Source organism: Phoenix dactylifera, chromosome 8 (assembly GCF_051530095.1).
Source record: "Phoenix dactylifera cultivar Ajwa chromosome 8, Ajwa_hap1_PhDact_Kaust_v1.1, whole genome shotgun sequence".
Classification (NCBI taxonomy): Eukaryota; Viridiplantae; Streptophyta; class Magnoliopsida; order Arecales; family Arecaceae; genus Phoenix; species Phoenix dactylifera.
Window position 1 is genome coordinate 6,715,498 of NC_143197.1, and position 141,175 is coordinate 6,856,672.

The 141,175-nt window shown below is 38.7% G+C and overlaps 13 protein-coding genes, 1 long non-coding RNA gene and 1 pseudogene across 30 annotated transcripts in view; 6 read left to right on the forward strand and 9 right to left on the reverse strand.

Annotated features, from left to right (window-relative positions):
• The first annotated feature begins 3,462 nt into the window (after nt 1-3,462).
• Nucleotides 3,463-10,479, forward strand: LOC103701035 (RNA polymerase II subunit B1 CTD phosphatase RPAP2-like protein). Of its 2 annotated transcripts, XM_008782971.5 has the most exons (6): nt 3,463-4,194; nt 4,508-5,293; nt 5,423-5,616; nt 5,710-5,973; nt 7,258-7,416; nt 10,161-10,479. In XM_008782971.5, the coding sequence occupies exons 1-6, from the start codon at nt 3,633-3,635 to the stop codon at nt 10,263-10,265; spliced, it is 2,070 nt and encodes a 689-aa protein (XP_008781193.4). In that variant the 5' UTR covers nt 3,463-3,632; the 3' UTR covers nt 10,266-10,479. The 2 variants fall into 2 exon arrangements, with proteins under 2 accessions (XP_008781193.4, XP_088558725.2); XM_088702599.2 differs by lacking the exons at nt 7,258-7,416; nt 10,161-10,479 and adding an exon at nt 6,953-7,136 and having other exon boundaries at nt 3,549-4,194.
• A 420-nt stretch (nt 10,480-10,899) lies between these two features.
• On the reverse strand, nt 10,900-14,371 carry LOC103701034 (putative protein phosphatase 2C 2). The gene is made up of 4 exons (XM_008782969.6): nt 13,794-14,371; nt 12,320-12,511; nt 11,987-12,222; nt 10,900-11,776 (listed from the first exon to the last, which is right to left on the reverse strand). Exons 1-4 carry the CDS (start codon nt 13,989-13,991, stop codon nt 11,188-11,190), a joined length of 1,215 nt encoding a protein of 404 aa, XP_008781191.4. The 5' UTR covers nt 13,992-14,371; the 3' UTR covers nt 10,900-11,187.
• Nucleotides 14,372-17,152: 2,781 nt separating this feature from the next.
• LOC148702632 (uncharacterized) lies at nt 17,153-21,047 on the reverse strand. 2 transcript variants are annotated; one of them, XR_015967857.2, is made up of 3 exons: nt 20,828-21,047; nt 20,557-20,720; nt 17,153-20,456 (listed from the first exon to the last, which is right to left on the reverse strand). It is a non-coding gene; the product is annotated as an uncharacterized LOC148702632 (long non-coding RNA). The 2 variants fall into 2 exon arrangements; XR_015967856.2 differs by having other exon boundaries at nt 17,153-20,720.
• A 7,814-nt stretch (nt 21,048-28,861) lies between these two features.
• On the forward strand, nt 28,862-33,918 carry LOC103701033 (shaggy-related protein kinase alpha-like). 4 transcript variants are annotated; one of them, XM_088702601.1, is made up of 14 exons: nt 28,862-29,130; nt 29,970-30,093; nt 30,266-30,456; nt 30,575-30,667; nt 30,963-31,022; nt 31,259-31,531; nt 31,910-31,984; nt 32,285-32,341; nt 32,426-32,566; nt 32,670-32,720; nt 32,909-33,004; nt 33,105-33,188; nt 33,311-33,413; nt 33,532-33,918. In XM_088702601.1, the coding sequence occupies exons 3-14, from the start codon at nt 30,343-30,345 to the stop codon at nt 33,612-33,614; spliced, it is 1,230 nt and encodes a 409-aa protein (XP_088558727.1). In that variant the 5' UTR covers nt 28,862-29,130; nt 29,970-30,093; nt 30,266-30,342; the 3' UTR covers nt 33,615-33,918. The 4 variants fall into 4 exon arrangements, with proteins under 4 accessions (XP_088558727.1, XP_008781189.2, XP_088558729.1 ...); XM_088702603.1 differs by having other exon boundaries at nt 28,874-29,036; XM_008782967.5 differs by lacking the exon at nt 29,970-30,093.
• A 5,681-nt stretch (nt 33,919-39,599) lies between these two features.
• On the forward strand, nt 39,600-42,233 carry LOC103701031 (polygalacturonase At1g48100-like). The gene is made up of 6 exons (XM_008782966.5): nt 39,600-40,224; nt 40,312-40,479; nt 40,571-40,615; nt 40,709-40,916; nt 41,002-41,083; nt 41,448-42,233. The coding sequence occupies exons 1-6, from the start codon at nt 39,820-39,822 to the stop codon at nt 41,947-41,949; spliced, it is 1,410 nt and encodes a 469-aa protein (XP_008781188.4). The 5' UTR covers nt 39,600-39,819; the 3' UTR covers nt 41,950-42,233.
• An 8,071-nt stretch (nt 42,234-50,304) lies between these two features.
• On the forward strand, nt 50,305-53,035 carry LOC103701126 (polygalacturonase At1g48100-like). The gene is made up of 6 exons (XM_008783101.6): nt 50,305-51,317; nt 51,414-51,581; nt 51,703-51,747; nt 51,834-52,041; nt 52,136-52,217; nt 52,351-53,035. Exons 1-6 carry the CDS (start codon nt 50,754-50,756, stop codon nt 52,853-52,855), a joined length of 1,572 nt encoding a protein of 523 aa, XP_008781323.5. The 5' UTR covers nt 50,305-50,753; the 3' UTR covers nt 52,856-53,035.
• Nucleotides 53,036-59,534: 6,499 nt separating this feature from the next.
• LOC103700943 (uncharacterized) lies at nt 59,535-68,172 on the reverse strand. 4 transcript variants are annotated; one of them, XM_008782843.5, is made up of 5 exons: nt 68,106-68,172; nt 66,353-66,721; nt 64,361-64,465; nt 64,211-64,258; nt 59,535-60,165 (listed from the first exon to the last, which is right to left on the reverse strand). In XM_008782843.5, the coding sequence occupies exons 2-5, from the start codon at nt 66,617-66,619 to the stop codon at nt 59,926-59,928; spliced, it is 660 nt and encodes a 219-aa protein (XP_008781065.3). In that variant the 5' UTR covers nt 66,620-66,721; nt 68,106-68,172; the 3' UTR covers nt 59,535-59,925. The 4 variants fall into 4 exon arrangements, with proteins under 4 accessions (XP_008781065.3, XP_008781066.3, XP_008781067.3 ...); XM_008782844.5 differs by having other exon boundaries at nt 66,353-66,724; nt 68,106-68,164; XM_008782845.5 differs by having other exon boundaries at nt 67,857-68,107.
• A 2,887-nt stretch (nt 68,173-71,059) lies between these two features.
• On the forward strand, nt 71,060-82,536 carry G6PD4 (glucose-6-phosphate dehydrogenase 4). Its single transcript, XM_008782841.6, has 12 exons — nt 71,060-71,253; nt 71,994-72,246; nt 74,630-74,892; nt 76,982-77,076; nt 78,590-78,704; nt 78,878-79,083; nt 79,281-79,389; nt 79,494-79,534; nt 80,471-80,591; nt 80,668-80,867; nt 81,794-81,994; nt 82,081-82,536. Exons 1-12 carry the CDS (start codon nt 71,170-71,172, stop codon nt 82,316-82,318), a joined length of 1,926 nt encoding a protein of 641 aa, XP_008781063.4. The 5' UTR covers nt 71,060-71,169; the 3' UTR covers nt 82,319-82,536.
• A 1,861-nt stretch (nt 82,537-84,397) lies between these two features.
• On the reverse strand, nt 84,398-96,428 carry LOC103700941 (putative boron transporter 2). The gene is made up of 13 exons (XM_089924725.1): nt 96,051-96,428; nt 88,786-89,489; nt 88,504-88,586; nt 88,121-88,313; nt 87,886-88,024; nt 87,299-87,464; nt 86,697-86,863; nt 86,301-86,474; nt 86,115-86,210; nt 85,906-86,043; nt 85,506-85,825; nt 85,141-85,408; nt 84,398-85,058 (listed from the first exon to the last, which is right to left on the reverse strand). The coding sequence occupies exons 2-13, from the start codon at nt 88,887-88,889 to the stop codon at nt 84,756-84,758; spliced, it is 2,151 nt and encodes a 716-aa protein (XP_089780851.1). The 5' UTR covers nt 88,890-89,489; nt 96,051-96,428; the 3' UTR covers nt 84,398-84,755.
• On the forward strand, nt 89,638-92,532 carry LOC149752954 (protein FAR-RED IMPAIRED RESPONSE 1-like). Its single transcript, XM_089924724.1, has 2 exons — nt 89,638-89,793; nt 90,097-92,532. The coding sequence occupies exon 2, from the start codon at nt 90,401-90,403 to the stop codon at nt 91,442-91,444; it is 1,044 nt and encodes a 347-aa protein (XP_089780850.1). The 5' UTR covers nt 89,638-89,793; nt 90,097-90,400; the 3' UTR covers nt 91,445-92,532.
• Nucleotides 96,429-101,322: 4,894 nt separating the features above from the next.
• On the reverse strand, nt 101,323-122,693 carry LOC103700939 (putative inactive DNA (cytosine-5)-methyltransferase DRM3). The gene is made up of 11 exons (XM_008782838.5): nt 122,552-122,693; nt 121,773-121,820; nt 121,569-121,688; nt 117,823-117,919; nt 117,653-117,699; nt 114,847-114,960; nt 111,727-111,826; nt 108,975-109,090; nt 106,327-106,429; nt 105,018-105,094; nt 101,323-103,117 (listed from the first exon to the last, which is right to left on the reverse strand). The coding sequence occupies exons 2-11, from the start codon at nt 121,773-121,775 to the stop codon at nt 101,789-101,791; spliced, it is 2,106 nt and encodes a 701-aa protein (XP_008781060.1). The 5' UTR covers nt 121,776-121,820; nt 122,552-122,693; the 3' UTR covers nt 101,323-101,788.
• Nucleotides 122,694-124,757: 2,064 nt separating this feature from the next.
• Nucleotides 124,758-127,605, reverse strand: LOC149752955 (GDSL esterase/lipase At3g62280 pseudogene; annotated as a pseudogene).
• On the reverse strand, nt 126,346-132,939 carry LOC103700938 (pentatricopeptide repeat-containing protein At1g56690, mitochondrial). Of its 2 annotated transcripts, none has more exons than XM_089924727.1 (3): nt 130,579-132,939; nt 126,840-127,109; nt 126,346-126,724 (listed from the first exon to the last, which is right to left on the reverse strand). In XM_089924727.1, exon 1 carries the CDS (start codon nt 132,836-132,838, stop codon nt 130,625-130,627), a length of 2,214 nt encoding a protein of 737 aa, XP_089780853.1. In that variant the 5' UTR covers nt 132,839-132,939; the 3' UTR covers nt 126,346-126,724; nt 126,840-127,109; nt 130,579-130,624. The 2 variants fall into 2 exon arrangements, with proteins under 2 accessions (XP_089780853.1, XP_089780852.1); XM_089924726.1 differs by lacking the exons at nt 126,346-126,724; nt 126,840-127,109 and adding exons at nt 128,656-128,708; nt 128,832-128,917 and having other exon boundaries at nt 130,579-132,938.
• On the reverse strand, nt 127,338-128,853 carry LOC148702633 (GDSL esterase/lipase At1g09390-like). Its single transcript, XM_089924728.1, has 3 exons — nt 128,598-128,853; nt 128,030-128,167; nt 127,338-127,661 (listed from the first exon to the last, which is right to left on the reverse strand). Exons 1-3 carry the CDS (start codon nt 128,851-128,853, stop codon nt 127,627-127,629), a joined length of 429 nt encoding a protein of 142 aa, XP_089780854.1. The 3' UTR covers nt 127,338-127,626.
• Nucleotides 132,940-134,166: 1,227 nt separating the features above from the next.
• The window catches only part of LOC103700937 (YTH domain-containing protein ECT4-like), an 8,456-nt gene continuing 1,447 nt past the window's right edge, over nt 134,167-141,175 (reverse strand). Inside the window, exons 2-10 of one of the 8 annotated variants that reach the window (XR_603098.6) lie at nt 140,235-140,292; nt 139,589-139,736; nt 139,411-139,484; nt 138,786-139,295; nt 137,923-138,477; nt 137,608-137,820; nt 134,935-136,129; nt 134,735-134,803; nt 134,167-134,592 (exon numbers count right to left, since the gene is read on the reverse strand). Coding sequence is in view for 2 of the 8 variants with exons in the window: in XM_008782834.6 (XP_008781056.4) it covers nt 135,044-136,129; nt 137,608-137,820; nt 137,923-138,477; nt 138,786-139,295; nt 139,411-139,484; nt 139,589-139,736; nt 140,235-140,276 (2,628 nt within the window). In the remaining 6 variants the exon portion in view is untranslated. Of the gene's footprint in view, nt 134,593-134,652; nt 136,130-137,607; nt 137,821-137,922; nt 138,478-138,785; nt 139,296-139,410; nt 139,485-139,588; nt 139,737-140,234; nt 140,298-141,175 lie in introns of those variants that run through there. The other 7 variants (XR_003384513.4, XR_015967858.2, XR_003384512.4 and 4 more) reach the window with 7 other exon arrangements.

Here is a 141,175-nt window from a genome sequence, read left to right on the forward strand (position 1 = left end):
CCCGTACGGATGGGCAAATACTTCTTTGGGACGGCGTCTACGCGATTTGACCGCCTTCAATCAGGCTATTTCCTTTAATTTTTATTTTAAATTTAATATTAGTAGATATGTAGCATTTGCAATTTTATGATTTAAATATATTAAATGAATAGGTTTCTTTTGTGCTATAATGGATTTCTTTTATGTTAAAATAGAAATTATTTTGATGCCGAATAATATATACATATATTATTCCCTTTAAAATTTTCTATTAATTGTAATTTTTAGATTTATTTGTTTATTTAGATAATATATTGCTAACGGTGCTAGCTCTGGGGAATTACCATTCACCAGAATAATTGGGAGCTTTTATGCGACACTTAATTAAAAATTTTATGGATGGTTAATAAAATGAGGTTCTTAGGCAATTCCAAGGCGAACCGGACAAGTAGAAGACTTGATCACCACACACTGCTTAGCTCATCCCTAAAGAACAAGAAACATGTCTGCACAGTTCCAACTTACTGTTTGGCAGTCCCATATTAGATGTTATATCCCAATAACCACCCTAGCTACTAAAGTCTTTAGTTGGTATCATAGCTCCTTCTTGGCCTATTATATCAACTGTTGCATGGAATAGTTGTATTGAAGTATCATAAAGGTTGTCTATGGTGAATGTTAATGCATATCGATGTGATTTTCAATATGCACCTGATTGTTGCAGCATTTAGGCGACATGAAGGTCTCATTTGGAATGCAGGAAGAATTTTTTCTTATTAAAATATTTTTTTGAAAAGATAATCTTTGAAAATATAATGTCTAAAAAATTAGTTTTGGCATGTTTGATTGATCATAGAAAAGTGGCATATTTCAAAGTGGATTATATTTATTGAATATTTACTTTCTTACAATACTGTATGAAATGCCTATTATACCCTTAATAAAGGAAAAGACCTTATATATGGACTTTGATGGCTTAAGGATATTTTTGATTAAAAAAAGGTTCCAATTCTCAACAGGTGGGAAATTAGTTTTTCCATGTCTTCTATGAGTTTTTCTTTTCCATTAAACATGAAAATTTTATTTTTATAGGAATATTACTTTTTCATCTCTCTTCTTTGAAACTCCAACCAAACAAGATGCTTTTTTTTTGTTTTCATGTTGACCATACTTTTTTCTTTCTTTTCTTGCAAACCAAGCGAGTCCGCATAAATTTCCTACAACGGGAGTTCTAGGGATCTTGAACTCAAAGGAGGATATTTCCTATGATGGAAAAAATCAAGACTTTATTCATTTATGCATTTAACTTTTCAAAGGAAATTACAAAAATAGATCAGCCATTTACATTCCCGTCTAAACCTTCACCCAATCAAACCACATAATCAAAGGAAAGCTGCAAGTCAATCTAACTAAGAATCATCTTGGATCAAATTCATCAATCCAGGTTAAACATTGTAGGGCTAGCAAGAAACCCTCCATCAACTACCAAGTCATGCCCCGATGACGCTGACTCTTCCAATAACAAGAAGAGCACAACCTTGGTGATGTCAGCTGACCTTAATTACCATGCCCTTTAAATTGCTAATGGAAGAAGTCAGATAGTTGATTTCATTGGAGCCCAAGCCTTTGTGGGTGAGCCTAGGCGCAATTCTAACAATCCGAAACCTCATCTAAAAAGCTAGCAAACAGATGTTACTTCAGTTTTTTGATCCTGTATAAATATTCAAAATCTATCTAATACATAGCTGATGCCTAATTAAACATACGCTCGTAGAGGTCATCAGTCATCACATATGAACCTTACAAGTTTTATTTGACTTGAGGCTTACAACAGTTGGACCACACAATTAATGGATCGATGTAGCCTTCCTCCAGAAAACGCCCACTATTGGTAAAGGTTTTTTCATGGTAAGAGTGACATAAAGCCTCCATAGGCGAAGGTGAAATTTGATCCCATGTCTCTTGATGCATCACCCACCAAGAGACTCACCAGGAGGCTCATCGCCTGCTTCAGGTGCCTTCTATCAGCCAAGTGGAGAAGGAAATATTACAGTAATCCGTCACCTTGTTATATCCAGAGTTGATGCCAGGATTTGTCGAGTACCACCCCATCATGCATTAGGAGCAGCCATCCAAGAGAGACGAGGAGCGCTCAGGCGCCACCTTTGAGCAGCAGACTATTACTCCCAAATTTGCCTGCTCCATTGGAGTGCTCGATCCCATCATCAAGCAGGAATACGTTATCTCGATCCTCAAGGCCTGCATGCCGATGGTTAGCACCATGATAGATTAACGTGGAAAGGAACTGGCATTGCATCTCGAGCAATAACGTTATATATGAAGCATGATGTTATTCCTCAAAATATTATGCATAATGTTAATATTGTATTAGATTATGCATACTATTTTTCAGCAATAATATTATTAAAGTACATGATGAATAACATAATGTCATCTTCAGAGCCAACCTAAATTTTCTTGCAGGTTAAATATGCTCTGAAGTCTATGTCATGCATTAAAATTAAAAAAAAAAGAGAACCTTTAAAGTAAAAGAATCTAGAGATCTATTACCCTGCTTGTCTCCGCGGTTTGACAAACACCATTGTCAAGGGCCTATCGAACAACCCTTGTCCCATTAGTTGTTTTGACATCCTTGATCTGACCTCACTCAGCCCCTGATGGGAGAAGGCAGCGAGACCCCTTCTGAGTCGGAGAAGGTGGAGGGGTCTTTCTAATTGAGCCTCGCCAATATCCAGCACTCGATATTGGTCGTGGCTTCCCAGGTTATTTGCTGTATCCATGGCTGAGCCGCCTTCCCATCTGATCACAACACTTCGCTCGCCTTTTCTTGAATTCACCATGGCAGAAGAATTTGGCTTCTTCTATGGCTCAAGTGAATAAAAGGCTATTTCTGCTAGATTTGGATGGCGGTTGTGGCTTGGAAGGAGATACAATAAAAGGGAGCCTTTTGTAGGGCTTGGCAACCATGAATCCATTGTACCGAATCCGGTTGGAAATTCGGATTCCAAATCTGGAAGATCGCACGGGAGGATATAAAATGCAATTAATAAAAGCTCTTCCAACATAGTAGAATATATATATGGCAATTTCACAATGACATTAGGATCGCGAACCAAATCTTTCAAGATGTTGGTTAGATCGATAGTCTTACCATAATGAACACAAATATCAAATCCATCCTAATCATAGTATACTATACCATACTAAATAGAATAATAAAAGATATAAAGCGTACGACATCAGTATATGATATAGAAGATGTACCGATACTCAGTATGTCGAATCAGCTTTCATACCGGATAGATTTAGCTAAATCAGTAAAATAAAGTTACCTGAAAAATTGTCAGATGATATTTACATTTGCCAAGGTATTATTCGTAAATCAGCTTCCGTGATACCTATTAGACGGTTTAGATTCCCGCTGCTAGTTTAAATTTCTTCAGGCATTCCTGCAAATAACCCCCCTTCAAAGTCAATACACTAGTTAAATGCACGTGCTCTGCACGTGATCGTTAAGGCGGCGAAAAGAGATTACTCTCCAGTTATATGGATGATGCTCGCTTCGAAGCCGAACCCTAAATTCCGTCGAGCTTGCTCCCTGTCTCCGCCTCTCCTCCGCGCGATTGTCGGCCATGGCGGATCCACCGCCCTCCGTCACCATCTCCGACGCCGTCCACCAGATACAGATCGCCCTCTTCGACGGCGCTGCTTCCTCTGAAGGCCAGCTCTTCGCTGCCGGCGCCCTCCTCTCTCGGTCCGACTACGAGGACGTCGTCGTTGAGCGCTCCATCGCCGACCACTGCGGCTATCCCCTCTGCCCGAATCCACTTCCCCAAGATGTCCCCCGGAAGAGCCGGTATCGCATCTCTCTCCGCGAGCACAAGGTCTACGACCTCGAGGAGACCTACAAGTACTGCTCCCCCGCCTGCGTCATCGCGAGCCGGGCCTTCGCCGGGAGCCTCAGCAGCGAGAGGTGCTCCGATTTGAGCGCGTCCAAGGTCGAGAAGATTTTGGAATTGTTTCACCGGGGGGCGTCATCGGAGGAAGCTTTAGAGAAAGATGGGGATTTGGGACTCTCCAAGTTGACGATTCGGGAGAAGGCGGATGCCGGTGCGGGTGAGGTGTCGTTGGACGAGTGGATGGGTCCTTCCGGTGCCATCGAGGGCTATGTTCCCCAGCATGATCGTGACAAAGGTGAAAAACTCAGTCGTCCATGGTTATTTCTTCCTTTGATTCGGTTCTTGCATAAAATCAAAGGTTTAGGTATTGGTGGTTTCGAAAAGGAAGGATCTTTGCTAAAGATACTAATGATTGCATTAGAGATACAAGGGAAAAATCTCGTCTTGTTGAGAGGAAAAAAGAAAACAACTCATCTTGATGCGAGAATCTGGTCTTCAACTGAGTAAAATGAATTAAATTGATATTTATTTGCTACGATTCATATGAGCTTTTTTCATTGCGGGTTTGCTCTGTGAACACAGGAGTGAACTTGCATTCTGTATCGCAGGATTGAAGGTTGCAGCCAAACAGAAACTGTCAAAAAGCGCCGAGGATGCTGGACAGGGCGAGCTGGATTTTACAAGTACCATAATTGTTAGAGATAAGCTTGATGGGTTTTCTCCTTCTTCAGTTTGTACGCAAGATGTTTCAGAGGCAATAATAAAGAAGTTGGAAGACGTGGTTCTGTTAGAAAAGAAGACGAAAACAACTAAAACATCATCAAAATCTTTGAAGCCTAAACCCACAAGTAAGGTAGACGAAAGCAAGAATAATCAAGTGGATTTTAGGAGTGTCATAGTCATGGGAGATGATGCTCAGGCATCCTGTGTGTCAACTCAAAATCATTCAGAACAGTTCAATTTTACAAGTCCTATGATCATTGACCAGGCTCCAAAGATGTCCTCCGTTACAGCACAAAATCGTCCAGAACAGTTAGACAATAATTTGAATAATGAGGTTCACTTGGAAAATGAGATAGAATACCTGGAAACTGCACAAAAAGAGCTGAAATATAGAGTTAAGTTGGAAAAGGAGGAGGAGACTGCATTAAAATCTTCCTTGAAGGCTTCAGGGTCCAAGGTTGGAAGGCGAACTGTCAAGTGGGCTGATGAGGAAAAAGACAAGGCTCTAGAAGAAAGAAAGGATGGCCCTGAAAGCAATATAAGCACTGGAGCTTCACATGAAGATGATGACGACAGTTCCTTAAGGCTTGCATCAGCTGAGGCTTGTGCAGCTGCACTGACACAGGCAGCAGAGTCTGTTGCTTCAGGCTTGTCTGAAACTGGAGATGCAGGTAAATTATACACGAGGGTCTAAGCATGTAGTGTTTTCAATAGGTTAATTTTATGATTTTGTCTTGAAACATGAATAAAAAAAGGTTTGCTATTTAATAATTTGCTGTTTGTTTTATCTTTTGTCACAGTTTCTGAAACAGAAATTGTTATCTTGCCACAACCACAATATGCAAAAGAGGGGGATGCTGAGGAAGATGAGGACACGTTTGACTTTGATAGGGGATTTGTGCAGTGGCCTAAGAAGACTGTGCTTTTGGACACTGACATGTTTGAGGTTGAGGACTCATGGCATGATACACCACCAGAGAGTTTCAGTTTAACTGTATGTTTTTCATTTTGCTGTGGTAGTTATTTTGTTTCTTTTTAATTAATTTCTCATGTATGCAGTTGCATAACTTTGTGTTCCTTTCTTCAGTTATCATCTTTTGCAACAATGTGGATGGCACTTTTTGGATGGATAACATGCTCTTCTTTGGCTTACATATACGGGCAAAATGAAAGTTCACAGGATGATTTTTTGTTGGTCAATGGGAAAGAATACCCCCGCAAGACAGTCTTGGGAGATGGCAAGTCATTAGAAATTAGACAGACTATAGATGGATTTGTTTGCCGTGCCTTGCCAAGCTTTGTTATGGATCTCAAGTTGCCAACACCTGTTTCAACTTTGGAGAAATTTGTGGTATGAACTAAGATTTCTAAGAGACTAGTGCCAGAATATCTCTTTCCAAATAATAATTACTTGTAGCTTTTTGTAAGTCTTTTGACGTGCTCATATATCAGTTGTATTTGGTACTTGAGATACTCTTTGATTATTGTCTATTACTAGCACCAGATGTATGAAATGCATGTTTGAGAGAAAAACAAATAACTGTAAAATTTTAAATTACATTATCTATAAATTATAAAAAACTATAAAATTTGAATAACTGAAGTAAAAAAAAATATGATTATAATGAGAGAGACTTAATAGACAAATATTACCAGATGCGGATAGAAGATTATAAATTGAATACCTCAAGCAATTGAAAAAATAAAGTTTTTATATCTTAATTGATCTTGAACAGTTTGATTGGTTTGTGATTAGTGAGAAATAAGTGAATCAAGTAATTAAGGTGGGCAAAATGGGAGAATGTTATGGCATTTAACTATCTCTAAATTATGAGAAGGGAGTTTTGTATTTGAGAATATTTTTGGTGGAATTCCATCCAATAACCTTTCTATCCAAAATGCCCTTATAAATTTTTTAAAACTATCAGGCTTTCCCCAATCAAACCTTTGCAAAGATGAAATCCACGAATCAAAAAAGACATTCCTTTTTTTTGATAATAAATGAGGTAAATATTAATTCTGTTACAGTCTTGCCTCCATTTTACTTTTCTACTTTAACCATTTGATATATTCATTCTCTCCAATCACAAACCAATTAAACAATTCAAGATCAATTAATATTTAAATTTTAAACTTTGGTTAATAAACTTTTCAGTCGAATCTTCGGCCACATATGTTAATATTTCCCTCTTAAATCTTCCTCTCTCATAATAATCCATTTTTTAAAAATTATTAGGCCTTCAAATAATATCATTTCTTATAGTTTGTATTTGACAAAGTTTAGAATTTTATATTTATATTCTTGCTTGAATGCGCATTGCCTGTGGCAGGTTCCTGTTTCATCAAAGAAGGAAGGCATATGGTGATTGGCCAGATTTTTCTTTTTGTTAAGCTTCAACTTAAGACACTGACTATTTTTTTAAGAGCATTGTAATTGGAAAATTTACAGATAGGTTCTATGCGAATATATCCTCAGACTCAAAACTCTCTCTCTCTCTCTCTCAGTATAGATGGTCTATTATGATTCATTTGGAATATTTGGTCCCTGCCACTTGTGTGAATTTCTTTAGGGCCCAGCCTATCTCTTCTTTCTCTTGGTCAGTAAAATATTTTACATGGATACTTTTGTTTCCAGGGGCAGTTGCTGGATACAATGTCATTTGTAGATACACTGCCTTCCTTCAGAATAAGGCAATGGCGGGTGATTGTTCTTTTGTTTCTTGATGCCCTTTCTGTGCATAGACTTCCTTCTCTTGCCCCACATATGACAAACAAGAATATGCTACTACACAAGGTGAATCATCAACTCTCTTGTTCCTGTTCTTTTAGTTAGTTGGATTTTAGCATTTGAAAGTTTCCTTTTTTTCTAAAAGAATAACTTCTAAGCGTGCCACTCTGCTTTAGCTGGTTAATCATGTATCTGTTTTCTGGATGATGCAATTTTTTCTTGTTTTGTAAAACAGTACCAGAAAAGGCTGAAACCGAAAGTATAAGGTGGTCTTCTATACATATTTGTACATCATATTATATAACGATATTGTTCTCAAATATTAATGAAGATTACTTCTTTCATAGGAGTATGGAAAAAAAAAATTGTGGTAAGAAAGGTTGACAACGACTGATCTTATCTTCGGACCTGCAATACTTCATTAGGAGGCTGATTTTGCATGTGTTTGTGCTTAGTGCTTAACTGCTTACAATGTAAGAGAAAGAGGATGCCAAGAATAATAGTTGACAACGACTTGTTCTTATTTTGGACCTGTTATATATCATTAGGAAGAGGCTGATTTTGCATAAGTGTTTGTGCTTAGTGCTTAACTGCTTATAATGTGATAAGAATAGACGATGGCAAGAATAATATGCTTCCTTTTGAGTCAATATTTTTTTTAAAGTTTTTTCTCAACCTCTATATCTTAGCAATTGTGCAAATTGCTTATACAATTTTAATTTTCTTTGTCAATATTTCTTTAGATGGCTAATTGTCAACCTTTTTTTAGTACCAAACTAGAATTTGCTGGTGATATGGATGAGATTAACAAGTTTGAGAATTTTATTGTAAGAAAACAAGAAAATCCTTTAGACAATATGTGCAATCCTATGGAAAGGGAAGCAGTTTTACTTGTAGCAAAATGAAGGAGATATATTGACAAATGGCTATTGTGGAGATGGTAGAAACAGTTGTGTTGTAACTATTTGGTGGAATACTATAATCTACAACTGCCAGGAAAAATTGCTGGAAAAGAAAAGTGAGGGGAAAATGCGAAAAAAAGTTTCAAGTTCCATGGATGAAGTTCAACTTAGAGATAATTAAATTTTGTAAGGAAATTTCTCTATAATATAAAAATTTATAAGTGTTCTGGCAATGGATTCGGAGTGACTGTGTGTATATATATTGCCCTGAATATTGTTATAGATAATATCGCCGGTAGATGCATATGTATGTCTTTTGGAATTGCTGAAAAGGATTTGTTTCCAGAAAAAAAATTGCATTGTTCAGATTCAAAGGTAGAAAATATGACCATTTGCATTCTCTGAACGATGATGGTACCAACAGAAGTTTCACCAATAATAACGGTGATCCGACAAAACTCTCAGTTGTTGCATAAATCAGATTGTTCCCAGGCTGGCTTGGTTCATATCTGGTCTTCTTAGCATGTAGAGTATCTGCTTTGACTTCTGCTTGCTGGTTTGTGAGGGATCTGATATTCTGATGTGACAGGATACTTGTCTTAGATTTAACTAGTTTATTTGTGGTGGGTAAGCTGAGTTTGTTGGTTTAGACCCCTTAAGTGAAACTCCTGGGAGGGTTATTAATCATTTCTATTTGCAGTTGGAGAGAAATGAAGGTTTCAAATAGAAAAACAATAGTAAGATGGGAAATGGTCAATTGGAGCTCTAGAATTTGTTTCTTGTAACGATCGTATAGGCCTGTTATTAACTTTATCCGATGATCAATGGGGCAGTGGTCACAGTAGTTGGCTTCCTACTCCCATAAGTTACTGGCTGCGCAATTGAAATTCTTTTGAGTGTATGTAGTTCAAGGTGGGACTAACTCTGATGACCACTTTATGGTGACCTTATGTGAGTTGTATGTGGTTTGGCCTGCTAGTGGGATAGATTGCTCGATCTGTGGTCTGCTTGGATGTAAACAATAATACTGTCATGGGCCTAATTTTTCAATAATATGCATGCTTAGCAGTATAGTGAAATTAGTGCATCTTGCTACAGAAATGATATATTACTTGTCATGTAATTTTGCATACAATACTTGTTAACTGTTTGGAGGCATATTTGCTCTGATTGTTTGGGCACCTGTTTTCCTTGAAATTCCTTTAATTATGAAAAGAGTTGTTGTGGCAATGGACTCATGTAGCTCTTGCAAATAAGTTTCCGAAGCTTCATTAATTAAATGCCAATCATCTTGTCCTACATGTTATTTAAAGTGATGTTATTTGTTGAAGCATTTTACCTATTTTAACGATTTAAGCATTCCACCCACATATGTGAAAAATTATTCTTTTTCTTTTGAGGTTTGTATTTGTATCTGGCTGATGTCTTAACTTCCTATTTTGGGTCAGATCTGAAATTTGGTTGCCTTTCATATTTTAAACTTGTGGCCTTGTTGCAGAGGTAAAATGAATTCCGAGTGCAATATCAATTTGTAGTTCCCCCACTTGATCAAGATTCTGATACAACTGTATTTGTCTTTGCTGCATCAAAAGAACTGGCCGTTTTATCATGCTTGAAACTCTTTAGTCAATTTGCTTGTATAGGTAGATCAGTGATATCCTGATGACGGTTTTTCTCCCCCCTCATACAATTGTTTTGTCTTATTATGTGCTGTTAGCTGTCTGAAGCATCATTAATCCCTTAGTCAAATCTTAATGGCCAAACATTTTGCAGTCATGCTTATCTCTTCCATTTGTTTGTGATTTAGTTTTCAATTACAATTGTGTTTGTTTATGAGAGCTCCATTGGTAATTTTACATTCAAGATTTGTGTTTGATTAAGTTGCTAACGATCCTTTTTAAATTATAGGTGCTAAATCCTGCCCAGGTTAGTGCAGAGGAGTATGAATCCATGAGAGATCTAATAATCCCATTGAGCAGATTTCCTGAATTATCTATGCAAAGCGGTGGATAGCAGCACCATGCTGTGTTCACGCACCGGAGTAATTTTGCTGCAGCTTCATCAGCTGTTATAGAGGCTCGTTTTCAAATTTGGACTGCAGATTTTGTATCACTATTTTCAGAGGACCCTATGCGGTTATGTTTATATCTAATTTCTAGCCTTGATAAACAATTCATGTCGAGAACTTTGTTATCAGTACTCTCTGAATGAAGCTTTATGATAAAAAGGTATACGTCTACATTGCTCCTGACCGCAGGTTCACATTACAGTTGAAAACAAAGTCATGAAACCCCGATTTTTATGACCTGTTGCCTGCCTGTATTTGATGCGCCATTTTCCTCCTAAAAGAAGCAAGGTTCCAAAGCCTCCATCTTCTAATTGTCAGACCTGTCCAAGCTTCCATGAAGTCGATTGCCTGAAAATGTGGGAGTAGTCGAGATGCTAAAATGCTGTCCCATTATATATAAAAAACTTTGGTAAGGGTCTCGGCAATCTATCGAACCCATTCCTCGTTCAGATTTTCAAGTCAAATGTTCAAAATAAACTGTGATATCCCCATTCCTGCCAACCTCAAGGCATGACGAACCTAGCCCAACAAAAATTACCAGAGCCATTTCAGTAATTTCCCCAAGAAAAAAACTGCAGGTTAGAAATAATGCACGTAGGCCAACAAACACAAGCTTGTACCAATATACCATACAAATCAGCTCAAAACAATGAACCAAGAAGGTGCACCGATCCCAACTCATCCAGCCCAAAAATTATGTACACGGCCGATCGCCATCCCCACCCAAAAACAATACAACAAAAACCCTGCAAAACTGCTGGCTGCTCTGTGACCTCCCTGAAGCAGCCACAAATAAAAACATACGCTAATCTATCATTTTTCAACATCATCTCTACTTTACATACATGCAACTCCCTCCCCTCTCTCTCAACTGCCATTGTTTATGCTGCTTCTCAGTTTACAAAGGGCCTCCGCCGACAGGGTCTTGCAGCACTTCAACCTCGGTGCCTGCAGCTGGTGGTCCTCAGAGCCAGGTGATGGTGAAGAGCCCTGGTGCTCCGCAGAGAAGCAGACCACAATCACTGTGAGGTTGTCAAATGTGTCGAGCCTCACAGCTTCCGTGACAAGCTCCCTTGCACACCTCTCAGGGTCATCATGCCACCGCAGGCCACTCCGCACGATGTTCACTGCATGCTGGCTTGTCATCACATCCCATATTCCATCACAGCCGATGATTAGAAACTCATCATCTTCTGTCAACGTAGCTTGTCTAAACTCAGGTTCTGCAATAAGGGGCGAGGGAGAGCCTCTGGGCAATTTCATGTCCCAGTCCCCCAAGGCTCTAGAGACCGAGAGGACTCCATTGAGGTACCCGTCATCGATGTAGCCTCCCAATTCTTCAACCCTTTGGCGTTCGGCAGCAAAGATTGGTCTATGGTCTTGAGACAATTCCACTGCTTTGCCCTTCCGACATAGGACAGCTCGACAATCCCCAGCATTGGCTACCAGGAGCAGCCTGTATACAACAGAGCATAGAGATCAGGAAAGAAACTATATGACTTCTAAAATGGCTCAACCGATTATAATACAGAACATGGAGGACTTCAGTGAAGCGGTCAATTAACAGCAAAGAAGACAGAACATCACCATGTTGAGAGCAAACAACGATAGGAGAAATAGCAATGAAAGGAAAAGGGGAGAGGAGAAATGTAAATTGTTAACGCACCTTCCAAACAACAATACTGTAAGTGCAGTAGTCCCAGAGGAACTGCTAATGGTGCAGTCATCAGCCAAAGCAAGGTCTGCAAGGAGGAATGCCCTTCGAACAGAATTCTCCACCAAGTCCAAGAAAACCTTATCAGCTTCTGATGCTTGTGGGAAGCCGGCATCTTCAAAGATGAGCCTCATCGCATGCCTTTTGATGTAGGCTGCTGCGTCTGGGCCCCCATGACCATCAAATACCTAAGCAAGAAAATGTCAATTATTTAATTAGAGATAATAATTTAGTGTGAAAAGGTATAATTCAATATGAAGACAACATGATTGATGGACTAGTTACCCCATAGAAGGCATTGGGAGTCGGGAACCTAAGCAGAGATCCCAGGTGTGCTGAAAGATCATCAATACGGATGTGTTCATCCTCCATGTATCTTCGAGGTCCAATGTCCGCGAAACTACCAGATCGAATTCTTGGGACAAACTGAAGAGGTTCCACAGGTACACTTGGAATGGCATCCGACGCCCTCAAATCCTAAATAAAACATCAAATCGAACATGTACACCAGAATTTAACGCTCTTTCTGGGAAGGAATTAGGCTAAGAAACAAACAGAAATAGAATATCATTAAATCTAAAATTATTACATGTACAAGACTTAAGAACTACACAATTGGGATAAACCCCAGCACTAATAAATTTTCAGCAGAAAATGAACTAAATAGCCGCAGAAACAACTCAAGCCTCAAACAGTTGTCATACTGAAGTTACAGCAATTTTGATGTTTAAGATGTCAAATAAGGGAATCCAGATGAACATAGATCTATAGGTCTTGGTAACAAACATCATGCCCTTATTCAATCATCCCACAAGCTTTACAGACTTCATACCCTTTTAACATCATATGCAGAGAGATGCTAGATCTCTAATTTATAAAAAGAAGAAATAAAGAAATAAAAAACCTTAACAAACGCCCTTGTTTACACCCTGTAAAATCTTTGCAGATGGACACCAAGGAACCATTCAGACTTTTTTCCTTTCTGTTCCAAGGACAAAACGAAGCCCTGAAAAATCAATTTAACTATCCCACAGCGAAAATAAAACAGAATTCAGCACAACTGTTAAAACAAGTAATTATTCCCTCAATCATTTCAATAATTTTCTCTTGCACGATTAGAAATCATGAAAAGAATTATTCGTCTAAAACATAAAATAATATTTTTTCAAAGTAAAGCCAATGTAATTTCAACAGTGAGATTGAACAGCATATTTGTTGCCCTGTTAGCATCACACAAAGAGATTCAGGAAACGGGGCCTAATTTATAACCACGAAACATCCGATTAACGAACAACCAAAGCAAAAAAAAAAAAAAAATATTCCCTACTAAATGTTAATTAATATGCAAAACTAATAATAGAAAAATACAAAGCAATCAGTTTAAACCAAGTTACCACCTCACACAATCATCTCATCTTCTTCTTTTCAGAATCCATCATACTCAAAAAGAATTATAACCTCCCATTAAGGACCACCATTTCTATAATTCCAGTTCCATCTACATCATCCAAGGAGATAATAGGCATCCAATAATTATATTTCACAAAAATCATTCCTACATCACTTCATGGAGATCTAAGGAATCCAGATCAACAAAGAAAAGAAAAGGCACCCTAATTCCCCAAAAATTGACACAGCTGATCTGTATTCAAAACTTGCTAGATCTGGTCAACCATGCGATTCATCACCGCCAAGCCAAAAAAAAAAAAAAAAAGAATAGAAATTCGCAAGAAAATTACAACAAAAAACAGAAACTCACCAGCTCAGAGGCTGCGATATCCACCTCCGGCCGCCGCGCCACCTGAAGACACACCGGCGAGGGGGGCGGCGACGCCGCGGCGGCGGCGGCGGCGGCGGCTGAGATGTCAACTATCTCCTCGATCTCCTTGGTGATGCACCGGTACTGCACGTCCAGCACCGGGATGCTCTGATGGATAATCTCCGCTCCCGCTACCATCTCTTCTCCAATTCACCTTCCCAAAAACGGTACCAATCGAAACCCTCCCGAAGCGAAGAGACCGAAAATCTCCCCAAAATCCCTCCTTAACGCGATCCGATTCGTCGAACAGGAGAAAAAACAAAATTAGGGGCTTTTTCTAGGGTTTGTGGCGGATTTTTCTTTGACCTTTTTTTTTGCGTGTGCACTCGAATCCTATCGCATATGCTCTCGCGAAGCGGGCAAATTAAAAGAAAGGGAGTCCCTTTGATGGGAAATTTATAGGGGTGGCTCTGGGTTACGTCTCACCCGTGACCGCCCCGTGTGGGTCCCAGGGTTCGCGTGGTAGGACGCGGCCGCTCTCTTACACGCATGTGGCGCCGAGACGGACACGTGACGGTGCCTTGGACATAATGACTAAGAAGCCCTTAAATGCGAACTCGGGAGCGTGCCGAAGGATCCAGGTCAATCCTTTGTTAAATCCAAGCCGTATGATGCACAGCTTTTTACGGCTGGATCCGACGATCATAAGTCAGCCTTCCCGACGGGAACTTTTGGCCCGCTGACCATGGGACAGGGGTGGGATCGGGGTTTTTTGAGGAGGGGAAGGGTAAAATGGGAAGAGAAGGTTCGCCCGTTGGATAAGGATCCAGATCGGGGAATCCGCGTTCCCACTGGCATAGCGTCGTCGGTACGCATATTTCCTTATGGCGGTGAACGTGTAAGAGTTTTTGGTTTTCTTACGAAAGTGCCATTATAATTTGAATAATTTATAATAACTTTTTTATTAATAATTATTCTATTATTTGTACCTTTAGAAGGAATTTTTTATTTGCCATATGAATGCAAAGATTCATGATATTGTTATTAATGTGTTATAACTTAGAGTAAATATTAATAATATGAATATCATTATACACGACTATGATTAAATTTCATTTCATAATGTGCAGTTTGACCATTGAAATGGTTTATGTATTTCATTTATTATATCGTCATATTATATTTAAAAAATAATTTTAAAATAGAAAAAATATATCGCATGAGATCAACATTAATTATGCCGATTTTGACGATGAGATATTTTACAAGCTTGGCTTATGTAGAGTTCTAATAGATGTTGGTATTAATAATGTTCATATAAAGATTGTTACTTAAGTTCATCAATTAATTGAAAAAAGTGACTGTTCAAGATTTCTATTTGTTTCTGTTGCTAATTTAGTGGGAATTATAAGTTTTTTTATAGGATATGCACATGCACCGTGTTCTTTCTCACCATTAATGTTTGTTGTTGCCCCAAAATCTTACCCGACCTAGAGACACTTTAAGATTAGTGCTGGATTAGTTAAAGAAGATGCAGGTCGGTTTTGCAATATCAGATTAAATTTGGCTTAGTAGTTACTTAGATGAAGAGGTCTACAAAAAAGCCGACTGAAAACAAAGAAGCGACAACACCCGAAGGTAGTCAAATTTTGTTCAATTGAGACCCTCCAGTGCCTAAGTTAGGGAAAGATTTTGTAGAAACAATAGAGACTTGAGGAAATAATGAGAGAACATACTTGGAGGTCCTTCGGATATCCTTTATAGAGCAAGATAGATATCGATTACCTAAGAAGATGGGCATGCGTCTTAACCGCTTAGTGAACAACAACCACCCATGCTTCATGCATGTTGCAGAACTTAACTGTTCATATCGTACAGTAACTATTCCATGCATGGGACGAGCTGTAATTATCCCGCAACATACCTTATAAATGCATAGGGTCATGACCGTCCTTTTAATGGACTTGAACGGCCTTAAATGTGTTTTTGATTTAGTGATATGTAGCTCATAGCTGCTGGTCAGCTTACAGATCGACAGCTCAATCAGCTGCTCAGGCCGGCAACTCGGTCGATGCCGAGGCTAGCTCCTCGTCCGACTATCGAGGTCAACAATTCGTCCGACTACCGAGGTCGGTAGTAGTCTCAAGCTCACGAATATATGCCACATTATTTATCATTCTAAAGCTTCATGTAGGCTTATCAATATGACAAAGTGACTTTAGTTTGTATGTTGTAAATGCCATAGAATAGAAGTTACATATATTACCCTATCTTTTCTTCTTTGTTACCTTCTATGCATGATTCCTTTGCTTCACTAGTTGCGGTTTTTTCAGATTACAGAATCAACCATCTCAGCGACCCCCACCTGTTCTTTATTTCTCTCCTCAACTAAAACAAACCTACATCTGAGATACTAAATGGTATTCTAGAAGAATATCCATGTTCCATGCTGCCTCAGGAAAGGATATACTTTGCCGTATTAGTATATAATGAAACGTTTAGATACATGCGAGGTGCATTTAACGTAGACTTCGTAAATTTATTAACAAACTTTATATTGACCAAATTTCAGCAATAACTTTATGAAGCAACTTTGACTTGCATCCTGTTCACAAAGACTTAATGTATGCTTGAAAAAGTTTGTGGGTAATAGCCCATAGTTTGAAACAATGGCCTTGGAACTACTATAGGATAAGCTCAAAAGCAGCCGAAGTGGATCTAATGGGCGGTACATCGGATTGAATGCCTCCAGGAACCCAAAGGCTTTGGTGCTTCCGAAAGCAAAACTAGCGGTTCCCAAAGTTTTAGAAGAGCGGTTTTAGCGTCGAGAAATATAGCATATTTTAATTACCTTCGAACCGATCGAGAAAATAAATGTTAAATAGCCATGGGAAGGACAGGTTTGTTAGGACTTAGGATGGAGGGCGCCCTACGGCTATTCCATCGCATAAAACATGCCACCTTTCAAGTTCCATGTGTTATTTTTAATCCGTGGAGGGTAGGTGGCCCGTGCCTTGTGGGACATGCTAATCGGTTGCTTTCGAGGGATCAACTGATGATTTTAGCAAGCTCTTTTATAATTATAAGGAGAGAGATGACATGTTTTGTGTTGTTGATGTTATTTGGACAAGGTGACTGTGACTGTGTTAAACTAATCAAAGCTATGTCTTAAGGGGAAAAAAAGAACAGGAGTCTAATTAATTCTGCTGCCTTGACTTTGGTAGCAAGAGGATTACTATGATCGATTATGTTGGTTTTGCTATTTGTTTGGATGTAGATTATTAGCTCCCCCACAATTAATAGTAAAGAAAGTTTGCAGTAGTAGTTTAGAAGAGGATCTCAATAATCATGTCAGGAGCTTGATACAGGTAGAGACGCTTGGGGGAAATCAAAGACAAGATCTTACGGCAAGATAGAGTTTGATGCAATTTTGAAAAGCTAAAGAAACAATGGATAAGAGAAACGTGTCTTCCATTGAAGTTCATTTAAAAGTAGTTACAGACTCATTATCGCCGATAGGTCGTTATTGCAATATCAAGATAATTAATTCTTACCTACTTGTTTGATTTGGCGGCCATAACCAACTAGTTAAGGCACATCCTAACAACTCGATAATGGGCACCAACCTTCCTCTATATAACGAGAAAAAAATGGAGATCCTCATGTATGTTTTTCTCTACTCTCTTTTCAGAAATTTTCCTCACTCAAATCTTCCACAATTTTTCTAGAATCTAGCTAACTTAAATGTTAGGGAGTTTCCTGCCGGACAAACTCCAGCAAATGAACTTCATTGCCATAAGTAGAATCAATCGCCAGCTATCTTTCAATCTCGGAGCTTTGCTACTAATCTCAACACTTCATCTCGGTCAATTTCCATCCTCATATCACTAATTCGGATTCCAGGGGCAATAGCTTGCGTCTCATGTTGGTTCAAATTATCTGATGATCTTTTTGGGGGCCTACACAAATTAGAGTCTTCTCCACCGCAGGAATAGAATGTGCAGCTGATTTTAAGAGGGACAAATCTAATTTGCATCCACGTCATTCCAAAGTACTTCATGATGCAAGCCATTACAATTTGTGCCCATCCAATCTACCTAAACTAACTTATGGCCCTAAAGACTTGGCTGATGCTGTCGGTTTTGATATAAAAACAAAGTCCATTTAATTAGTTTCATTGCTTTTACATGACACTGACTTGTTAGCATGACCTAAAACCAACAATCACCACTCCAAGATGATCAAGAGCCTCCTTCATCCACATCCCATATGGAAGTCAAGGAAAAATGTTAATCAAACTCCTTGTCCCTAGCCATTGGTCCAAGTGTCCATTTTCCTGAAAAAAGTTGATGCTTCCACCAATCAAAGACCAACAAGTCTTCTTCCAAATGGACTGCCTTTTAGTCGTCAAATTGAGGGAGGACTAGTTTAGAAGAAGCTCTTTTGCTTTGGAGGGCATTCTTGTGGTTGTTGGCTTCCTCCTCTGCCTTCTATTGCCACCTTTTCAGGGCCCCATAATTGCCACTAACCGGAAAGTAGGCATTGCCACGCCTTCTATTGTTGGGATCCTTTTGCTTTATTTAAGGCCACGACCGAGCAAGAAGTAGGTGGAGATAATGGGGAAGGACTGGACGCAGCCAAGGCTCAACCCCTCTCCGACCTCTCGATCTTTCAAACATATAAATGCTAGTTTTTAATCAGAGTAGGTGGAGTTGGATGGATGAGGAGGTAATGGAGTTGCAGGTGCAAAAAGGAACAGGAAAGTTTGCATCCACAAAAGAAAAAAAAAAAAGAATCGGAAAGTTATCCTTAGTGCATTCTGAGAAACGGATGATCTGGCGCCGGCTCGTCTGCAAACCTTGGGTATAAGCAATGAAGTATATTACTAAATTGTCCTTTCTATTCTACCGTTACAATTTATCTTGGTTGAATTTGATTATCAGGAGTTACATTCACATCTAATCAATCAAAACCGTAAGTTCGAGTGCACGAACTTTCTACATTGGACTCATTTGATTTAAAGAGCTTTTTCTCACTTTTTTTTTTTCCTGAAAAGTTGATTTTTGGATGTATGATGCATGAAAAAGTGGTTTTTGTATGTTCGATTAACCAAAAAAATTATATAAAATATCTATTATACCCTTAAAAAAAGTAAAAGATCTTATCTGATTCTATAAAGTTTAAAGGTACTTTTAGCAAAAAAAAATTATTCCAATTTTCAGAAGGTAAAAATTAGACTTTTTCATATCCTACATAGATTTTTCTTTTTCTATAATATATGAAAATCTCATTTCATGGATAAACTATTTTCTTCTGTTTTTTTGTGATAAGATGGATAATTCATATAGATCTCAAATGATTATATCTAGCAGAATCAGAAACCAAAATGTCTCGAAAAGGGATGGGCACATTGTCGGTCTACACCACCACGCCAAAGTTGCCATAAAAGATGTAACCCAATTTGCCACTCTATTGGCCTCATGGCAGATATGAGTTGCTCAGAAGGATGTACACCCCCTAGCACATCACCAAATATCCCGGAGTAGAGGTGGACGGCCCCCATCTCCAGCCTGCTCCTGGACCTAGCTAATCACTATAGTTGAGTCCTCTTCCAGGTGAATGGAATCCACCTGTAGATAAACCTCGCATAAATGGTGCCTACCAAGGTTGCCCTCAGCTCAGCACCAGGCATGGTGACATCATAAATCCGACTCCCACAAGTAACAATGAGACAAGAATCTGGGCCTCTGATTACAAAGCTTGTGCCCCCTCTGCTACCATCAGCACTCACGCTACCATCGAAGGTAAGGGGCTCCTAGGAGATGAACCGCATCTCGGATGCTATGCAAGCTAAGGTGGGGTCTCGGGTGTCAACTATCAAGGTCTCTCCAACGACGTGTGAGTGAATGACTTCAACAGGCTTAGTGCAGGCCCTCTCCAAAGTGACTCTCAATGGCCGAGTACCATCCTCAAATATTCGGCCATTTCTGGCAAGCCAGATGTGGTAGGCGAAATATGCAATCTTGATGCCATGGCCTCTGGTGTAGGGTTTGCTCTTGCACCCTCTCAAATAGGAAAGGAAGGACTCAACTGAGACCCCAGCTTGGAGGAAAGCCAAGGGAGTCTGGATGACGCACCAAACCTGGCGTGCCCTCGAGCATTGGAACAAGACATGATCCACTGACTCCACTATCGTGTAAACATTGCAGTTTAGGAAAATTCTCATCCTCTGACCGCTCAGAACTCCTCTGGATGGCAATCGATCCCATGCCACTTTCCAAATGAACAACACCACCCTTGAGTGAACGCCCAGCTTCCAAATCCAAGCACCATCCAATCTCCGGTCAGGCTCACCTCTATAGATATTATACAAGTCCTTAGCTCTCACTCTCGGGCTGCAAGTGAAGTGCCACACCCTTACGTTTGTGGCATCAAACCTAGGGATAGGTAAGAATATAATCTGCTCCACAAGTCGCACTCCAAAGAGACGAGTGATGAGGTCAGTGTCCCATCTCCTCTATCAGTCACAGATTCGCATGTTCGGGCTCACCTCAACATCGACCATGGGGGGCCACTGCAGAAGAGGTAAGTCTGAAATCCAGGTATCCACCATCACATTCTTTGACCGCCCATCACCAATGGACCATCTGATATTCGCCATAACTGCAAAGGCACGAAAACAGATCTCCCTCAATATGAATGAGCTATTTCGACAAGCTCGAATACTAACAGATGACATCCACGAGCTATATTTGGCCCTCACCACAAAACTCCACAAGTAGTCAGGCTACAACAAGAACCTCGCAGCATACTTAGCCATTAGGGCCTCTTGTTTGGTCATCAAGGATTGCACTCCCAATCAACCATCACATAGGGGTTGGTAGATAGCTCCCTAGGCAACCAAATGAACTCTACCTGCTCCACCCCCTGTTTTCCACAAGAAGTTTATGAACAACTGCTCAAGGTTCACCAGAGAGGACTTTGGGAGGGCAGTATGAGACATAAGAAAGATAAAGATAGAAATGAGTACAAACCTCATTAATATCATCCTGCTCATCATGGATAGCACTAAAAACTGCCAGTCCTGCAACCGCTCCTAAACCTTTTGCTCAATGGCACCACAGTTCGCTCTTCGTAGCCTCCACTCAGAAACAGGGATCCCAAGGTAGTCCCAAGCCCCATCTTGCTTCCTAACTCTCAAGATAGTCCCATACTTTTTAAAAAAAACTCCAACTAAATATGAGATTTTTTTTGTTGTTGTTCTTTTTGTTGACTATACCTTCCCTCCTCACCTTCCCGCGAACCAAACAAATCCTTGCCATAACTTCAACCAAAACCCATGAAGTTGTTATCAGGGTACCAGCCGCCTATATTGAACAACCACTCTATCTTGTCACTGTTGAACATACTTATCTAAGAAATGGTCGCTGAAATGGTCGTACAAAGACAAGATTACATAATTTGACATTGTTTGTTTGTTTATAATATCATTTACATATAGGATATTCAAAATGCTGTTGCAACTTGTATTGTTCTCAGATTCATCAAACCATAATTTAACTGCTCATAATGTTCATGGCAGGAAGCCATCCTTACTATTACACTGGTCCAGCAATAATTCTTCAGGCCTCGTCGACATCGATCGTGTGCAGTGACGACCTCATCATTGGGCCAGTCCTTCACGAGCAGGGATGGCCCATTTATACCTGTACTAAATGCCGGAAAACCACCATCTTCTCACCCTGATCTGGTTCTAAATAATAGCCAAAAAGTTCCAATCATCAAAAGAAGCTATTCCATTTCCTTCTTGGATCCCATTTCGATAGGGCTTAAAAGGTGCATGGTTTCCCATCAAATATTCATTAAGAGAATGAATCACGTAAAACTCTCCCCATGCCGCATTGATGAATTAGCGTGGTGAGATGCCTCTAATTTGGTGTTTGGGCTAAATTTCTTATGGCCATTAAACAAATACATCTTATCCTATTTAAGGCCAGCTTCGTTGAAGAAGAGGTTTCTCATGGCAATGGAATTCGCTAGTAGAGAGCATCACATTTTGGTCCTATTGCCTTAGAATATTACGTGAAAGCCCATACCTTGGATAAGAGCCTATCTTAAGGCATTGGAGCCTAAAATGAAAGGACATGAATCTAGATCCAGAACAGAAGACTATTGAGGCTTATTTGTCATTCGTCACATTCTCATAATATTCAATAATAATGGTATTCCAGGCACGTATGATGCATGTATGTCAAGAAAAATTATTTATTTAAAACTATAAATATTTACGTCAAGGCTATTGATTTTTGTCTAAAAAAAAAATTAGTAGTTAAAATATGAAGAACCCTTGCAATAGTTTTAAAATTTTCATTTTTTTTTAGAAGTAACTAATTCAAGTAATTATATACAGCACAACTAAGGGAAGGAAAAAATAAAAATATACTGGAATATATATAGAATCTTTCCTTATTTTTCCATCATTTTCCATAAGAACAGAAGGAAGAAAAATGAGAATTTGACTCTTGAAATATGAGAGGAGAAAAATGTAAATAAAATATGAAAAAGCAACCAATAAAAAGTTGTTGATGGGAATTTGGAGGGGAATGACACAAGGATAGAAAAGGTGAAGAGCAACGGGTTGCTGTTGCGATATGGAAAAGGATCGATACATGATCCCTAGTCTAAAGTTGATCATAGGCTGAGCTTCGGCATAAAAATTATTAAATTTTATATAGGCTCAGCCCAAAGATTGATTAAAAATAAATAGGGTTTAGGCCCAACCCTTCATTAGCTCTAATTCCTACTATTCACTCTCATTCTCGAAGTCGAGACTTGGTGCCAAATATGGTCAGTATTGTATCATATCCACACCCCACTTAACTTTGTTCATACAGCTAATGAAATCAAAACTTGTTGATTTGTCTGGGATCTTACGGTGGTTATCAAGGGGGTTATGGGAAAAGAATTCTATACGAAATCTACACTTCAGAAATACCCATATCGATAGAAAATCTACTTATTATGTAATAAATTATTTAAAATAAAGTATTTATTCTGCTTAAGAATAATTTTGACGGATAGAAAATCTCTTCATGTACAAGCATGTTGATAGTCTGCACATATGCCATGTTGAATTATTTTTATTTTTCTCTTTTCTAGAAGTAAGAACACAGGAATTTTTATTTACTTGTTTTAATTTTTAAAATATAAAAATATTTGTTATTATTAATTATTTATAGAAGCAATATATCAAAGATATAGTTTTGGTGGCAGGAGTGATAATCTAGCAGAGGGGGTGATAGTGGAGGCAGTGGTGGTACAGACAAAGAAAAAGATGGGGACAAAGGCGATGCGATGACAATGGCAGCAATGATAGTAAACTATGATTTTTTTTATTTTTAAAATACTGAAAGTAAATTTTTTTATAATCATTTTTGTTGAAATAATAAACATATTTTTTGGAAAATAGAAACAATAATATGAATTATTATTATTTTGAATGTTTTTTAAAGTAGAAAACAAAAAATAAAAGTGATGCCAAATAGATCCATATCTTCATAATTTCTTTTTGCATCTAAGCTTATTTTGTGGCTATAAGTGGGTTGAGTCTAAGCTCAATTTATCTTGCTCGAGATGATCTATATGTAAATAATACCAATACGAACCTTGAATAAAGTGGGCTACAAGACTGGTTGATCTGGATCTAAGCAATGCATCTTAATTACCATAATAATAGTTCAAATTATCCCAATATGGTTGGAATTACAACCATACTTTCCACATGATTCTACATCCTCTTTTTATGAAAGACATGCATGTGTTATTGAGCAATTTTTCTTTATTCCAATAATTAAAATAAATTGATCCTTTCAAGATTATTCTACATCAACTCTTTGTGAAAAACATTCATTTTTTTATTCATTGATTTCTTACTATTTATCTTAATGCATATTAATGTTTAAATCAACTTATGTGAAAGATATGAATATTTCATTTACCGAATTCTTCCATTTATCTTTCTACTTAGTAATATAGTAAGAATTTTTAATAATACTGAAAATTTATATAGTTGTAATATATTGAGATATTCAACTACTCTTATAGTTGTAAATGGAGCCAAATATGGGTATTGTTTGGAATCATCCAACTTCACCATTTGCAAACCTAGTTGTAGGTGCAACTTGACTCAAGTGTTTCTAAGTGTTGTGGGCTGAATTTTGATTGAGAACAGCTTGATTAGCTTTACCGTTCTAGAATAGATATTAACATACTAATGTTGAGAATAAAGGAGAAAAGTTTAAGCAAGGTTTATTTGCAAAAATTGCAATAAGACAAGGTCCTTCCACCCACCTTTATTCTTCTCCATTGTTATTGGCATGCAATTTTCCAATTGAAAATTATAATTATGGTATTTTAAAAATATGTTATAATACATTTACTTAAAAAATTTATTGAAAAAATATCAATCTTTGTGCACTTTGTCATTATTTGGTTACTATATTTTATAGCATTCATTATATGACAAAAATAGCAAATATTTTTGTTAACTTATTTGAGTAAACCTTAATAATAATTTGTATTGAAATATGCTCTCTTTTTTTTTTCCTAAAAGAACCATCTCTTATTGTATTTTAAGGAGATTATATATTAGAATGAATCAACACTAGAATACCATGATGATGTTCAAAAAAAATGGATAAACATGGGCAAAAACCTTTATCCTAATGAAAATGCGTCGACTCCTATTGCTCGTGCTATTTTTTGTTTCACGTTTGCCTTTTTTTTTTTAATAGAGAAATGTTGAAAATTAGTGCTTACAGTTTTAAAATGGTTTTGGTTTTTTTTTTTTTTGTTTTTTTTGTTGCCCTGCTCTACTTTTTTCACCTCTGTTTTTTCCTAGTTTTGAAAATTCTAATCAGCTCACAACCTCAGCCACGGTTTTTAGTTTGAAAATGGGCATGATTTTGATCTTGTACTTAATTTGTCCTTCCCTGGCTTTTTAATATTTGTCCTCTTCTTTTCATACTTAATGATACTCACCAAATAGATGATTTGATGTCTCAGTGGATCAATATGCCTGCGAACAGGCTTTATCAGTGATCTCCATAAGCCAGGCGGTAGCATAAGACCGTTTACCGATTCTCATGGCACCTGCTCAATTTTTCACGCTTAAGAATAGAAGAAGACAACCAGCCATCAGTTTGATTGGTCATCTATTGGAAGACTTTGAAAGGCTATGGGTAATAACTTTTTTCCCCCAAAGACTTGGACGCGAAACTCATCCAAGTCTGCCGAGATTGCCTTTTTTTATTACCTCCTAGCTCTCATCTCATGGTACTATGCATGCTAAGCTGGATTATTCTGTCTTCTTGCTGCTGGCTCTTGCCACTGCCAATGCAACTCATGAAATTAGGAAAGGAAATCTTCTTTGTTTGTGCATCATGATAAGCTGTCGTCCATGGATCGAATAAAAATCAAATTCAGATCGGATCTATATCATCTGAATACAAATTGATAAACTAAGTGCTTGAAATTTAGTGTCACGCCTCAAACCCGTCACCCAGGTCGGCCATAATACGGCCACATGAATTCTAGAACAATGCCCTAAAGGTGATGTAAGGCTTAAGATAAAGAAATTTCTGAAAAATTATAGAAACTTAATCAATAATTAATAACCAATCAATCTAACTAAAACAAATCCCTTATGATCAAATAATTAACTTGTTCATTAGTACTAGAAAATAGATTAACTGCATGACTAAAGATTCCATCACTTGAACTCCATGCCCAAACCGATCCGAGATTAGACATCCTGCGACTTTAGAAAAAATGCAATAGATGGATATAAGCTTTTCAAGCCAGTAAGAATTCTCCACACATACACACCGGCATGAATATGGAGACATCTATTAGCAAATATAAAGCTGATAGAAAAATAATAAGATTTGTACATCAACAATCTCATAATTGAATGTTGCTCATCAGATTTAATGTATATATTTGTAAACACCTAAGAATCATCCAAATCGGCAATTCTATTCAATGGCGAAACAGTGGCCCAACAACCAAAAGAAGGAGAACAGAGAGGCTACCAACCAAGACTTACCTCCGGCGAACTCTTCTAGCCGGATAAACGACAAAATCTCCAAGTATATCCCATGAAATATCAAGAGATCTATGGCTCTAATTGAAGAACTTCCAACGCCGATTTAGAGGAGAGGGGAAGAGTCTCTTTCGTAGACAAGAATTAATGCTCATCGTAAAAAAAATTGGAAGTCCTAGTCTCCTTAGTCCGATGGGATCGGAGGAGGATGACGAACTCCGGTAGGAGTCCTCTTCTTCCTCTCCCACGTGCAAACCGTGTGAGCCCTTACTCACACCAAGCTTGCAGCCCAAATATGTGTAGGCTAGTCAATGGACCGGTACCTCACATTTAGGGTAGACGTTTTCGTGCAGCGTGCTAGTAGGTTAAGTTTTTAACCTATTTCCCTTATCAGGTTTAATTTGACTGTTTGTTTGGGTTAGGACTTAGGACTTTAGTAATGAAACCTTGTAACAATGACATAAAACTATCAGTATTTAGCATCTAACTTCGAATATCCAAGTGTTTGACATAATCTTTTGGCTTTTATGGCATTTCTTAGCTTCTGAAAGTTGAGTATAATTATTCTGGGAATATACACTATTACTTTCTGATACATCTTACATAATGGGTTGAATCCAGCAAACTGACTGACTTGAAATCCAATATCTAATTAATGTTATATTTTGAGAAAAAGACAGTGCAATACATTCATTTGAATGCTTTTGAAATGTACAATCTTGCACCCACATGATCATCAGAGGAATGTCAAATATAATAGAGGAGGCAGATGCAAAAATATAACAAGGGCAGCAGTATTCCTTATACAGTCTGCAATCAAATATAGATGAGCCCGCACACATATTAAAGAATGAAATTTTATATGTTGTTGCTGGTAAATTAACAATCCTCTGCGTCATTCATTGTCATTTTAGGGTATTGGTAATGCAGTGTGAGTTCCTGAATTTAGTTGAAACCTGAAAGGTGACTCAACTACCATCAACCTGCCGACCAATTTTTTTCATTCAACAATGGCGGCTCACCATCCATGTTTGACGAATGCTGTTGACATGGTTGCCTCTCCAAATCATCTTGAGCTTCACACATTTCGCGAGCAGTTGACATGTTCAAATTAGCTTGCCGATGTAGAAAAACAAAAAAAAGAAGAAAAAAGAAAACGAAATTTTGATTTTTCTTCTCTAGAAGTATTGTATGTTTGAATTGTTATTATCGAGTTGCCTTCAGGGATTTGGCTATGGTTGGGGCATCGGCAATTCCTAACCCCTGTTGAATTTTATCAGATTATTTGTCCACAATTCTCATTGAAATATTTTTTTTGAAAAAATGATTCTTAGAAATGTAATGCCTGAAAAAAATTTTAGTATGTTCAATTAATCATGACAAAGTAGCACATCTCTTATGTTTGATTGTGCATCTAATTTTTTAGAAAAAATATATAAATACCTATTATAATCTTAATAAAGAAAAAATATTGCCTATGAATTCTGATAGCTTAAGAGTACTTGTAAAAAAAAAAACTCCAATTTCAAAATCGATAGAAAAGTACATTTTTTATGTCTTCATAAAACATGAGAATGTTACTTTTCCATCTTTCTTATTTGGAAACTCCAATCAAACTAGAGATTTTTTTTTTAATTAATTGTACTTTTTTTTTTCCATACAAATCAAACGAGATGGCGGCCACAAGGCTGGGAGGATGAACCACGCAAGCCAAAGGGAAATGGGAGAAGTCCACGAAATGAGCTGCTGTTTGATTCCTCTGAATTGAACCCTTCCACCGGAGACCTAACTTGCCGGCTCCGGAACCCTGACCGACCGACCAAAGTCTACCTCCGATTTCACGCGGAAAAAGTGCAAGATTAAAACAAATTATAATAATAATAAAAAGTTATATGAACGCCCGAGTATTTTTGTTCCTTTGGATAAAGTGCCCGCAAGTCCATCAGTATGAGGCTGGCACCTAATGATTCCATCACGAATCTAGGAACATATTGCGCTAAAATTGAGGCCCTTGCCCCCAAAATACCCGCAAGCCCTTTGGTTCAGCGGTCCACGTCGGACCGCCGGTCCCTTCTTCCTCGATCCTCGTGGGCCGGGTCAAAGGCACGTTAACCACGGGTTGACCGCTCCATTTTTTATTTTATTTTTTAATCGACCAAAGCCGCCCTCTCCCGGTCCAATTGAGCTACTGTCACCGCCTCATCAAAGCGATCCACGCACGGTGGTTCTCGTACCGTCCGGTGGTGGGATCCAAAGGTCGTGGCTAGGATAGATCTGGCGGTCGTATGAGTCCGTGGGGCCCGGAAAAGTTCCTGTGGGTTATACGAAATACCATTTAGATCCCTGGCCACGAATTATTGCCGCAATAATTGCACAGAGAAATAAAATTAGGGGTCCACGGAACCGACGGTCATGATGAGTCACAATCTCCGCGGCGCGTGCCGTCTTCATCTCCAATCGCGGGTCCCGCGTCACAGGTCCTTGTGGTCCGGAGCTCAGGCAGTCCATGAGGCGTCCGATCCTCGACGGCAGCCGGTGATGATCATAGACAGCTGTAATTGTGATGGCATTCTTGTAATTAGTGATCTAACATGCTAAAAAATCGAGGCAGCTTCGTGAAAATGTGGAACGACGGTTATTTTTTATATTTGACCGTCCACAGTTGTTCCGTCGACTGATATTCCAATATCAGCCGTCTGATTTTGATCGGGCGACCAGGCCGAGATCTGATCACCATGGGTAATTCTATAATTCCGTAAGGTTATTTATGGTATTTGGGTAAAATTAAGCTGGATTTGGTGGAAGGGTGAGGTCCGGGGCGGGCGAGGGGAAGAGGCGTGGGTGAGAATATTCGCAAATATGTTAATAAAGAAGTGAGTGAATATTAAATGGTTAACCATTAGGAAAAGGACGTAGGGAAATTAAAAAGGAAAAATATTTTAAAAACTTTTAAAAAGAGGGAAGAGGGGGTTTGAATGGTCAATAGAGGGGGACGTTAAAAATCCAGCCTTTCTTGACTGCTCCCTTCACAGTTCCCCACCCGGCGCCGCGGAAAAAAAAAAAAGGAGCGAGGGAGTAGAAGAAATCCATCCGGATCGATCTCCGTTTGAATCCTGGTGGAAAGGAAAGGAGGAGAGGAGGTTCGATTGCTCGCCATCTTTGTCGCCGTTTCGTTGTTTTTTTGGTGATTCAGCGGATCGGAGCGGCGATCTCGGGAGCCGTCGGCCGGATCTCGTGAGAATCTTTTCTTCGTCCGCATTTGTTGATTTTTTATGCTTTTAGAAGAATTATCTGCTTCTTTGGATCTGTTTGCAGTTTGTCTGAACGGATCCGTACGTTCTTGTTGTGTCCTCCCCGGTTGAGGGGGATGCCTGATTTTGTTGCCGGATTTCGTTAGGATTTTGAGCGGTTTTAGGATGTTTTGTTTTGATTTCCCTTTCGAAGTGATTTCTTTGGGAGTGGTTCACTGGGGATGTTCCACTTGCCCTTTCTTTTATAAATTTTTCCGCGCTAAATGCCTTTATCTTTTCTTTTTCGACGATTTAATGTGGCGAAATTTACGATGTCCCTTTATTTAGGATAAATTTTTAAGTTCTAAGGAAAAGGAGGGATTTTTGGGTCTTTTTTTGGTCTTTTGGTGAATTATCTGCTACGGTTTTAGGTCTTTGTATCGTTGAATCTTTTTTTCTTTTTGTCTCCCTCCTCAGCCTGTGCAATATTTCTTTTTCCTAGATTTTTCGTAGATTTCTCCCTGTTATTTTTTTATTTTTTTATTTTTTGGGTGGTGTCTAGGTTGGTTCATGGTACCATACGATACTTAGCAGTGTTCAAGCAGTTTCAGGAGCCATTTTCCTCATGCCGATTTTCTATTGTTAGTTTTGTAAATCAGTATAATTTTTATGCAGATAGTGTGAGAATCTATAAATTCTTAAAATTTTGTTTTGTTCGCTCCATGACAAGAAGTAAAATTTATTGAAATGGTTTTGAGAAATGCATCATGAGTGGGATGAAAATCAGTTATTTGTGGCACTGAAATTTTGAAGTGCATTATGACCTTGAATTGCCTTTTATAGTGAAGATGTGGTGGTCTTTTTGGCATCATTCATGGAAAAATAGATAGGTAGGACAGAAATCAAAAGACAGAAATCATCAAGTAACGAATCTTATTGGTTCCATGTCATGGGTGGATTTTAGTATGTGAGACTCCTGTTGATCCTGCCTGCCAAATTTATTTTTAATCTTTTATTTTATGCTCCATTGTGAATTTTTGTATTTGATTTGCTTCGTGTATATGAAGAGAAATTGAATATCGATATCACTCTGCCGCTTTTGCATGTTTGCTGACATTTATCATTATATGTTTTAACAGGTAGATGAATTGGTTCACTGTTACAAACTTGCTTCTGCAGCACATTGAATTTGGATTCTTTTAGATATTTGTAACAGATGGCTTCGGTAAGCGTGGTGCCTTCATCAAGGATGAAAAACACTAGTGGCACTAGTGTTGGTGTGGACAGATTGCCAGATGAGATGAATGAGATGAAGATAAGGGATGACAAGGTAGACCAGCATGCATTTTCATTTATATTTCTTTTCTATTACACTAGGATGGAACTACCATGTGTGTAATAAATTGGCCGTCACATGCATGAATTTCTAATCTGCTGAACTTCGGCAGGAGGTGGAAGCAACAATTATTGATGGAAATGGGACCGAAACTGGTCATATAATTGTGACCACTATTGGTGGAAGAAATGGTCAGCCAAAACAGGTCAATTTGCTAAGCATTATTTGCTGTGACATCCAACAAATAATTGAAATTTTTGATATTCGAACTCTCAGTTAGTTGAAATGCCTATCTGGTATGGTGGAGTAGAGCTATTAGTACCTTGCAGACCAACATTCTTGCTTGATTTGATTTGTTATATGTGCATTGGAAGCATAAGTAGCTATCATCTTTTATGATCTTCCGTATTAGTTCTTTTCTTCATTTAGTCTCAGTTGCTAATTCTTTTTTTGACTGTAAATTTGGTCTTACTATAGAAGTTACCCTCTCTTAATGACAGACTATAAGCTACATGGCCGAGCGTGTCGTAGGACATGGATCATTTGGAATTGTGTTTCAGGTTAGTTCAAAAACCATAACAGTTTACTGAAGTTAGGTCGTCGTAGTTTGTAAGAGGAATGTGTATCTTCAACTTTTTGTCTATTTACTAATTAGCCTGCATAAAGTTGGTTAACATGACCATTCTGCTCTGATACTTGCATCATTTATGATTTTGTTGGACCGATAAACTTACATGTGTGCTGATGAGATTAATTTTATTAATTTCTTTGTCTCTTATTTTTCCCCATTCTATAGGCGAAGTGTCTTGAGACAGGTGAAACAGTAGCAATAAAGAAGGTTCTTCAAGACAAGAGGTACAAGAACCGTGAGCTGCAAACCATGCGTCTTCTCGATCATCCAAATGTGGTTTCCCTGAAGCATTGCTTCTTTTCAACAACCGAGAAAGATGAGCTGTATCTTAATTTGGTACTCGAATATGTGCCTGAGACTGTTCATCGTGTTGTCAAACACTACAACAAGATGAACCAACGTATGCCACTAATATATGTGAAGCTCTATATGTACCAGGTAATAATGAGTTTTTGTTGTTATCTGGTCTTTGCATGTGATTTCCTTTTTGAGAACAATTTGTTAATTTTTGTTACCTGTAAATCATAGTTTATCAAGTGAGAATGATGCATAATTCGATGGCTTTTAGGCTGTTTATGTTACATATGATTAGATATTCATATTGTTAGTCACTTTACTACAGACTAGATTTATTATATTGATAATCATTTTAAGACTTGCAATGAGTGTTGCACTTACTGAATATTTATTTTGTTACTTAAAGTTAGATTTAGAATGTTCAAAACATTGCGAGTATTTTAATTGATCGTCTTAGATAAGTAATTCTGGAAAATTTTGTGAGGTGGACTTTTTCATTCTGTTTTGATATTTCAACAGATCTGCAGAGCATTGGCTTATATTCATGGTAGCATTGGAGTGTGCCACAGAGATATTAAACCACAGAATCTTCTGGTATGCTTAACATCTATTTATTCATCCTAGTATATTTTGACTAAGTTCAGCTTTTGTTTGTTAGACACCTTATTCCTATTGATAAGGACAATGGCATAAAAATGATTATTTAAATTGATAGATCATATTAGAAGTTCCATTGTTTAGAGTGGTCAGTAGTGGACCAAATATATGTTATATACTTAATAATATCAAAATACATCAATAGATATGATGACATTGTTCTGTAAACCATTTCCGTAAATTAACTCCCAAATTACATTGAATAAGTAACATGACCTAGTATTTATTCTCCAACAGGTTAACCCGCATACTCATCAGCTGAAACTCTGTGACTTTGGTAGTGCAAAAGTTTTGGTACGTGCTTTTATACTTGGAGCTGAGATCGATGTTATTCCTTTGGTAACCTTGATTGATGTATTTATTTTTTATATCTAACAGGTGAAGGGAGAACCAAACATATCTTATATTTGTTCGAGATACTATAGAGCTCCTGAACTTATATTTGGTGCAACCGAGTACACCACAGCAATCGACATCTGGTCTGCTGGTTGTGTTCTTGCCGAACTCCTACTAGGACAGGTATGCAACCTCATCTTACAATTGCCTGCTAAAAAGACTTACGGCTCTTAATAAATTTTAATCACCATAGCTTGTCAATAAACTGTGCTCTGTTTTCCAACAGCCTCTCTTTCCTGGCGATAGTGGAGTTGATCAGCTTGTTGAAATAATCAAGGTAATGTGTCTCCTGGCCATCACATTTGCTACTTTATTTAACACATACATGCGTATGCATACATTTATATGTACATATGTGTATGTGTGTGTATATATAAATGTCTATATATGTGCGTGCATATATGTATATATATATAGTATAGTATATGTGTGAGTTTTGTTTACATATATTTATTTTATTTTCAGGTCTTAGGTACCCCAACAAGGGAAGAAATCAAATGCATGAACCCAAATTATACTGAGTTCAAATTCCCGCAGATTAAAGCTCACCCATGGCACAAGGTATGAAACATCTTTTCATTTGTGATGCTTTATTTTGGAACCATGTTTCTTTTCTGGCTTTTTGTTTCTTGTAATCTAATATTTTCATGTACCTGATCAGATCTTCCATAAAAGAATGCCACCTGAGGCTGTTGATCTTGTGTCTAGGCTTCTCCAGTACTCCCCAAACCTGCGATGCACTGCTGTAAGTGTTTTCAGGCAATGGCATGCAATTAGCATAATACATAGCAAAATACCAGCTTTTTCTGCATATTTTTTTTCCATATTTGATCCCATACATACCTAATAAATTCTCTCTCCTTTCAGCTGGAAGCATTAATTCATCCATTTTTTGATGAGCTTCGTGATCCAAATACCCGCCTACCAAATGGCCGTTATCTACCCCCTCTATTTAATTTCAAGCCTCATGGTAAGTCTTGATAGGAATAATTGTTAGTATTATTCTACGTTTGCTATCAGCATGGATTTTTTTTACTCGTGAAAAGGAAAAATTTAATGATCTATATGTTATCTATGTTGATGATCAGAGTTGAAGGGTGTGCCTATGGAGATTTTACTGAAGTTGATTCCAGAGCATGTGAGAAAGCAATGTGCCTTCCTAGGATTCTGAGTTGGTTCTTAGGATGATTACCTGAGGATAGCCTGTGTATCTGCCGTAGGAAAGAAATGCACATCTTCTGGGATGGGGAGTTGGTGGCAGTCGTGGTCAGATGATACTATGTAGCTGTCTTCTGTGTTTTTCCCTCGCTGCCTTGTTCTGTGAAGCAGACTTGGTTTCCATCATCTCTCCAGCAGATTTGTAACATTATATAGAGTAGTAAGATTGCTGTTTAGTTGATTTGTTCTAAATGTGGATCCAAATGCTGTTTCCAGGTTTCAATATGATATTGTCATGTTATATCAGTTAGAGAAAACATCGTTGCCTCTCTGCTGCTCGTGTCTTGCATCATTTAAATCTCTATTCTCAGATTGATTTGATTAACTGGGATCATGAGCCAGCATTATTGAACAGCTCTCCTTATGGCTTCTGTTGTCAATTATGTTAAAAGCATCAGTGCTATACCATTCTTACCTAATCTTAGGAATCGTTTCTAGCTTTTTATCTCTGAAGGAATTATTCCTCTGTTATTCCATCAAATTTACTGGATGATAAATTTATAAGCGGGACTTTAGTTTTCTGCAGCCCTCAACCTTGTTCTGCCGTTTCTAGAGTCATTTCAATCTATATGCAAGTTGGTTAACCTCTCAACTGCTTCTGGGGTTTCAGGTTGAAGTTATGATTGAAGCCGGTTTATCTACCCATAACGGTGGAATTTTGTTAATGCTGGAATTCGAGAACTTTGAAACAATTGAGAACTGACTAATTGCCTGGTTCGTCTAGTGTTGAGAATGCCTAATGCAAATACCATTAACCCATGATGCCAGCCATTTTTTTCATCCAATGATCTGGCTTTAGTTTCTAAGATATTTCTTCGATCTGGGTTGTGTGAATCTATAAATATGAGAGTACTGCTATGGATCGCCGCAAACGATCACTGCTTTGCTCGCCTGAGATGTGGCAGTCGGGGATTGGTGCCATTTTTTTCAGCCGCAGGTTTGCTCATAAATCTTTGGATGAACCGAAAGGTGGTCAGTTGAGAGTGATTTTAAGCATTTTCTTATGCCTGAAATTATCAGCATCAGGAAGCACCAGACACTGTTTTTCTGGAATATTGCTTCATGTTTTTGGCAACCATTTGAAGAGCCTATGGAAAGTATGCTGATGAAGAAATTGGAGGAATTATCAGGGCCTTCTCAAGCTGTCTGGAAAAAGGTGGCCAACAACTGTAGGAACTCTCCCAGCATCAAGACCACCTGAAGAAGAATCATCAAGTAGACGATGATCCCCAATTTATAGTTCAGATTCAAAATCCAAGATAGCTGTGCTTTCAAAATGCATAGGCTCTTTGCTCGTATGAAAGCGCTCGTAATTATGTATTTTTCCAAAGTATGTATATTTCTGCTGCTTTATCTCATAAAGGCATCCCTTGATTTGCTTTTGCATGCAGTTGTGAATCAACTTTTGCTTGCTTGCCCGTTAAATTTTGTGGGTGACCAAATTGAAGATACTGGAAATAATACCATTACTTGGTAGTTTCTTTTGGTTCCCCAACTTTACTGTAATGTTTGAAAATCAGTTTGTATTGGAGCTTTCTTATCCATAATAAACTGTTGAAATTTGATGCCTGCATGGAAGTTTTCTCTCTCTAAATTCAGTTGCCACTCTTGTTGCTCTCGGTAGTACAAAAAGCGCGAGTTGGAAAGCAGTCATTGTAACATCTTAGTTAACCCCCGTGTCTCTACTCGTAGCGCCCCCCTGAATCATTCATTTGGTTGTAGGTTCCACGTACAGTGGTTTGACCGTTGGGCCAACCCTATTGATAACTTTTGACGTACCAGATCATCTACCTCCTTTTCCTTGAGACCAACAATAAGGTGCTTTCCTGTTCCTGACATGGTCCGGTCCATGGTGCTTGAAATCTTGGTCTCTTTGAATCTTCTTGGTTGTAGAATCATGATATCTGGTGCAGGAGTAGGAGTGGTGGGGGGATGCTTGGGCTCCTCAAGGGCTTGGGAATTACCTTTTGATCAATAATCTTGATGATTACAGTAAGAAATACCTTGAATCATTAAAAAAAGATTTATTCTTTACTTGATCGGATAGACCAGTAGTCGTCCAAATTAATTTTCAGAATTATTAAATGATTCATGTATTATATAGTTTGTTATTGCCAGTGATTCATGCTTTTTCAAGAAACCCCACTTTATGATGAAAAAATGATGCTTCGCTGCTTCCTGCTTGTGTCTTTATGCAGACTCTCCTACGGTTGGTTACTTTTTACATGACGAAATTATACAAGTATACATATACTCACTGTTGTAGATAAGTGAAGAAGGATACGTAATTTGATTTGAGCTAGTCAGATTAGGACATGCGCTTTGCCAAACCCAGTCCATTAACATTCCTACTTTGTACATTCTTCACCTTATTGTCATTAGATTTCAAAATCTTTGTTCTTAATTGGATTTTTCCAATACACCAAACTTGGGATTATGTGGGTGACGGTTATCACAAATCTAAGGATTGAAGTCTTGATGGTCTCCGCAACCCAAGGGCTACAACTCCGGCAGGTTGGGTCGGGTTGAGAGCAAACTCGAACCCAACCCAACCCCATTAAGCTAAATCCAATTTGGGTCGCTGAGTTAGTAGGGTCGAGTTAGATTTTTATGTTAACCAGGTAAACCAGGTTGAAAAGCAAGTTTAAGATAAGTGAAAAATTCAGGATATTTTTGTTGAATTAATATTTATTAAATTTAGATCTTAATTATTCAGAAATTTCAATGATACACTTGCATAGATCTTTATAAGATTAAAGACTGATAAAATTACACAAGTAACCTATAAAAACATAAAAATACATTATTTATTTATTGATTGATATATTAGGTTGGGTTGGATTTGGTTTAGGTTGAATTATAGTCAGTTCAATTTGGGTTGAAGGTTAACCTTAACTGAACCTTGCTTGAGGTCAGGTTGGGTTCAAAAGCCTCAACCCAACCTAGTTTATAAAACCTCAATCCAACTTTACCCAGTGAATGGGTTGGGCTAGTAGGTTTGGGTTGAGCCGAACCCAAGTTGTGATGATTGCATCGCCACCCAACCCTCTATTTCAGCTTGCCTTCTCTTCTTAGCAGCTCTCATCCCAGCGCAAGGTCCTATACGAACATGCCTTGGGTTAAACCGAGCTGCACTGATCAGCTCTTCACCCATTAGGCAGCAAAACTACGGTAGAATAATGTGTCATTACCTTTCCAAACCAAATGCCTCATTTAGTGCACAACCAGCGAGGCACTCAACCCTTTTACATTGAGCTGATAAACGGTCAGTGCACCATGTCCGATTTACGAGAAAGAAAGATCACATATGAACATAGAGCTAATCCACAGGCAGTCAGTACCATGTCTAATTGACAAAACAAAGATCCATTGATCATAACTAAGAGGTGAAGTACATTGGTCCTTCAGTCCAAATCATGCTTACCAGAGTTGGCAATATACCGAGCTTGCTCCATGCAGAGCTGAGTGAGGTTCTCACTCATTATATTGGCTTCCACTGATTTCCTGAGCCTGACCAAGTTCCCTGGCAGCAATGGCGACAGGACCAACTGGGGTTTTCTAAATAGCTCCGAGACATGTGAAGAAGACTCACAGAGACTAGACATCGTTAGATTGTCAGTTCCCTCCTTTTTAAAAATACCCCTTTAGGTTGTCTGTCTCCTCTGGCTATCCCCACCAAGACCAAGGTCAAGCCCACAACATAGGTTTCGTCTCGTGACCTAAAAATGAGCACACAGACCAAGGCATGGCCTTGCGTGTCAGCAACATCCAATCACTTCTAGCATGTGAACTGCAGGGATACGTGCATTGGAAGTTGGTTCCATCGGAAAGGAACTTAAGTTCGATCAGAACGCTACGAGCATTAAAAGAAATGAGCCATATCTTATGTTAAATTTTATTTTTCAAGGCTTGCAGTGAACAACTACTATCTTATATGACCGTTTCTATTAGAATGGACAGGATATATGTTAGGGCAAAGGAGCAAGGAAGTTAATGAATGTTTTGATCAACGCTTTTGAACTCCAAGGGCTTTGACAAATTTCAAAAAAAAAAAAAAAACAAAAAAGGGGAGGAGAAAGTGTTTTGGCAGTCTAACTTGCATTAAAAGAAAGTGCTTTAGTTCATCAGCTCTGGTTCTAAAGCACAAGCATTATTTCTAGCATCATCAATGTTCCAAGGCTATGGCATCGAACGAACCAATGCTTCTTTTTTTTTTTTTTTTTTTTCCTCTAACGGATGATTCATACCGTTCTACTATGGATACATTCAATAAAGTCAGAAAATAACAAATTTTAGAGTGCTCTAGACAGCTTTGCTCTTCCAACCTACAAGATGCTTCTAGAATGACTAGCCACATACGATGCCATCCAGTCTATGGCCTCATTCGCCTCTTTGAAAACATTCTTAGCCTGAAAGTCCACACCAATGCCTATCTTGAAAGCGAGTAGTAATTAATACATTACAAATGGTGGTGGATGGTCCCTCAAAAGTGGCACAACAATTGGACACGTTTCAGTACGTGATTGATGACCACACAAACGCCCTATTTGTATCTTGTTGCATATGGTTGCAAGATTTATGGTATTTTTGGCGGTTTCGTATGGTTGGGAATGCCGAAGTCCAACAGAGCGGCTCCTTTTTAGCCCAGCCCACACAGCGGTCGAGCCCACGAAGTCTGATGGGATCAACCATTCAACCCGTGACTTGCTTGGCCTCTGTTGTCTCTTTCCCCTCCTATTTTTGATCTCCTCGGGTCACAGGCTGCTAAAGTACAACATAAGGTCACGGGGTTCCTCAGTCCTCACATCACATTGCATCTCTGATAACAACTAGAAAGGTCTTCAACACCCGTTTCCTTTTTGTTTATTTCCCTTCTGCCTCTACGATCCATACTATTTCTAATGTGGCCCGATGTGAATGACAATCCTAACCTTAGTATTTGATAAATGTGCGAGACTAGAATTCTCTTTAAATAGCTATGTTCAGTCTGATTTCCATGCAGCTATTCAAATGAACTCTTAGATTCTAACAATTGTCATGTTGCGGAAATTGTGCTCTCCAGTGTTTCCTTCCGTCATAGCTCGTCATGCTTAGGTCAATGCATATATACTAAAGTAATTGAAATTATTCTTAATATTCTCCTCTTAAGTGCTTCAAATTAATCAAATGCTTATATGATAAATCCTATAAAAAAATGGAAGAAAGTTGAATATCCATGCTAAGATGCATCTGTGCGGGCTCTCGCATAACTCATTAACATATTAGCCATAAACATTACCATTAAGGTAGGTTGAATTCATCGTGGATGTAAACCATGATATAACTACTAGATGCTAGTTTAGCTAGGAGAATGTCTAAGTAATTATTGCAATTAATTGAACAAAATCATGAATATTCATAGATAAAACTCGACCTACCAATGAAGATGATTGATCTTAAGTCCTAAAAATGTTTTCATGTAAATAATTATAGTTATTAGCAATGTAGTAAGATGCATCTCAAAATGGTTTCATCTATGATTACTTGTTTTTTTTTCTATTTTCTTCCAGAAAATATTTGGAAATATAAATAGGGCTACAACTGTAACTTGCGAATCTCCAGAAGCTTCCCATTATTCGTCTCTACTTTTTAGGAGAACCTGTGAGTCCTTCAGTGCAATAATGTAACCCAAACCCCATCCCTAATAACAAAATAGAGTCAGAAAACCAGGGCCAGAGGCAGGGGAAGCAGAAGTTATATATATTTTTGTTTCATTTTGATTCTGTTTGTATTTTAAAAATTTATAGGATTCATGCGAGGGATAGGAACCAATACCCACTTTAGGGCCCAAACAAAATGGTGGTTCAGCCTGCAAGTCTGGACACGTGTCACCCTCCTCATGGGTCCTTGCCCATGGCACAACATAGCATAAATAACAGAGGCCTCCCAACTTCCCAGCCCTCAGGTGCACAGCCCCAACTCTCTCCACCTTCCTTCAGTCCCAGTTTAGTCTCCTTCTCCCCCTTTCTATCATCCAAATTCCCCAGTCCTTGCACTACCTGCCATTCTCCAACTAAAAACATCTCATGGTTTAGTTTACTCTGCTAAGAAAAAGAGCAAACAAAGCTACCATTCTGTTTCAAAGTTGGTAACACCAGTTTTTCTAGTTCAGCGTCGTCATGGCGATCCTTCGAGCGCTGTTCTCTGTCTGGATGATGGTCACATTGCTATCATTGGGTCCCCGGAGCTCGCTGGGAAGATCTCATTTCCACAAGAAGCAAAAGAGTACTCCTAAAAACAAGGGAGGCCATGGCATTGCGGCCCCTGTAAACGCCCCACCTGACTCGCCAAGTACTTCTACTACCCCCGATCCCTGCAATTCAAGCTCGGATCCATGTATCTTCGATGTGAGGTCCTTCGGTGCGGTGGGCGATGGTTCCGCCGACGACACCAAAGCATTCCGGTCGGCATGGAAGGCAGCCTGCTCAGCTGAATCAGGTATCCTGCTCGTGCCGTCGGATGGCGTCTTCATGATCACTTCCACAATCTTCACTGGCCCGTGCCAACCGGGGCTTGTGTTTCAAGTAACCTTCTTTTTTCTGAATTGCTCTGTTTTGGACTCCATTTGGCGTTGCTCTGTTTTGGATTTCGTTGAGCGATGTGCATTGCAGGTGGATGGAGTTTTGATGCCGCCTGACGGCCCCGACCTCTGGCCGCAGTCCGACAGCAAGCTCCAGTGGCTCGTGTTCTATCGACTCGATGGGATGACTCTGAGAGGAGGGGGAACAATTGAAGGGAATGGAGAAGACTGGTGGAACCTCCCCTGCAAACCCCACAGAGTATGCCGCACCACTAGTCTCATTCTAAACAGAGCTTGATGCAATCCCCTCATTGGAATGAATAAATCGATGACACCGATTTCGTTTACAGGGCCCAAATGGATCCACACTGCCCGGACCTTGCAGCAGTCCTGCAGTAAGAGACCATCTCAGAAGTTTTCCTCGCATCAACTTCGATATTCTTTGCTCTTATCAACACATTGTCTGATGCTCTGCAATTATAATTCAGCTGATCAGATTCTTCATGAGCTGCAACCTGATTGTGAGAGACCTGCGCATTGAGAACAGCCCACAATTCCACATCAAATTTGATGGCTGCGAAGGGGTGCACATCGAAGGCCTCACGATAAATTCGCCTGCTCTGAGTCCAAACACTGACGGCATCCACGTCGAGAACACAAAGTCCGTCGCCATCTACAATTCAATGATAAGCAATGGTAGGTCTCTGCTTCTTTTGCTAAAAAAACTTGAGCTTCAAATGATGCACTTGGATTGAAGAGCGTGTGCCAATCAATTGAGCAGGTGATGACTGCATCTCTATTGGGCCTGGTTGTTCTGACGTTGACATAGAGAACATCACCTGCGGGCCAGGTCACGGCATAAGGTATCATCATCTCCATTGCCGTTTCCATCTTTTTCTTAGCTTCCAACTCCAATTGGGCTTTTTGCAGCCTAAGCAACTAGTCTTGTGTTGCGGTGCGTTTATGTGTGTGTCTCTCTGCATAAAAGACAAGCACATACGTATATGCAATCACCATGAATCCTCTGCAAGTCTGTACCTCATCCAATTCAATCAAGATGGCTGGTTTTGGTGACGAGTTCACCAACATTTTCGCAGTCTTTCATAATTTTCCATGTACTGCCGTGTACCTAAGTTGTGGAAAATTTCTACCGTATGGTTACCCCACGTTGATTGCCATGCTCTTCTTTTACATATAATTATAATATTCGAACTTGACATTTTGTAGCATTGGAAGCCTCGGGATCCACAACTCTCAAGCTTGTGTCTCAAACGTAGCTGTGAGGAATGCGGTGATAAGGCACTCCGATAATGGTGTAAGGATCAAGACATGGCAGGGTGGTACGGGGAGCGTATCGAGTATTAGCTTCGACATGGTATACATGGAGAACGTAAAGAACTGCATCATCATAGACCAATACTATTGCTTGGACAAGAAGTGTCGGAATGAGACGTCGGCGGTCTACGTATTCGACGTCTCGTATACTAACATCAAAGGGACATACGATGTACGGAGTGCCCCGATACACTTCGCATGCAGCGACACCGTTCCGTGCACCAATATTACCATGTCGGAGGTGGAGCTACTACCTTATGAAGGGGAGCTCGTCGATGATCCCTTCTGTTGGAATGCTTATGGGGTCACTCAGACCCTCACAATCCCTCCTATCTCTTGCTTGCAGGATGGGCAGCCTCAGAATCTCCAGGACAACCCTAATTACAACTGCTAACATTGCACGCTTTAGCTATAGCAAATGGCAGCCACATATAGAACATAGAATAAAGTCCAAGACCCGTATAGCTCGTGAACAATTTCTTTTACTTCATTGTTCCAGCAATTGTGGGTCTTGCATACAGCTTGTGCACCTTTTCTATATGTATTTGCTTCCATGTATTTGTGTTCTTCTTGTATATGGTCTATTGGCCCCAAGAGTAGTTTTGAAAGCGTGGGAGGGCAGCCAAGGGGTGCATTTGAATTGAAACTTTTCTTGGGTATATAATTCCCACTTGTTCATGGTAGTTATGTCGGTTTCCCCCTCTGCTTTTTTTTGCCGACACCCCAATTGTCCGATTATTACGGCATCATTTGGATTGAGATGCCATGACGTGTGCCTTCAGATTTGCACGAGGGTTAGATTCTGTTGGGAACTTTTTACCGTGTCGGGATTCCACGTCGGCCGGCCACGGTTTTGATATTTAGCGAGAGGGTGCACGTGAGCGAGGGGGACGCAGATGTGACGCCGCAACAAACTTTCGGCGCGTTGGCCTGAGGTCTCTGAGGCCGGATTAGGGTTTGTCGCCGGCGGCCGACCGGGAGACTTGGATTGGATTTACTGAATATTTGGTATCTACTTAGCTTAGTCCCATCGCATCAACGAGACTGGTCTGAAATCCATACAGGGCCGATAGCTAGCGTGGTCCGGAATCCATTTAATTTACGATATGTAACAACAACCTGGGGTTTATAATGTTTATTGAGCCAATTTAACCATAAATGGATTCAGGAGTTGGTCTTTCAATCTCAATTTGGTTGTATAGATTTGCCACGATCAGTTAAATGGGTGGAAATAATTCTAGAATTCCACCCTGTTATGATAATTCCGTCTTGAAATTATTTTCTGATGTACTTGAAACTCTCTAAAATTAACCTAAAAAACTTCGAAAATATGTGGTCTCCATCTAGTTCATTATGGTAGCTTCTTTTTTCTTTTGGATGGAAAACAATGGAGTCTCCATCTAGTTCATTATGGATGCATAACTTACCTATCAAAACAGGGTCAAATTTATGTAAATACTTGAACATTGTTGTTTCTAGGAGTCATATATAATCTGACTTATATGTGATCTTCCCATTTTGCACTTTACTATTACTCTTAGAACAAGATAATTTGTATTTAAGATTAACAACGAACGCAATGTGCAAAGAACGTTGGTTTCTAATTTTGTTTAAAATTTGCATATAAAATACAAAAAAATTGCATTTACGTGTACATTGCTGCAACTTATGAGTTACTAAGGTTATTAGCTCAAGTAGATTTGTAACCTAAAAAAAAAAAACAAAAATTCAAGTAGATAAGGAATAACATGAAAGAGACATATGCCATATTGTGTTCTTCTAAAATGTGACCAACTAAGCAGCACCATTATATTATGTGCATAAATGAAATGATCATTACTTGAAGCAGTGTCTAGAGGATTTGAGTCTTAAAAAGTTACTTCTGCATCCTACTTTTTTGCTTGATGTGTTCATGATTCGGTTGAACTGAGATAAGCAGAATGTAGTTGCTAGATTGGGAAATGAGTGAGAAATAGTACGAGAAATGAGAGCAGGAAATAATAACTAAAAATTTGTACAATTCAGGAAACGAGAAATGTCTGTATCAAATTATTAAAATTATTCACATATTTGATTTAGAAAATAATATATATATATATATATATATATATATATATATATATATATATATATTACAGAGTTTAATGAAACACGAAAATCTTGCTGTATATGTTTTTTTATTGAAAAGGTAGGGGGGGCTGGCATATAACTATTTTTAGGTGTTTGTGGCCTCATTTTGTATTAACATTAACAGATTATTTTTAATTAAAAATTCTGGTAATAGTAGATAACTTCTAGCAAAAATCAGTTTTAGATTTCTAAGACTTCTAATTAAAGAAGGAAACACGAACAACAGTAAAAAGAGATGTCCTAGTGTATGAGGCTTCTACTACTGTGGGTTCAGGGAGGATCAAATATACCCAACCTTATTCCAAAATGCGGAGAGATTGCTTCAATATTTTGAACCTATGACACCCAGGCACAACGGTCAACCCTTTTAAGAAAGTACAAGTGTTTTACATGGAGAAGAAAATTCACTACTCAAAACCATATTTTCTTTTTAAACTTCCTATGCGCGGTGGGATGCAGGTGCGGGGGAAGAGAGAATGTATTTAACTTTCTCTATCACGCTCATTGTTCAGTTCGGTTTCCTGGACAATCCCTTGCAGGGGTTGTTCGGATGGCTCCAACGGGCCATCTCATCCAATTGGAGTCCAATGATTCAATTACCCTCAAGTTGGACTCGGGTAATAGGTGAGGCCTAAAAGCTTGCAGCTTGGCCTGCAACCGTCTATAGGTCGAGCTGCAAGCACTCGAGCGCTCCTGAAGCCTTCAGTTATTTTTTGCCGTCGACACCTCCGCCATGCCCTCCTCCTGACCGTCACCATCCTCACAGCCGAGAGTTGCCAGACGAGTCCCATGCCCTCTGCTCGAAGCCCTCCTCCCAATGCTCGCCACCCTCGCCATTGACAGCTGCAAGAAAAGCTTCATGACCCATTGTCATCTGCTCGACACCCTCCACCACCCTCTCCTGACCAAAAAATCTAGGGTTCTGCCACTGCCTCCCCCACCCCTACTCTCCACTACAGTAGTTGTTGCGAGGATGAGTTGGAGCTCCCTGTGGCTCCCCCTTTCCACTAATACTCGCTGGCCAAAAGGTAGCGCAGCTCCACCTGCAGAGCTCTGAACAGCCACTTGGAGTAGGAGATGCAATCTTAATTAAATGCAATCCGTTGAATAGCTGCCTTCTCATGAGAACTACGACTACAAGGATATTAATCAAATGCTGAAAATAATGGTCATGCTTGATTCAATTAGTACAAATACAAAGCGAATGTGACTGATGTCCATATCTGGTGTCAGTATAGAAGAATGTGGATCAGATATATGCTTGGGGAAGTGAGAAAGGCGTAAGAATGGAAAAAGGATGTTGTTAGAAGGGCATCCTTGAATTTTGAATGGGTGAATACATGCACATACATATATACACATACATGTGTACATACAGGAATAAATATGTACATACAGAATACATACAGGCACATGAAAATGGTGAGAGAATGGAACAAGGATGTTGTTAGAAGGGTATCCTTGAATCTTGGATGGGTGAATACACACAGACATACATATATACACATACATAAATATATACATACATAATATATACATACACATACATATGCATACTCAGACATGCATACATACATCCATGCATCTTGCATGCATGCGTGCAATCATGCTTCCTATGTGTGTATATAGATGTATGTATATGTGCTGGTAGGTGCTTGCATGCAGGATAATTAATCTGACTTCATTTACACTCTTGGCAAGTTTATGCCACCTGGCATCCAGGTAGTTTATATAACGTGGCTTATTAGTAACATGGTGGTGGTCTGACAGCATCTGCTAATCATCTACTAAAAATTAATGAATACCCGAATTCCTTGAAACCATTTCATAGCCTGGCATTTCTTCTAATTCCATTAGCACTGCTTTACCTGGGGTTCTGGGGCTACCTCTCTTGGAGGATTTGAGTCCCTGAAAGACCCTCTAAGCCATATGTTGTTCTCTGCGTGGAGTCTCCTTCTAACTCTTAAAGAATGATAAACTAAATTTACTTAATTGTTACTCAAATGGATTTAACAACTTGGCCTACATCATAGACACACAGGGAATGTAGATAATTGTTAAAAAAAAGGAAATGACAGCAACAGGCCTCAGGCTTTATTCATCAAGTCTCTATTCCTTTGTTTGTAATCGAAGCCCAAATGTCTATGAACCAGCTCATTCTTTACTAGATTTTCAGATGAACGACTCTGCTCTTGTTCCCTCTCACATTTGTATTAGTATTAGTATTTCACATGTACAATGAAATTTTTAAAGTTTGGCCTTCTGTGTGTTATTCCGCACAAAAACATCCTACCTGATTCGCTAATTCGTGGTCGGATACTGAACTCTTTTCTTTGAAAAATGCTTCAGAAGGTATCTCCCAAGTATTCCTTCAGAATAGCTTAAGTAGACGTTGAATTAAAGTCCGTCCCTTGCACAATAGGCAGCCATATGTGCTTTTCAAAAGCCAAAAACCATTGCTTGATTTTACACGGGGATGCAGGAGAAATTTTAAAAAATTCTTGTTTTGGCATTTCATAACCGAAACCTAGAGAAATTCGAATATTGCTGAAAATTCCATAAAAACAAATGAGGGTGATCATGGCTTGTACTGCATTTATATTTTTTCAATGTGTTTATTAAATTATCCAGATTCTACTACCAAATACTTTCTAGAAAAATTGTTGCTTTAATTTTTATCATGAATATTATTTTGCAGGATGAATTTTGTAGAGGTAGATACAGTAGAGTTACCTCATTTATTGGGTCATCAATGTGTAGGAGGAGGTTTTGTGTCAGGTAGATTAACAGCCACTAGGTTTTATACACATGCAAAACAAAGCATACTGAAAGTGATAGCTATGAACATAATGTACATGATGTGAAGCAAAAGCAAGTTAAATGGAAAATGGATGATTTTGAATTCCTATATTAGCATATCATATTTGATTACTTTGAGCATCAACTTTGAATTTCAATCCTTCTGTCATCTTTCACCATTTCAGGAATAGTGCACCACATTTGCAAACCTAAACTAATTCAGATATATTACTTCATGGTCTACATTGCATTCTTATCTCTACCGTAGGTACGATCAAGATAATCTTTCTATCATGTTTCACTATTTCAGGAATAGTGCACCACATTTGCAAAACTAAACTAATTCAGATATATTACTACAGGTCCACATTGCGGTCTTATCTCTGCTGTTGCCATGATCAAGTTTGTGAGTAATGTCATCATCTAATTCCTATACCTAGAACATTTGACCTTGTGTCGAAACTATTGTTATAGGATTCCTAATGTTGATACAAAGTTACGGATTTGGCTTGTTTCTTGTTACTTTCCTTATCCATTATCCAATCACCATGTAAGAATGTTCCTCTCTTCCTCGTGAGTCCTCAAAGTCACTTTGGCAGCAATAGACATTTCTGTCAAGTTGTTAACAATGGTGATGAGTAATCTTAACCTTTTAAACCTCTTTCTCTGCAGTACTTCCATGACGTTACTTACCATGAGTACATTTTTTTCGATAACTTCTCCATTTGCATTAATTTTTTTCTTGTCTTTATGCACAGGGGACATGGTTTTAGATCGCACACGAGTTTCATGGGGCAACTTTACCTCCATCACCGAGACCACCCCTAGAGGGGGGTTATCCACCTCTTCTTTTTGTGGACTGGGGATGAATATTGCTGAAATCTGAGTCTTTTTCTTTTCTTTTCTTTCTCTTTTTTCTTTTTTCTTTTCCTTTTTTTGTTTGGGGATGGGGGGGGAGCTATACACAAGAGAGCCCTTCTACCAAAGGGCGTATGCTCAGAACATTCATGAAGTGTATTTACTTGTGATTTTAAGCATTGTTGTCATGGTATACTATGAGACTATAATGGTAATATTACTAACAGGATTACTTCAGTTTTTGTGTGCTTCCTGTTGATAATATTATTCTTGTTCAAAACTTCTGGAAAAAAAAAATTAAGGGATGAGACAAGCAACACTTGATATATTCTGAAATATCGTAGACACTGAAGTATGGAGGTCTCGGGGCATTTTAAAGAAATGATCATGAGAGCAAGATCAAAATTTCATCAACTCTTAATGAAAACATCCGTGTCTCTTCTTTTATTTCGAGTATGATGATCCTCTTTCAGTATGGCATATAAAAGGGCTAGCTATATCATTAAAGTTTTAACCAACCAAAGGAAGTGATTGAAGAAATAGAAAGCAAATGTCAGGTAAAAACAAGCATTGAGTTATCTGCTTGTACTACTCAAAATGGAGAAAAGGTTCGAGTGCGAGAAGCTTATTGATTTAAAAGGAGACTGGATTAATTTGAACAAATGGCATCATCAAGGCATAGTATACCAAGAATTGCTGCATCTGAAAATATTGACTCCATGAAGCTGCGAATCTACTCTTTTCTGATAGAAAGGATCCAGGCGAGATTCAATTCAGGATAAGTGGTACAACGGTCAAAGATTTTACCAGCTTGCTTGAAATAAGTTGGTACTTTCAACTGCATACCAGCTCAATAACCAAATCAATCCAACTAAGCCCCACTAAAACTGATTTGAAAAGTCAATTAATATAACCTGTAAAACTTGATCCTGTCCGCCTTACCTAAAATTTGGCATTGTTCTTGTTTGGGTCTGTCTCAATTCATGTCTTGGAGGCAATTGCACTCACTTAAAGATATGTTATTGGGAGCTTCCAATTGAATGTGGCCATTGTAGCAGTTCCCCATATTTTTCCATGTATTCCCATTCAGCCCAAAACATGACCAAAAGAATACCCATCCAACCTGGGATGGCAGCATGGCGGGGCAGACCAGTTTACCCTTAAGGCACTTCAGCCACAAACGAGAATGTCAAAAACAACTCAGCATGAGCATTATAGCGCTTCTGGATGGCCACCATGGCCATGAATGACCATTGTTTGTGCTGCTAAACAAATATTGCAGCAATCGGACAGGCCTTGACGCCTTTAACAATGAGAAGATTTCGAGAATCTACGGGAGTGCTGGTCTACTACAACAGTGCACATAGAGCTCCACTCACGGCCGTCCTACCGTATCTTATTCCACAATCCTATCCATGCCTACTTTAAATAAACTACCAACTGCACCAAGTTCAGGCTTTCAACCGAACAAGCCCATCTAACGCAAAACTTTAGACTGTAAGGAATTTTTTGCGTGTCACCAAGCAATGGCCATGGTGACTTGTCCATGTTTCTGCCCAAAGATTTGCAGACTCCTCTCACAGGGGACCCACAGCCACAAGCTAGTGGCACAAGGTACTTCAGTATGTTGTTTAAGCAGTTCTTTTTTGGTACCAATTAAATAGGTTTTACATACTTATTTTTCAAAAATGAACATGTTTTACAATATTATAGCTTGTCTAATAGGAGGGAAAAGCCTTGAATCATTTTACATTACTCTATACTCAAAATAAAAATTTGCTCAACTATGTCAGATCATCAACAAGATAACGATAAATTAATAGATGCGCTGGAAAAATTCTATTTTTCTTTGCAAAATAAAGGGTCATTATATCGTTGTCTTAATTGAGGTCTGCGAGGGTAATCGAGATAAATAATTACACCAAGTATTATAAGTCGAGTTTTTGGGGGTACATAAGTAACTAGGCCTTTTTGTTAGTGTGCAAGAGGACAATCCGATAAACTTTGAAAAGTTTTAGCGACTGTGGATATAAGCGATCACAAGATCTAATATTCAACCTAGTCTTGCCAATCTATCTTATGCATTGCCTAATGGCTTCTACTTTTCCATCATCACTGATCTGAGAATCTTATCATTTTTTTTCAGTCTAAAGTTGGGTTCGGATCTTTTCGATCTCATTTCCTTCACTCTTCAAGAATAGGAACAAGGTGAGATGCCACGTTTTTATTCTTAAAAAAAAAATGTTACTCCTGGATCCTCCTGGAACCGGTCATGAAACCTTGCAAGCGGTCTTTTTAGATTGAAGTCCAAGGGAGAAGCCACTAAGTTGTTGGAAAAGTATTACCTAGAAGCTACTATATCTTTATTTTATAGAACTATTATAAAGAAATCATCTACTAGAATAAAATCAGAAGATTGAAAAGAGCTTATCTGGATCGCCTTCTACATGCAGGTTTACAGACGATCTCGTCTCCAAGGTATAACAATCGGCTCAGCCCAATTCTCCATTAACAAGCATGATCGCTGGAAGGTTTGACCCGATTGAGACAGAGTACCAGTGAGAAAGATTGCGAAGTTTCTGAAGATGCGAGAAACATCGCATCCTACGGAAACCAGAAGCAACATTCTTTTCAAAAGAATCATCTGAAGAAGATAAAAGTTTTAATATTTTTAAAATATTTAAAATTTAGAGGATAAAGCTTGTATATTTATTTTTTAAAATTATTATTATTATTATTTAAGTTAATACTCCAACACAAGTAACTTAGGAGTAACCACTCACTGCTATCGGTTAAACAAGGCTCTTCCCTCCCTGCCCGTCCCCTCTCCTTTCAATTACTAGATTTGGGCCCAAAGAAAGCGATAGGGAGGACGAGAACATGGAACTGTTCTAACCATCTGTATTACCTTCCTCTCCCATCTTTATGTCTTCCATCCCTCCCCCTCCCATCCAATGCATCCTCCACCTTCTCAAAAAGCCATGATGCCCAGATAAAAATGGTCGGTTTCCACCATTAGAATAATTCACGGTGCAGAAGAAGCAAAGCCACCAATGAAGACATCACCACTACTACCCCGTGCTATAAATCCATCCATCTTTTCCCCTTTCCCCAGCTGACTTACTCCATTATCCTCTGCAAACTCCTCTTCTCTAAAGCTTAGTTCGCACGCATTCTCCTCCACCAGGCCGACTTGCTGTTAAGACAGCGACAACCACGTACTGTTCATGCATGTCGTGTTCATTGAATTCTTAGAGCCTAGTCTCTGCTAACCAGTGGGCAGACCCATAATCTTCGATAGTGAGAGCACTTGCTTCACATATCTATATCTATATCTATATATATATATAGGGAGAGAGAGAGAGAGAGTAGCGAGAATTAGAGTGCAATTGTCTCTGTTCTAAGCTACCAATGGAGCTAACTAGGATAATCCTACTGCTAGCCTTTATTTCCCTTGGCTTCTCCTGTACTTGTATTCAAGGGAGGCATCACCATAAGAAACACCACCCAAAGCACAGCATTGCATTGCCTCCAATGGCAGATCCTCCCTCTGAAACTCCCGAGCCTATGAACTCGACCAATGTTCCTCCTGCTCTCTCTCCTCAGCCCAATGCCGCAGGCTCTGACACGAATTCCACGAACTCCACTAGTCCTCCTCCTCTTAGTAGTCCCATCAGTCCGGGCTCCCCTGGGAACTCCACCAATTCAACCAATGTTCCTATACCTTTCCCTCCCGCTCCTGCGCCCACTGACGCAGGGACTGATGGAAATTCCTCAAACTCCACCGCCATTTTCGACGTACGATCGTTTGGAGCGGTGGGTGATGGAGTTTCTGATGACACTGAAGCATTCGAGAGTGCATGGGTCTCTGCATGTCAAGCCGGGCCCGGAGTCCTCCTTGCTCCACAAGGCTACTCTTTCAAGATTCGGTCAGCTATCTTCACTGGCCCTTGTCAGAGCGGACTAGTATTTCAGGTACATTGCGTCATTCTAATTGATCTCTTCTGGTTTGCTTCAAGTGTTGGTGACATGATGATCTTAACCTGGCGGTGACATGAGCTCTTATGCAAGGTTGACGGGATTGTTGTGCCCCCCGACGGTCCCCATTCATGGCCACAGAGCAACAGCAGGAGGCAATGGCTCGTGTTTTACAGAGCTGATGGGATGACGCTGCAAGGAGGAGGGCTGATCGATGGCAAAGGAGAGAAGTGGTGGAATCTTCCTTGCAAACCTCACAAGGTAAAGAGGAAAAGAAAAAAAAAGAACACAAGTTTCAGTTAAAAATGTCCTAAGGAACAAACTGAAGCAAATCCTAGTTTCATAATATTATTCTTAAGAGCCATTTGCCTCAATGCAACAGGGGATAAACGGGATGACGTTGCCTGGATCGTGTGACAGTCCTGTTGTAAGCTCTACTTAACTGTCTTAACTGTCACTTAGCCCATGCTTGCTTCTGGTATCGAAGGTTATAAAATTTTACCATGGTTACAGGCATTGAGGTTCTTCATGAGCTCAAATCTAACAGTTCGTGGGCTGAAAATTCAGAACAGCCCTCAGTTCCACTTCCGGTTCGACAACTGCAAGAATGTGACTATTGATTCAATTTTTATAACCTCACCTGCTCGGAGCCCCAACACTGACGGCATACATGTGGAGAACACTGAGACTGTGGGAATTTACAATTCAGTCATCTCCAATGGTGAGCCATCATAACTTCTTTCATCATCCCTTTCATGGATTCCTGTCAACATCCTAACAGCTCAGTGTGTCACACTAAATGGCCTTCTCACCAGGTGATGATTGCATATCCATTGGATCCGGTAGCCTAAACATAGACATACAAAATGTAACATGTGGTCCAAGCCATGGTATCAGGTATTCTAACTTTCTGTTATTTCTACTTCTGATGTTTTTTCTGACAAAACTCTAATGCCCCTTGTCACTGCTGCTTTAACAAAGTTTCTGAGATTTGTATCTGACCAACTGCATGTTCAATTCTTTTGTTCAGCATTGGAAGCCTAGGAAAACAGAACTCCCGCGCTTGTGTGACAAATATAACAGTAAGGAATGCGGTCATAAAGCACTCAGATAATGGAGTAAGGATCAAGACATGGCAAGGTGGGTCAGGGTCGGTATCGTCGATCACCTTTGAGAACATACACATGGATACAGTGAGGAACCCGATCATCATCGACCAGTACTATTGCCTCAGTAAACCATGTTCAAATCAAACATCCGCAGTCTACATATCAGATATCTCCTACACCAACATCCGGGGCACCTACGATGTCAGGAGCCCGGCCATTCATTTTGGGTGCAGCGACTCGGTTCCATGTACCAACATCACAGTAACAGAGGTGGAACTTCTCCCCTCACAAGGGAACATCATCTCAGAACCTTTCTGTTGGAATGTGTATGGTGTCTCCGAGACGCTAACAATTCCTCCAGTCTCGTGCTTGTTGGACGGTCTACCTCGATCGATCATGGACATCGAGGCTGACAAATGCTTCTAAAGAAGTTGAAGAGCAGATATCACTGCTTGTATGTCAAAGGGTATAGGTCTGTATATCTAGGCAAAAGATCTAGAGGGGTAAAAGGAAAGGAAAATGTAATGCATAGCCCCTGGTTAATCAATGTAACAGTACACTTGGAACAAGGAAACATGTTCTGAGCTGATCACCCAAGTATAAGAAGGCCTATGTTATATGTTTACTTGAGCAAACTTTTAGCACTAAACTATAAAAGAACAAGCTGAATATTGCAATGATCATGGGATAAGAACAAGTAGATCATATGACAATAGTTGCACATGACATGATACATGCACAAAAACAAAATCGTTGCATATGGGATCGGTTTTCACCTACATATACAGCGACAAGCATCGACAGGTAATTCATGCATGCATATGTACGTACACTTATACATGAGAGATATAATAACTGCCTATTTCGATCAAGAAATGAAAAAAAAAAGTGCTTCCACAGCTCCTACATGTTTAAACATAATATCAAATAAATGAGGATAATTAAGATGATATGCTTTCTGGAAAAAATAAGCAGGGGTCAGATAGTATTTCCCATGGTTTAAATGAGGGAACACGTATTTTGTATTCATAGTAATGGATTCAGGGAATGGCTGATTTTGTGGTCAAACATTGCTCAAACCTGACTCCAGAATATGTGACGCAATCTGCAACTCTGGCGATGTGGTGCTTCCTTTTGTATCCTTTGAGACTGGTGCATCTTTTGAACAGTACTATCTGCTTAACAGGTGGGGCAATTCCTAATGACTGAACAAAGCACATTTTAACAAATAGTAATATAATTGATGAGTTATTAGGCTAATCTCTTAATCTTTTACTAATTTAACTTTGTATTATTAAGTGGAGTAAGAACAGAGCTTTTGCTAAACCTTAACTGTTGAATGGAAAGTGTAGGAAAAGATTGATAAAGTTCACAGCTAGTTTATCACAATACAGACCTCTCTTCTGCCATTTCTTTTGCAAGAGAACTCTTGCAGATGGAAAGGATCACGAAGCAATGCTTCTCCGAAAATGCTCTGCTCCGGTGGCAATTAGTATCCAAAACTTAGAGAGCAACAAGAGAGGACCATTCACTTTGTCAAGACGACCGGGCAATATGGGATTGCAAATTTAAATCTGCCTCACTAGGTTTGAGTCTCAAAGGCTTTAATGAGCTTCATGGCATATTAGTAAGATGATAGTTTAGATAACTTACCAGCTTTTTATATTTCCATCATTTGGAAGCAGAGGTATAGTAGATGATTGAAATATTAATATATGAGATGTTGGAGTTATCCATTAACGTATGAGAAAATGGAAAGTGAGAATATTATTTTTTTGTTGACACTTTGCTATTTAATAACAAAAACACAAAAATACAACCTAATTGTAAATGCTTTCCTCCTTGTTTTCTAGCAAACGAAAAGTAAAGTGGAGATGTTAGTGTGTTTGTGGGCGCGGGAGATAAAGAGAAGCTTTCTGTTTGTACCTTGGAAAGTTCATGAGCACGAGAGAGAAAATAAAAGAGCACTGTGAATGAATTATTGGATGGATATAAAAAGGAGTAAGAAGTAATTAATGGATAGCTTCTTAGCTCACGAGTGGCGAGAGGGATGCAAAGGGGAAAAGTTGAAACGCTTTGACGAACCGAAAGCTATTTTGTACGTGGCGGCATGGTCGTAGTGCTCTCTCTCACGCGCAGCAGCTAGTAATTATCATGGAAACGGGCCTGCGAGGCTTACGTAGGCCGGTGCACGACCTTAACGCCAAAAGAATCCACCACCGATTCTCTCTCTCTCTCTCTCTCTCTCTCTCTCTCTCTCTCTCTCTGCAGCACTCTTGTGCTCTTTGTCTGGCGGCTTTGCTTTGAAAAGCTTTTTTTTTTATAAGATTTCTTTGAAAAGCTTTGGAAGCAAATGTGGGAACATGGATGGCCAAATGGGGTCATGGGCATGTGTCCTCTGCACGAGTTCTCCTCAAATAATACCCCGGATTCTGGGGCTCTTCAAATATTCCTTGCACATCCTTGGATAAAAAGATGGTGGTAGATTTGGGGGCTTTTGGGGGAATGCCATCTTGACACATGGGGTTTCTCATTTGTGCCACCTTTGCCCAGAGCTTTTTCTATAACCACTGCTTCTCTTTGGATGATTTTAAGGAAGATTCCAGTAGACAAAATAATGCACACTTTAATCAGCACCACTGCATGATATAATAAGGTAAAATGAAAATTGTAAGACAAAATGGAACAGATTTTGATTAAGTTTTAACTCATTCGCAATCCCATCAACTACAAACCAGCATCTTGATTTATCCCAATGTGAGTTACGAAACCATCTCCAGATTTCAACATGACCTCCAAGTGTTACTGATATTAACATATTAGCGCCGGTCTCATTTAACAAAGATTCATGATATCAAATGCTGAGATAACATTCCAAGGCTATCATACTCTATATCAGGGCTCCTTTCAATTCAATGAAGTCGGAACGATGCACCACCATCCAGACCAAGGTCTAACATCAGTACGTCCTATTTCATTGTTCCCAAGTGAGCAGTAGTAGACTGAACCCTGAGTCTCATTTAACTATGATTCATTGTATCGGATGCTGAAATAAAATTCCTAGGCTATCATACTCTATATCAGGACTCCTTTTAATTTAATGAAGATGGAAGGATACTCTATTTCATTGTTCCCAATTGAGCAGTAGTAGACTGAACGCTGACAGCAGCACAACAGCTTGCTGAGGCCTTCCCTTCCGAGAGATTATACCTCTCCCCGCAACTCGGGGAACCTGAAACATCTCCTGAAATAAGAGGTGTTTTCAACCACTCAGCGCACCAAGTGCGAAGGCTTCATTATTGCATCTATAATACGGCATAAGGACCATCACCCATAAGTTCCTTGCATGGCCTAATCTTTTATACCCAAAGCATGCAACCAAAGTGATGATCTAGGACCACAGTTGAACCACAGCCAAAAGGTGGTCCTATGGAGATAGGAGTTCTTTTACAAAAACCAGAAGCTAATGTACAAAATATGTGCAACTTGAACTATTTTATCTGAAGCATGAGTGGCATTAAAATAATTGGAATGCATGAGTTTCTGAACATAGAAAATTTCAGTAGGGAAAAAATTATAAAGATAATATTTCACAACTGAAAGTGATAAAAAGATATTTTTGATGGCAATCATTATGTTACGTGTGATTTATTTTATTGGGCAGCATTCAATCTTTTTTTTTTTTGTTTTTATTTCTCTAACTTCATAACTTTCGCATCTTTTATTATATCTTTCCAAATCTAAGTTTGAAGATAGGATTTCGTGTGTATATTTCCATATTACAAGTGTCTGAATTTCAAACTATATAAAAAAAAAAATTTCTCAAAGCAAATCACCCAATACGACAAAACTCAAAAGCTTTAATTATGTGCTTATGTTATTTAACAATACCTCAGCCACAACGGAACGAAGCCAGCACAGCAAAAGTAAAACGACCAAGTACCCATTTAGGGAACATGGATCGGACTAAGGGGAAGCCTGCAGAAAGCCAGGGGCCTTCCCTTCTGCTTTAAAAACTTGCTAGGTGGCTTTACAGATGCTCTCTGCTTCTAAAGAGGAGGGGAATGTCGGGTGCGTAAAGCTGCACAAAGATATCCCATAGCATAAAGATGATGCTATACAAATGAGAATCTCAACAGAGCAAAAGCTCATAAAGGTGACAACATTTCTTTTGGAACACGCACAACATCCACCCACCACCCATGGATTTTTGTCATTTGTTATTTTGTAAGAATGGTTTGATTGGTCCCTGCAGCAGTAACTAGGAAATGTTAGCTGCACGTAAAGGTTGATAAGTACTCTTCTCTACTGTGGTGCTTGTCTTATTAACTCATATCGTCGTTTGCTACTGTACTGGATTTCTTTGATGGATTCTAGATTTGTTTGACTATTGCTATTTAATTTTTAACTATCTTCTAGTGTTTTACACTTTGATTTTGAAGATGTTTAACACTTATGACTACATAGTATCAGAATAATAGCAGCAGGGGATGCCGACGGTGGATCTTTTCCCTAAAAATTTAGGCTTCTAGCAGTCAATTTAATGACTCTTCTAAAACTAATACGAATAGTGATAGGTCGGAACAAAAGCTGAGTGTAGTAGCATGACAAGCACTGTTAGGTTTACTGGCAGACTGGAAGCAGTTTAAAGATTATATTTTTTTTTCTTTTTTTTTTAATATTCAGGTGAGGGCAGGAATAGATGCCAGGTTGCTTATAACTGATTACTGTTCTTCTATCGTTTATCTATTGAGCAAAACATTTTTCTTGATCAAAATACAGCACAATTGCAGTACTATTCTGTAAGGATTTCCAGTTCAATAGATGCTAGACCTGCCACTGCATAGAGATGAGAGTTCATTTTCGGTCCAATAAATTTAGATAATGTGTCCTACCATGAGTAAGAAGACTCCATCTGGGTGGATGCCATTAAAATTTTGAATCTGATGGCAACAATATTGTCACTTTCTAGTAATCAAGTTAGTTTGTGATGAAGGCTGAACTGTTAATCTTCTCCCTGAGGACCAAAACAAGTGTATCTAATAAAGTGACCATGCCTTCCATGTGGAAGATCATATGACCTCCATCAAGTCTTAGGGTCTTATGCTCAGAAACTATATAAATTTGGTAAAAAGTGAATTTCACAGCTAATCAGCTTGCATACAAAGATATTAAAAAAAAAGGCACAGCAAATCTTGAACCCTTGGAACCATTGAGAGCTATAAAAGTGAATATCACAGCTAATCAGCTTGCAGACAAAGATATTAAAAAAAAAAGACAGCAGCAAATCTTGAACCCTTGGAACCATTGAGAGCTATGGAGAATTTCCAAGGATGATTCCATGCAGGCTGCGCTTATGTTCTTTAGCCTTTAACCCCTCTGGCACATTTAAAAGCTAATACCAAATCTAACCTGTGGGTACCAAAAATACCCAGCTTCCTCATTTAAAACAAATGATGCCAGTATTCATTAGTGATCTTCACTATATTCTTGAGTTCACGTGCATCTCAAGCAATTGAAACAAAGTTTTGCGCACTCACCTAGCCCGAAAAATAAGGTCACTTCAGATAGTATCCCAGATATGGCAAAAGAACTGTTTGATGATTTAATGTGAAATTTGTTTATTGAACAACTAAAAAAAATGAACGAAATTTGATGACATTTCAGTCTGAACAAGGTGGGGAGCTGGAACCGTAATTAGGGTGGGCAAGGCTTAGGTGTTACAGGAGTCTGAGAATAGCAGGTTTGCTTTCATTGAAGCATAAGCCAAGCAGAACAGCAGTTCTGCTTACTACAATGTGCACAATTTCATATAACGGTATGGCATATTCTAATGCAATCACAAACAAATTTTTTGGTAGGAATTCACCAAGAATTATTAAAAAATTCAGAACACAAAGTGATAATGCTACTCAGTTTGTCATGCTATTATAAGAAAAATAAGCATCTATCACCACAAAGCATTAATATAAACCAAAATAGATGATACTGGACAAGGTGGGCATGATCCGCAGCAGAGAACTTCATGCCAACTATAACTACACCCAAAGGAAAACCAGACAAATATAAAATAAAACTATCGGTAAAATTGCAAAGTAACAGGAGAGTAATTCAGATAAATGGCAAAAGTTTTCTCCAAATTTATTAGATCAATATATAGAATTCTCTCAAGATACATATCTTGCAAGGGAGATCTAAACAAAATACATAAACACAAGCATTGCTTTACATCCGTTGAAGCTTACATGAATTTCATCAGCCATCTCATAACTTCATGCTAACTATAATTATAACAACTCAGAACCTCACCTAAAAAGACTAGCCGGAAGTTATTATTTGGATTCTTTGATCCTGTATAAGTACCCAAGATTTATCCAGCGAATAACCAATGTAGGACTAAACACACGTCCTCATGGGTCCTCATATACTCCCCCCGTTTAAGTCATGACGTCCTCGTCAGGCTAAAAGTTCAAATCCATTCAAATCTCATCATAAGCACCACGATCGGTCCGTGGTCAACCCCAAATGATCCGTGTTGCAGTGTTCCCTAGTCCACATAGGTTATGAACTGGGTCTGCTCTAATACCATTTATAACAACTCAAAATCTCATCCCAAAACAAAGCTAGCTGGAAGGTATTATTTGAATTCGTTGATTATGTATAAGTACCCAAGATCTATCTAGTGAATAATCAATAAGGACTAAACACACGTCCGCACGAGTCCTCACATACTCCCCCTGTTTAAGCCGTGACGTTCTCGTCAGGCTAAGAGTTTAAATCCATTTAAATTTAATCGCAAACACCACGATCGGCCCGCGATCAGTCCTAATAGATCTATACTGCAGTGTCTCTTAGTCCACATGGGTTATGGGCTGAGTCCACTCTGATACCATTTGTAACAACTCAGGACCTTATCCAAAAAGGCTAGCTGGAAGGTATTATTTGGGCTCATTGATCTTATATAAGTACCGAAGATCTACCCAACGAATAACCAATGTGGGACTAAATACACACCTGCACAGGTCCTCACAATAATTACACCCACGGTAATACAACAAATATAAAATAAAACTATTGGTAAATTTATAAAGTAACAAAAGAGTAATTTAGATAAATGGCAAAAGTTTTCTCAAAATTTATTAAGAAAATATATAGAATTCTCTCAAGATACATGCCTTGCAAGAAAGATCTAACCAAAATACACACACGCAAGCATTGCTTTACATCCCTTGAAGCATACATGAATTTTATCAGCCATCTTTATGCACATACATGGAAAAGTCACAAACATATGAACTTCTCCAATGGATTTCTGGTGAATAAATTGCCCCACCAGGCTGATGATATCATGTCTGTTGTACCTTCCAGACACAAAGATTTGGACTACCAAACAAATGTCTTTTCTTATTCTATGATACCTGACAGCATGAAATGTTGAAGGTCCAAATGGAAAAGACACTTATACAGGGGGACCTTCATAAAACCCAAGAGAAGTATTAGTGCAAGGATGCAAGTATCTCCAGAAGGGAAGCAGCAAATTGCATCTGGGTTTCTTCATCAATTGTCAAGAAGAGAGGAACATGTACAAAGAGAGATTTGATTCTGTGTTGCTCTGTGAACCGGAGAGAATGATAGTAGACATAATTGCATACAAATCGACCAGCATCATCCGAAGGCATTACATCATATCCCAACTTGGCTAAGCCATCGACAATTTCATTAACAGGGAGAGAAGTCTGTAATTATCAAGAAAAAGGAAACCCTCTTAAAGATAGAAATATATGTGAAACTGAAAAAGTAAGGATTTCTATGGTATAAGCTTCAAACCACAATAGTAAAAATAGTGACAAAAAAATGTATCAGAAGATAAATATGTTATCATATATATTTTTGAATTGGATGATGCACACTGAAACAAAGCAAAATGACATGAAGAAACAGAATCTGTAGATTACCCATCTTCAGTAACATGAGCAGGTGAAAACTGAGCCTTTTGGCATAATGTTAGATTCGGCCATGAAAAAATAGGGAAAGGAACTTTGAAAACCATAATGTGAAAGGGACTGATCTTTCCATTAAATGAATCTCTTGGTTTTTATGAATAAATATTCCTGTAAATAAGATAATTAGTGGACAAGTTGACTAGTAGTGAAGTAGACATGTGACTTCTGATATGCCTAGCCTCAAGTTCAGAAATGCAGATGAAAAACCAATGTGTTCAACTTCTAGAAGCTATGTACCTCAGATAATCTAGAAACAACAGAATTATCAAATATCTCACATTAAAGTTGATATTCCATCTCTTGCATGATTCAAACTCGTTTCTGCAGAATAACGTAGGATGAAGCTATCCACATAGAGAAAATGTCTTTTCTGACAACTGAAATTAAATGAAACCATATATCAATGATGTGACTGCATATTACACTTCTTGATGCATGATAAATTTGCACAAAGGTAGTAAACCTTATAAATATTCTGACCTTAACATCAAATGGTTGTGTTGCAAAGTTCGAGCCTTCATAATTCTATAATCCATGACTTTCTTAATGCTCTTTTCATGAATTGATGATGCAGTCCTACCCACAGCTTTTTGGTTCAACCTTCTTGAATGAACTTCCAAACAAACTCTGATAAACCATTTCTCTTTTTTGTTCAAACATAGTACTAGCATCAGCTAATCACCTAAACCAAGCATTCCATAAATGTCCGAGAGTCATTGTTGATATTACTCATTTTTTTTATGATAATATTATATCTGTTGACTCTTAGATAAATGTCTTCAAGATCCAACCGGAGAGAAGGAAGAATTCTCTCAACCCGCTCAACTCGAATCTCTCAAAAATTATAGAAAAGTGAAATTTTTCCCTTTTTTATTGATGCTTAAACTGAAAGACAACCTCTATTCATAATAGTGAGGTCAAACCAAAATCCGTCGTACCGGTACCAGTCGGCGTACCGATGGCGGCCCGGACCGGTACGGGAATAAACTGAAAGACAACCTCTATTCACAATAGTGAGGTCAAACCAAGGTTCGCCGTACCGATACCAGTCAGCGTATCGATGGCGGCCCGTACCGGTCCGAACTAGTCCCGTATCGGTTCTTCAACAATAAACTACCGGTACCGGATTCCACGCTGATCCGGTACCGGTCTCAGGCCGAACCGGTACGTACTGGCCTGTACCGGCCGGTACGGACCGGTACGGCCGACCATGAGTCAAACTCTTGTACAATTCGGATCAGATTCTTCTCTAGTTCCAACAGTATCAGCTTTTCCAAAATAGACATAACCAATAGAAATAAATACAGAAAAGCTAAAATCTGAAGTAGATTTCGACTCCTACATCGACTTTGTTTTCTGTCGCTCCACCTAATTCTTTCTGGATTAGGAGATACGTCCGATCAAAGTATTTTTCGAAAAAAAAAATTGATTTGACTAGCTCGTTTCTGGGCCCAAATGATGAAATTGGGCCCTAATCGCTAGTTGCGCCGCACCTTTAAGAAGAGGCACTACATCGCAGACCTCAAAAGGTACCTGATTTACAAAGAAATCATCTTAATATATGGCCAAGTTATAGCTTCCAGAAGTTTGGCACATGATTCAGCTTTTCGATGTGGCGGATTTTGCTCTTGGACCTTATCCAGCAATACTCGTAGTGGCCAAAGTACGCCACATCGAGTCTCATGATCCTTCTGGATTACTTCATAGTCAAGAAGAAAAATGGGTATCTTTTATAGGGAAGTTTAGGGGGAATCATATCACAAAGATAGTATTAAATCCATATATCTTCACAATGTTACATAGACATGGATTGAGACATGGAATTCAAGACAAGTTGGACAATTTAGCTTAACACAAGCAAGATATCAAGTTTTTGGAACAAGCCCACATAGTGTATATTTAACTGATAGTTTAATATTGATTAAAAATGTAAAGTCTTCTAAAATAAAGAAAAGAAATAACTAACTTGATTAATTTTCTCTTTGTGGCTATAATGTCTATGTTTTACAAGATGCTTCAAAAAGTACATTGCCTTCCTTACATACCTATTTGATTTAATTACGTTTACAAAATTTAGATCATGGACTTCTGAGAATGAAATGTCAACAAGTTGCAACTGGGGGCATATGATGACTTGCACATTTTCAGATAAGCTTCTTAGCTGTCACAAAGTAAGGTGGTTTGGAGTTGTATTAGGAAAACCTAACTAAGTACTTTAGGCATGAAAAACAGCAAGTTTGGAGCAGTATCACCATGGCAATAATACTCCATCTTAACACACAAAAAACTAAATAATCCCGTTCATAACTTCTCAAGAGAGAAGTGAATCTCCGAAGAAAACATAGAGACGATGGGGACATCACCAACCCAATCACGCAATAATATAATACGCCAGAATAAAAAGTGGAAAACAGATGGCAAAATGATGCATCCATAATAATATCAAGTTTCAGAAGATAATGAATGCAGCACAGAATAATGATACAGGCCACAGGACTGCTCATATATAACCAGGAGATGGTAAGACACACTACAAACAAATATATATTATGAGCAGGATCACAGAGCAACTCACCCCAACCTACCAAAGTTTTACAGAAGCTCCATGATCATATCAAGGATCTGAGTGACTATTATAAAGGCACATGACAATAGATCAGCTATATATCTTGCACAATAACAACAGGAGACATCGGTAACATAAAGGTCTAGACATATAGTAAAGTAAAGATCTGGCTTCTTGAACTTTATCCAATGTACTCATAGATAATGATCTTGTCATCCACAATAAAGAATAAAAAGTGTGGCAATGGATACGAGGAGTGCTCATGGCATGTTACTATGCACAAAATAATTTGCCAGAATCAGAAAAAATTACATGTAAAGAAGAAACAAGGAGTCTGTATGAGACTTGAAACAAGCTGGTCATTCTTTGCTTCAGCATTAAAGCAAGAAGGGGATGAGTGACAGTATATAGGCTATTTAGTAACTACAACGTCTTCATATTAAAAACATGTCATTCTTTGCTTCAGCATTAAAGCAAGAAGAACTGTATGATGGTCATGGCAACAAGCTGGTCAAAAATAGTTTATCTCAGCAAAGTGGGGCAAAGGTTTTCATGAATTCCTAGATACAGACCCATTACCTCATCCAAAGCTTTTTACTACTCAACTAAACCATCCAACAGAGCATTAATCTTGTAGAACCATTGAGATAAAGACCATGCTAATATGAAGTATGACGTGAGGGTGACAACTGGCAGAGTTGGTAAGGTCACCAATTGTTTATGCCAGTGACATGGGTTTGAAACATGGGTTCCAATCCTGCCCTCACCCAATTTCGGTTGGGCATCCTAGTTCTCAAGAATATGGGCAATGAAGAGCTGCAGGATCCTCAAGACACAAGCTCATTTCGCTACAACATATGAGAAGGCTGCATCAATGACTACGTATACTTACAAGACAATAATAAAAGCTTTGAAAAAAAAGTAAGTGCTGGCAAAAACAATGATAAATAATTGCTGCAGAACTTCTGTCAAAGGAAATTCAATGACCACAAGTTTGACAGAACATTTTTTTTTGTACATTTCCCATTCATCTATCATGATACAATATGATAGGCAATCTGGAAGCCTCTAAATGACTATATGTGTATCAGAAAAAGACCAGCAGAAAATTATTGTGAAAATAAATTGTCTATGACATGACAGTATGACCTAGGTTCCGCCAAAACTTGTCAACACAAAAGGAATAATATAAGTACCATCAAATAAGCATACCTCACGTGTTCGTGAGATGCTTCCATCAGAAGGTACAATAGGGAGCCTCTGCAATACAAATAAAGCAAAATTATTATCAAAGAACCTAAAATATATAAAATTAATAAAGAAGCTAATGATAACCAAACAGCATTGTAATGCATATTTAACCTGAGGTTTCCATCCTAGCTCGTCGGGACAACGAAATGTAGCCTCATTGAATGCTTGATTCTCAATGGCAAACTTTGTTGCACCACTATTGACTCCAAAATGGATCTGGTGAAACAAAAAATCGAGATAGGAAAACATGCATGAAAGAAATGGATTGGAATAGAGAGTAGGAAACCATGTGAAAAATAAGCAACAATCAAGTTCCCAAAGATAGCTGCAGGAGGACAAAGCAGAAAAAAACAACTATGTGATATGGAAAGGAACAACATAGATAACAAGATGTGAATGACCAGTGACTGATTGGAAACAGTGAGTTGATTGACATCACATAAATAAAGAATTATATTACATTATCAACCATCAAATGATGTATTAAATAAAAATTGTTATGAGTTTTGCAGCAACTTTAACCACACTCATCAATTAGAGTGGGAGCAACTTTAACCACACTCATCAATTAGAGTGGGAATCATATGTCCCAAGGTGCGGCTCCAGTTATCTTAACATGTTGATAACAATAAATGAAAGCTTTTTTTTTTTTGGGTAAACCAGCATCTCACTACTGAGTACGCCTCGAGCAATCACATTACAAAATGCAGGCTAGGCCCTGCGGAATGGGGGCGGTGCCCTCCCATACAAAAACTCCAGTATGATGTGTTGCAAAGGAGGCGATCCAGTCAGCCGCACTGTTTGACTCCCGAAGTACATGTGTGACCCCGAAGGAGTCGAGCCCCTCCAAAAGGTGGCATACATCACAGGCAATAGGATGTAGGTCTGGCCTGGTGTGTCCACTCCTGATGTAGTTTGACTCCTGATAGCTTCAAGAGTCAAACTAGAGAGCTATTTGCAAGCTGGCTTTCTTTGGTTCACTCAGTCAGAAAACATGCAATGGCAGAGCAGGCTTAGCTTGCTTGAACATGGCTCAGATTAGCTCGAAACATGAATATACAAGTAATTTATATATTATATAATATATATATATATCAATTATTATTATCTATACAAATTATTATATTTATACTTATTTATAATAAATTAACATAGGTTATGTGGAACAGAATGCATTTCAACTATAAAATTAATATATAATCAGGATTATCACTCCAAACTATATAAATGAAAGAATAAAAAAAGTTATAAACTCTCACTAGATCTCTTAAACAAGTTGTTCGTGAGCAGCTAGAGCTTTGCTCAATTATAAAATGAGACATGTTAGAGCCAGGCTGAGCTCAGCTCAAGTTTGTCTCATTTACGCCCCTACTAATAAAGGAAATAACACCTTCTTACTTACTGATATAATAGAAGCCAACATGTCAAGTTTAAGAATCAGGTTAAGTGAGCATTCACTCTGAAATTTGGGGATCTTATAGAAGCTATCTGGCAATGAAATCTAGATTAAATGCATTATGTAGATCTTTTAAAATAGAATTGAAGTGAAGCTTGTCTGATGGCTCTAAACTGTAACAATATTATATGCAAGCTAAGTTGTCATATTTGCCAGTGTCATCTCGTTATAAAATCAGAGATCAAAAGGTAAGATATGGAAGGGTAACAGGATTTGTTCCCCAAGAACAATAGAAATAGAAAGATGTTAACAGATCCACTCAAATTTGAAAGCGTCCTGGAATTAGACTCCTATGGTGCATAATCTTCAGAGTACCTTGTTTTTTCATCTAAAGTATGATTCAATACATTAATATGGATCCTTACAAAGAAAAATGATGTCCAACATATTAATTATGTAAATGCTGCAAAATCAGTTACTTGGAACTTGGAACAGTTAAAAACATGAGAGGGCTATACAGACAGAATTCTCTGTCATGATTTAACAGCTGGATGGTTATTATCCTTGTATGCTTCTTTGGTTAATCTTAGACAAATGTGTAATAAGATTTCTTGCTTTCTAAAATAGTCACCATATCACATGATAATTGATGCTAGAAGTGAAAAAGAGAGGGAGGAAGTGTGAGAGAGAGAATATGAACAACTGACCCAAATGACTTGCCCCACATTTGACGATTCATGGTCTTGTCCAGTCACAGAAGACTCCAATAGTTTATAAAGTGGACCAAGTGTCCCCTGTCCAGCAGTCTCGAGAACCTTGCAGTTCCCAAGAACAAGGCCTTTTGGCAGTCCTTTCTTTTCCATAAATTCTTTCAGATTCCTGACAATTTTTTCTGTTGGATTCTCAGAAACCCCATGAAATTTTTTGAATCCCGTAATATGAACAGTTATCACTGAAGGCCCTTCGGAACCCATTTATTGTAATTTCAGATATACTAAACCAATGAATCCTTAATCTGTTCAATAATATATGCTCTCTTTGTAGCAGCAACCAAATGTAGTTGACTGCTCTACGACCTGCTTCAGATAAGAAAATAATAGAGAGTTAATTCAAGTACAGTAATGAAGAAACAAATCAAGCCAGATAAAGTATACATTAGATGCATCCATTAATGGAAAACAGAAATTGTTGCTACTAACTCAGATTACTTGTAACTAATCACATATGCAGCAATCAAGCAAAAAATTTACAAGGAGCTCAAGACAAACCCATTAAAACAAATCATCACAAATAAACCTAAAATCACCGAAGATAAATAAATAGAATTTAGATGGAAAAGATAATAAAGACTCAGAAATTAGTCCAGAACCAAATCATGTGAATGACAAGATACTCTTAAATTAATAATTGCACCTCCACATTGCAACCAAATAGCAGATGCCAACAAAAATAACCAAAAATAGAAGTGAAGAAGTGCCACCTCAGCAAATATTTGTGGCAAATATAAGGAAACATACCGTTCTTGCAGTAATTTTAAGACAGATCATAAACAATAAAGACAGAAGCCAAAAAACTTGAAACAGAAAGACAGGAGCAGCTCATCAAGAGGAAATTCCAACAAGAAAAATGAAATAACATAAAGGAGATCAACACTAATTCAACTAACAGAAACTAGGCATCACAGGTATTCGATAAATTGGGCCATCCAAAGCCCGCATTCGATTTACAAAATTCATAACTGAAGATTAAATTCCATGAATGTATTACCAACTAGTCTTCTAGTCTTCCATTAATGGATGAACAACCAGTTAGATAAAAGTGGGGATCCACTGATCTTGGCAATGAATTCTCTCAATGATCAAAAGCCCCAACAACCCGATCAAAAAATTGGCATCAAATAAAATTAGACGTGGTCACTAAAGACTAACCGGAGATCAGAAAACAATAAAAAATAATGAAAATTAACACCTTTTAGTTACTCTAACAATTGGTGGAAATCTATTCCAAATATGAGCCTGGGCACGTGAAGTGATTCATGGAAAGAACAAGAAATTCCAAAAAATCAAAGATTACAGCCATCAAAGGGATCTGACAGGAATAAACCTAGTAAATACAATCAAAGATCACAAAACACAAAAACCAGGACCAAGAAAAGGTATTTTGACAGAACTTTCAGCACCAATTCATCAACCAAACCATCAAAGTTCTCACCTTTAACCGTTTAAAAGACAGAGAAAACAAAAAACCAGCCAAAAAACGATCTTTTCTCTTTTTTCGAAAAATTAGTTGTCTTAGGTGACGATGGACGAGATCGGAGCTCGCCCTGACGGATGAAAGGGTGCGAAATAGAAAGAACGGGGATAGAAAATAGTGACGGGTCTCTTTCAAACAGCACAGGATTGCAGAAGAGAGATCAAGGGCAGAAGACTAGATAGAGATAGAGGAAGAGTTCAAACATACCTGGGAGTCAAGTCTGTTGTGATGATTCCTTTCTTTTCTTCCTACTCTTTGCTCTCTCTCTCTTTATATATATATATATATATATATATATATATATATATATATATATATATATATATATATATATATATATATATATATATATATATATATATATATATATATATATATATATATATATATAAGTATTTTTAGATATCATTTTAGAACTTTATAAAAAAAATATTTTATGCACAAATACATGCAATCAAAATTTATTTTAAGTGCCACTGAGATGGTAGCCCAGTAAAACTGGGCCTTTACTTCCATCCATGTGGTTCGAGATCGAAACACGCGGGTGTCAATTAAATGTGGAGACCGCATGCTCCCCGCTTAGACACGTGGGGTGGCAGAGCTTATTGATTCGTTGATAGCCTCGGTGGTGCCGGATGTAACGTACTTATATGGAGGGATTATGCCGAAGCCCAGAGGAGTAACCGAGCCGGGCCTACGAGTGAGGAAGGTATGAGTAAAAACGACCGGCATGCCCAACATACGGTCAGTTTTGCCTACATCAAACATTCTTCTAGCAGAGTAGGGCTGCTATGCCCCCTTCCTCTTCCTCCCCCCTTCCTCTTTTGCTAAGAAAAAAAAAATATTTTAAGTGCCATGAGCCCCCCCCATACTGAATTATTATTAATTCTTTAATACTATAGAAAAGAATTAATATTGGTATGCGTAAAATAGTGTCAACCAAAAACTAGTCAAATGAAGAAGAAAATTGTGAGGCCCAATAGTCCCACATCGGAAAGACTCGTTCTAGAGCCTGGGCATATGAGGCGGGTGTCTCCTAATCCTGCAGACGCGTTTTGGGTGGAAAACAAAATCGGGGAGGGGTGAAGGACGCTTGCGTGAAGCCCCAGAACCGGACAATATCTGGCAGGGGAGCCCCGTGTTCCCTCCTCATGTGGCCCCCACGTGGGCACTAGGTGCCTCACGTGCCTCGCAGAGGCGGGGGCGTGACATTTGGTATCAGAGCCGAGGACGGCTCTTGTCCGATGGTGGGAAGGGTGTGAGGCCCAATAGTCCCACATCGGAAAGACTCGTTCTAGAGCCTGTGCATATGAGGTGGGTGTCTCCTAATTCTGCAGACGCGTTTTGGGTGGAAAACAAAATCGGGGAGGGGTGAAGGACGCTTGCGTGAAGCCCCAGAACCGGACAATATCTGGCAGGGGAGCCCCGTGTTCCCCCCTCATGTGGCCCCCACGTGGGCACTAGGTGCCTCACGTGCCTTGCAGAGGCGGGGGCGTGACAAAAATTATTATGTGATGTTAAATTAAAGATTAGTTCTACCAGACCAGGCATTGAAGGCATATATGCAAAACTACTAAGAGATCAAGGTGACCATATCTAATAAATCTAATCAGAAACGATTTACATGCAAAAAAATTTGAGAGGAACGACTAAAATGCTCACCTTTAACTTGTCAAAAAGCAGAAGACATATAAATGATATTTTCTTTTTTCCTTAAAAAATCAGGTTTTCCCAGGTTGTAAGGAGTGAGATCAACATAGGATATTAAAGAGAACCATAGAAAAAAAACAATGATGGCTAGCTTTGAAAAAAAGTTTAGAGATTGCACAATAAATCAGTCCCACGGAGAGAGAAAGGAAGAGGAAGAGTTTTCTAGAAATTGATATTTATGGTGATGTTTCTTTTGCTTTTGTTTTCTCGCTGTTTTTGCCTTTCTTATATCTTTTTCTTTTCCTCATTATTTTTTAGGGGTCACTTCAAGCCCTTACAGAATGTTTTATAGATGTGTGTAAGTGAAAAATTGCACACAACTTAAATGGCACTGTATTTTTTAGATAGATGGGTGTGATTTGTGTTTTTTGCAGATATATAATAAATGATTTGCGCTCATGATTTTTACATTGTGGAGATAATTATGGATACTCCATTCTCTAAAAAATTTCAAACGTAATTTAGTAATTAAAATCCACTTTAGTAACTATAATGGTTTTTTATTATACTCATATATTGCAATATTTACTGTGATAAGAAATAAAAAAATATAACATAAAATTACCACATCTATATTCTAATTTTTCAAGCAAGATATCTAAGTTATACCAGCATTGCTCATTATACTTAACCTAAAGGAGCTTACAATGATTTCCTAAATTACAAATGATTCGCATACTTAGAAAAATTTGCTACAAGAATCTATAAGAAAAGTCTTAACACGAAATGGAAAAATGATGTTTAACATAAAACATCTACAAGTGAGAAGGTGGCATGTGTAGTCAGCAAATTCCAAACTTCATTGGATTGTGAGCATGAAACTTGATTCTATAACATCTTTATTAATTTATAACTTGTTTACCAATCTAACCTATTCTCAGGTTAAAATTTGGAAAATTATAATTTCAAATTGACCCTTTAAAAAGTTGTTTCAATGTTTATTCTATCTTTCTAAATAAGAGAAATATTATTAGAAAACTTTGGAAGGTCAATAATATTTTGAAATCATTTCAACACTTAAATATTTTTCTTTTTTAAAAAATGGAATAAACATGCATAGAAATAGCAAATATTTACTATTGCTAGCAATTTTAGGTAAATCATTCTGATTGCTTTGAGGTTTGTGTGGTGGGTGATCAAATGGTAAATCGGCATGAAGGCCAGAATACACCCGTGTTCTAGGCTGGAACTTTGCTATATCGTACCTGCCCTTCATTACTCGTTCCCACCTGGGGCCACCTATTCTCTGGACCCACTCGAATACCAGCCGTCCATCGGCCGTGATCCCCATCCTCGTTACGAGTTGGTGGGCTCCCGGGGCGTACTTGGATCAGAAGGTCACAAATTCCACGAAACGCCCGAAGGCACGTCGGATCTGCGGGCCCCCAAACCTCCAATCTCGCCGACGCCCACGGTTTCTCCCGGGGTCGCCAATCTCCTGATCACGACCGTCGAATCACCCAGAAAAAAATCTGCGACTGGACCGTTTGCGGAAACCCCGACAGCGGGCTGTGGTCTCCGTCTCCGGACGAGGCGAGGAATCCCGAATCCGACTCGAGAGATGGCATCGCTGCCGTCCGCCGCGGCCGCACCCACCCGAGTTGTGCGGCCTTCCCCGCTCCCAACTGCTGCCGGCCGCCTCCGGGTGAGCTTGTCCGCCGCCGGCTTCTTTCTTTGCGAGCTTTTCTTCTTGATCTCTCTCTTTTTTTAAAAAAAAATCTTTCTTAAACTGTTCCCTTGTTTATCACTTTGATAGTCTTCGTGAAATATTCTTCTTTTTCGTCAAAAAATTAAAAAAAATCGTTTATTGATTATTATTTTTTTGTTCAATCGTCTATGGAGTTTGAGAGTGTATTATTGTAGAGTGTTTGGATTATATATCTCAGTGTTGAATGAGGGCGTGGATATGATGATGCCGGAACCGCCGCCAGAACTGTGGGATTGAAATCGGGGTTATTGGCCTTCCGGTGTCAACAAATACAATTTTTTGTGTCTAGTGGAGTGACAATGTACAACAACTTGCCTAGCAAACACTCGCCGAATTTTTGCGGTGAACATAATCGGAGTTGCTGATAATTCGGTGTCAAATTAACGCAATCTTACCTACCAACTGAAAAATGAAGCATGAAATGTATAGCAATAACTAATGAGTTCTTGTTTAATATAATTTCCCATAATTAAGGGTCTTTGGGTCCGTCAGATTTGCCCTTAGGTTGAAAAAATGTATCTGCATGTTAGTACTTAAGGGAAAAGTTAGCTATTTGCTATGCGGCTTTTATGTTGATGCAATTATGTACAGAGGCTGGATATCTATCTATCTATCCCTCCATCTATCTAATATTTCTTTGGATTAATCTAGGCATTTGTACTCATGGTTTTATGTAGGTTGCTTCAAAATGCCTTGCTTCAGCAAGTGATCGCCATTGCATGCTCTATGGCTCTGCCGTAAATTTCAACCCGCGAGTTTGTGGGCTTAAATTTTGGATTTCTCGAAAGCCAAGGCATCAAAACAACATTAAGAGACATGGACGGGCAATGAGGATCAAGAAACTTGAAGTTCATGGAAAAGATGAACTGGAAATTGAGTCAACGTCATCATCTGAAAGGAAACCTATTGAGAATGTGGAGCTGCTGCATGGTCAGTAATGCTAAGAAATCATGAACAGCTAAATATTTTGGCGTGCTAATTCATTTCATCTCATTTGATTTATTAAAATCTTCTTGTAGCTGATTACAATAATTTTGCAAATTTGTTGCAACCCTTGAAGAATATTTAGTCACATAATAGTAATCTTCTATCAGAAGAAAAATGTGACCTATGATCATTTTTTGATCAAAATTAACATTTGAGTTGTTATACGTATCTGAGCCATGAATTTTTTAATTAAAAATATTAGTATACCTTTGAATTCTTCTTGTTAACATGATCATTCGGGTCATGCAGTAGTCGAAACAGTTATTATCATATATTTAGGAATTACTTTGTTCATGCCTACAAAGTAACATGAAGTTTGAGAAAGCTCTTATAGTATTTTGTTCCTGGTACGTGGTCTTATGGGAACTCCAACTTTAATTAATAGAAACTGTTGCACAAAACCTAACAGAGAAAGATGGCTCATTGCAAGAACAGTCACTTAATGAATGTGGACTCCAACATTTTAGACAATAATCTTAATACTGTAGCTTAATAATGGTAGGAAAAGTTAAGCACGTCATTTTAATAACATTCCAACGCAATGATGTAAAGCGTAAACGATGCTTTTGTCTGATTAGTTTGGGATGTCTGTATGTCTGAGTTTTGAGGATCGATAATTGCAAGGACACATAAAACAGTTATCTAAAGTTGGCAGTTGGTGCAAAGAATCCTTCTTTGCCATTCAGATCCTTTGCTAAACTTCTGAAACTGGGATGTGGAAACTAATGCAATTTCACAGATGAATCTCTTAAACTTTCATCTCTTTACATCTCCCCTGAATGACAGACTTTTGGGTCTTTCTGAAACTTTATTTGCTGTTTGGCATTGACATAGAAACTGTTAGGGTTGCAACTCTGGCAAGTTGGGTCGGGTTGAGGGCAAACTCTAACACAGCCCAACCTCTATATCGCTGAACCCTAACCTAACCAACCCAGCCTCAGGTTGGGATTTCTTTAACCCTACCCAACCCAATCCCATTATAATCTAAATTCGGGTTGGGTTGCGTTAGTCAAGTTATGCTATGTTAATTAGGTTCAATTGGGTTAAGTAGGAATTTAAAGATAGGGGAAGTGCTTGGAACATTTTTATTGAATTAATTTTTGTTGAAATGAAGCCTCAATCGTTCATAATTTGTAATGGTACACTTACATATAATTTTATAAGATTAAAAACATAATTATCAAATATATAAGTAATCTATATGAAATATAAATATTATTTATTTGTCTATTTATTTATTTATTTCTTTGGTCGTGTTAGGGTCGGATTTGGGTATGTTGAAAGTCAACTCTAACCCAATCCTGCTTGAGGCCTGGTCGGGATTTTTGAGCCCAAGTCTATAAAAAGCTCAACCTAACCCTACCAAAATGAGCGGGTTGGGTTGGTGGGTTCGGGTTGAACCCAACCCAAGTTGCATCCCTAGAAATAGTTAAGTTTGTCTAGTCATTTGCAGCAAAGATTAGAAACGTCCTTTAAAAGGAGCAAAGAGAGAAGAAAGGCCAGGGGATGGAGGTGGGGATGGTGATGGGAGTGGTTTTTAACATCAAGGTCAGGTGAACCTCTTAATCACTTGGCTGAAGAATTGCTTGTTTAAGATGTTTAGAAGAATTACAAAAATTCTTATAATGATGCAAGGTTGTTCACCAAAGTATGCTGAACCGTCCGGTTTATCCCGCACTGTACCGAACCAAACCAGTGGAAAACCAGGTCGGTTCGACCCTAAATTTGAAAATCTTTTCTAAACAACCTTGAACTGCCTGGGCGGTTCAGAGTGGAACTGGTGCGAACTGGTTTAGGGCCCTCCATCTCTTTAAAAGGCTTGAATCACGGTCTATTGAACTGAGGTAAACCGCCCGGTTCACCTCATACCGAACTGGTAGCTAGCCGGCATGGGTACTGGTACCGATTCGACTAACCTTGCTGTTCACTGAAACAAATGGTGGAATGAGGCATGCTTTATGGAAAGAGGTCAATGCTTTAATTTTTGCAACATGCACAAAATCGTGACCAAAATATCTATGTGTTTGAGTTTCGAGAGAATATTATTGACTATATTTGCATGTCTAAACATTCCATGTCATGTGGATGACAACAAACTTCATATTATTTAGCCTTGAATTCATGTTTTGGTTGTTATTTCTATAGGTTGCTCATATTGATTCTTGGCATCTTAAACGTATATTTTTTTAATGCTTGGATACAGCAGCTCTTGTATTTTATAGTTCTGATGTAACTATTGGAAATATTTGGCTTTATTTCTTTGTCAATGACATACTATGCTCCTCTCTCTCAGTGTTTTCTAAAATGGTCTCTTTGTAATATGCAGATTTAATCGAGGAAACATCACCATCAAAATCTCAAACCACAGAATGTCCATCCTCTAATGATCAACCTGTTATAGATAAAGATCTTGATTATCCCAAAGGATCTTCCTCGTCCGTGCTAGAGACGAATTCCTTTTCTTATGACCATCTAGGTGGTAGAGTACCCTCTCTTTGTATTGCTGTTGTAGGAGCTACTGGTGAACTTGCCAGAAACAAGGTCTTTCCAGCATTATTTGCTCTGTATTATAGTGGCTTTCTTCCTGAGGTATAACTTATTTCTAACTTAATGTCAGCATTGGAATTACTTCTTAATGTCTTCTGAACTGACACTTTGCGCTCAGGTTTCTTTTAAAATTTAGAGTATATTTTGTTGTTTGGACATTGTCTAAGTTTATCCTGTCCAACTGATCTTAAATTTTGCTTTAGCATAAAGTCCTGCCCCTTGCAATTGACAAGACTTAAACAGAAGCCTGCTTATAATCTTACTCTAAGTGCTAATCAATACATATAAGAAGACAGTCCAGAATTTCCAGAATATTCACACGAAATTTTCCTTCCTTGTCAATAATTCAGAAATGAATGATATTTAAGCAATAGAATTAAGTACTAATGCAATTGAGGTTAAGCTGTAGGGCATTTTTGGTTGAGTATATGACAAATGTATCATGTCTGATGATTTCCTTCGTAATTGCAGGAAAGGTAGTTACAACTTACATATACTGGATATCAGCAGTTATGCATGAATAAGTTTCTATATACACCATTAAGAAGACCAGGGAGCATACCTGGCCTTCGTAAAGAAATTGTAGTAACCATTTTAATCTAAAAGTTTGACTTCCTCTATTCTGTTATAATAAATCTGAAGTGCCAATGATTCTGCTCCGAACATAGTATCTGTTACTCCTGATAAATCATCTTTATATGGAAAATTCATCCTCTATTCATTGTGGAGCAAACCAAGATTCCTAACATCAGAGCTTATTGCAGGTTCTTCTTGTAAAAACAGAGGTTTTACAGGCCTGAGGCAGGGCTTGCTGACAATTGATCAACTGCATGGCATCTATCAAAACAGAAAACTATAGGCTTTAAGCCTCAGTTGAAATTATACAAAAGTAGTTAATCACCTTTAGTTTCTTAGGTTAAAGCTCTGGTTTTCTCTGGATCGAGCTTCATATCTTATTACAAAGCATTAAGCTACTTTACTAATTGATTTATTGTATGCTCTTGAAAATTTGATTCATGTTTTTGAGGTTTAGTCTCTTCTTTTGGCCTTTCCAAATAATTCTTATTCCCTCTTCTTACTTAGGCCTCATGATATTTCTTGCATTCCAGTGCTAGCCTAATCATTGTACCATGAGTTAATCATTATTAGTGCAGTCATCTAGTTTGCTGGCCAACATGGATAGGATTGTTGTATTGTTGCACCCAACAACACATTTTACTCCTATGCTCCACTGAGTTTATGCTGTAACATCATTACTTACCAACTTTTGCCACTACATTAAGATTCAGATCTCTGCATTTACCCTCCTTATTACCCAACTTCCTAACCTGTTCTTCTTTCTTCTACTTGGTAGAGGCACTGATGCCAACTCCAGGCACAAAGAACCCTTGAATTGTGGCATGGAATGTCAGAACCACTGAGAACATGATGAAGCTATACTCATTCTATAGATTGACTGCAAATCTATTTTATATATCTTCGCATTATTATAGGCTATAGCTGTAGCCGACATAGTCTTTTCTTATTGTAAAATAGATCATTAGGCATAAAAGTTTAGCATGAAAACGTCAAGTAAGAGGTAAAATGGTAATAACAAGCAAAATCTCATATAATCATTAAGAAGAATGGTCATTATTAGCTTTGACATTATCTTTCATATCCTCGTTATATAAAAATAAGAAATAATATCATTAATACCTGCAGAACTTTAATACAGCATATTTCTACTAACATTTTACAGTAATCATTTAGAGAGTTTACCTTACAGCAGATGCCGACTAAATTGACATTGTAGATTTACGATAGGATTACAGGACTAAATTGATTGGTTGTTGTCCAGTTTTCTTAAGGAAAGAGAAGAAGACAGAATTAACAAGTAATGATTGCAGATGCTGACAAACTTGCACATTTTGATGAAACTTGTACTCCAATTATGACTGCAGGTCATTTTAGTCATGCAACTTGCTATTAATTTTTTATTATTATATTGACTTACTGATATCTGATGCGACTTTTTGTTGAGTTCTGGAGAACAAATCAATATTCTAGTATTACTGCAGCTTTGTATAGCTTTCTTTTGAGTTAAACCTTTTCATCTCTTCATATGCCTCCTTTCCCTTCCTGTTTGCAGGATGTGGGTATATTTGGCTACTCAAGAAAACATTTGACTGATGAGGATCTGAGATCCATCATTGCAGCAACTTTGACTTGCCGAGTCGATCACCAGTATGGTTTTCCTGATACATTATAAATTCATTGCTTTTGTTTTGCACTGATAGTCTCACTTTGTATGATTTTTAATCCAAATGATTTTATCAGTTGCGAGTTGCGACCTTTGTTTTCTGTATTATATCTTGAAAATTTATCTTTTATATCTTGTTTCTTATTATTTTTTTCAGTGTCAACATGGAGTATTTTTTGTTTTGTAAGTGTCAGCATGGAACAACTGAGATGGGCATGGAGCATGTCTAACTTCTTTGCATAAATTTTAAACTTTCTTGAGGGAAGGCCTTGGCATAGCAATAAGGTTGACTTGGGTATCATGGGTTCGAAAAATCGAAGTAACCTTTCTGCATGCAAGGATAAGCTACGTACATCTGACCCTCTCTAGACCCTAGAGTGGCAAGAGCCTGTGCGCAAGGATGCCTTTTTTTACATATCAAATTTAATAGTGGGATACATAAAATTTGATTATTCATATGAGTAATTCTCATTTGATATTAATCATGGTTAAATTTTTGATTATAACTTATGTGGGATTTTTTCTATTCACATAATTAGAAAAGTAACCCTATAAAATGTCATATCAATGGCCGTTCAAGTTTTCTTTTTTCTTATTCAGTTGTTTAACTCAAAAAATGGTAAGGTTGCTTCATTGTGACTTGGGTGTCATGGGTTTGAAACATGGAAACAACCTATCTGCACATGAGGGCAGGGTGGCAATGCATAATTGTTTAACCCAAGGTTTGCCGTACTACGTTCGGTAGGCGTATCGGTCGCCTATCGGACCGGTACGGTTCCGGTTCGTCCTGGAACCGGCCAGCTCTTCCCCGCCGGAGCTGGAGAAGAAGAAGAAAAGGATAGAGAGCACGGGAAAGAGAGGGAGGGAGGAGACCCGTCGTTGCCATCTGAGAGCCGCGGAGGGGCGGCGAAGCCCGCGGGGGGGGTGGGGGAACCCGCAGGGGCGCGGCGGAGGCCACCCCTCCCCCCCCGGCCTCCGCCACTCCTTCGTGGCTCTCCGATGGCGGCCACGGATCTCCTCCCTTCCTCTCTTCCCCGCGCCCTCTCTCCTTCTCTTCGTCTCCGGCATAGAACCGGCCCGTACCGGTTTTCACTGCTCCGGCATACCAGTTACAGGCCGGACCGGTTCGAACCAGCCGGTACGGGCCGGTTCGTCAGACCTTACTTTAACCTATTAACTTATTTTGACCCATTGTAAATCGGGTTAGATTACTTGTTAAATAAAATGGTCATGTTCAAGTTTGGATGTTTGTCTCATTTAATAAACAGGTTAGATTCAGGTTGGCAAATTTTTTATCAATCTTGTATCCAACCTAATCCATATTTGGTATGACCCTACCCGATTACCACGGGTAGGGCTGCATATGTCTAACCCTCCCTAAACGCTGCATTGGTGGGAGCCTTGTGCACTGGGATGTCTTTTTTATTCAATTGTTTAACTTAACATGCTCAAGTAGCTAGGAGGATTTTACCAAGAATAAAAAATTTAAATGTACAGGGAAAATTGTGGGGACAAATTGGATGCCTTTCTCAGTAGAACATACCATATAAATGGTGGATGTAACAACAGAGATGGGATGGCAAAACTGGACTTCCGGATGAAGCAGATTGAGGTAAGTTTTAAGGCCTCATGTTCTTGGGCATTGTGACCACACATTCATCATTGCTCATGTTAAACAAAACCAAAATTTCAGCTTCCTTTTGTACAAAAGTTTCTAAGTTACTAGAGGTGCCACTGATCTCTTGTAGAAATGGCTACAAATGGCAAATAATTCATGTTTCACAGGGTGACCATGAAGCAAACAGGATATTTTACCTTTCAGTTCCCCAAGAAGCACTTCTTGATGTTGCATCTTCACTTGCTGATGGTGCCCAAACAAAAAGAGGCTGGAACAGAATAATCATCGAGAAGCCCTTTGGCTTTGATGCGTTTTCTTCATACCAGCTGACACAGTCTCTTCTGTCCAAGTTTGAAGAGAAGCAAATCTATAGGTGCATATTTATTTATCTATATATATAGATATACATAAGCATAGATGTGTGATGAGATTTACTTTTAATTTATTTGGCAATCAAAGCTGTATGGTATCCCATGTCATTTATTATATTTTCTTTATTTACCTGGCTGCTTTGAGCTGAAGTACTGTTAACATGTAGTAATACCTCATTCGCATTAATATGGGTTTCAGGATAGATCATCTTTTGGGGAAGGACCTTATTGAAAATCTTACTGTTTTGAGGTTCTCTAATCTGGTATTTGAGCCATTGTGGAGTCGAACTTACATACGTAATGTGCAGGTATGGTTTGTTCCTTTCTAATAAATTATGTCATAGGCCTTACTTAATATTATCTTTTTGTTTCTCTTGCTAATGTGTGTTTATAATTTGTTTACATGCTATAGGTTGTTTTTTCTGAAGAATGTGGAATTGAAACACGAGGAAGGTAATGATAGATCATACCATCTGCAACCAAAAACAAAAAATAACCATTATGTGTGATGGAATATATTAAATATGTAATTTTGTTTATTTTTGGTAGGTTGCCCATCCATGCCAAGTTTCAAATGCATTAGACTCTTCACTATAGATTCCTTTTTAATGGAAATAATTGTTTTGTTTTAAAATTGAACATGATGTATCATACAAGGAAACAAGAGTATATAATATGGCATGAATTGTAATTTCCACATTCAGTTTCTGTGCATACGTAAGTGACCTGCACGATGTTGGACTGCCCTCTGATCTCTGATGTTTTTATATCATATAGTTCTTCAACTGTGTCAGACAAGGCACTGTACCTGCTTATGACTACATCTCCCATTTCTGGATTAAGATCTAATTATATGAATTAGTATAGAAAGCCAGAATCTCAGCCACTGTAATTGCTACCTGATGGTGGAACAGACTGGGTTATAACTGTCTGAAAAAAATTACTGTTATACCTTTCATTTCATTTGGAATTCAGTACAATTTATCTTCTCATGATTGATGGGGTCATATATAACTGTACTACCAACAATTCAGATTGATGGAGGCTTGATATAATGCTGTCGTGAATTCTCAAAAGTTTAGATAAGTACTGTATCTTTAGTTCAAGTGACCTTATGAATATTTCCTGGAGTCCATGAAGATCTTGTCATGGCGTTTGTTCAATACTCTTCTGTTTTGGCAATTACAATTATGTGTGTATAAAGCTTCATTTCCGTATGATACCATGTTACTTGCATGCGATCCAGTTTCGTATTAAAGTCATAACATTTTATTGCTCAAAGTTATGGTGGATTCACTCTGATGGATTTTTTTATAAATCTAAACATTATTCTACTGCTGTTTGCCCTATCTTTATGTAGCAAATTGTTGACATTATCTTTTTTGATAGATACTTTGGTGGCTATGGGATCATCCGAGACATAATTCACAGTCACATCCTCCAGACAATTGCCTTATTTGCAATGGAACCTCCTGTCAGTCTTGATGGGGAAGATATTCGAAATGAGAAGGTAATATGCCTCCCTTTCTGTGTGATTACTGCGATAACTATCTCAATTCTTGACTTGATCATACACTCTTATGCAGGTCAAGGTGCTTAGATCAATTCGGAAATTGGACCTTGATGATGTTGTTCTTGGGCAGCATAAAGCTAGTGCAGGCAAGGCTAATGGTTACATGAACTCTCTGACACCGACATTCTTTGCTGCTGCTCTGTACATTGACAATGCTCGATGGGATGGTGTGCCATTTTTAATCAAAACGGGGATGGGACTCATCAAACACAGGTAGAATGAGACACTCTATTTACAATACTATTTCTGTATGTCGTGTATGTTTTCTGTCACATTCAGAAAGGCATAAAAAATGCATGAATGAATTTTTGGAAAAATGTTTTAGGAAAAAGGAAAAGGCAACTCAGTTTTGTGCTTCAACTACTTCATGCATTAATTCTTTTTCGCCTTTTTTACTTTGCACCTGGAGATTCACCATGTAACGAAATTTAAAGCAGCTAAACTTCATTTATATGTTAAGATGGAAAAGCTGACCAACTTTTCTAGTATGCTTGTTATGTGGACTTCTACACTCATATTTGTATATGAAGATCTGATGCATGTTATAAGATATATTTTTAAAATAGCAACTCTAATCAATACTTGCTTGCAGTCATGCAATGAATTATAGTGCATGCTTACACAGCTCAGCAGAAAGTTATGTATCTTCATGCAAACCACTATCGATTGCAAGTTACTAAGCGAGATCCTCTAGTAACTTTATCACTTGTAATGACAAACTAAAGCATGGTAGTGGGTGCAACATGGTCCATCTTATTTCCTGGAAGCAGGATACTCTAGTCACTTTTTTCAAGCTAAAGCACATGCACCTGCTTAGAGCATAGAAGCAAACTGCAAAACCTTGTTGGATTAATTTTTATTGCTAATCTCCGGATATTTAATGGAACTTTCCATTTTGTGGATATATTGCCAAAAAGGTAGCACCATTCTAACACAGAATTCATCATATTCCTTGGTTTTTTATCAACTCTATATATCTCACAACTTTTCGTTAAATCCTCCTTTAGAAGAATATAATGGTTTATTACAGTTTTTGCTAATCCATTCCGACTAATTCTCATTTTTTGCTTAATGCTTATATATATTCATCATCTTATTATCGCCTTCATACCAATTATGATTCTCTGATTTGCCTTAAGGGTTGAGATACGTATCCAGTTTCATCACGTCCCTGGCAATATCTATCGTGAACGCATTGGCCAAAATATTGACCTTGCCACAAATGAACTTATCCTATGTGATCAGCCTGATGAAGCCATTCTCATGAAGGTCAACAACAAGGTTCCTGGGCTTGGATTGCAGCTAGATGCTTCAGAACTAAACTTGCTTTACAAGGATAAGTATGACTAAATGGCATTATTCGATATTTCTAAAATTCTATGTGCTTATCCATGAACGTATAATGGAATGGATTTGGGTTTTGTAGGTACAATGTTGAAGTGCCAGATTCTTATGAACACCTCCTTCTGGATGTGATTGATGGAGACAACCATCTTTTCATTAGGAGTGATGAACTGGCAGCTGCGTGGAATATACTTACTCCAATTCTTCATGAAATTGATAAAAATAATGTAGCACCTGAGCTCTATGAGTTTGGGGGTAGAGGGCCTATTGGTGCCTACTATCTTGGTGCCAAGCATGGAGTTCGCTGGGCTGATGATTAGTATTAGTATATTTGCTGTAGTATTGGAGAATGTGTTTCGGAGGAAAACCTATTACCAAAATGAAATTACTCCCGTGGCAGAGTTCCTTCAATTGGAGATCAATATACCATTAGTCTCTCCCAAAGATGTAAATACACTCTTTGTGCAATGTAAATGACATAATTTGATGGCAACAGATTATGAATAAACATAGCATAAATCCAGTGTTTTTGTTCCAACGTCTGAAACTAAAATATGGTATTTCTCCTCACCATCAGTAATGTTATGTGGATTACAATTTATGCCAGTTAGACATCCATACGTATTACATTCTTCTGATTGAATAAATTCTAAATTATCTGTAAAAATTCTTATGCTTCTTAAATTAAGACCATGCGTTAAGACTGCAAAACCTCAGTTTAGTTCCAAGTTCGAGAAACCTTGATGTATACAAAAAAACCACTACACCTGAAATGTGATCTCATGCTAAACATCCTCAAGAGTGCATCCACCAGTATTGAAGCCATTATAGACGGTGTGAAGTTGGTGGATGGATGGCACTAAGGCACCCGAAAGGGAGAAAAAAGTTTGATTTTGGACTAAGGTGGAATATGAAACCTGGATATAAAGAAGAGATTATAGTGTATAAATTTGCAAAGAAGCATCTTAGTTGCATTTCTGGAGTACAGAGACTGTAATTTTTTTTAGTAAATAATCTGCAACTTATCACAAGCAGTGCATCTTAAAACATTTAGAGCCCTTAAAACAAGCATTTTATTTTCAGTAATTTGTTATCTGTTAATTTAGTTGCTTTGGAGCGTCGTTATATTCAATTTGGATAAACTGCTAGTAATCTCACCTGATGCAGATTATATAAATCTGGATCTTACTCAATATGCCAACGGTAGCGAAGAGTAATAATCTGCCTGCTCAGCCTCTATGGAGCATTTGCCCATCCATGTTAGAAACACTGAAAATTTGAAGTATTTTGTATATTCCAAAACAAACAAATCAATCAACCTACTGCTTAAAGTGGTGCACATGAAATGTTTAATAAAGTCTAGTTTTATAACAAGATTCTTACTCTAATTTATGGTTATCTTCCTTGTGCAAATATGGATGTTTTTCGGGGTAACCTACATGAGTCAATGGAATCCACAATTGAACTAAATTTGTCTGCTTTTATTAGCCTCCTCACTGTTGAGCCCTTCTATCCAAGTCCACCACAGCACTACGCATATAAAGGTTTTGTGAAATCAAATGGCGCTTTAAGATTTTTAAAGCTACAGCGGTATTTGCTGATAATCTCTTTTGCAGATCTGACTAGATGGTTGGCTGCTCTAATCCCGAATTAACCTAAAGTTTATTTGTTAGGTATGTCTGCTTTGAATATTTTTTAATCGATGATGCAGCCGAAAAGTACTGACAGCTTACATATGATGTCAGGCTTCTTAAGATCTTAACTTTTAACTCATATGTCTTCATAAACTAACGTCATATGATGCCAAGATCGCTCTGAATAAAAAAAAACTAAATGGATCTTGCTTACTCTTTTGAGAATGACAGTGAACCAACAACTTGCCAGGCAAAGAAAAATAAACATTTCCTAGTGGGCAATATGATCACTTCTTGAGAAAGAAGACAATCCAAGTGATGCTAACTTCTCTAAACTTGATTTTGAAGATGAATGCATGTAAATATATGCAGATGGCTCTACATACTTCCTCGGCGATTCTAATTGATCCTCCCTCCATTTTGTCTCCATTTTACTCCTGGATACGTTTGCTAAGTTAGTTCATTGAATGCAATGTCTCTCATATCATTTGCAGGTTAGACTATAATTTGTGAGCTTACATCGTATTAGATCTTATTAAAAACAAGAGCTACTAAGTGACTTATCGACTTTTAACAATCACTTTCTTGATATATAAATCATTATATTAATAATCAAAAAGGAGGGGCTAGATTGCTGGTATATAAATTGTCATTTAGCACTACCAATGTACATTAAATAGGATGACTGCGTATTAAACTGTTTCAACACACTCCATAGACATTCACCTCATGTTTTGTTTATTACACATCTTTTTGACCCAAAGCTTGATAGAAAGAGCATGCTTATAATTAAAGTTCTGATAACAAAAAGATAAGCTTAAGAAAAAGAAGATGGAGAGGTCATGCAATGTCCCTTTCTATGACCATCTTCAAGATAAGCACTAATATCTCAAGCACTTACCTACTATTCATCTGAACATGAAAATATATGATCTGCCCTAGACACAGGAGGTGAAGAGGAGATTGGAGGTTTTACATGACAGATAGCAGGCTATCAACGTAAAATGAAAGCATGCCACAACTAGGGAGGAATAAGCACATTGTATGAACATTATAACCATAGAAGAGACTGACCAAAGCTATGAGAACAACCATACACTATATTCATCTTTTCCTTGTCATCTCAAGGTTGAACCTGAGAACTCTCTCCCAATTTTGATGGTCCGGCTTCACTCCTTGGACTAAATGTCTCTCTTCCATCGAGACGATAATTTCGCTCCTGTCGCAATTCAGCTATTCGGGGGCTATATGCTTTCTCTGAAAACTGGGGACTCTGAAGGCCTCTTAAATCAGTGGTTGGTGTTCCATTAGAACTAGTGACTTTCGGACTGTTAATGCGCTTAATTTCACCACGGCTTCTGGTGACCATCTCATCTAGAATCTCAGCACTCTCTGCTGATGAATGTCTAATGCCTGTGTTAACCTCCTGCAAGATAGTGAAGTTATATGATCAGTAATTACAGATTAGATATTGTTCCTGCCAGCAGAATTAGAGCAATGGAAGCTACCGCGGCCATGTTAAATGCTAAAGCAGGCGACTCTTCATACTCTGCTGCATCTAGATCTGTAAGGTGTAGGCCTTTGAAAAATTTGGGCAGAGCATATTGCCTCACAGGAATTAGAAGCATGATGAGCAGGGGAAAGAGGACCCCAGCTATGGGAATCCATGTTATTCCAAAACACATAAGCAAGTAAGTGGTCTGGAAAAGAGTATAAATTGCAATCGTCTTAAAAGGCACAGTCTCTACAAAGGTGGTATGGTATTCTTCAAGAACCCTGTGTTAATAAAGTTTATCAGTATTTGCCACTCAAAAGTGCAGATTATTCCAGAGAGTAAAGAGTAACTTATTGGGATATATATGGGCGGACTTACTTGTATCTCCTGCTTGGAGCAGTGAAGAGCAGCAGAATTCTTTCCCAGAATTGGTTGCCGGGTAGGCTCTCAATGGCCATGAAGGCAAAGTAACCCCAGAGAACTGATGTTGGAATCTTTTTAAGAAATGGCATGGCTGCAACACAGCCTCCAACCATCATAGCTTGCAGCAAGTTGCTCAAACGCTGCTCTTTAACCTCAACAGGTATAAGATCATCAATTTCCTTTTCAACATCGAATATGGATTCGTCAACTGGAGCATCAATATATCCCATACTCGAAACCATTTGGACAGTTGAGTCTTTTAGTCCCTTTAATCCCTGCATGAACAACTTACACACATAAGGGTAGGAAGAGAGAGCTTTATAATTAATGGCTGCAAATCGAGGCAGATTGAGACCTGAGAAGATTGTGCTTGGTAGATTAATGGGGTTTGCATTTGCTGATAAGCTTCTTGCATGCTTCCATATAGTTGTCCCAGGCTTGAGTTCCGGTGGATACTTTTCCGTGCAGCGGCTACTAATCTATTACGAAGAAGCTGCAGAAAATGCAGGAGAAACTTAACAACACCCACTCTTAAGTTGAACATAGGGAGGACAAATAGCCAACCTGATGCTTGAGAGTGGCCAAACTCTTGGTATGCATTGGAGATTGTGGGATGACACCATTTGATGGGGGAATTCCAATTAGGCCACATAATAAGGTCTGCGTGAAACAGTCAAGAAACAAAACACAGACTTGGAGATCAGCAGCCATTTTAACAAATTGGCATGATGGCAAGCAAGTAGTGCATACCAGAAAGCCCAGAAGAAGTAAATCATAATGATAAGATGGTGGTTTCCTCAGATTGAATTCCTTCTGCTGAGCTAGTTGAGATGCTACACTGTGGTCAAAATAGTAGAGGACTGCTATCATCGTAGCTGGAATGAAAGCTCCAAGTATGTAGAGAATGGGCACATTCAGCATATCCTGTTGTTTTAACAATAAATACGAGTCATGCTGTTAATGCTTTAGCTAGAAGACGCAAAAAATTTCCCAAAAAAAAACCCCTGCATTATATTGCAAGTTTGAGTTATTACAACTTCATGATTTACTAGGAAAGTGAGGTTTCAAGAACAAATGTAAGCACTCAGATATGCTTATATTGAGGATTTATTGAGATAGCTACTTGATGAAAAGAGCTTTACATGCCTTGATGACCGTCCAGTTCTCGTAGGCACCAGGGGACCATGGATTTGGGCTGAAAAGGCGTCTGGGGATCCCTGTAGGAACATTACCAGATGGTATATAAGAAACCCCAGTCCAGACAAGAACCATCATCGGCACGCCATAGTCTGCAGTGAAACCTCGTAGCCAACCTGCAAATGTGTATTCTTCTTAGTTTTTTATGCTGAAACTTGAAAAGCCTCAAGAAATCGGGGGCGCTCCCGAGCAAGGTATGCCATACTGTACCAAAGTAGATGGTACGGGGTGTACTGTATCATGCTGTTACTGGACCGGTATATGCGGTATGAGAGGTATACCAATACTCTATACGCCAAACTGGCTCCTATACTAGATGCACCGACATAGTAACAGAGGCACCGATATAGGGCCCGGTACACGAGATGGTGTATCTTGCTCCTAAGGAAAAGAATCTAATGGTGCTGAAAAAGTTTTCAATTTCCAAAATGCAAAATAACAACAAAGCTCTCCAAACTTCCTTATGGATCATGGATGAATTAGAGCATGTTTTCGAGTATTCAGAAGACAACATAGTAAATGAAGCTTTTGGCTTGAAATGTCATACATACCAGTTCCATATCGCCATGACCGTGCCTTCCTACTTCTGAGGGCAGTCAGGAGAAGGCCAAAGGACAGAACTAGAGCAAACATTCCATTGGCAAATCTCCAGGATGGAACGAACTCCAACGCATTTGGGTTATCCCTTTTCGGTATGCGAAACTCATCAACAAGCCCCTAGAGAATCCAAACGACAATATAGTGACAATAAGTTTAACTAGTTAAGAAAATATCCACCATGATTTACCAACACCAAATTTACATCCAAAAGAGTTCATGCATGAGAACAGTTTAGGAAGCCCAAATATTCAGCCATGCTTTTTGGAATTTCAGACTTGTAGTGTGGAAGTACAAACAGTGCAACAACTTTTGTTTTTCCTTTTTTTTTTTCTTTTCCAATATAAACCCTTGTCCATTAATTATTGCTTACAAGAGCTATTTCTTATTCTTGTCAGTCATCATGTATGAAATTCAGCTTGTCTCAGAAGATGCTTGCGAGAATTAAATCATGCTTTCATGCACTTGGTCCACTAGTTATCTTCAAACACAATAATTTTGAAAAAAAAAAGGAAGAAAAAGAAGATACTTGATGCCTTACTTTAATAGCTTGTTGCATAAAGAGCATCGCGATTAGAAGACCAAACAGCTCACCAGCTAGCCTTGTAAATCTATTGATAAGGGAGCAAGCACCTAGAATAGCCAGCAAGAGCAGCAAGAAGGCTGTCCATACACATACCCTGCCAACCCAACAGTATCAAGAAGGGAAGCCAATGTTAACTTGCATGTAAAAGTCAACCATGAGCTTCTATCTAAAATAATCCTCAGAAGCTTACCATCCAGTCCATGGTAGAAAAAGCTTTGGACCCAAATCTTTTCTATCTTTTGCAAAGTCAAACATAAATGTGTACATAAGCACAGTTGGTTCTGCTACTCCAAGAATCAGCAAAGGCTGACCGCCGACGATGGAATGTGTGATCCCGCAAAGTGCGGTCGATGCCAATGTTTGAACTGCTGTTAAAATCCCATCTACCAAAATCCACATGTAGTTTCGAGGATTAGAAGCATATCCATATTGAATGGAATTTCCACCAACTCAAAGATGCAATTCAGGCAGTGCTTATCATCCAAGTCTACAGTATATCTAACTTCAAATTAACTCGAAAATATTAATGAGTTAACTGGCTGTATCATCAAGCAAAATGACAAATTTCCTTACCAGTGTTTCTCTCCAATTGTTCTCCAAACGATATGACTGGGATTGCAGAGGCAAAGAATATGTACGTCGTTGGAGCCAAAATCCTGAGCAGTGGAATCCAGTGAAATGTCAGCACCGTGGTACATCAATGGTTGAAGCACAAAATGAATTAAGAAATTGAGGAAAAGGATAAATCTAAAATCATCTGCAGCACATTGTTGGAGAAATTAGACAGTGCATGATTTCAGGGAAGTCAGAAATAACAAGACTACAGCTAGGCCTATTCAGAACACCAATCAAAACCTGATGCCTGCACGGAAGCCACCAGTCCAATCTTGCTTGTAGCACATCAATCTTCCTCGCAGGTCATTCTTGATTCCACGAAGAGGTACGTAAGTTTCCTCCATTATTGGTTTTGCAAGAAGAATGAGAGAAAAGAAAGAAAGAAAAGAACTTCTCCGGATGACTCCACAATTCCTAGTCTCTGATAGTTGGATGAATATGAACCAAAGCAATTAAAAGAATAGGAGCAAGATTACATAGTTTGGGCATCACAATTGAACTATGCAGATTAGTGAGGAAACTGGTACAAGTGATCCTGGAACGCTAACAAACACATGAGAACCAGATGGAAAGATAGCTTCTTGCTCCAAGAGAATCACCAGACAGACACTCTCACTCACAGCCGAAAGGAAGTAACTTTACATGATGTCTCTCCACAAAAAACACTTCACTCTTCAATCACAAGGGCAACACCAGCTCCAGTACCCACAGATATATGAACTACTATGGCTGATTGGAAGCGGGCACCAGCATGGCATCAACTGATACAAGAGAGGCTAACTCTTCAGACATCATTAGATTTCTACAACCAACGGAGGCAGAGGAATTATGAGAAGGCTTGAGAGGGAGGGAGGCTTCAAGTAATATATAAGGGTGAAAAAAGGGTTGAGAAGCGAAATGGGCAATGCATGGGGGGCATTGTCGTCAACTTGGGGAGGTTTTGCCTTTTTATTTTGGGTAGTTCTATATACACCCCCCCTATTGCTCATGACACCCCCCAAAAACCAAAAAAAAAATACCCAAACTAACCTTTAGTGTAATTACCATATTGCCCTTGAAATTTTCTCATACACCCCCCCTTCCTCCTCCTCCGTTTCATTTTGAAAAGAAAAAAAAAAACCCCCCTCAAACCCCCCTTAAACCCCTCGATCCATTTACATCGTTTAGGCGATCTTTGAAGGAGATTTAAGCCCCATTCGAAGCATGGACAAGCAACTAGTGATTTGGGACGAAGAATCGGCCGCAAAGGTACGTGTTCCACCTTGTTTCGAAATTTTTTTTTTTCACGGTTCGTGCTCCGTTCGGCACTGGATCGCCGAACAAAAGGCTTCTGTTCGGCTGCACAGTGCCGAACAGAAGCCTTCTGTTCGGCACTGTGCAGCCGAACAGAAGGCTTCTGCTCGGTTGAGGGTTGCCGAACAGAAGGCTTCTGTTCGGCACTGTGCAGCCGAACAGAAGCCTTCTGGTGCCAAATCGCGTGCCGTGCTGAATTTTGTGCCGAACAGATCCTCTGATTCATTAATTCTTGGTGATAAATTATTTTATATGTAGGGCTATGCTACAACCGAATCGAGTATAATTGGATCAGAATTTGTACTGGATTACACAAGCGAATTTACAACTTACGAGGTATTATAATGTATTGTGCAATTTTGTAATAGTTTAGCGAGCTATTTTTACAACTGTGTACTTACATAAATTGTTTAATGTATAGATCTTCAAGAGTAGAGAGGACTTGTGTAATTGGTGTCGTGAAGCTGGGAGGCGAAATGGTTTTGTTGTTGTAATCAAATCATCCGATGCAGGTACTATTTCTAAGAAACCCAAAATTACGTTAGGTTGTGAGAGGGGTGGGATGTACCGAACCAAAAAAGAAAAGCGAATAAAGACTGCCTGTGGGACAAAGAAGTGTGGATGCCCTTTTGCATTAAGAGGAAAGAAATTGGATACTGCGGATGATTGGATATTACTGGTCGTATGTGGAGTGCACAATCATCCCGCTGCAGAGAATCTGGAGGGGCACTCATATGCAGGGAGATTATCTGAGCAGGAGACGGAATTGTTAGTGGATATGTCGAAGAGTTTGGTTCGTCCAAAGGACATATTATCCACATTGAAGGAAAGAGATGCCCTCAATGTTACGACTATCAAGACTATCTACAATGTACGTCAACGGTTTAAGGTTGCAGAGAAAGCCGGGAGGTCTGAAATGCAACATCTATTAGGTAAATTATCAGAGGCTAAATATATTGAGTGGCATAGGAATTGTACTAATACGGATGTTGTGCATGACTTATTTTGGGCACACCCTGGCAGCATTGATTTGTTCCGTGCATTTCCCCGTGTGTTGATAATGGATTGCACGTACAAGACGAATAGGTATCGTCTTCCGCTCTTAGAGATTGTGGGGGTGACATCTACTGACATGACATTTTCAGTTGCTTTTGTATACTTAAATTCTGAGGGGGAAGAAAGCTATACTTGGGCATTAGAGAGATTGCGCAGTGTCATAGCTGATGATGTTTTGCCTGAGTTGATTGTTACAGATAGAGACTTGGCTTTGATGAATGCAATTCATAAAGTATTTCCTACTGCTAGACATTTATTATGTAGATGGCATATTAGTAGGAATGTTTTGGCCAAGTGCAAAAAATTTTTCGAATTGAAGGAGAAATGGGATAAATTTATTATGAGTTGGAATGTACTAGTGCTGTCCTCCACGGAAGACGAGTATAATGATCGCTGGAGTGCACTGCAGAGAGAGTTCGGTACCTATCCAGATGCACTACAGTATGTGTCAGATACTTGGCTGAGCAAATACAAGGAAAGATTTGTTGCGGCGTGGACGGATACATGCAGGCACTACGGAAATGTGACGACAAATAGGTATCACAAATAAAGACTCATTTAATTTTAATTTGCCTCAATTCTTATATCTAACTTTCATTTGTTTACTAGGGTCGAGAGTGCACATGCAAAGCTCAAAAAGCAGCTTGGATCAAGCCAAGGAAGTTTCGAGTCATCTTGGACTAGAATAAATGGATTGATTGAGTTGCAGCACAGCTCCGTTAAAGCCTCATTGGAGAAGAGTTTATTGGTAGTGCAGCACAACTTCAAGCCAGCTGAATTCAAAGAGTTGCGAGGTTTCATATCTATAAGTGCGTTAAATCATGTCCTCGCCCAATCGAAACGAGCCAATTCAGTTGGGTTTGATGATTCAAATTGTGGGTGCGCTATTCGACGCACACATGGTATACCATGTGCTCACCAGATTGCGCGGTACAGGGTGGAAGGTCGGCCCATTCCTCTCGACTGCATAGATCCTCATTGGAGGAAACTTGATATTCTGCCTACCCCCCCCCCCCCCCCCCCCCCGTGCAGCCAATTCAGTTGAGTTGTGATGCAGAGTTAGATTTGATTGCGCTACGATTCAAGAAGTTAGATGGGGCTTCTCAATTGCAGATGATCAAGAAGTTACGAGAGATTGCAAGTCCAGATAGTACACCTCTTTTAGAGCCTGCAAAACGGAAGACTGGTTCACGTGGGCGCGCTTCAATGAAGGTTGATACGTCTACTCGACGTGACCCGTCTGCGTTTGAGTTGGTTCTATCTGGACAGGATAGTTATTCACCTGGTGTTGAGAAAGTTACCATCCGCAATCCATCTACTCAGATTCAAAAGAGGCGGCCCAAGCAAAAGGTAAGTACCAAATATTTATTTCCTTACAATAGGTATCACAACGTCTACGGGACGGTCCGTGCCGTGCCGGTATGTGATGTGCCGATACGGGACATGTCGGGACGTGCCGTGCCGAGATGTGCCGATACGGGACATGTCGGGACGTGCCGTGCCGAGATGTGCCGATACGGGACATGTCGGGACGTGCCGTGCCGAGATGTGCCGATACGGGATGTGCCGTGCCGAGATGTGCCGATACGGGACATGTCGGTACGTGCCGTGCCGAGATGTGCCGATACGGGCCATGTCGGGACGTGCCGTGCCGTGCCGGTACGGGAAGTGCTGAGACGGATAACTATTTGGATATTTCTGCCATTGTTACATATTTTCTATCATTTGATATTATTTGTAGGTTTTTCGTACTAGAGCCCAGTCACATACGCCCATTATCTATATTGATGCTATTCCTTCTGCCTTGAGACCATACATCCAGCATATCAAGGATGTAAAAGCTGATGGGAATTGCGGATTTAGGGCAATAGCTGACTTACTGGGATTTGGAGAAGATGACTGGGTGCGTGTTAGGAAGGATTTATTGCAAGAGTTGCAATGTCATTCGGAGGGTAAACATTCATCTCTTGTTTATGATTATTTTCGCATCTTAGACCTTGTGAAGTGTATCATGGGGAAGAACTTCTGATTGCACCATCTCACTTTCTTGTTTTTGGGTCAGTGAATCTAGTTGTATGTTAAATCAAAAAATATCTGTCTTCGCATTGTCCGATTGATTGTTATGTGCACTGTTATATTTGTGTAAAATAGAACGGGCCAGGCTTTACAAAGATTACACGTAAATGTACCAAAAATATATATTTTTCATTAATATCAAAGGCTTTACAAAGATTACAAAGGCTCCATCATCAATCCCTATGACGCCATCGTCGACGCGTGTACTGCTGTACGTCCGAATGAGAGGGTGCTGGATCCGAATGAGAGGGTGCTGTACTCGGGCCAGGCTCATCACCCAGAAGTACCTGATGCATCTGAGAAATAGCATCAAATAGGTGCCCGGCACCTAGTGACATAGCCTCTGAGGGACCCATCCGTACAATGTCGGTACTGATACCGAGTGCAGCTGCATTACGCCACCGGTGCATGTCAGCATCATCATGACCTCCCCTAGCTCCAGAATGAGTACTCGAGCGCAGATGAGGAGGCTAAACTGCAACGTGCGTGATACGGAGATACCACTCCATGTATCCCGGTACGCTGTCTGATGGCCGGGTAACTGGGTGGCTCCTGCTCGCCTGGCTCAGCACGTGGTCCTCCCACCGCTCCCAAAGCTGATCCATATAGGAGTAATGTATCCGGTACGAGCCTGCTGTGGAACCTCTGTTGGCTCGCGTAGGGGCTAGTGGCGCTCGAGGGATGGTCTGAATACGACCAAACTGTCTAAGAACCCTTTCTGGATAATAGGGTTCTACGATATCAAGGCACTTGATGGAGCCACTAAAAAATGCGATATCAATATATGGGCGATCTCCCCGAAGCCGATGATGGGGATCCCAAATAACCTGCAAAACAAAAGGTCCATTTCAGTTTTATACTATATCGCATATTAAAAGTACTGACAAACACAAGCAAATGGTAATATGATACGTACCTCATCGATGCTCAAAAGGTCCAATGACTCACGTAGAACCACTAAATGGTCCATCGTGGTACGGGATGGAGTACCGGGCATCCAGCGGTGCACGCGGGGACTGGCATCAGTATACTCGAGCGACGGGTGAGGACTGAGTGCTGGAAAATGCTCATAAATCCATGCCTGCAGAAGCGTCATATAACCACTGATCTGTCTCACTGATGACCTCGACGCAATCCCCAACTGCCGATACAAATATGCTAAGGCAGCTGTACCCCAGGCATATGTGCTCACCTTATCCAGATCCCGCAGTAAACACAGATACGCTATAGGCACCCTGGTCCCACTCTTATCAGCAAAGAGTGTGCAGCCTAACAAAAATAACAAATAGGCTCGTGCTGCACACTCTATCCTCTGCTGGCTGTCTCTATCAGATACAGAGTGAAACTGAGTCCTCAGCCACTCCATCCTCACAGACTGACCGCGCGATGACAGTACCTCCTGACGCGCGTCTCCAGCTGACACCCCCAACAACTCCACAAGTAGCTCCTCAGCATCCCGATCACTCATCCTCTCAGGAGAAACTGCTACTGAGGCACCTGCGACAGGAATCCCTAAAATGGCGGATACATCATCCAACGTGATAGTGATCTCGCCAAATGGTATATGGAAGGTGTTCGTCTCGGGCTGCCATCTCTCTACGAAGCCCGAAATCAGAATCTTATCGGTGAATCGATAAGAGCACTGTACTAACTCTATGAGGCCCGACTGCCTCAATAGTGCTTTGAACCTGGTATTTGGTTGGTTTGAAGACCACCACTTCCATTCACCAACCTTGGCAGTATGGTTCATGCACTTTAGTGGAGCCCGTTCCTGTAATATAAATGTATAATTACTACTACTTTATAAAACATCAATAAACAAAATATAATGCTATAACAAATAAACAATACCTGTTGCCTCCAGATGGAAGCTGCTATATGCGTCCTGAAACTGATCAGGACGGACTCATCCTCTGGACCTCCTGGACATGGTCCAACGGACTCATCGTCTTCGCCCCTAGCGGGCATATCATCATGCTCTGACTCAGGAGAGTCCGATGGCATATGAGCAGGCTCGGGAGAAGCAATCCTAGCACGACGTCTCCTAGCTGACGCCGTAGGTCTAACTCTGGCGGGACGGGGATCCATGTCTGAAAATATAGAAATTCAATGTTAAGCTATATCAAAGAAAATAATTCAATTGCATACATAAATATTCGGCACAAAATTCAGCACGGCACGCGATTTGGCACCAGAAGCCTTCTGTTCGGCTGCACAGTGCCGAACAGAAGGATTCTGTTCGGCTGCACAGAGCCGAACAGAAGGATTCTGTTCGGCTGCACAGAGCCGGACAGAACCCTTCTGTTCGGCACTGTGCAGCCGAACAGAAGGCTTCTGTTCGGCACTGTGCAGCCGAACAGAAGGCTTCTGGTGCCAAATCGCGTGCCGTGCTGAATTTTGTGCCGAACATTTATGTATGCAATTGAATTATTTTCTTTGATATAGCCTAACATTGAATTTCTATATTTTCAGACATGGATCCCCGTCCCGCCAGAGTACAGAACCCTTCTGTTCGGCACTGTGCAGCCGAACAGAAGGCTTCTGTTCGGTTGAGGGTTGCCGAACAGAAGGCTTCTGTTCGGCACTGTTCAGCCGAACAGAAGGGTTCTGTTCGGCGATCCAGTGCCGAACGGAGCACTGGAGGCGGGGGGGGGGGGGGGGGAGCTACCTCGAGGTGGTCGTGGAGGCGCCGGCGAGGTGCTCGTTGCTCGGGAGATGGCCGGGGAGGTGGTTCCGGGAGAAGCCGGCGAGGTGGTCGGAGATCGGGAGAATGCCGGCGACGAGAGGGAGAAGGGGGAACGGGGGGGTTTTGGGCGTTGGCGAGATGCAATGCACCGACCGGCGACAAGAGGGAGAAGGGGGAGACGGCGGGAGGGGAGGGGAAGAGCGGGGTGGGGGGGGGGGGTTTGGGGGGTGTAGAGAGCAATTTAGGTGAGGGGGTGGGGAGGGTGGGGGGTAATTTAGGAATTTTTAATTTTTTAGGGGTGTCCTTAGCAAATGGGGGGGTGTAGAGAGTATTTAATTTTTTTTTAATTTTTGGGGGGTGTCCTGAGCAATAGGGGGGGTGTATATAGAACCACCCTTTTATTTTTTGGGGTGAAGGTGGGAGGTTGGCAAAAAGGAGGAGTGGAGCTCCGCCAACTTCATTTAGGAAATGATGGTACAAAGAAGCCAGCCATCCAACACAAGATTAAGATGGAGGATCGGTGGCAGGACTTAAAGAAGCAAGAAGAAGAGGGACAGCAGGTAGAGATTTTATTGAGATAATAAGCTTCCAAGAAGAGAAGAGATAGACAGCATCCTTGCAAACATTGAAGTGAGGCCTTGACTTAAAGAGTTATTATAATTTGTTTCCTTCCACAGTGAACAGGAAATGGCGATGATTAGAAGAAACTACGCTGGTTTAAACTAAGCTATTGATTTGCTTTCAGCTGATCATGTGCATAGGTTTGTGATGCAGGGTGGCAAAATTGTGCTTACTTTTTCTGTTTTTCTAGGTGTTTCAGAGGCGTGCCAGACCACGTCAAGCTGGCTGGATGTAATAGCCTAGAGGCCCCAGGCCTAGTGGCTTCTGATTTGCACTTACTTTAAGGAAATAAATAATTGATTAAAATATTTTTTTCATAGATCCTCCTGGATCTATTATGATCTTTTTACAGTAAAGGATTGATCCTCCAGTCAGGGATTTTGGGGTATTCATAAAATTTATTCCCTTTATCTAATACAAAAATTGCTTTTATCTCAAAAAAAAAAAGGAGAAAAAACATAAAACTTGTTCCCTTCCTTTGATGAATGCACCTTTGCGCTTTCTTTTATGTTACAGGGCTTAATAAATTCCCACACATCGAGTTTACACTTACATATCCACGTTTCAGAAAGAGCACAAGAGAGCAGCACATCTCAATATATAAAAGAAAAAAGATCAAGTATATCAATTTATTTTACATTTCGCAAGTAAGGGTCACTTAAATCAGACATTATTTATTGAATGTAATATGAAATGTTTTTTTTTTTGATTGAAAGGAACGTAACATGAAATGTACACTCGCTTTCTCTGGAAGAAATATAAGCACAATTTTCGAGTGACAATTTTTTTTTCTCTTCTCTAACCGCATGTTCATTTTGCAGAGTTAGGTATTGCATGTTGTAATTTTCTAGGAGTAGGATTGAAAGTATACCTCACATGTTTGCATTTTTTTAAATTCAATATGCAAATCTTTATAATTTATGATGTCCTTGTAGCAAGTTATATTAGAATAATTTATTTTTATAAGCTTAAAATTTTTGCATGCACAGCCTGCTGAGTATGTCTTGAATTGATAAATTTATAAAGTCAACTTTAGATACCGATTCAAATTCACATCAACTTAAGGCACCAGTTATATGTTAGAATACCAGCTAATTTGATTATCGTAAAAATACCAGCTCAAATTTAAATCGATTTACTCTATTATATTTATCTTTTATAACCTCAAGAGAAAAGTATAATTGAGTGTCTCAAAGATGGGCTAAAAAATTTGTGAGATAATAATGTGCTCTGTATTTTTTTTAGTGAAATTTTTGCATTATTTTCATATGTGAACGTAGGTTAATAAATCTATATAGATATATATATTGTGTCCTTATTTTTTTTTCTTGTTTTGCTTCTCGTTATTCTCTTTTTCTGAGGCAACGCACCCTTGGGTAGTTCAATGTCGTAATGACATGCATAAAAAAGGCATGTGCGGTGCTGATTCTCCTGAAAACGCGCTTGTCAGAACTTAGAAGTAAACGTTTCCCTTCCCCAATATTGTCGTGGGAGCAATAGGAGTGGGAGGCGATTTTACCAATCCAACCTTTATATTATTTGAAATGCTATATGATATTTCATGAAGCAAATTAATTCCTGGTCCTTAATGTGACTATTATTTCACCAATCTTAAGATGAAAGCTCATTTAGATTTGGTGGGCATGAGTAAAACCCACAAGTCCGTGCACTTACACCACCTTCGTTGTCTCTTTCCAAATATAATGTTATGTACATGTAAATCTTAAGAGACAAGGATGAAAGGTAGTGTGGTTAATGATTGGTTAAAATGAGCTCATGGCTAAGGCGTTTGAAATCTAATTTAGATCAATTTAGTTTGATCTTGCTACTCTTGGTCTGTGAACTGGAGCTTGCCTCACAACTGCAAATATTTGGACTTGAATAATTATGATCCAAGTGGGTCTCTCCCTAAAAAAAAGATAAGATACTCTTAACCCAAGAATTTGAAGAATTGTTTATATCAAACTCAAATGCTTGACAATTATCAAATCCAAATATTGAGCATATGCAACAACTACAAACTTCAGAATACAATAATTAAATTTGGATTTTTTTTCACAATTATAAAATAAAGGCATATATCATACACCTTGGACTGTGATGAGGAAGAATTAGTTAGAAGGCAGAAGTTATAATATTTGATAGAGTAGAACCACTCGCTGGCTACCACCAACTTCCATCTAACCGGGAGAAGTCAACCGAGCCTGCCAAGGCTTGCTTGGTACATGGAATATATCCAAGTGAGCTCAATTAAAGTATACCTAGTTTCCGTTAATTTTCAAAATTGAGGCCTCGTAGAATGAATTTTTTTTCTTATTCTATAGGGTTCAATGGATCTTTTAATTCAAAAGCCTCCTTCCTTGCTATGTTATCATTTTCCCTTTCTTCTTCTATGACGGCAGATATGCCATCATACTACGAGCATGTACTTCACACAAGACATTCTACCTGGCCATGAGAAGTTAAACTGAAGAGCTAAAATCTACTCACTAATTGGATTCTTTCATGAAGCTCTTAGACCAAGGCCTTCCCTCGGACCTGTAGGCATGCCAAGTTTTGCTCTTCTTTTCTTTGTAAAAGTAAAAAATAAGGTTAGATTGCGTCGTAATCTAAGATCAAATTTAAATCATCTTTCACTAATTGCAGCAACCAACTGAGCTAGTGGGGTTGGCACTCCAAAAGGTATTACTTCAGTCTTATGGGCGATGGCATCACTGATTTGCAATCCAAAATGAATGAGTGCTAGATAATATATATAGTTTATAAGTAAAGCTCCTAGTATTGGTCTAAGCCACAAGTATAACCTTAACTTGTGTGCATAAGTTTGATAGTTCGATCTATAACTAATTCCCTGCCAAAGCCAAAGTAATTAAAGTTGGCAACTTGGTAAGCAGACATAGTTCGAAGGTTATCTTGAAGAACCGTGGTTACATATCAGCCTGCCATTTTACATCCAAAAAAGCTTTAAGAACTTTGTACCATGAAAGATATGATTCTTTTTATAGAGAGAGGACATATAATGCTTATAAACTAATCCTTATGGAGTCATCAAAACCTACCCGGTTGACTTTGTTAATCTTATCATTTCTCCTTCACTCAATGTCGCTTGCTTTGTCGCTCAGAGTTTGCGAGGCTTACGACGTGATGAGTTGCGTATGACACGCCCCCCTTCACACTGTACAACTATGAGCACATGCTATGATGTAATAACAAAATATCATAGTTATTATCGTATCGCTGAGGATTCGGAGTATATCAACATTATTAAAGTTGTAATACATTCCTTCTCAAAATAAATAAAGTTAAGATCCCCATGCAAAACCATCATTAGATATTATAACCTTTTTCAAATGAAAAAAAGTTTAATATAGTCCTTAAGCATCTGGACAAATTCAAATTAATTTTGTCGCTCTATCATGTCATGGGCCAAAGTGCAACACAAAATGTTGTGAGATAGCCAGCTAGGCCCAAAGTAAAAGGGACACGATCCATGTAAGAACCAGGCCCAGACAAAGTCAGCTGGTCTTCGGAACAAGGGATCGGGATCTGCTGCCTTCCAAATGGCTCAAATGATTGCCGTTGGAACCGCCGAATGGCCACTGTTGATGCCGTTAGAGGTGGTTGCAACCGACGAACGGCCGGATCCAGCTATTATTATTAAATGAAGCTTACGCATAAGTGAATGTGTACATAAGATAGCAGGGACATATTGGCATGTTGTCAAGGAGATACGACACACATGTAAATTGAACAAAGGCACCATTGCTTTTTCTTTTCCTTGAAGCTATTCTCGGTTGCTCCACGCCAACATCCAATGCGCAGGCACAATTTGAAGAAATTTGTGCTCAAAAATTTCTGATAAAATATTTTAAAAAATAGATAGAGCTACAAGATGGATCTTTAGAAAAAAATCTATGCATCTTAGATCCTATATATATATATATATATATATAAATCTATGCATCTCAGATATACAAAAGGGTCTACAGAACAAAAATAGATATAATTTTCTGCATGGATATCAATGTTTAGGAAAACAAGGCGGACTCAATTAAACATAAAAAATCAAAAGATCAAAATATTAAAAAATCAAAAAAATCAATACCTTATGAAATCAAGAAATTACTGTAGCAAAAAAAAAAAAGAGAGAGAGAGAGAGAGAGAGAGAGAGAGAGAAAAGAAACAAGATAGGAACCCAACTCCCTCACAGATAATGCTTTTAAACGGCACTTTTCTGAAGTCTCTCATGTCCTGCATGTGGAAATCTGGCAAATACTCAACCATTGGATCAAGAGGCACAAATCGCAAAATTGCCCCAAAATTTTATCCCGCATTGAGGTGATATTGGGTACCCATCCTCAAAAATAGGTTTGGGGTGATCTTGGATACCCATCCTCAAAAAAAAGTTTTCCATCACTGAGTTGGATGGTAATTTAAGAAGTGAGGGTCCTATAGCGATCTTAGATACCCATTCTCAAAAATAAGTTTTCCATCGCTGGGTTGGATGGTAATTTAAGAAGTGGGGTCCTCTAGGATCGCTGCCGCGTAGCAACGCTAAATGCCAGGCGATTGAGCAAAACATGGTCCGTGGGCCCATAATCTGAATACCCCATTCTCTGGATGGGAATCGGCTTAACAGGCCACCCACCGACAAGGCGCTATACAGCTAATTAAAGTACGACAACAACTTGAGCGCATACTAATTCATCAAGACTAGAGTCCCTGAATTTTTTTGGTAGCCTGCATTTGATGCAATTGAAGGAATACGCAATATCAACATGGAGCACAGTAACTTTAAACAATGCATGACACTAAATCAAAGTTGAACAGTGCCTCTGCATTTGTTGCTTGAAAGACAAACATGGGAATACAGCATGTGGCTTTAAACATATGGTGAAAAATATTCGTGTAGGTGCAGGGTCATAGCATGAGCACTTGTGGCCCATTATACTTCTAGCCCTAAAACGACTTCAACATTGAAGATCCCTGCTGATTAAAATGCGTTCTAAGATACCGACCTAATCTTTTCTAAGTACTCAAAACTGTTGACACAAGTAAATACCATGAGCTATATATTAGGCAATGCCTGTGAGTAGAAAATTCCACATCTATTTATCAATGAAGTAGATGCAGCGAAAAACCACCAGCTTTATGATACAGATTGTTCTCATATAAGAGCCTCGGTGGTTAAAAATATGTTTAAACCAAATCCCAGGATCAATGAGGTTCTTGGTCAATCCTAGAGATCTTATCAACTTCCGTCTGCTTTTGCTCTAATCATTTCACATAGTGGATAAGGAAGCAGTCCCGTCGGCAAGCATCCAGACGACGATTTTGAAAGCAATGTCAGTCAATATATTGCACGCAAATCATCTAAGAAGATCTGCCGCAAAGAAATCGGTCACACAGCTGTTGTGCTGACTATTAACAGCCATGCCATTTCAATGTAACACGTCCTGTTCATTTAAATAAAATGAATAAGAAGAACAAGGTAACAGACAAAACCAGGCATCAGCTGTTTCTTCCCATTATACTCCTCACCCGTTGAAATACACGGACATATTCAAAGAAAAGATTTAGGTCCATCCCCATTAAGCTATTCATGTTCGAACTTCCACGAGCACAAGTTCCCGGGTTCCCTCCAATAATGATGTCAAACCCACCGAATTCATTTACAAAATCCTCAAGCCTCCGAATGGTCAGCTTCTCAATGCCTCCTAATTGCCTCAGTTCTCCAGATTGATCAGTGCTGTGCCACCACCTCCTCATGATTTTTCGGTTAATATCAGATGCTTCAACTGAAACAACGCATTTAAGGTGAATACCAAGCCGATGCAAGGCAACTTCTGCACCTCCAATTCCACTGTAAACAGACAAGACCCTCAAGCCATCTGGAAATAAATCCTTCAAGACAGAAAGATGATAGCCTAGTGTGTCAGTTTGAAAGCCATATTTGAGTGCCGTGAGTCTTTCAGCTGGCTCCAGACCCCAAATCCGAGTATGGTGCATTGGATAGCCTAAAATGCGCTCTACTTGGTCTGGTCTGATGGGGCTCAACTTGTGTTCGCCAACCCATATTAAGTTCAATGTTTTGCACTGATGAAGAATGTTTGCCCGCTGTTCTTTGGACAGCATTCCTTCTGAATCCCTCAGCATTTTCTCAAGCTGCTCACACATCTGATCAACACCAGCGGTGTCAGAACTGATGCAGCTTAACTGTTTCCTAGTATCCCATGATGGCCACCACCTTCTTGTATGTGGCAGTGCATCTTCAATTGTCATAGGTGGCTTGGGGAGGATGTGAAATCGGGGCCTGGTGGGAAGATTGTGAATATATCCTTCTTTCCTGATAATGGCTGAAAAAAATTGAGTATTTGCAAATTCTGGTTCAGTCAAATACAGAAATTGTGATAATTTTCTCCATGTCTCCTGTGAGACATCCACAACATTTCCATAGAAGAAATAAGGTGGTCTTGGTAGGACAACATTCCCATAGTGATTAGGTGTCATCTCTTCAGGCATTTCCTCTTTAATCCAGTCTGCTTCTGCTGAATCCCTTTGCCTATTGTATGACTTAGACTTGGTCTGGCAGGCTGAGTCCATCTTAACCAATCTTGCCTGCCTGTCGATACTGGTGGAAGCTGTTTTGTCATCTACCACCACATGTTTAGCCTTTTTTATTCTGGCTTTTTCTTCATACTCGTCAAAATTAGCATGTGAACTTGATGCATTGGTTTCCCATGTCTCAGTTACAGAAAAATAGAATTTTGAACAATCTTCTGTTGCATTACCCAGATAATCTGATTCATTTTTTATGCTAATTCCATCATTTACTACATCCTGCATAAAATCAGAGAAAAGACAGATCATGAGTGCGCAGGCACCTAAAATTACATATAAAGAACATTTGTTGCATCTTACTTTAAATCAGAATAATCTTTCATGAAGCAGCGAAGTCATCAAGTTTCTTCAACTTAGACCTTATGGTTATTTTGTTAAAAGACTAGTTTGATCCTATGCATTAACCAGATACACTATGAAGTCAAGATCTTATAGCATCAAAGGAGAAATATGATAATATCGTAATTCATGATTACTCTATATATAACTGGTAGACAAGTTTTTGTGCATCTAGAAGGATTGTGTCAATCAAAGCAAACCTTCTACAGATCTCAAATACGCCATCGTACAGGTTAGTCAAGCCCATGGTATGCTATACCAGTCGGTACCGGCTGGTACCAGACGTATCGTATCCGTACCGATGGGTACCAGTATCGGTACGCCAATGTCGGTATGCCTGGCATACCGTATACCGTACCGTACCGACATTCGGTACGCCTATACTAGTGCGACACCAGTACGGGATTCGGTATCGGTACGGCGAACCTTACTCAAGCCAAATAGCCATTATGATGAATGAAACTAAATCACATCAGATCTTAAAGTCCAAGCCTAAAACTTATACTGGATTTTTTTTTGTATTTAGGTTTATCTAGAAAATTAAACTTCCTCATAAGTGACTTGGACCCAAATCCAGCCCCTCAAGCATATTCATGCAGACAGATAAAAATATAGAGCCTTGGTCAAAATAAATGTTTTGTTTAGCGTATGAGCTATTAAGATTAGTTATGAAGCTACTAGGGACTCTTTTTAAAAGTTTGAAAGTTGTATGACTATGTAATATTTCTTTTTAGTAGACACATACCCTTTCTATGACTCCCAAAATCTCCAAAGTTTATGATACAACAAGTGAAGTGCATCTCATAACTGGGCTTGTATTGATCAATTCCCACTACCATTTGGCATGTGAGAATGCAATACAATTCACAAATAAGACTCCAATTAGTCGGCCCAATTTGCACCAGCCTACTACAGCTACCTAGGACCTTGCCCAAAAAGGCTAGTCAAAAAGTATTGTTTGAATTCTTTGGCCCCATATAAGTACCCAAGGTTTTCCCAATGCACAATCAACGTGGGACTAAATACATGCTAAAAAGAGCTCTCACATACCCCCCCCCCCCCCAAAAAAAAAAATTAAGCCTCGACATCCTTGCCATGCTAAGGATCCAAATCCAATCACAAACACTAAGATCAACTGGGGTTAGCCCCAAAAAGATATATGCTACAGCATCCTCTAGTCATACATGGGCCATAGATCGGGTATGCTCTGATAATATTTATAACGACCAAAAAATTCACCTAAAAAGACTGGCCAAAAGATAATACTAGGGTATCTCGATCCCGTGTAAGTACCCAAGAGGGACTAAACACGTCAACACAAGCTCTCACACCTACTATGGACGAGCACAAGAGGCAGTGAAGGTGCATAAAAAGGTGAAAGGACAATGCCAGCATTGAGTTTAAATAAGCATAAGCTAGAGAAAAATGACAAGTGAGCAGTCTAATGAGTAAGAAGTCTAATTATTGGCCACCATTTATGGCAAGTGAGTTATCACGTCCTTTACATTAAAGAACAGATTCAGCTCAACCCCCATCATTAAAAATTCAAAAAAATGTTCCATTCTTCGAAAGAAACACAACAATCCATATTCATGGCCTATGAATTCATTATGACAAGCATGAGTTGCTGATTTGTTGAAAAAATTTGGCTTCACAAATAAATAAGTAGATAGATGGGCTGATGGATGTAAGTTATTTTTTTTAAAAAAAAATAAACTACAAAATAAAGCCAACGAAGAAAAATAAGTTTTAAAAGTAATATGAATAAGGGTGATGAGACCTCTTCTTTATCAACTCTATGAGCAATTCGGCTAGCAAAAATTGAGTCAGCAAGCTCTGACATTGGAACTTCGGGACCTGAAAATCAGCATAGGTTTATCAAAAGCTCAGTAAGGGGTTTCACTTGTTGAAAGCTTTCAACATGTTGAATAAACCAGTAGCTTGTATGAAATTATACAAGATAAATGCTCATAATCTTGGTAATTGTAATTAGAAGATACCAAAAAGTAATATGAACATGAAGCATAGGTAAAAGGATATCTTAATTAATCAAAAACTACAAACAGATACAGAAGAAATAAGAACAACAAAGTCTATAATAGCAGGTTCCATTAATGAATTTAGCAAAAATTGTGATATGCCTAATTTATTAGGGTAACCATAACCATCAAGCCTTTTGGTAATTTGGTTGCAAAAGAATATAGAACAACCTGAAGATGTCTATCAGGAATTTCAAATGTCAAGGGAGCAACTAATAAGAATATTAGAAAAGATGAATTGCTAATAAGATACAAATAATACAAATAAGCACACATGCACTAAATGAATTTTCTTCTCATAAAAGGATAATTGTGTGAAGATAAGAAGGAAATAGGTTGATCAAAATGCAGAGGCTAGGAAGATCTGCACATATACTTGTGACAACAGAGTTTCAAAGCAGGTTAGCATTATCACTAGAGATACAAGCTCAAGGACAAACGATGCACTCTCTTTAGTAAGCAACCAAGAAACTCCAGAGGTTTTAAAGCCCTGCTGCCATTTTATATCCTGTGAAGTGTGAACAGCCAGCCATCTCCTTGGCCCATTTTTCGCTGCCGCAATCCATCACATCTGACCATATAGTGAATCGGGCTAGTCTATCAGAAATCAAAAGTTCAAAAATAATCAGGGAGGTTTGGTACTTAAAAAAAAGTAATTTATCAAGACATTTTGAATGTAGCTATGAAAAAGTTGGCTTTAACTATGTTGAACTACAATTATGCAATGTCCAACATCATATCAGATTATACGACATCAAGATGCTATAGAATCCAATGTTTGCGCATATACAGTGCAAAGCTTCCTAATATACAATCTGGTATCTATATGAACCTTCTATATCATGCTAAAAACCATGTCAAGCAATATGCAGCGTAAAACATGGTATTATACACATTTTAACATAGCTGTGTTTGTGTAAGTACATAATTCTGCAACAACCCCACTTCAAAGAAGCCTTAAATCCATGTACAATGCCAAAAGTCACTATGTTCATATGAAAGCTTTAACAATCAAAAACACTCCTTAAAACATTGTGATATTACTCTTACCAAAATTATCAACAGCTGATGATACTTCATCTTCAGTGAAACCCATTTGAAGCAGATAAAGGGTCTTGTCCATCATCCCAAACAGGGCCTCGGTGGTATTTTCCTACGCATTTGACAAACCTATTAGATTCTGAAACATTCCCAACAATAGACTGCTGCAGCTGGATGTCAAACAACTGGAAGATTGAAAACTTTGATAATTAATGCACAGCAGCATGAAATAAAGCTACAAAATAACCACTTGAACGTCCACCTTTGTGTTAGTCTATACCAACAGAAATTTCATCCTAATACATCTCTGTCATGGAGGGCTCCCAAAACCAAAAAACTTATCAAAATTGAAGCAAAAGAAATTACTAAAAGCAAATGACTCATTACATGTATTCCATGAAACTTGCAAGGATAGATTCGATATTAACTCTTGATATGCTAGAAATTTCTTGTTACAAGTACCACCAATCAATTGGCTGAGAAGTAGCTATGTAGGCTAGAGGACCGTCAACAACAAGCAGAAGGATCTATAAAGAAGGTCTGCCGTACCGACCGTACCGACGTACCGGTGGGCGCCTGTACAGGTTCGGACCGATACAGACCGGTACCGAACCGGTACCACGGGTTCGGCTCGGTTCATGCATCCAAAACCCTGTATAGTTCAAGAAAAACAGAGAAGAATCACCGCCTGAGACCAACTACATGAGCCGACTCTTGTGTTTAAGGAGACAACTCAATTTATAAATGAGCCGACCCCCGACATTAATGAGTCGACCCTTGGGGGAGCGTAGGAAACTTCTGTGCACTAAAGGAATGAGCCGACTCTTGTGTTTAAGGAGGCAACTCAATATCTATATGAGCCGACCTCCGATATTAATAAATCGGCCCTTGGAGGAGCGCAGAAAACTTATGTGCACTAAAGGAATGAGGCAACTCTTGTGTTTGAAGAGCCGACCCAATATCTACACGAGTCGACTCCCGACGTTGATGAGTCGACCCTAGAGGCAAACGCAGGAACTTTGTATGGATTGAAGGAAAGAGCCGACTCCTATACTTGGTGAGCCGTCTCCCTTGGTACATGGGACGACCCCCAAAATTGGTGACTCGACCCCTGACATCTTGACAGCTCCAACGGCTACTTTCAACAATACTTCTTCTGGGTGACAACGGATAGTTTTTTGGTGTGACGGCTATCTGGTACTTCCTGAAAAGCTTATAGTCTATAAATTTAAAGGAACGCCAAGAGAATAACAAGAAGAGGGAGAGGATCAAGTGAGCAAATCATATTATCCAAAATCCAAGCTTCAAAAGATAAAATCCCCACAAAAGAGTCTTCCAGAAAAAAACCATATTGTGAGGAAATCAGTTGAAATACTCAACAGAGGGGTTGTTGCTGTGCTATCAAGATCTTCAACTACAGCCAACAACCATCTTTAAAGCTTCTTATCCATATTTATTATTTTGTTTATCTTGAAGCTTTGTTTACATAGTTACAACATTTATTACATATTTTTTAAACTCCGTTGTAACAGTTTTATCTGCTCTAAAACCGATAAGGGTTCTTCCAAACCTTAATTAGAAGTTGTTGAATCAAAAAATTCAACAAGGTTAAGATTTTGGTTGGTGAGCCTGTGAAAATTGACTTGGTTGTTTGTGAACCTGGAAAACAATCGTATAAGGTTTTGGTTGGTGAGCCTGTGAAAGCCAACTGGGTTGTTTGTGAACCCGGAAAACAATTGTGTAAGATTTTGGTTGGTGAGCCTGTGAAAACCGACTAGGTTGTTTGTGAACCTGAAAAACAAACGGGTTAAGGTTGTGGTTGGTGATCCTGTGAAAACCGACTGGGTTCGTTGTGATCCCGAAAAAACAGCGAGTTGGGTTGTGAGCTCGAAAAACAACCATACTGTAATTTGGGTGGTTATAATGAAATTTTCAAGAGTCTTGGAGAGTGGATGTAGGTGTGGGTTACACCGAATCACTATAAATTCTCTATGTTTGTGTGTGTTTTTCTCTTTACACTATTGCACTTTAATCTCTGTCATTATTCATTCATTGCTTAAAGCACATCATATCCTTCAAATTAAAATTATAGTTTATCCACTGCATTCTAGTTAAAGATTTTTAAAAAAAATCCAATTCACCCCCCTCTTGGGCTACATATATGGGCAACAGTATATATAGTGGTGGTAAAATATAAAGATTTCGGGGCAAAACAAAATAGTTTGATCCACTTAATAGTTAACTTGCAACAGAACCTGCAAGTTATGTTGATAAGTCTTTAAACATATCTATTTCATGATGAATGATGTTGATCAACTCTTGATTTGTGCATCTGCAGGGCCGATCCAGGTCAAAGACAAATATCAAGCAAGAAAATGCTAGCTTGAGCCTGACCCAGTTTGATGAGGGTACCATTGGCTCCGGCAAGCCCAACCTGACTCAAAAAGCTGAGGTTGTCATGTAATGCTGCTAAATAGAGGAAGATAGGAAGGTGTAAACAAATTAGAGCTAAAACCAAAGAAAAAAGTTTTAAAATCATTAATTAATTCATATGAATATCCACAATATATTATGTAAAGCATAAGCTGCATAACTAGAATGGAAATTAAAAAAAATGAAACAGGAATAAGTATTCCAAGCAACAGTGGGGGGAAAACCTCATTCTTCCCAACATCACCACTACATGAGGCATTTGTTTCTTTTTGTCCTGGAAACCCTTCTGATTGGGCAGTAACTATGAAGTCTACAAGTTCTGTTAAAGGAGCATTTTCACCTGAAATGCAACAGAGGAACCAAATGATACAAGGAACAGGTAAATTCTTCCGCCGCCACCATTAGTTCATTCAGTAGATAAAGATGCAAGAATTAAAACTTCCAGTTATTGGAACCCCATGGACCTTGGATTTTAACTATGACCCAAAAGACACATGCAAATAGTCCATGAAAGGGAAATTTGACAACTCGACATACTTTTCTACAATTGATAACTGATATGATTTGCTACTGAAAGTTATCATTCTGAGCCCAATTTTTTGATTGTCAGAACATATAGCTATATATCCAAGTATCAGCATTAATATTTATTCATCAAAGTAAATAACATCCTTTTTTCCATCCTCTCAAACCAAAAATATGCTCAAACCCAACATAAGTGATAACAGAATGTAATTTCAAAAATATCAATCATAAGCAATAGTAATAGTAACAGTAACAGAAATAGTATAGTGATTTCTTGTGTACAGCAGCTAAAAAGACAACGCTAGAGGCACTACACTCAGATTTTCTCAATAAGCGAAGCCATGTTACCAATTAAAAATAGATAGTGCCAATGGCTAACCAAAAAGTTACTCTTGGCAAGCTCACAAGTCATGAAAGTAGTCTCCTATGATTTGCAGGTTCCAAATATAATTCCTGACAAGAAATAGTTTAAGCAAAAAATTCCATTCACTTGCATAAATTACGCTTGGTAAGCTCATCCAGATTAGCATCCTATGATATGCAGGCTCCTACAAACCAACCCCTAGTAAGAGATTATCAGAGACAAGAGACAACAAACAACCACCCTCAGACAATACTGCTAAAACCTCAACATGAGAGCTAGAAAGCTCAAATATAATAGCTTGAGTCAATTCATCAAGACAAGTAGAACAGCTTCAAACTTATTGTCGTGCATTTGAAGGAACAGCTGGAATTATTAAAACAGGATGCTACAAATACTATAGATATGAAGGAACCACTATGCAAGAGGATGCAAGTGAGCCACTATTGAATTTTGCTAATGGAAATTGATGTGTGAACTTGAAAACATATACAAAGTTTACGGCAAATAAACCACAAGAAAAGCAAGCTATGGTTTAAGAATGCTGGTGAAACTGTGCATTTCTGAGAAATTGATACTATTTTGTGGATTTTGCTTCTTGGTATGATAATATAGGAAAGAAGGGGACCGTGAAAAGGAACACTTAACTGACAAAGAAGATAAACAAAAGACAGTGTAGGAAGTCAAAAATTTGCCAAAACAAAATCATTAGCTATAATGCACTTAAAGCCTATCATGGGTTCACCTAGAACTTTTCACTTGGACATTAAAATAGATCTCCAACAAATCAAAAATCCACCTGACCAAATCATTTATCCATGTAAGTTTTCTATCATTAATAAAAGTAAGCAATATGCTGACTAGAAATACTGAAAAACATAAAAAATCATCTTTAAGTAATACCTAACACTTCCAAAAATAAGAAACTTAGCACAATACATGTGTGAAGAGCAACAAATGTATATTCGAAATTAGTATCATATAGAAAGTAATGTGCTCGTTCATCTACAGTGATGTCAGATAAATATCTATGATCTATTAAAATGCAAATGCATACATAATTTGCAAGCTTACCTGTACATGTATTCACATCAAAGTTAATAAGCATTAAGATGTATCTGTCTGCATTGGAAATGAAGAAACCAAATCATGCATACAGGGCTACAAATGGGTCAGATTGGATGAAGTCTGACTTGACCTAGAATTGGCCAGAAGTAGTTTCTGATCTAAGACGAAAACCCAGAATATTTTAACCCTTAAAAGAAAAATAAAATGAAATAGATATCTAAGATGTAGAAGCAAATTGGACCAATCAGTTGGTTGGTCTAAGTAATATGAGATACCCTTACAGATTAAACCCGGGACTGGTCTAACCTCAAGGGACCAAACCCAACTTTTTCAACTTTTATCAGGTTGAATCAAGTCAATTTAGTTCAGCTGGATCAGGTCAATCCAATATTCCAAGATCAATATGCAACCTAATTGAAGGTTGGTTCTTTCTTTAGGTCCACCAGTGGGTCCTGGTTTTTGGAATGGACATGGTAGAGTCATCTCAATCTAGTTAAACCACCTGCAACCTATAAGCAAATTTTAAGAATGGACGACATGAGACTCGGGTGCTCAAAGCAACCATTCTCATATATGTCCATTGTTGGCATCAAAAATAAAATTTATAAATTATAGATACTACAGATATAAGAAATATGAACTACCAGTAATCTTAGTTGCAGTATATAAGCCAGGATGCAGACAGCAGTTTCTCTTGCTTGTTGATTCATGTCGATCTGTACTATATTTAAACGAAGTGCAAGAACAATATAAACTTACCCATGCCTCAACAATTCAGTTTGATGCATAGTACCACTCCACTCCACCTATAAAAACATAAGTTCCACCTTTTCTCTTTTGCAAGTGCTTAAAGAACTAAGCAAACATTTGATTTTATAAATCCAAGCATGTAAAAGGAAAATATTGCATGCAATAAGTATTGATTCAAAAACAACCAAACAATTGAAACAATCATCAAACATTTATAACTCCTTACCAAGCAGATATATAAAACAGATTTAAGAGAGAGAAAACATCATTACCAAGTTGACTTAATGCCAAATCAACTTCTTCCTCTGAAAAATCCATGGTCAATAGATATGACTTCTTGTCCGGATCAACATTAGAAGGCACATTGAGCTCCTGTAAGAAATGAGGCAAGACAAGGGTAAAGTAAATCTGGAATCAGAATACCTAACTTAAATAAACATGGCCTAATATTAATTAAGTGAGATCAAAGTGAAACAGCCAACAAGTGAAAATACATTGCAATTCTGCACTTAAAGACTGAAAAAGGTTTAATACACAGAACATTTGTTATATTACAAAAGAAAACCCTTCCACTGCAAACATATTGCACTTCATAATCAAACAATAACACAGACTCTTATGCTGAACCCCTTAAACCGTCCTATTTTATATATATGTTGCCCTAGAGGCTATTCTATGCAGTCTGGATTACACTGCTATGCAAATAGTTTTGCATTGTTAATTATCATAGCCTGACATCTATCTTTGATCAGTTATCCAATTAAAATTTCGTATAAACAAATAAACGGTAAAGCACAATTTCATCAGGCTCAGAAATAGAAGATACAAATTAGCAGCTGAAATTGTACAAAAATAAAATTAGTGAGATTCAAATAATCTGTGAAGTTTAGATGATCTATGACATCAGATAATGGAGTAATTAAGAATGACCAAATACATGAGGAAAGAAACGGCTATCTTAGAGTGACGAAGTCTGTTAGAATCCGATAAGAATTAATAGATATATGATAAGAAACTTTAGTGTCAAGGATCCAACTGTGATAAGGTACATGCTTGGAATAGCAAACATAAGAGGCAAGAGAGGCCAAGCTGAGGGAAATAGAGTGGCATGATAGAAGCATCTTTAACTTCTCCATAATCCAAAAAGAAGGTTGGCAGTAATTAACTCAGAGATAACAATGAAGGCTTATCGAAGACACCAGCATGAGAAGCAATGGTAGCAGCAACAGCAGCAGAATGATGTTGGCAGGACTTCCTCCTGTCTAGCGTAGTACAAGAGTCGATGGAAAAAATTAATGCCCTGCAATAGTGATTTAATAATCTACTTGCATGCCTAGAGGACAGAGGGCAAGCCTTGGCGCAATGGTAAAGTTGTTCCATGACCTGGGTTTCAGAAAGAGCCTCTCCACATGTAGGAGTACAGCTGCGTATATCTGACCCTCCCCAGAACCTGCAATGGTGAGAGCCTAGTGCGACTCCCTTTTTTTTGCATCCCTGGAGGATGTTCCAAAAGTTGGACCACATTAATCTTAGGATGGGAGCAAGCATAAAATTCTGGACCTCAATTATGGCATAGCTAAAGACAAAAATGTCTCTCTTTTGCAATAACCTTAGCAAGAGACAGTTGGAATTGAAGAAGGTTTCCTGTGGAAAAAGATAAACTTTGTTGCAGATGCATCAGGAATCCTGGGGCAGATAGTAGTTGCCAAGAATCCATCATCATTTGATAACACTCCTAATACCATGCTATCTAGCTCTAACAATTAACTGAGACTACCATGCACAGTGAGAATGAACAGAAAATGTAGCAAGATAACCCCATGTTGCTGAAAAACTGGTCAACAAAGCCACAGTCAAAGAGCAGGAAAAAGATGATGAGGAATGAGATTATGAAAACCATAGCATGGTTGCCCTTGTTCCCATATAAGGAGGATTTAAGCAGTTTGACATTAAAGTGGCACTACATATTAAGAATCTTTAAAGATGCAACTTCAAAGTAATGGATTAGGTATAACAATTAGATGGTCATTAAAGCCTAATATCAAAGCCTCCTACTAAATTAGTCATATGGCAAACTTAAAAGAAGAGCCGGAAAAACAATAAACTGACTTGGAATTACCATCCGATAATGTATTGCAGCAGGGCAAAAAGCATTGCTACAAGAAAATAGCTTACTTGGTGCAAAAAAGACTGGAAACAGTGAACCATGACCAAGTACAACAAGACCAGCTCAAAAATCAAACAGAATCCCTTAAAAAAATCAGCTTCAGAGAGACATCAAGCATAATTAAGTCATTCACAAGTTGAATCCAACGTATACAGAAAGTCCCACAAGAATTCTAGGCTCCGCCAGGACAAATCAAGACGAGACGCTCAAAGTATAATTGCTTTATACAGAAAGAAGATAACCATATTTAATAGCCCATTTTCTGTTTCTAGGTTTTATAAATTGCTTTGCATTGGAAAAGATGACCATATTTAAGAGTCCCCTGTTTTGTTTACAAGTTTGTTGATTGCATGTTGTACACAACAGCATCAATACGTTATTAACTTAGAGTGAGTGGACAAACTAATGCCAGATGAAAAGTACTTGTTTTTATTTTTTGGTAAGAATAAGTACTTGGTCTTCAATTAGACAATCTAGTAAAATAATTTCTTTCTATTGAGAAAATGTGTGAAAAAATCAGCAAAGAGTGCAGAAAATAATGGATGCGGATGACTACCAAAACTACCGTAATGGTTTTTTTTTTTTCCTCTCAATTTGAAAAACGAAGCTCAACTATTCAAGCATGGCCAGCCTTTTTCTCATTTAGAAAACAATATGCTTGGAAATTTTAAAGGATTCGTTGAAATTAAGAATGCACTAGAAGATTATCCATCCAAGTTTCTAATCGAGGGATTTATAATTAACACCTCTAGAATCTAGTCTTACACAACATCTAAAGATCAAGCACACCATGCACTGTTCACTCAAACAGTCTGGGCGCGCTGCAACTTCCCAAAATGCCTGGAAAATGCACTCTAGGAGAAAGAAGTAATTTGCACCAGTACACAACAGACTACTTTCTACAGAAAGCCCTAGTCATTAAGGTAAAAGGCTTGGATTATTATACCAACCACAATGTAAATAATGTGACTCTAATGAAAAGAGCACATATACATATGTTAACAGAATGGAGTTTTACTAGAATGAATAAAAGACAGCAAGCAGAGATATTCAAAGGTGAAAACACAATATATGGCTATAAGAATAATAATCTCAAGATGAAGGGCACAGCATAGTATTTCTGCCACGTGCCAGTGTCTATGCAGTAGCAGTGGCCTAGTCAGCGCTTGTTCCCTGATTCAAGTTCACTATACATTCAGACAAGAAATAAGAACTGAAGGATCACCTGATTTTCCTCACTATCATCTGTGGTGAACTCAAGAGGTGAATCATCTTCATCGTCAAAACTGGAGAACCCATCCAGAGAATTTGATGCATTGGGGCTTGACTTCTGAAGGGCCTAATTGATGCCAAACAATTACCGAAACTTCGATCCAACTTAACTTTTCAATCCCAAAAGAACTGATACTCCCAATATCAATTAACAAAGATAGAAAGCATAACAAATACAAAAGAAAAATGTTTTCTGATTGAGACTCAAAGATCATTCCGCTTCCAGATAATTAGCATCAAGGAAGTCCCCAGCATACTATACACATACTAATAAAAGACACTATATGATCAAATTACACAAATAGATAAATGCAAACCAACCGATGCTACACGCAAACTTACTTTGTAATTATTATGTATCCCTGTCGCAAATGCATGGTTGTGAGAAAACAAAGAAAATGTACGAGAGCAGAAAGGAAAGAAAAGGAAAAAAATGATGGGACAGAAGACGTATAGAGAGAAAAGGATTCATATTTTTTTTGTTAATTTCCAACTTGGCATCCAATACCATCAAAATTAGCTTTTCTACATATTCATGAACCATTGGTAATGTTATAACAGATTGACAAATTACGATAACAGTTCTAGCTCCCAAAAAAAAAAAAGAACATTCTGTATCTTTTAGGTTACACAAGAAATCATTACATCATAAATGGAATTATCATTAGTGAAGGCAAAATTGCATTTTTGTCATGGTCAATATTATCCAGAAGTAGCAGATTCCCCACAGCCCAATGTGCTCCAATAATGATTGGCCTTGTTAGTGTGCATGATTATATAGTCGATGAAATAAACTTTCTTCTTTATTCTTATTCATCATATACCATGTTAACGGTATACTTGACATTATAGACACCATGACGCCTCTATATCATGTGCATGTATAAATCAGGTGACCACCACAGTTGTTTCTATACATTTGTTCGTTTTTGCCACTGCCATTCCATTGATACTAGCTATATGATCGTAACCCTCACTGGATTTCACATCATATGATTCACTCAGCCCCCATATAACAGTTCAAAAGAATCTGCAAAGCACTGCAAGAATCTGAAACCCATAGATTTGTTGCAAAAATTCAGCTATCTGCTAGTGCTTTCCATTCATTATCCTGACCTGAGCCTTCTGATGCTATTATCTTTTTCTTTGGGAGAAAGATAAAGCAAACTTCATTATGTATTCCCTTTCCTAGCAGAAGTAGAAAGAATTACTTCTTGCAATCTCATCAAACGGCCATTTCATCTACATATGTTAAGTTTGCTTTCAACCCTTCCCCCCTACCCTCCTCAATGCTAGCCATTTTGCCAATTAGCTTTACTTTGCAAGCACAACAAATCTCATATGTGCGGGACCCATTATAGACAACCAACTCAAATTACTAGAGAATGCCCTATAATGTCTTGCTGTAGATCCCATGCCACTACAGGACACAAGCTTTCAGTTTGTACTCTGTAGATTGTAGAATCAATTTTGCATCACTTCAAATTATACTGGCATTGTGCTGGCTCCTTATCTACTCTCAAAAAGAATTGCCTTGTACCTCTTTCTCCCCAAAACTCCAGTGAAATCCAAATTTGACACGTTTGCTTTGCTTTCACTTGTAAACAATTATGAGGAAGTGCCAGATTCAACAAATTAGTTTTGCAAAGATATCTCAGTTTTAAAAAAATAAAAAGAAAAAGAAACAGCCAATTAATTGGATTTTATCCTAAGGTTGCCTTACTCCTCAGTTTCTGTCAACATTAATTGCCTATATTTTTTTCTTTCTGAAAATCCATTTTCGCAATTTGGCTTGATTCTTTTGCTTTGTGTACCAATTACAAACATCTTTAAATTAAAAAAAAGGAAAAAAACTTCTTCCAATGCCAAATCCAACTACTTGGTTGGGAAAAGACATCGACTGGATAGACATCAAACAGCCAACTTCATTTCCAGAGACAAAGACATGAATGCCTCTAGTAGCAATTGATGTATGCTAATATAAAGATTGTCAGTGCCTTCAGTGGAAATATTCCAGATATATATAAAGCCTGTAACGTGCACCTGGAAATTAAGTGACAAGGAAGGAAACAATTAGACAAAAGCAAGGGTTAAAGTATCAGAACTGATATCCATATTAAGTACGTTACAGATACAGCACATTAGGTACTGTATGGTACTGTACAGACATGCAGTATACATCTTGGTGCCAACAGACTAAAATGGAGGCGAAATACTATGTGTTGGTAGGTTACCAACACAGTGGGCATGTCAGTACCATGATGGATTCAGTACAGCTGGAATGGACAACTACATGCTGGTACTCAGATCCTGTACCTGGAAATTTAGTGAATAGGAAAGAAATGATTGGGCCATAACAAGGGTTGAAGTATCAGAACTTAGAGCCATATTAGTGTGTTACATATACAGTACAGTAAGTACCTTATGGTACCGTTCAGACACATAGTATGCATCTTGGTAAGGTACCATCACATGCTGGTACTTAGATCCTTGGGCCATATGACCCTTGCAACATATACAAGAATTGTTGTAATAACCTGTGACTACATATAATTTAGATTAAGCAATTTATCAAATTCAGGAAAAATATATAACTAGGATATTAATGAAGACCATCAAAATGTGTATAATCTTTCATGAGTATCAATAATTGCTAAATTTTTTTAAGAAGGTACTGAAAAATTAGAACTTGTAGTTACAGGTAGCTAACTTTATCTCTACATTAGAAAAGTGGAGTACATTATTTTGGAATTACTTACAGAATGTTTAAGAAGAGCTTCCAGTAGCAAATCAGTATGATCTTCACCTGCATGTATAAAGAATCAGCATTTTCCGTATCTCAAAAGACAAGATAACGAACAAACTAGTGGTCTGTAGATGGGTACATTTCAAAGGAACAGATATATTATGAGTATCCACAAAAGCCTACCATTTTCCTCGATAACTTTGTCAACAAGAGCTGGCGAAAATCCCATTCCAATAAAATATGATTTTAAATGACCGCTAGAAGAGCTGGGAAGAGTTTCCTACAGTAAATTAAGGGAAAGAATAAGTGGTAACGCAAACAGCTATAGAATCAATCTATTATAATTTGTAGTCTTTGACCTATAGTCAAACAATGATCAACCTAAAGTCTTAAGACTAAACCTACGCGGATTTTTTTTTCTTCATGAAATTGGCATATCATTGCTTCAATAAGATATGGAAAAAAGAGCAAGACCCGCATATAGCTTGAAATTCCAACATGACTCCTTGTCCTTGGTTGACAACCAATTTAAGGATATACTATCTCTAGTTATGTTGCATGATGTTTTCTCAAGTTATAATAATTATTTTGTGTGATTATTGGAGATAATATTTAATTTATTTTGTCTTGATTGTGGAGTTCAGAAAGTGATGATATAGATGCACAAGCAGGCCAATTAGCGATTCCCCAATCCTAGAGAACTGCACAGTCATTTTCCTGTATATCATGTTGCAACAATTTATAAACAAAATGATAAAACTGCTACTGTCAAGTTGAGGAGGCACCCCCCCCCCCCACCACCAAAAAGAAAAAGAAGAAGAAAGAAAATCCCTAATTTCTCTTATTTTTCCTTCTCGTGCCACTCTATTCTAATTATCTTGCCCTTTATTGTTTGTGTTTATCCTCCAATTCTATTCATCTTAAATAATTCCCTTAAAAGAGAAAGTTTAGAACCATTTCTGCAGTGCTGAGGGTATATTTGTGAATGATCTATAAAGCCAGTCAGACTTTCAAGAGTTGATGCATAAATGCATAACGTCAGTTGATGCATAAATGCAAAACATTAAGTTAGAATGTCCATGAAATGTCACTATCAGAGCAATCCTATAGGACATTAGCACATTATATTTCAGCCCTGATCATTTCTTTTAACATGTTTTCTGGACCAACCTATTCTGGAGTTGCTTTCATTCTTTTCTCTGATGTTCATTAGAATGTGGTGTACAGCTTTTTCTATGAAGACCAACTCTTCACTTTAGATACAAAATGCAGCCATGAAGAGGAGAGTATAAGCAATGTCTCCACAGTATGGTGATGTTCATGTGTACCTGATTACGTTGTTCCTTTTCTCATCCTGTCCTGAAAGTTAGATGGTATTCAATGTGCAGCTATCCAGCAATTGAAGTGCAAGGCACTTATGCAGTGTCCAAACTAGTAAATTTCCAATTTGCAAAGTATTTTTGTTTATGAAAATAATATTGGTGGCCTTTCAGATATATTCTTTTGGGAATTATGAATGCCTTGCACTTACAAGCTATTTGCAGTGTTTAAAAGGTGATTGCAACAGGGCAAGTTGCCAAAAGCCTACAAAGTGGTTATACAATAAACAGGCACTCTAGCAGATGCCAAGGTGAGTTTAATTTAAAATGAGGAAGGAAAAGTTAAGAAAATAACTTGGCATTTTTTTAGGGCTCATTCTGGAGTAATTGCATGTTAAATAGTCGAAGTATAATTATTTACTCTCTACCAAATGGCAAATAATGAAAATAAAGTTCAAAGAACTAATCAAAAATTAATTGAACTTGCAGCTTGTGAATAATAACCAAAGGAAGATGTTGATGCACCAGTGAAGAATATAGGCCAGTTGCAACTTTCATGCTAACAGGCTTGACACCCCTCCCATTATCCATGGAACAACATGCAACAAAGACAGTCCCAAGGTCCGCAATCTTGGTACCGGATACTGTATCAGTACCTTATTGGTACGGTATGGTACACCTATGTGCCAAAATAGTTCTCCAAATATTTTTCTCAATTTTCGTCTCGGAACGACTCGGTACGGACCGCTACGTACCTCAGTACACCTCGGTACAAGTTGGTACACTTCGATACGGAGTGGTACGCCTCAGTATAGGATTTGTACCAACTTGAAGATGTGTTTTGTACTGATTTTCTACCAGTATGGTACGGCACGCCTCGATATAGGACTTGTACCGACTATGTGTATTTCGTACCGATTTTCTACCGGTATGGTATGATATGCCTCGTATCAGACAATACGACAAACCATAGACAGTCCAAACCTAAACCATTTGGCTCGCCCAGTCATAGGTAAGCTAGGTAAGCTGTCCAAATGCAAACTAGAAGGCCATGTGAGTTAAGCCCAACTTTAGCCAAGACTTCTAGACAATTTGCCAAGAGTCATCCTTCTCTAATGTCAAAGTTATTCATGCCACACATGGGCTCATGATTTTCCAATAAGCCCCATGTCCTAGCAAACCTATCATCAATATCATGCAATTGCTGATATATATTTCCTTGTCTTCTTTTACAGTTCACTTTCATTCACTCTTCTCTATCTTCACTCTCTCATACCATATCCATCTTCTTCCTTGCTTTCTTCCGTCATTATGTCTCCATTCTCTTTTCAATGACACACAAGATGAACAGTGTAGTACCATAATTAGTAGGAAGAAAGCATAGCACCCTAGAAATGTGTGGCAAAACCCAAAGGTAAACCTTTCCTACTCAAGTTTCCTATTATCGATCATGTTCAACCTGGATGACCTAACACCATGCAAACCCTAAAATAACATTCTATTTTCCCCTTTCTAGCCCTTGATAAAATCCTGTGTTTTTCCATCAAAGGCTATCTGAACACCAGCTAGAACATTCATATCTTCTTTGATAGCTTGTTTTTATTTTTAATTTTTGCTGGATATTTGATAATAGTCCATGATTATTGATGAGTAGATCTAAGTTTGTTTTGCTTGTTACGTGAATATAGCACCAAAATTTTAAACTCAATTAAGATATAAGTAGTTACATCAGCCAACAACTCGCACCACATCTCTTGCTATTTCAACACTTCATGATTGTCAAAGGAGTTCAAAAATCAATAGGAGACTTCTCGAATTACTTAACTTATCGTTAGAAAAATGGAAACTTCTGGCTTAATTCAATCTAAAAAGAAGTGCAGTTTCAATTACATTTCAGAACATTTAGCTAATAGAATGTTTGGTTGCCCATAAGTGGGGGCTCTAAAGTAGTGTTCTCCCGGAAGTGGGCACTTCGTGCTATTTGATTGTCCAAAATGACCACTGAAGTGCAGAAGGCAGCTTCAGCTAGAAGTGGGACTTTACTCCACTCCCCAGTTCAGTGGGTTATAACTGGTAACCCACTTTGCTGACTTTGGCAAGGTAGGGCCCAGAGTTGCCTGAAGTTGGGCCACTTTGACTTCTGCCACTTTTGCCCAACCCAAAATGCCCTAAACCAAAGAATACTACCAAATAAATGGGTGAACACATGATATACAAATGAAAGCTAGATGCATGGTTATGCTCATAACCCTAGCTGTAGCAGTTCTGTATTTTCTTTCCATGTTTCAGTGGTCAATTGAATCCACACTGAACACCTTCTCATCTTACAGGATTTAACAGAATACAGTCTTTTCCTTGATTAAATAAGACCAGTTTTAACAGTTGATGATAGTCAGCAAGATCTAATGAAGTATTCAAGACACAGCATGTTTTCTAGCAGTAATAAGATATGACATCAGCATATAAGTTAATGTAGTTTGTTAAAAAAAAGAGGACTGCAACAGATTTCCAAAGAACATGAACACATTCAGAGATTAATAAGAAGGCAGTAATGATCAAGGTTCCCAAAAAGGAAAAAAGGTAATAAATAAATTAGTGTAGAAATAATACCTCCTTTACTAAGTTTAGCCCGGAACAGGGCTTTGAACCTGAGGAACCAACCAAAGGCACAGTTTGATCCAAAATCTCAACATCTGAAGAATTCCCGCTGTCTGTGCATTCAACCTTAACCTATAAGGATTAAAACAGAGGCTGTAAGCAAAGGATTGCACTAAAGTATCACAAGAAAAAAACATTTTTCCTTTGGGCCAATACCATTTTCTTGCAATTTCACCGATCTAAAGATGAGACCTCCAATAGTTTCTGCCATCAAATAAATATTAAAAACGAAGGAAACAGATATTTTCAAATATAAAGCACAGATTTCTAAACTAACATTAATATTATCCCCCACTGATTTTAGTTAACATAACTTGAAACTGAGTAACAAAATCTTGACCTGCATATTACTTTATAAATTATAAAGATCGCAAACCAAAGCAAACCAGTACCCAACTTGAAAGCGGCAATAATTTGTAGAATACTTAAAGAAAAAAATTTGTTTCCAAGATAATATGAGAAAGGCTAGTCATCAGAGTGGTCAGACAATATATGCAGTAAAAAAGAAAGAAAAAGAAAAGATCGTAAAACAAATTCAAGAAAAGAAAATTTTCATAAATCCAAGAAAGGTACTAATATCACTAATATTAAAGGAAAAAAGAAAAGAAAGGCGATTCTTTGGGATAAATAAAGCAAAAACCCCAACAACAAAGAATATAAACCCTACATTGCTGCGAAACCTATCCCAATATGGAAAAAGGATTGCCGGAGTTATTTCTATACGTGGAATACAAGCAGCTGAACCCTATTCCAAGATTAGCTCGCAAGCAACAAAAATTAACAAAACAATCACAAGCATACGAGAAAAATAAGCGAAATAGACGGTAGAACGAGAGAAAAAGATCATTAAAACATATAAATAGCGATGGAATCATCGGAGAAAGCCAAAACCGGCGATCAAGTACAGAGCGAGGGAGAGACAAGCGTCGACGAACCTCGGAATTCGCGCTTCGCTGCGTCGCGCAGGAAGACCGAGAGGCGTTTCTTGGGAGCGCAAACAAAGAAGAGCATGTGAACTCGAAACCGTTGATGGTAATTATGCGTTTATATAGAACGAGGTCGGTGCTCATGTGTTCTAAATTTCCTATAATACCCTTTTCCTTACAAAATTGGCGCAGTGTTTAGATATAGAATTACATAAAAAAATCTTCTATTGGGGGCAATTTTGGGATTCAAGAAATTACAGCAAATTTAAATGAAAAGGGCAGTTTCGGTCGTCCACTTGTATGGACGACCGGAATACGTGATCGCTGCTAGATGGACGCAGTCATTGGAACCAGGTTTTGGGACTGTACATTTTGGAGCTATAAATTTTAGTTTACTCTTTGTTTCGAGTGAGAGAAGTGTTTTTTTATTTTTTCCCTTTAGCTCTTTTCTAGTTTGTTTTCTTTTCCTTTTTGTCTCTATTTCTCGCTTTTGATATTGTGCACCGGCTGCTACCCTTCTCCAGGAGAAATTATTATATGGGCCCCATCGATCACATGCTTATTGCAGTGATAGCCCATTGCAGTATGGTGTGTGTATCAGTATGGCCGTGCATACAGTGCATGTAATAATTTTAGCTGGAGGATGCCTTTCGATGGTGAATGGCAGCAGTACTTAAAAAAATTTGAAGTGGTCATGGTAAGATGTGCATCACAAATATCTATGAACTGAAGAGAGAGAGTAATTGGTTGCCAGCTCATGCAGAGACACATGTCATTGCATCTCACACATCACTAGCCCAAATGTCAGTGGCATGCAATAAAAAAGTATTGATATGATATTAAAATATTATTGAGTGTAAGGCATTTGAATTTATTTTTAGTCGTGGTGCTAGTGATTAGAATTCTAATATAATTATGAATTGAGGTCTATCTCAATAGCCCCACTCTGTCCCTCAAATGATAACAACTTTACAAAATGTTGCACATTCAAAATTTGAATCTGAATAATAAAATTTAGGTTTGGGTTATCGTACCTTTTTAGAAAATAAGATAAAAAATTACAATGCAACTAAAAGAGAGAAGGAAATAAAATGAAAAGCCTCCATAATTTCATTTTATTCATAATATCCCGCATGTGAATTGCGCTTGTTAGATGATAGTATATTAAAAAACTCTATTTCAGGAATGCATTTGAAGTTAATGAATACAATATATCTCCGATTATATTATTTCATTGCCTACCTACTAGCGATTGAATGACAAAACCGCATGAGAAGAAGGCACAAAGTAATTGAATTGCAAAAGTAAATAAGAAAAATGCAAAAGTAACACCATCCATCGTATGAGAGAAGATGTTAGTAGCCTCACAAAACCAGCATTTAGAGCCTTCTACTGTGAATATGAGAGAAGATGTTGATTTTTCACTGCTGCAGTTCAGGTTTCCAAGATTCGATCAGGTCATAAGTTGAAGTGCCATGAAACTTTTAGATGCTACGTATGGTCATTAAGTCAGATTATTAGTTGATTTGTTTCATCACTAGTATGTATAATTGTATGTAATTATCTAAGAAAAAGGAATATTTGATGGAACTCTGGTTTGCATTTGATGGATTAGGTTAGTGAGAATGGGATTTATTTCTTTAAATAACACCTCCTAACAAAGATAAAAGAATATTTCAAATAATCATAGGCAAGGAGTCTGAACTTTTATTTTGATTTGATGGTTTACAGGTCTGTCAGCCTGTGGGACAGCCACAATCATTAGCTTCTCCATGGTAGAACTATTGGAATCATTGTAATAAGGCAATTATTAACTCATCAGGTGAACAACGCAGTAATATCTACATGCTGTGATCACTATTAAAAAGGTCATTTTCAAATGCACACTAAATTAATCCATCAGTAAACAACAATTCACTATTAAAAAGGTCATTTTCAAATGCTTGACAGGAGCAGAGTTGGATATTTGAGGACATCAATCTTTCTAGATCTTTTGTATTTCTCATGTGAAAAGCTTGCAAGTGGCTAAACCTTATTCAAAACCCAAAGATTGCTCGGTAAGTTGGCAGAGTATAACTGATCGAATTGGTTGATTGGCAATAAAATCATACTTAATGGCGCATATATCAGTGAAGACAATGGTAGCGTTTTTATCACCGAAATTACTCGATCCAGCATTAAGGACTCTAGCAGTTTTGTTGTAAGCTGCAGGACATCATAATGCATCAAGCTTACTATCATTTTCCTCGCCTAATGCAAGTGACTGAGGTGGACAGTCGAAAGGCCCAATATTGTATATGACAAACTTTCTGCCACCATTGTCATATGTAGTCTGTAAGTAGATGAAGCATTAAACTAATATGCTGACAGTTGGAGAGCATCTGGACTTGCATCATCATTATGTTTCATTGCCAATCTTACAACTCTTGTTCAATATATCAGGATGCGTGGAGTGTATAATACCATGCTAATACAACAAAAGAACCATTAGATTTTGTTGCATAGTCTTGCCTAGATGTTGGAAGATGTGAATTGGACCTTATCCCGAGAATCACACCTCTCTAATTGGCAATTAGAAGTTCTGAGTTTAACTGTGTTCCCGGTATTAGGATCTGATATAGTATGGGTATGACTTCCTGTGAGGACCCGTATTTGCGTGTATTTAGTCCCACATCGGTTATTCATTGGATAGATTTTGGGTACTTATACATGATCAAAAAATTCAAATAATACCTTCCGACTAGCTATTTTGGGTGAGTCCTAAATTGTTACAAATAGTATCAAAGTAGACCCTGCCCATAATCTACGTAGAGTCATAGACTATGGGACACTGCAGCACGGATCCATTGGGGCTGACCATGGGCCGATTGTGGTGTTTGTGATTAGATTTGGATAGATTTAAACCTTTAGCTTGACGAGAACGTAAGGGCTTGAACGGAAGGAGTGTGTGAGGATCCGTACGGGCATATGTTTAGTCCAGCATTGATTATTCATTAGTTAGATTTTGAATACTTATATACAAGATCAAGAAACTCAAATAATACCTTTCGGCTAGCCATTTTGGGTAAGGCTCTGGATTGTTGCACTCCTTTCTTTTCTCTTAACAAAAATATTGAAATATGCCACTGAGCAATTAGAGAGAAGTGGAGGGGGAAAAGGGGAGTCCAAGTCCATGTTTTTATTAGAAGGCCTAGTCAGCCTCAATAGTTGATGGCCATGGCAGCCACTAGATCTTTTCAATCAAGAAAACACAAAATCTTAATTCTTTCAATATTCAAGGTGGTCTTAAAATAATGCAAGATATTTATTTGGCTCGAAGTTTGAATCTCCAAGTATATTTCCTGCATTATAGTTCAATCTAATCTATCTTTTATATATCATCGAATTGTCCTTGTTCCCCTGAAATGAGTCTGCCATATCTATCTTTGATTCTTTACATATCATTGACCTGACATTATTCAATGGCTCCTTATAATGAAGGTTACTTGATTGTAAAACCTACAACCTTATCCTTAGAAAAACTGAGCATTTAACACATCGTAGCTGTCCCATTTCACAGTGTAGCCATTTATTCAAATGGCCCACTGCTAGGTCATGGCTCCCATCAATCAGGGTTGCGGATAACAATGCTTGCTCCGTTCTTTTATTTTGCAATCCCTGTATGGATGGATAAGACTCATGGGAACCTAAGTCATTGGTCGAGTGGTTAAGGTTAATATTTCTCATCTTACATGCAAATTTGTTCCCATGATTAAAATTTATAAGCCAATGGTCTGTCACAATCATTACCTGAAGCCAGATCATGAAAACAATAAAGGCAATCATCAACAAAGTCATATATCCAGTAACAGTCACACAAAGTTATCATCAATAACGGTCACATACCCAGTAACAGTTAGATGTAACTATTGAAAAGCATAATAATGATCCCAATCTTCTATATGGGAAGATCAGTATTTGCCAAGATTTTTTAACTTAACTGGGGCTCAGAATACTTTGCTGACAATATCTTGGAAGCTATTATGGTGTTGGCAGCTTCAGTGTAATGAACTCCAACCCAACTGATATACCGAGAACCCTCTGGACAAGCAGTGACATTAGGTTCACCAAATGACATCCTCAATCTGTAATTATATAGTGGCCCACCATAGCCGCAACAAGCCATCAATGGGTTCACAAATCCTGAAAGAAAATAAGATGATAACAATCATTCCGAAACTTTCCTGATGCGATATACAAAAGAGTACATCGAGTCACAAAGATTAATTGGTATAAAATTGGAAAACAGAAAACTCACCATATTGGCATGATTGGTGATGAGATCATACTTGATAGCGAACATATCAGTATAAAGAACTGTCGCATCCTTAAATTTTGAATTTATTTGGTTGCAGAGGTCACTCAATCCAGCATTAAATTCTTTGGCAGCATTATTAAGAGTTGCAAGACATCCCACTGCATCAAGCTCACTATCATTTTTCTTAAGCGATGCAACCATTTGAGGCAAACAGCCCAGGGGACCAGTGTTGTATATCCAGAACTTTCTGCCACCATTTTTATATACAGACTGCATTTAGACAGAAAACAGTAAACTTAGAAACCCGACATGAACCTTCTATTAATTCTCATGAAAAAAATAAACAAATATTCAAACCATAAGAACTCATCTGACCCAGTAGAATGCATGGAATAAATGTTGCTAACTCTAGAATAAGCAATTTATACAAAAAGATAACATAAAGATAAATGTCCCTAAATTAACCAAAACCACCCTGCATATATATAGGAAGATATGCTGAAGAAGTTCAAATGATAATTAGGAGGTATAACACGTCATCAAAGTAAAACTTAATAAAGTTGAATTTACATCATCCATCTCATATATGGATTTACAAATGACACATTGTTATTTTCATGTGAATATGAGTAACTAGTGAGATTTACTATGTAAGAGAATAACTTGCCCTGATGGCATCTTTGATCCTTGAGAGAATAGGTGGAATTTTTTCAATGATCGCTGAATAGCTTACATTTAATGCAATGCTAACAACATTCTGCCCCATGTCAAAGGAATAAACTGCATCTCAGAACCCCTTTTCGCTGATCAATGGTCCCGAGCCTGAGCCATAACATACTTTCATATTAATCTGCAAGAAAAACTACCTCTCTTAAATGATCTCTAATATTTATGAAGCCAGCAATACTAATGACAAAATGATGTCATGAATCAAGAACTAAGTACCAGATGTAAAGCATGCTAGTGAGCAATGGTTCAAATTTTATATCACGTGTACTTGACTTCACATTTATTTATGTTATCTGGACCAATTTTCTCTTACTAGCTTTAACAACTTGGCTAGTTGCTCGGGCCCAATTCTTATCCCATATACTATTTGGCAGCATGCAAATCATGTCCCTGATCTAGTCCAACTCATCTGTAGCAACACTTCATGCATGATCTAGAAACAACAATAACAGAACATGTACCTTGCGCCCTGAGATCTCGAGTGTGATTCTTGAAGCGAAGGAACTGAAGTATTTGAGTAGACAAAGTGAAAGGAATTGCATTTGGTTCAGTGGCTGCACCAGCTACAGCAAAGTTCACTCCATGTGAAAAATTTGAACCTGAAGATTATAAGTAATGGGCTCAAAAAGTTAATCTTCAAGCTTTAACCTGAAGAATTATTGGACAATATTAGCATACAACTATGACCAAATAAGGCCAGGCTTGAGGGCCCATAAAGGAGACCTAGCCCACCAAGACGACAACTTATTTTAATTTTAGCCTCACTTGGCACAAGCTGAACAGATCAAAGGTCCAGAATTAGAACTTCTTCATTTGACTAACAAAATTTTAAACCCAGCTTCATGAGGTCAGATTCAAAGAGGAAGCTATAACCCTAGAAGCAAAGAGATCAGATAATGACTCATAACTGGCTCTAAACTCTTTTTGCATGCAAACTTATTTGATTAGCATAAAAATCTTTGAAACGGTCCGATTCAATTAGAATAGAGGTTGTACATACATGGATGGGAACAGAGATGGATCATATACAGATGAAATCAATGTACAGCCGGTCATCACAAAAGCAACCAGTGGTCTTGTGGAAGAACTGTCGGCCTGCAGGTGGGCCAAGGTAGAGACCAAGTCCAGCCATAAGCCCTCCTGTGACAGAGTTTGAATCACCAAAATTGAAGAGGATACATTTGGAATGAACAACAGTTGGTAAAGAGAAGGATACATGAATCAGGACAACTTGTAATAGAAGAGCAAGAAGAAATAGAGGACCTCCTGCCATCCCTGCAGCCATACCATTCCCCTTCTGATATTCTCTGTGATTTCTGTCCTATCATCTAGGACTGCACCTCCTTATCCTACAGCACAATTAATACACCACAAACTGTGAATTATATCCTCATGAAGAATGGAAGGGTCACATGCATGTGAGACAGTTGCATGTTACTATGTTAGAGCCTACACAAAAAATATATAATAGGACGAAGATGACAAGATTGCCTATAGCATTATAGATTTCTCCATTAAAAAAAGAGTGGATCAATACTTGTAAGAAAAAGTCAATGAACACCAAACAGGATCTTGTTTGACACCCACCATCAAATTGGACATTTGGATCTAGAAATAGGAGTCAGATGACCCAATAATGAATATAATCTCAGTGGCAAAGCTGTCATCTACTGAGATAAGCAACAAAAGAAATTGTCAAGGGAGCTGTGCAAGTGATTGTCAAGTGATCTATTTCCCACTTGTTATGCTGATCTGTCAACCTGATTAAAATTATCAACCAAGATCCATGTGACCTTTAAACAACAGAAAGTTTGACTTCTATTGATTGGGATATAAGCCTCTAACCATGATGCATATATTTCCCCGAAAACAAGGAGCGTCTACTTTAAGTTAAAGCTTTTACGTACAAATCGGTCTTTACTTTATTAATTGACATCTTTTTATATATTCAGACCACACGAGTTGAGAACTTAGGTAGATCTAGGATCAGGAACTTAGGTGTTCCACTAGTCGATCTACTCTCATTAGGGAATTTGTCATTTGTTGAGATGATCATCATAGATTATGGCAATGGAAGGTTTCTTTTTTCCTTCTCTGTTCTTGACTTTTTTTTATTCAGAATTGCAAGCAGCTGAGAGCTTAGGTAGATCTAGAAACAGGAACTCAGGAGCTTAGGTGTTCCACTAGTCAATCCACTCTCATTAGGAAATTTGTCATCTATTGAGATGATGATCATAGATAGTGGTGATGGAAGCCACCACCATTTTGTTTCATTTTTTTCTTTCCTTTTTTTTGTCTGTGACCATCGATCCATCCATCCATCTATCTATCTACCTCTCTCTATTCATTGACTTCTTTTGACTTGTCTCTGTTCAATGACTTTTTCTTATATTTAACATAGCTAAAACTACTGGTATTATGTGAATTAGCATGGCTTTCTGTTCACATGGGATTAAATACAAAAAAAAGGGATGGCTCAAGATTGCAAAACCATCAAAATCAAAAAGGAAGATCGGTATTAGATAAAGAGCTGCAGTTGAAATCTCATGCTTCATGCGAAATAGGTACAGACATATGGATCTATTCTGGCCACACTCTCTTTTTTACCTCACAATCCCAGCATAGGCTACAAGCAATAAGTACCAGTTCGTTTATTGATAAATTGCACATGCTCTGCTATATTCCTGCTGGAAATTTTTAAGAAATGAAGATTATACAATTATTTTTAGCTCTTGCTCAGAGCAACTAATATATGAATTTAACTTACTTAAAAGTATGACAACCATGCTGTGGATGTAACTTGACTGTTAATTCACCTGTTATTTCAATTTTCTTGAACAAATAAAACTAACAATTTAATTGGAAAATTAACTGTGCATAAAGAAAATTTGATTTGCTAGACAATGCATACCCTGATCATACATAATCAGCAATAGAGCAGGTTATGCCAGCCAAATTCTATGGCAGATGCCATCACGGAATAAACAAGTAAAAGTACAAAGAGATGTACCAAATTTGATATGTTCTGAGGAAGAGGTTGCCCCATGCCGTAGACATCACCAATAATCCCTGCAAGAGCAAGACCCATCTTTGAAATGATGAAATCTATTAGCATCTCTCAAAATGATCTCTCGGCCGGTGACTTTTGATATCAACTTAACTGCAGAATGGCAATCCCCACACACCCTCAGGTTCTTCATGACACGAATTGGCACTCCTGCCGGAATCTTCAGAATCCCAAATGCCACTGCTTGCCTCTCACTATGGTATCGCAAGTTGTGAGCCTTCTGCTCCTCATCAACATCATGCAGCACAAAGCTACCATCTGGAGAATACCCTGCCTCCCTTAACAGTCCATCTAATCTCTCCAACATGCCTACAATTAGTTTGTGCTCCGGATGTGCCATTACGTCTCCACAGGTGAACATGTGCACATTCTTGCCATACTCAATCCAGCTAGACCCTGGGGACTTGCTCACATTCCTTATGCTCATAACCTTCCTCAGCTCTGCAACATCTTCCCATCTCCCACTGGAAGCATACATATTAGATAGCAAGATGTAAGGCCCTGCATTCCCAGGCTCCAAAAGCAAAAGCTTTTTGGCAGCAATCTCAGCAATCTCCGTATTCATGTGGGTCCTACATGCACCTAACAAAGCACCCCAAACAACAGCATCAGCCTCGACTGGCATGTTCCTGATCAAATCCATCGCTTCGTCCACATGGCCAGCTCGACCAAGTAGATCAACCATACAAGCATAGTGTTCAGCTTTTGCTTCAACCGAAGAATTCGACCTCATTGATTCAAAAATTTCTCGCCCTTCTTTAACCTTCCCCGAATAGCTACAAGCAGAAAGAACACCTATATATGTGATCTCATCAGGCACCATGCCCGTGGACTTCATATCAATAAAAACACTCAAAGCTTCCTCCCCTAAGCCATGTTGAGCATAGCCAGTGATCATCGAGTTCCACATTACAACATCTTTCGAGTCAAACTTATCAAATATTTTCTTTGCCCTCACTAGCTCACCACACTTAGCATACATTGTTATCAAGGCTGAGACAACAAACACATCCGCATCATAATGGGACCGCAGCACTGCTGCATGAACCTCCCTACCATGATCAAGAATTGCCAAGCTGGCGCAAACAGTAAGAATGCTGATAATTGAAGGGAAATTCGCACAGATTCCATTCATCTGCATCTTGTGGAACACATCAATCGCTGCCAATTGAAACCCATTTCGCTCATACACCTTCACCATTGCACTCCACGACCCATCATCCCTCTCTGCCATCCTATCAAAAACCTCCCTTGCCTCTGCCACCATCCCATGCTGCCCGAAACCAAGAATCATTGCATTGCAAGCAACCAATGGGTGCTCCGGCATCCTCCGGAACAGCTCAGCTGCCTCCTCGATACGGCCGGCCTGGATATACCCAGTGAGCATGGCAGTCCACGAGACCTCGTTCCTCTCCGGCATCACCTCGAAGAGCTTCCTCGCGAGGTCGACCTGGAGATTCTGAGCATAACCTGAGATCATGGCCGTCCACGAGATCACATTCCGCCGCGGCATCTCATCAAACAGCTCTCTGGCCTCGGCCGTGCGTCCGAGCTGGCAGTAGCCGGAGATCATACTGGTCCGTGCGACGATGTCCTTCTCAGGCATGTCGTGGAAGAGTCGGCGGGCGTCGTCGATGCGGCCATCCTGGATGAGGCCGCCGAGCATGACGGTCCAGGAGACGACGTTTCGCTCGGGCATGCGGCGGAAGAGAGACTCGGCCTCGGCGATAGCGCCTGCCTGGACGAGGCCGCGGACCATGGAAGTCCAGGAGACGACATTGCGCTGGGGCATGGAGTCGAAGACGGCGCGGGCGTCGGCGAGACGGCCGTTCTTGAGATAGCCGGAGATCATGGCGTTGTAGGAGGCGGTGTTGCGCTGGGGCATTCGGTCGAACAGCTTCTGGGCTTCGAAGGGCCGGCGGTTGAGGAAGTAGCCAGCGATGAGGGAGTTGAAGGAGACGACGCTCCGCTCGGGCATCTCGTCGAAGACCTTGCAGGCGGCATCGATCTGGCCGAGGCGAGCGTAGCGGTGGATAAGGGCGTTGGTGGAGACGATCGGGGCGGTGCAGGTCGGGCGGAAGCGGAGCGGTGGGAGCCGCATCGATCGGACGGTGATGATTAGAGGGTAGGGCGGTGTTGGTATTTGAAGGACCCGGGATTGCAGTACATGTGCATAGAAGGGGATTCTCGAACCGTAGTGCATTGGCTCCAAATCAAGGCCAAGGCCGGCCTTCGGGTGGCTTCCCACTCGGCCCAGCCACAAGGCTTTTCGGCTTTATCTTACCAGGCAAGGACAGGAACTATGGAGAACACAATACTGCGCTCTTGCCATGTGCTGACGTGGGGTGTTTAACCGGGGCCCGCGGCTATCTTAAAGCCATTCTCTGTTGGCTGTACTCAAACTAGGGTAGTGTAAACGGCCATTCGTTCATCATTTTTTTCATTATATTTTAGTATGTTTAAAATAATAGGAGTCACGACGGCCATTATAATAATTTTGAATGAGATTTATATATATATATATATATATTAACAGAGCCACCATTATAGTTTTATCATTATCATCATAATCAATATTATTACACAAAATATTATTGTGACGAGATTTTTCTCTATAGTTAAAATATATTCTGTAATGATGGGGACATAGACCACCGTTTCCAGCGCATAGCATTTTGGCCCTAGTGTTATTTTCTTGTGTATTTTCGTTTATTTATTATGTATTTTCGTCCTTATGTTAGTTGCTGGCTTGTTATGACTGTGTTTAGTTGTTGCAGTGAACCATGATGTTTGTTAAATCATTGGTAGTTACATGATCACTTGTTGGGATCATGGATAGTTGCATAGGGAGCTATATATGAAACCCCATGTCTCTTGTTTAGTCAGAGTATATTTTAAAATGAAAATATTGCTTTGGCAAAAATACTTCCAGATTGGAGACTACTAGAGGAGGATTCCTCGAATCCAGTAGATTCCAGATCTTCTTCCCCCCTTTCTCTATATATCGTCTTCTCTAAATTTTCTGTTCCGCATCATGTAATTACCCATATTAACATTACAATAATTATGTACTAACAAAAAACTTGAGTACTTAGACAAGACTGAAAACTTAACTAATAACTTCTAACTAATCTTCTTTTATAATCAATAAACAGTAGAACTATAGATTGATGGATAGATAGATATTTCGATATTAGAAAATCAAAGAACAGAAGTCCAATGACCATCAACACTTCCATCTTCACCTTTACATACAGAAAAAAAAAAAGAAGAAAGCATCTCTCTCCCATGAATATTAGTAATAGCTGTCATCAGAACATTACTCTGCTATTATGTGAAGTGCTCTCAAAACCTTGGCTTCAAGCTCCTCTTTGTCTTGTCAAAGAACCTAATACCGCTCTCCTCGAAACTGCATTTTACAGCTTGTCATGTCCCTCTATCCTTCCCCTTGATGCACACCATGACCAATCATTCCTAGCTTTAAGACTGGCTCCTTGTTTTTATTCAACACAGAGCACGGAACAGAAGAAATTAAAGGGAAAAAAATTATTATTTTCAATGAAAAATAATTGTTTGATAGCAATGCAACCGTAGAATTAAAACCAAAAGAAGATCTAGTCATAGATCATGAATGTAAGCATGGTCAATCCTCAACAACGAGCCCGTCATACAACTTAAATAGAAGGAACATTATTTCCTCCTCTTAAGTCACAACTCTTTAGAATGTCTGTCCCAAGTATCAACCGCCAAGTCCAGAATAAATGTTTGATTATGACCCATCACCAACCCAACAGACGAGAAATAATTACAAACACATTACTCCCAATTATATTTTTGGTTTGGATACTTTGTTCCCTCCATGACTCATAGGACATCCACAGAGTTGAGATTCTGTAGGGGCCCACCTCACCAATCTCCTTCAGAATAGCAAGTTAGCGACAGAGGGTCATCAAGTGCCTGATAACCAGGTTCACAGTTGCATCAAAGTCATCCAAACGCGAAAGAAAACACCAGAGAGACCATAAAATAACTCCGTAATTTAGTAACTATATTTCACCTATTGATATCAAAAACAGAAAGAAAAAAAAAAGATTACAACCTGTGAGCTTCCAAAACGAAATTTCAGCAGTAGCTGAAAAACAATTGCTCCATCCCCGATACCATTTTCCTAAAACACCAACCACCAGGGCAACTGAAAACGCAGTAAACAAACAGCAAATAACTCCACCAAAGTTCTAAGATTTGGTGGGATGAATAGGACCGACGAAGAAAGAACGAGCTACTGTAAGTTGGACTAACCTTGGATAACAGAGTTCAGTACGGTCAACTTGCATTGCCACTAAAAGATCCATTGAGACAATACAAAAGATAGAAAAAAGCAATTAGTTTGCTGTTGTAAACCTCGACTTCATTTCTTTGGTGGATGACTGTCAGGAGTTGATCCCGGCTTGTTAAGTTTTAGTCCTTCAGATTGACTAGGAACGGTCCCTGCATTTGTAGGCCCGGAGAATGATTCACCAAAACCCTTCACCTTGATTTGCACCGAACCAACTTTGACGACATCAGTCGGAGTGGCCTCTGCTGCCATAACCCCAGAGCTTTTCGAATCACCTCCCTTTGCGTGAATAGAGAGAGACCCAATCTTCATTATAGGATTTGCACCCTTAGCATCTCCTGCCCCATCAGGCTTCGCATTGGTGGTATCATGAGATGATTTGGAGGAATCCAGCTTTATTGTTATCTGTCCACCACTAAGGACCAACTTACCTGAACTCTTAGCATCCTTGGTCTTTGTGGAGCCATCTGGTGTCGATAGCTGATCAACTTTTCTTCTTGTTCCATCTTCCTTAGGAAGCGGATGTACTGTCCAACTTTGTTTTTCTCTATCAGCTTTTGAAGGCTGGTCAACTGCACCCATTAATTGTTTTCCATCCATTTTCGCATGGTGATCAAAAGGAATATTCAATTGCTTATCATCTGATTTTGAAGGTTGAGCAACTGGAGCTCTGCCTGCCTCTGAAGGTTGATTGGAGACATCACTTGCACATTTTCCATTGGCTTTGGGAGGTTGATTGATGGGAACGCTCAACTGTTCTCCATCTGTTTTAGGAAGCTGATCAATTGCAATACCTTGCAGTTTTCCACCTGCATTTGGAGGATGACCAACTATAACATCAGTCTGTCTCTCATTAGCTGTTGGAGGCTGATCTGCTGCACTGCCAGGTTCTTCCCTAACTACTTTTGAAGAGTGGTCTATAACTGATTGCTTTTCACCTGCTTTCAGGACGAGGTCTGTTGTACCAGCAGGTTTATTTGCAGGAACAAATGCAGGCACATAAGGAGACCCATTGAAGCTTCTCCCAAGATGCCTATATTTTTCTTCAAGCAACACCTTCTGTCGCTCCTCATAAAACATGAAGTCATCAAGTATCGATGTCCTTAGAGGGCTACTCTTGAATATATTCAGCATATTCATGCCTGAGTTATATGGTATCTGATATAAATGAGGCAAAAAAATGAGCTCAACTTGAAGAAACAGGAATTCCACTTTAAACATAATCATAACAGATGCATCAGAAAAGAGCTAAGTAGTAGTAAAAATTCAGCAGTGACTATCATTTTACAATCAATGTATCAGATGAGTCACCAGGGACTACGTGATATCCTACAATTTTAAGTTGATGATAATAAAGCAAAAGGACACAAAAAAAAAAAGAAGAACACGGAAGAAAGGACCAAAATACTGTAAGAAAAATATACAATTCACTACTAGCTCTCTCCATGTAATAGAACCAACAGGGAACTTGAAACAGAAATCTCAATGGAACATGCAGCACCAAACCAAAATCACCAAAAAAAATACATGGAAGAAAGGACCAAAATACTGTAAGAAAAATATACAATTCACTACTAGCTCTCTCCATGTAATAGAACCAACAAGGAACTTGAAACAGAAATCTCAATGGAACCTGCAGCACCAAACCAAAACCACCAAAAAAAAAAACATGGAAGAAAGGACCAAAAGACTGCAAGAAAAATATACAATTCACTAGCTCTCTCCATGCAATAGAACCAACAAGGAACTTGAAACAGAAATCTCAATGGAACCTGCAAACCAGACCACCTATTCAGTACCAAAATCCCAACATGATCTTTCAACAACTACATGCAAGCAACAAGAACATCATCACCTCCCACCCAAAAATGGAAGAGGGACGCTTAACTCTTTGAGATGGAAGTTAAAGTGTAATGTATAAAAGATCAGGCTGATCAATAAAGAAAATCCTAATTAAAATCCTGTGCATGAGAAACTGTTCGCATGGTGCCCTAAGACACTCAAAATACAAATACAAAGTGTAACAAAAGTTACACTTGTTGAATGTGGCTCTGGTTCTTCACTTGGTTGACAGTGCAAGAGTATGACAAGCATCAAATCAGGTGTATTAAGGCTCAAAGTCTTGGCAAAAAATTCAAAATTCTAGAAACTAAATAAAAAAATTTAATTCTTCCTCCTTCATTTCTCACCTCTAGGCCTCTAATTTTTTTAACCAGCTTTAGAAAACAAAATTATTAAATAAACAAACACTTGAGAAACATTAAGAATAAAGAATGAAACCCTTGAATCTTGACATAAATCCATATTTATGTCAACAAATCGACAAATTTGTTGCATTGAAAAGCAATGTCTACTCACAGACAAACTATGCCATGTTCTTGGTTAATAAGAAATAGACATGATGGATTATATGTGAACTGTCTCTTTATCTCTGCTATTATAACTGATTAAAAGCAATGCAATATTTAGCTACATCTATTTACATGTATTCAATGACCATAGCTGGTTAACATTGTTACCGAATGGAACACTTCAACATGAAAAAAATAAGTTTCAGATACATGCACTTAGCCAACAGTAAATCAATGCTCAAGAAAAGGCAACAAATAGTAAAGCAAGAAGGTTTTGCTGCATACCTCCTGGGTATCTCTGCTGTTTGTTACAGGCTTGTTTTCATTGTTCTCGAGTATGATGTGACGAAAGCTAGCATTCGGCACATCCTTTATGATGTGCCATTTCACAGGGAAGCTCCCAGTCCACTTATCTTGCTGCCAGAAATCCATGTCCTTCTTGAAATCAACAGGTCCAATCATCTCAGCAACACCACAAAACTGGCCACTTGCATTAACCTGCGCACAGCAAAAATTCTCCAGTTAAAGATCTCCATATAACTCGTCAACAGAACTATGGTGCCTCAGATGTGGTATCCAAATTAAAGGCAGATCACTCACAGAAAAGAAGAGAAAGACAGGACACTTTCTTGGCTTTCCTACAGATATTCTCTGTGCGTCTTCAAATGCACTATCCAACCTCTTGTTTCCATTAGGAGTGCTTGACCACACATTATACTTGATGCTCTTGTGCACATCATCTTCACTATAAGATTTGATGACAAAGAACTTAGCATCTGGATAGTCAACTGGGAAGTCATCCCTATTATACTGGTCAGCATTAATGATGATGTTTCCCTCTACAACACTAGCACTTCCTTTACTCAGTTCAGCTCCATCGGAACCAGCTGTCATCCACCGACCTTTCAACCTGTTTGTCCTAGGTCCCCTATTTTGCTCACCTAATACATTTGGACTTCCACTACCATTGTTTGCAACTGCATTAAAATGGAACCTTGGTCTATATGTATCCACTGATGCCCATCCATGAACATTGGATCCAAAGTTCGTGGAGTCATCAATAGATGATGCAGTAACTTTTGTGGGACCAGGAATAAAAGTAATTTCATGTGAGAAGCGATCTGTTGCTTGCATCAAACCTGAAGAAATACCATCCTGTGAACAACATATTCAAACACAAGCCCCAATTTAGTTTTAAAAAAAGGTGCAGCAACTAATCAAGATAGTGAAGCAGGTTTAGCAATATAATCTGAGGGTACCTATAATGTGGAAATGCACAAAGAGAAAGAGAAAAATAAAAGGACCATTAACTAATATGGCACAGTTAAAAATTAACTGCAGCCCATGACTAATCATTTTAAGTGGCCAAAGTGATCCCTTGATAGATCAACTGCACAAAGGACATGCAATGTACTTCTGCCCCAATTAAAACCAGTACTATCCCTAAATTTCAGTAATAATACCTGATTCATAGTACTGGCACTACCATGCATCACGGAGTCCTGCAATAAAGGCTGATTACTATGTGGCATATTAACTTGTGGCCCTTCTGATGGTTTTGTTGTGGTTCGGTTCCGCTGTGAGGGCTGGTAAGGCTCATATGCTGGCGGCGGATTCCCTGCGGCAGCTGTTTGAGAAGAGGCAGCTACACCGAGAGATGCTTGCAGAGGAGCAGATTTTGTGCCTGCATTAACAGATCTGCTAGCAATTGATGCACCAGAGCTGAATAACAAAGGGTCTGCAGAGCTATGAGGCACAAAATCCGAAGTAGGGTGAACAACGACTGGAATATAAGCAGGTGAAGAAACAGGAGTCTGGTATTGACTGCTGAAATACTGCTGGCTTCCTATAAATGTGCCATCAACTCCTACGACCGCACCAGGTATGGAAGGATTGTATTGGTTGTATGGTGTCTGTGCATATCCATAGCTAGGTGTATAATATACACATGGCAAACTTTCAGTTTGCATGCCCTGAAAGATCAAAGAGCAGAAATATTACGACATAAGAGGTGCTGAGTGTATATATATATATATATATAGATATATATCAGTTATTCTAATCAGAGTTCATATAATTAAACCTTACCGAGTAATGGAGATCTTGACCATCTAATGCAAAAATCCTATGGTGGTCACCCCATTCACCAGGCGATTCAAATCCTGTTTTATGAAGTACACCGGTCAGGCAACAGAGACACCCAACATTTTAAAAATTACCTAAGTTGATAAATCAACAATGAAATTGCAGAAGCTAACAAATTTACCTGTACAATAATACCCATAATTGTTGGCAGCTGGATAGTTTAGACCCTGATCAAAAATATATTCTGGTGCCACTTCATTACCCATATAATCAACCCCACCAGGAGGTGGAACAAATGCTACATGGGGGTTCAGAACAACACCAGGCATCTGTAAGCCATAGAACAAGAACAGTTCTCATTAACAGATGGAACTCTTATGTCCAAAAAATACTAGTTAAAATTATAATACCATCTTCTTAATGCAGAAAAGCAACTATCATTTCATGCAACACAAAAAAAAAATGCTGAGATTTCCCGCACATCACAGCGTATTAACCTGTAGTGGCCTGTTGAATTACACCATTTCAGCATGGATAAATATAACTTGATACTGCTCGGTACCAAGCCAAAAGGTCCTTTTGAAAAATAAAATAAGCACATCCTCTGCTGTCAGCACTTTAATCCTTGACCTCAAGAAGCTTTCATTTTGCTAGGGATTCTCATTTTCAATTATTTCTTTAGTTTGTGAAGTTTAATCATTACATGACTAGTAGACTAAAAAGAAAAAATGATTCAATCAAGGCTCACTGAAATTGATGATGTCTATATCTCCTATTGAACATTATATGGTATAATGCAACTAACTGCTGCTGAAAGGAAAGAGTACCATGTACGTCTCCGTAGTTCCAGGTTCAGAACCAGCATGCATCTCTGCACCAGAACAGCTGCCCTTGTGGAAGAAACAATGGAAAGTATGAGATAGTAAGCATTTACAAATGCCCATTCACATAAATTATAATAAATAAGAATTTATCAAACAAAATGTATGCACGGAAAATCCAATTATTGGAGAAGTCATCAAAAAAAAAAATCAAAGACGATACAAGTTTTAAATGAACCTTATATATGTGAACAGTAATTGAAAATATATTATGTTACCAACAAGAATCTTACCATTCAAACCTAGAAAAAAACTTAAATAAAGGGCAATAGGGCCCTCAAGGTTGCATCTTCTACAATGTTGGACAACAATGAGGCAGAAATGAAAATGTCGAGATGAATTTGTAGCAAAACCGAAGGATAGAGTGCTACAGTATATTAGAAGGGATCAGAATTGCACAAGTTGAAGACAAAGTGATACGGAACTAACTGGAAAGGTATTGGCACACTAAATGAAGACATAAGGAGACCAGAAATATTAGTAAGGAGTGTGCTCAAACTTGTGCTGAAAGATCTGAAGAAAAAGGATGGGAAGACCTAAGCTAACATCAGCAGTTTTTGGTTGAGAGGATTTGAATAAGCATGTAGTAAAACTAGAGCCCTTTGTGGGAACAAATGGCAAATCATTGTTCATAAAGCAGAAAACAATAATCTGGACAAGGCATGATGGTTGCGGTTGAGGTATCTAATAACAAGACCCCCCCCCCCCCCCCAAAAAAAAAAAAAAGATAATGGCTATTTAAGTGAAAGCACATTCAGGAATTACCTTGGGAGAGGAAATATGATTGAATAGTCGGTAATATCAACACATGCAAAAATTAATTCGCTTAATGTAAAAATAGGTCCAAATATCAACTACAGATGATTATTCAACATTCCCTTGGGATC

Bases quoted from the DNA above. Each gene is read 5' to 3' on its own strand.
- LOC103701035 (XM_008782971.5), top strand. From the start codon at position 3,633: ATGGCGGATCCACCGCCCTCCGTCACCATCTCCGACGCCGTCCACCAG. The intron at 5,617-5,709 runs GTATGTTTTTCA...TCCTTTCTTCAG, and splicing joins CAGAGAGTTTCAGTTTAACT to TTATCATCTTTTGCAACAAT. The intron at 5,974-7,257 runs GTATGAACTAAG...TTTTGTTTCCAG, and splicing joins CAACTTTGGAGAAATTTGTG to GGGCAGTTGCTGGATACAAT.
- G6PD4 (XM_008782841.6), top strand. From the start codon at position 71,170: ATGGCATCGCTGCCGTCCGCCGCGGCCGCACCCACCCGAGTTGTGCGG. The intron at 72,247-74,629 runs GTCAGTAATGCT...TGTAATATGCAG, and splicing joins GAATGTGGAGCTGCTGCATG to ATTTAATCGAGGAAACATCA. The intron at 81,995-82,080 runs GTATGACTAAAT...TGGGTTTTGTAG, and splicing joins AACTTGCTTTACAAGGATAA to GTACAATGTTGAAGTGCCAG.
- LOC103701031 (XM_008782966.5), top strand. From the start codon at position 39,820: ATGGCGATCCTTCGAGCGCTGTTCTCTGTCTGGATGATGGTCACATTG. The intron at 40,480-40,570 runs GTATGCCGCACC...TTTCGTTTACAG, and splicing joins TCCCCTGCAAACCCCACAGA to GGCCCAAATGGATCCACACT. The intron at 41,084-41,447 runs GTATCATCATCT...GACATTTTGTAG, and splicing joins GGGCCAGGTCACGGCATAAG to CATTGGAAGCCTCGGGATCC.
- LOC103700943 (XM_008782843.5), bottom strand. From the start codon at position 66,619: ATGGGTTCCGAAGGGCCTTCAGTGATAACTGTTCATATTACGGGATTC. The intron at 64,466-66,352 runs GTCAGTTGTTCA...TTGTTTCACCAG, and splicing joins ATGTGGGGCAAGTCATTTGG to ATCCATTTTGGAGTCAATAG. The intron at 60,166-64,210 runs GTATGCTTATTT...TGATAATTACAG, and splicing joins GCATCTCACGAACACGTGAG to ACTTCTCTCCCTGTTAATGA.
- LOC103701033 (XM_088702601.1), top strand. From the start codon at position 30,343: ATGGCTTCGGTAAGCGTGGTGCCTTCATCAAGGATGAAAAACACTAGT. The intron at 31,532-31,909 runs GTAATAATGAGT...ATATTTCAACAG, and splicing joins TGAAGCTCTATATGTACCAG to ATCTGCAGAGCATTGGCTTA. The intron at 32,721-32,908 runs GTAATGTGTCTC...TTTTATTTTCAG, and splicing joins AGCTTGTTGAAATAATCAAG to GTCTTAGGTACCCCAACAAG.
- LOC103700939 (XM_008782838.5), bottom strand. The intron at 117,920-121,568 runs GTATTATTTCTA...AATTTACTGTAG, and splicing joins GGCTAAACTTAGTAAAGGAG to GAAACTCTTCCCAGCTCTTC. The intron at 114,961-117,652 runs GTAAGTAATTCC...GGCATCAATTAG, and splicing joins AAGCTCTTCTTAAACATTCT to GCCCTTCAGAAGTCAAGCCC.
- LOC149752954 (XM_089924724.1), top strand. From the start codon at position 90,401: ATGTACCGAACCAAAAAAGAAAAGCGAATAAAGACTGCCTGTGGGACA.
- LOC103700938 (XM_089924727.1), bottom strand. From the start codon at position 132,838: ATGCACTACGGTTCGAGAATCCCCTTCTATGCACATGTACTGCAATCC.
- LOC148702633 (XM_089924728.1), bottom strand. From the start codon at position 128,853: ATGGCTGCAGGGATGGCAGGAGGTCCTCTATTTCTTCTTGCTCTTCTA. The intron at 128,168-128,597 runs GTATATGATCCA...TATAATCTTCAG, and splicing joins GCTGTACATTGATTTCATCT to GTTCAAATTTTTCACATGGA. The intron at 127,662-128,029 runs GTACATGTTCTG...GTTATGGCTCAG, and splicing joins TCGAGATCTCAGGGCGCAAG to GCTCGGGACCATTGATCAGC.
- LOC103700941 (XM_089924725.1), bottom strand. From the start codon at position 88,889: ATGGAGGAAACTTACGTACCTCTTCGTGGAATCAAGAATGACCTGCGA. The intron at 86,864-87,298 runs GTATGTATGACA...ACACATTTGCAG, and splicing joins GTCATGGCGATATGGAACTG to GTTGGCTACGAGGTTTCACT. The intron at 85,826-85,905 runs GTCTCAATCTGC...TTGTTCATGCAG, and splicing joins ACCAAGCACAATCTTCTCAG to GGATTAAAGGGACTAAAAGA.
- LOC103701126 (XM_008783101.6), top strand. From the start codon at position 50,754: ATGGAGCTAACTAGGATAATCCTACTGCTAGCCTTTATTTCCCTTGGC. The intron at 51,582-51,702 runs GTAAAGAGGAAA...TCAATGCAACAG, and splicing joins TTCCTTGCAAACCTCACAAG to GGGATAAACGGGATGACGTT. The intron at 51,748-51,833 runs GTAAGCTCTACT...CCATGGTTACAG, and splicing joins GATCGTGTGACAGTCCTGTT to GCATTGAGGTTCTTCATGAG.
- LOC103701034 (XM_008782969.6), bottom strand. From the start codon at position 13,991: ATGGTAGCGGGAGCGGAGATTATCCATCAGAGCATCCCGGTGCTGGAC. The intron at 12,223-12,319 runs GTAACTAGTCCA...TTTCTTGCTTAG, and splicing joins CTCCCAATGCCTTCTATGGG to GTATTTGATGGTCATGGGGG. The intron at 11,777-11,986 runs GTGCGTTAACAA...TGTTGTATACAG, and splicing joins ACAGTATTGTTGTTTGGAAG to GCTGCTCCTGGTAGCCAATG.